The 129,091-nt window shown below is 39.6% G+C and overlaps 2 protein-coding genes across 5 annotated transcripts; one reads left to right on the top strand and one right to left on the bottom strand.

Annotated features, from left to right (window-relative positions):
- Positions 1-39,944: 39,944 nt before the first annotated feature.
- Positions 39,945-107,415, bottom strand: mettl15 (methyltransferase 15, mitochondrial 12S rRNA N4-cytidine). Of its 2 annotated transcripts, XM_088296856.1 has the most exons (7): positions 107,250-107,415; positions 106,087-106,130; positions 105,894-106,008; positions 66,743-66,879; positions 54,555-54,746; positions 49,609-49,787; positions 39,945-42,250 (listed from the first exon to the last, which is right to left on the bottom strand). In XM_088296856.1, exons 2-7 carry the CDS (start codon positions 106,116-106,118, stop codon positions 41,820-41,822), a joined length of 1,086 nt encoding a protein of 361 aa, XP_088152982.1. In that variant the 5' UTR covers positions 106,119-106,130; positions 107,250-107,415; the 3' UTR covers positions 39,945-41,819. The 2 variants fall into 2 exon arrangements, with proteins under 2 accessions (XP_088152982.1, XP_088152981.1); XM_088296855.1 differs by having other exon boundaries at positions 105,894-106,130.
- On the top strand, positions 107,384-128,695 carry kif18a (kinesin family member 18A). 3 transcript variants are annotated; one of them, XM_088296852.1, is made up of 18 exons: positions 107,385-107,587; positions 108,744-109,089; positions 109,552-109,709; positions 113,620-113,724; positions 113,873-113,983; positions 114,147-114,344; positions 116,431-116,607; positions 116,722-116,796; positions 116,871-116,959; positions 117,963-118,125; positions 118,534-118,698; positions 119,365-119,486; positions 119,574-119,845; positions 121,656-121,688; positions 126,163-126,511; positions 127,352-127,444; positions 128,209-128,297; positions 128,458-128,695. In XM_088296852.1, the coding sequence occupies exons 2-18, from the start codon at positions 108,774-108,776 to the stop codon at positions 128,574-128,576; spliced, it is 2,634 nt and encodes an 877-aa protein (XP_088152978.1). In that variant the 5' UTR covers positions 107,385-107,587; positions 108,744-108,773; the 3' UTR covers positions 128,577-128,695. The 3 variants fall into 3 exon arrangements, with proteins under 3 accessions (XP_088152980.1, XP_088152978.1, XP_088152979.1); XM_088296853.1 differs by having other exon boundaries at positions 128,372-128,516; XM_088296854.1 differs by lacking the exon at positions 108,744-109,089 and having other exon boundaries at positions 107,384-107,587.
- Positions 128,696-129,091: the final 396 nt, after the last annotated feature.

Below are 129,091 nucleotides of genomic sequence, written 5' to 3'. Positions count from 1 at the left end.
GAACCTACAAGTGTCGTGAAAAAGCAGTTAATAATTTCTAAGCCCATGTCCTCATTGAGAGACATCAGAGGGTTGAATCGCATCGCTGGATGTCTCCAGTGCACATATTTCTGCCAGTATATTAAGCGAGGCTTTCCTAAAGACCTTGAGGCGAGTGTGTGTTTAATGAGATGCTCTTAATAAAGGAATCATGAGGCAAAGAAACTCAGAGCAAATGAAGGGAGGAAGTAACGCCTATGATGAGACACTGGAAGGAACACTGAAGGAGCAGTAAGATTCTCTGGAAACGTACTATACCTTCTTCTTACTCAATCTCTTGCACTTACATGATTTCTATTGTATAAGCGCATAATGGAGGGTTCATTGCTTGTCAATTCGCTCAAGGTGTGTTTGTATCTCACAATTGACCTGCATCCCACTCCACAGACGCAACCACCCACGACAGAGAAACACGGGAGGGCCTACTGTCACAAGGTCGTGACGCAAGTTGTCTTTGTTGTATACGTGTTGACGGTATGTGTGCTTTGTGTTTCTGTTCAAAACGGTAGGACCTGTCAGACCAGACTAAATCCAAAATTGCTTTTCTGTTTCAAGATGATTAGGCTTAACACAACTTCACCTTGATTTTAACACACAGAATCTATTTAAAAACTGTTCAGCTGTGTAAAAAAATAGCTTTTCAGACGCATGAGTTGGCAAGGTTACAAAGAATGGTGTGGATTTTATTTTAATATGGCATTTATTTTTTTGAATGAAATTTTAATCGAGCGTCACATTGGGCATGATGAAATGACTTAGACATGAACGAAAAAATGACACTAAGAAAAAACCCAAAACACATGGAAGCAAGCCAATACATATTTATGAATTAGGTTCACCAACTAGGGGATTTTTTTATTTTTATTTTTTAATGACAATGGAAAAATACATCTTGCGCAATCTTTTATTGGTCAAACTTAAGAAGTTAACACTTAAAGAAATGAAAAGATTAAAAAAAAAAAACGCTGATGTGCTAGAAAAAAAATATTCAAATTGACGACAAACGTACATTTAGATACTAGCCATCTCTGATTAAAATTTTCTGTTGACCAGTGTAATTAATTATTGGTGGAACTTGATTTTACAATGTAAAATTGCTGTATTTTACTATAAGCCGCTACGTTTTTCCAAGATTTTGAACCATGCAGCTAATACAAAGGTGCAGTTTTTCTGTGGATTTTTCATTCACCGGTAGGGGCGCTCTATAGTTCCGAAAATATGCAAAATAAATCTCAATTGTTTTTTTTTTTCTGTTCTGTTTTAATTAGCAAAGTATTGCCGTGTTAAAAGGCACTGTTTTAACAATCTGTTTATGTACCTTCATGTGCATTCACAGTGCAAAATTGTTTCGTACAGGCGGTAAATAACTATTTTTTTTCAACATAGAAGACTGCGGCTTATAGCTTTCAGGACAAACGCTTTTTTCACCCTGGGTTTTATAAATTAATTGTAATGTTTAATTGTTTTTCTGGAGACCAATTATCATGTGTTTAAGTAAACTGATGTTTTCGGTGACAAATGAGAGTCAACGTGTTTTTTTATTTATTTTTTTTTATTATTTTTTTTTTTAATGAGAAGCAGAGTTCACCGTTACAGGTGTGTGTGACGTGGACATTGGCGTGCAGGGGGAACTCAGAAGACAAGGCAAGTAGTGGCAGTTAGGAAAAGTGTGCGGAGGAGATGAGCTCAATTACAAGCGTGAGTGTCATAGAAAAGTGTTTGCTGCTGAAATGAGATAAAATGAAGCCCTGGCTGAATACGCAAGCAATACAACATCCCGCTTATCCGTTTGTGTTTCACCGCTGTCAGTCACGAGACCAAGAGATGCGTTACATTCAACCCGTTGAACAAGCCAATTACAACTCCAGTCAGTTTGACCCTGACTCCAGTTCAGAGTTGAGGACAGTGACGACACACAAACATGATTCAATATCTAATAATTGTGCCGGTCTGAGATTTCACAGCTCATATGGTTCATTAATTGCCAGATTTGGGAGAACAGAAGAAAACAACTGTGAGGATGAAAACTAAAAACTGAAGTGATTTTTTTTTTCTTTGTTAATGTTCTCGTGAGACTACCGTTTCATTATTTACACTATTACATTGAGACGATAGTAAGAAATATGTTTTTTTTTATAGCTGAAGAAGACGTATTATGTATTTAGAACATTGTCATATTTAAGTAAGACTTCAAAAAAGAGCAACTATTATGTTTATTTTGTTTTATTTTATACCCATATTGAGGAGGCATAATTTACATTGGGGCTGCACAATACATTGAAAAAATATTGTCGTAGTGATAAAGGCACATTAAGTGCAGAATTCTAAAGACGTACACTAAATTCACATGTAATTGTATGCTTTAATCCATAAAGTAACTTTGACTAATCAGATACAAACTTAAATGTGCATTGGCATCCAATAGGAGAACAGTATTTAGGGGCATTACTAACACTAAATAACTCAATTAAATAAAAATACATTCATATTTATCCCCATGTAAAATTTTATTTTTTAATTATTTTTTTAAATTAGATTATAGTGATGTAATTAAATCTTGTAATAATATTGATATTGCAACATGCATATTCCATATTACATGTTTTTCCAATATCGTGCAGTCCTACTTTAAAATGATAATATATGGCATCTTTGAGAATCATTTCAGAATATCGAGGCCAAGTTGAGTGTCCGCTTTCTTGAAAATGAAAATATGGTCACCCTAGTGTTACGTATAGCAATAAATTAAACTCATATTATAACATTTGTCTGAAGTGTAATTAAGTCACCTCGTCACCCCTTGTTAACTTTCAACTTACCTCAATCCGCTTCTTCAAGTTTGCCAGCAGGTTTTTGAAAGCCATGAGCTGGTGACACTCCAGTTCGGTTTCTCAGCACATTCAAAATGAGTTATTTGAGAAAAACTCCTCGAAGTATGACCAGGGATGTGCGGTGGTTGTCTGTTTTTTCTGGCTACGAACCGCTCCGCTCATCTTGCTGCTGCTACTTGGACCCAGACAGTTATACATCTGCACTAGTTGGAGTGTGAGAACTCGTCATTGATTTTCATCACGTGCATGAGTAATAAAGTACGCACAAATCAATAGCGTGTTGGAAATTGACATGTTTATATTTCTCATCTAACCAAAATCCAAATCACTCCTTCTATCATGGCACGATTTAGCTGGACTAGTGTATGGAACAACGACAAACTGGAATGAACACAATACAAAAGTAGAAAGTAACATGCGCTTTTTGAGGTGTGTGTGTAAGGAGTAGAACCTACAGATATTTGCATAAATATGTAAGGAATAGAACACATTTTTTGTTTCTGATTATTCGATAAATCAATGGATTAATAAATAGAATAATCGCTTCTTGATCGTGACAGCATAACCACCTTTTAAATTTGACAAAGTTGACACAATAAGCGGTGTATTTCAATTCAAACAGATTTTGGTTAATGAACTAAAAAATCAAACATTTTATGTCCAACTGTGTTGAGGCTGTGGGGGTGTCTCATGTAAATCATTCCCTGCCCACCGTGGAGCAAGTACGATTTTAATAGGCTGGAATTTCACTGAGTGTTGCATCTGAACGTTAAATTCAAAGAAAAATAAAATCCTCATAAACACCCCCCCCAAAAAACCATTGACTCTGTTTACTCGCAGAGGAGAAACTTAATCAGCAAACCACCGAATTACATTGTAAGTATGTTTTTTCATTGAAGCGGCGTAATCAACAAACAGTATACTGGAACTGCCAAATCACGGGCGAAGACAGCTATGCAGGCGCAGCATTATTTAAATTAGCATAATTGAATGGCTTGTTTATAAACACATTTTTTTAGAAATTAAGTAGCTCCAAAAAAAATAAAATAAATAAATACTTGGATGGGTTATTTCACAGTCGCCAGCCTGATTAAAATATTTATATAGTGACTTATGTTTAAGCAAAATGTTGGAATTGCCTCTCTTCATATTGCCATGCGCACGTTAATGTTGTGAGAATCAGATACTGTATTATGTGCAATATTGAATAAAATGTATGGTCTGACTTCTATAATACTTTGCTTCTTTGATCTGAAAAGGGAATATCTTAAACTGACTCGAATACGGTCTCAATAATCAAAGAATCATATGATTATTATATTATATATCATTATATATCTATATTATATTATCATATAATATAATATTCATCAATTAATTAACTTTTTGGGTCAAACTGATGTTTTTTTCTTTCTCCAAAAATTGAGAAAAAAAAGGGCTACTTCAAAGATGTCTCCGCTGATGTGCACTGCTTACATTATAATGGCCGTGAACAGAGAGGCACTAGTTTACAAAAGTGTTGAGCAACTAATAATCAAATAGTCCACTGTAAAGTACATTTTAAAGGCTGTTACACAGTACAAGTAAAAGAACATTGGGAACCGTCAATGTCACACCTTTTCCTAATGGTCAGATTTGTTTGGCTGCTTCACACGTGCACGTGCACAACCTTTCCTCTCACCCTAATATCCTTGTACTTCTGTCCATCATTCGACATGTAGCTCATGCATGTGTCATCCTCTTTTTCTTCAATTGTCATCTCGCAAGCGGTCCGTGTCATGGTGACATTTCATCACCAGATCTTGAAATAGTTAATTACATTTCACTTTTCCCAACTATATTCACACTTTTATAAGATTGTATGGGAAAGTGTTTTTCAAATGATGCATTCATAGTGTTATACGAAGTAACATTTTGGCTATGCTGAAATGACAGATGAATAAGCTTTATGTCAAAAGTTGGGCTGAGCAACGATTAAAGTTTTTAATCACGATCAATCGGATGATGCTTTGTGACGAATTACGATTAATCGCATCGTTATTGACAAAGTCCCCCAAATTCTAAAGTAGTGTATTGCACACTTTTGTTCTAAATGCATTAACAAATAAATGAAAGTGCCATAACATTTGTTGGGCTAACACTTCTGAGACTTTTGGTACGTGCCGGAATTTGTATCCCCAGTAACTTTACCAAGGAAAATAGAACCCCGCTCAAGTTAGCTACAGTTACTCAAAATGATCCCAGCATTAAGCAGAGAAAGTCATTTGTCATGGTGTTGGGGTTTGGATCCTTCTGTGACTGGGGGTATACAAACCTGCCTCTAATTTGTATCCTTTAGTACAGGCGTGGGTAAACTACGGCCCGGGGGCCATATGCGGCCCGTCAAACGTTTTAATCCGGCCCGCCGTACTTGAAAAAAAAATGCAATGAATAATCCTTGTTAATGTTTTATTTTCTAAATACTGTGGTTTTTCAAAGACATATATATATATATTGTTGTACTGCTTTTGTTCACTTTAATTTATAATTAAATGTATTTTTTTTCTCTGAAGAGGTGAGGTTACCTTGTGGCCCGCCAATGAAGTTCACCCACCCCTGCTCTAGTAACTTTACCTAGGAAAAAAGGATGTTGTTTTTATATTTGCTTCTGTTCCTAAAAATGATCCCAGAAATACATTGAGCAAGTCACTTGACGGTTAGGTTACAACTGTTTGGTTCATCGATGAGGTACTGCCTGCCGGAGCTTGTATTCTCTTCACTTGCCTGGAAAAGGGGATACCTGCCGAAATTCTCTACACTTCACATTTACAACTGTTATGAATAAAAATTTTCTGCAAAACTTTTTTTTATTTATCTAGTGCATATGTGCATAACTAACGTTTTAAATTGTTGTGAATAATTCGCTGACTGAAATACAGTACTGATAAGTGAAAGTATCTATTTATTTTGCCTAACTTTGTTCATAAAAATGCAATTCGAACTCAAACGTACGTATTCTTTGTATGAAACAGTCACTATTAATGTTAGAAAGCCCACATTGGTTAGCAACGTGTGGTTTATGGCTGTTTGATGCATTGAATGCGCATGAGTTGTCAAGATGTCCAACTGTGTGGCTGTTGTAAAACTTTGTTGATATAACAAATGCAAATGCCAAAATGCGCATAGCTTTCCACCGGTTTCACTTTCATTCAAATGAGTGCGAGTGCGCTCCCTGCGACCAAGGTATACAGATTTTTTCGGGGTAAGACCTTTGGCAAAACGCCGCAGCCAGAAGCAATAGACTTTCAAATTCAAGGTTTGGTTTGATACTTGAGTGTCACGATTGGGTATTTTTTCAACACAAAAAGAGAACATTTTATGCTGTTTTGTCTCCTCCTTGTTCAACACTTTGTCCCGGCGCACGATTGTCTCTTCCCCCTCATCTAACAGGGAAATATACGGTCACATTCCAAAAGCTGGAAGCACAGTGCGAACAATTGATTGACAAATTGTGCGTCCATGTCCATTTTTCGGCAGTAGAAGAAAACCTCTGAGGTTCAGAAAAGCAAACAAACAAGGAAAAAAAAAACATAAAAAGGCTGTTAAAGCGTTAAAAAATGATCTTAGATAACTCAGGAAAGTTTTATTTACATAGTGCAGCAGTTGACCTCTACAGCCAAATTTAGAGGAGAGTCTTTGGTGCAAAGACAGACAAAGTTCCTCGACGGCTCATTGGAGAAATCAAAAATCTTTGCTCACCCAGCAAATCCGAATTCAAACATCATATTAGTTGATCATCTTTGGCGTATCATTTAACATCCTGTTCCTTGACTCATCTTGTTGATCCTGTTGCTATGCAGTTGCTTCGGGCCTTTTATGCTTGCTTCCTTTATTTTGACTACATCTAAGTTTGAGTTCATCTGTGACACATTGTCAGTACGTCAAGCTTCCTTTCAGCTTTCTTACATATCTTGTGAATCCCACCCTGCTCTCTATCGTTACTTTGTATTTTTTGTAGCAAAAGACTTTTACTTTTTAGTACGTACTGACCGGTCATTACCCAGCAGACTTAGACAATCCATCGAGTTGCAGACGTCACCACCTACTTCTAACCTCCGGCCGTGCAAGCCCTGCAGCCGCCCTCCAACTCTGCTCTGGCCTCGCAAGCCTTGCGGCCGCAATCTGACCCTACTCCGGCAGCGCTAGTCCTGCAACCTACCCCAATTCTGCTCTGGCGGCATAAGCTGCCCTCCGAGCTTGCTCCAACAGTGCAAGCCCTGCAACCACCCTCCGACTCTCCCGTGGTGGCGCAAGCCCAACGGCCGCCCTCCGACTCTGCTACAGTAGTGCAAGCCCTGCAGCCGCTCTATGATTTAACTCCTGGAGGCACTCTGCTATGGCGGTACAAGCACTGCGTCCGGCCTCTGACTCTGTCCTAGTGGCGCAAGCCCTGCGGCCACCCTCCAACCTTGCTCCGGTGGTGCAAACGCTGCGGGTGCATTTTTGTATCCACTATAATGAACATTTGAGTAATTCTCTTAAACAACTATGAGGGAATTGGAGACGAAAGAAGTGACCAGTCTTTGTGTTGGAAATTCCAATGTAAACGAGATACTGCACAGGAGAACAAAAGGCTTGACCAGTATTTAGGTGTGGAGCACTCGAGATGATAGTAGCAGTCTGGATGGCACCAGAAGGCCATTTCAAAGAGCACCCACATCTGCTCTCACCGTAGGGGGCATTGGGAGCAAAGTCGAAGACTATTACAATGAGAATGAATATGCAACAAGGTAAAATTAGATATTCATGTCCTGTGTGGCCATTCCCTATAAGAAGGGAACGCCGGAGAGTGGGGGGACCCCTTTCCCTTTTTCTTTTTGGGGAGACTTCTTTTGACATCAGCATCTGACGAGAATAAAATCTCTTTCTAACCAAAATGGTTGTGTCAGAGAATTTTTTTCCATCACCAATTCTGCCATGCTCGGCGACTTTTCTGGAGGGAAGCTGAGCCAGACCCATACATCAACAACAAAATATACCACACTCTAGCAGTGCGAGCCCAGCAGTCGTCCTCCGACTCACTTCTGGCAGCTCAAGCCATGCAGCCGCTCTCCGACTCTGCTATGACGCTGCAAGCCCCGCGACCACCCTCTGACTCCGGCCTGGCGGCAGAAGCTCTGCGGGCGCCTTCTGACATTGTTCCGGCGGCGCAAGACCTCTTCCGAGTCTGCTACCGAAGAGCAAGCCTTGTGGCAACCCTCCAACTCTGCTCCAGCGGCCCAGTCCCTGCGGCCGCTCTCACCTCCTGTTGCTCCCTGGGACGGCCATTAGATTGGCCCCGCCAAGAACCTCTTGTCTGACTTCAGGGCAGTGTTGTTTTTGTCAACGCCCCTTTTTTTTCATGACGACAACGAGCCGATGATGAGATAAACGAGGTTATTTGATGATGAAAACATGACGTGACGTACATGAAATTTTTGTTGACGGGACGAAATTGCTAGCGTGTGGTTCGTCAGATGCTCAAAATTTACGACTTCCCTTTCCTTCTGCCTTTCAAAACATTGCTATGAAGTGCAACCTATCTTTTGTTTGGGCACGCCCACCAACGGGACAACAAGCATGGCGCATGCGCCGCGCACGCACCGTCACACTTACTGGTGTCGCAAAAAGACGTCTGTGGTCATTCGTCTCGGCTCGCACACACTGGCATGCGTTCCTTTGACGGACCATGGCAACTGTGACACTTTTTTGCGTTGCTGTCGACTAAAACCGACTAAAACCATTTTGAGTTTTCGTCGACTAAAACTAGACTAAAACTATCACGAATAGGAATGACTAAATCTGACGAAAACTAATAAGCATTTTCGTCCATATAACTAAGACTAAATCTAAAATGCCTGCCAAAAACAACACTGCTTCAGGGTCGCCCTCCAGACTAGTCACGCCAAGAGCCTCTCGCCTTCCCTGATCTGTCGATAATTTTTATGTTCATAAAGCATAAAGACTGGATCGCTTTTTAAGTACCGAACCTTAAGACAATGGTTCCCGATGCAATATGGCTCCATGAGGAATTTTAACTATCAACCAGAGATACAAAATTTAGAGTATGAAAACGAAAGTTGGCTTGAATGTTTACGGACGAAAATTGCTTTGTTGCACCGTGGCGCCTCATCATCAACTAATGTCATGAGGCACACTGCAGTCTACAGTCGGCTATTAAATGGGTTTATAATTAAGATGACCTTTTCTCTCCGATTTGAAAAGAAAGGCATGTGGGGAAAGACTAAACACAGACATGGAAAACACTCCCGCCAAGTTGGTATTTAGTCAAAATTGAAGGAATGTTAGAGCTGGTGTTACAAGTGAGGATAGGCTCATCACTCAGGTTGATAGGATGTATGTATGCACGTCATGGTTATATATGCCGTAGCAAATTTACATGCTGTAACATCATGCAGGCAAGATTAAAGTCTGGTCAGACCCAGGATTCCTGATTAAGGAAACACATCAGTGGTTCTGGATTTGTCTTTATAAGGAACAAACTGCTCATTTAAAAGGTCAGAGGCTTTCTTAATGTTAAACATTTCAAAGAGGACAATTAATGGTGTGTTTCTAGAGGTAGGAGCCCTTTTGCATTCCAAGCATTCTTTAACTTTATGACTTTTGGGGGTGGTGAGCCATTTCCCAAAGTACAGTGCTCAGAATGGAATTTCTCATCCTCTGCGCCGAATGTTTGGGACTTGGCTGCAGCCCTTCCATTCTCCAAGATAAGTATTCTCACCTTAGCTCACCAAACTGCAGCCCGGCTGACTCATCTCTGGCCTGACCATCAGGTTCCTGCCAACACTTGCAGATTAAATCATAAAGGAGCAGAAAAAAATGCCTGTGTGAACATATTGGCTTCAATGCACACGCAAGTGGTGATGGACTGAAAATGCAGTAAACAGGGCCCTGGCAAACAGCTGCTTCAAAATGGAATGTGAGAACATAAAGCAATAGAGGGTTTGAGCATGACAATGACTTTTAAACCTTTTTGGGACACTAGAGGGCAGAGAAGCTCCAAATTATTAGCACTTTATTTAGCTTAAAGTTGAGGGGTCCTGGTTGACAGTTCCTGTTCTCGTTCATCCCACAGGCATTTAATGGTGATGAGGTCATGCTCGGGTGATGTTCTTCACACCAAACTCATCCAACCATTCCTTGTAAATCAAATATCGCAAAATTTCTATTTGTCAAACTCTGGCGATGACTCTGTTCCATTTCACAGTTAAAGAATTTAGCAAGAGCATAAGCGTTAGTTCTATGCATGTTATCGGCCTTGTGATTGACTGCTGATCTGTTCAGTGTGCAGATCACCTTACATCCTAAAGTTGAGTGCTATGTGAATATTGATGATGGCTTCATGGTCTGCCCCTAATTAGATTTTTTTTTTTAGTCGCGAGCCATCGCTTAACCATTGATTGCCTTGTGTTGGAATAGCAAAGGATCGCTTCAACACTATGTTGCGTGGATCAACACAAAAATGAAAATATTTTCCAACCAGTCTTGAGTCCAGTTCCTGATGTCACTCACTAGGCCATGCCCCTTAAAGGCACAGATCAACAAAAGACTGAACTACAGTGTGTGTGACGTTCAGCTTTCCAAAGCAATTTACTTGAGTAAAAAATATACAACTAACCATATCAGACTTTTGTCCAAATGTTAACCGTTGTGCCAAAACACAACTGTAATATACTGCACATTGCATTTTTCCACATATTGATTTCAATCTCTAATCAAAACTCTTTATGCAATGCTGATTCAACTCCTTTTCATGCGAACAATTTAAACCCATGATGTCAAAATGTCACAGTGATGGATACGCTCAGGCAGCTTACAATCAATCTGGTGCCTTCGATATCGTTCACAGCTCCATTTCATTATAAGGTGTGTGCAGCACACACAGCAATCCTGTAGTCCAACAATGGAGAGTGAGTGCTGCTTGCTCTAATAAGGCAGGGAGATGAGTCATCAGCTGAAGTGAGGCTTGGATATAAGCAAGTGCAGTTATTGTGGCTGAGATGAAAACCTCTGGAAACGGCCGAAACTAAAGTGACTTGCAAAGGTCTGTTTCCTTTGTTTCATCATACTGAGCCTCAGCTCTTGTACCGTAAATCAATCGCCTTCATGCCTCGTGCCTTCGACAGAGTTGTATAAAGAACCCTGTCGCACTCACAGGTGTGACATTTCAATGTGATGTTTCAAAGAACAATTGGAAAAGGAAACACTGGTTTGAATGTACCATGGAGCTCATTAAGTGTACAATGAATGATGCTGAACTGTACCCGAAATAAATGTACTAGGAATGCACCAAGGATTTCGAAATAATCACATTTTACTGCTGGATTTTATTCCTCCAACCACCTTAATGATGTAAGTCGTTTTCCTGACTCACTGATCTGAATGGAGCGAAAAAAGAAAAAAAAAAAACACAGTTATCCGTCATACGGGGGACGTTGGCCAAGATTGCAACCGGGCTGGCAAATCTCACGTAACACTGATGTCGTCTTTTGGTGCATCATGCTCGAGAAATTTGAAGTATGCGCAGTATGTGGCCAGACAGAAATGTTCCGAGTCACATATACGTCATTTACCGCAAGAGATGATAAACAACATTCAGCCTTCCAAGGTGATGCTTTGCGTTTAAACTAATTTAATTTAAGATTTTAATCTAAAGGGGTTGGTGAATCATAGGTCAGCAGTGAGTAGAAGGTGAGAACATTGCAAAGCCTCAGGCATTTAGGGAGTTAATGAGGCCTTGTGCACCTCCGAAACGCCACACATTAAGACACATTACATCCTCTCATGCTCTACAGCTAAAAGGACCTTGTTTTATTCACAGTTTTAATGCTCCAGATCCGCATGTCCAACAATTATGGCGATGGCTATAGGGATTTGTTTTCTCATAACATATATCAAGTCATTTTTTTTCCCCAATTGAGAAGAATGGAAATGCTATTCATTGGCGGTAGTCTCTCCAAAAATACCAGCAAAATGTATGTGTTGTGTCTTTCAAGAAGTAAAACTATAATATTGTAAAACATATCGTAATAATGTCATTGAATAGAAGACAAAAGCTGAAAGTTATGAAGACACAAAGTAAGGAGAATTTCATAGGTAATGAAAGTCTCTCTGTAAAATAGTTTTGTTAAATTTTTATTTAATCTCTCTACATGTGTTGATGTATTATTTGTTTAAGAGATATAACGCGTCGACTAATGATTGTGTTCGTTAGCATTAGGTAGCTAGCAAAGTTGTGTGGTTGTTTTCAACACACAATTTGTAATTAAATTTCTTCACGTTAACTTTGACTTTAAACTTCAACTGGGAGCGGCATTAAAGAGTTTGTGGCAAAATGTTTTCTCAAGAATCATTTACCGTCTCCCAAACTGCTGCAAGTGAGTTGAGCTGAGTTCATTGTCGTCAATTTTGCTTGAAAGTCAATGAAAAATAATTGGGGAAAAAAATCCCCAAAAAGCATATAAGTTGTGCCACTCGTATTTCAAGGCGTGGCTATGACTACACCCTCTGAATTCACTGTTTTCGTTTGTGATTTAAACATTTGCAGGATTGTAGATGAAGTAATATTGATGTACCGTATTTTTACGGCCATAAGACGCGCTGCATCAAAGGGAGCAACACCAGTTGAGGGTGCTATTTCCGTATTTAATGCATATATTAGGCGCTCCGCACTACAAGGCGCGAGCTCGCCTCGAGTTGGCTCGCGCTAGCTAGCTCAGCTCGCGCTAGCTCAGCTCGCTCTAGCTAGCTCAGCTCGCTCACGCTAGCTCAGCTCGCGCTAGCTCAGCTCGCACTAGCTCAACTCGCTCGCGCTAGCTCAGCTCACGCTAGCTCAGCTCAACTCGCTCGCGCTAGCTAGCTCAGCTCGCGCTAGCTAGCTCAGCTCACACTAGCTCAATTTGCACTAGCCCAGCTTGCTAGCTGATGCCAGCACACCAGGACTCAATCCCTTTAAGGATCGTTGCCAGAGGCATCACCCCAAGTCAATGACAAATGTCCTGAAACCATTAGGAATCACTGCCAATAACACTGACTCTAATTAATAAGAAGTTTCATGGTAATTCGTCGACTAGACAACGTCAAGGGAGGGACTTCACTGGTCACCACACTCTTTAGAGTCACGGTTTCAAATCAAAACCAAAAAAACTCAGCATACAAGCAAACAATGAAACAAAGAAATAAGATTAACACAAAACATCTATCTCTCATGCCATCTATATACCCAAAAGAAATAAAAATAAAACAAAAAGATTTGAGAAATGGCTTCTTGGTAGCCACTCAGACTCAGCCAATCACATGGCTGTTTAGAGAGATGTGCTGTTGTTGTGCTTTGGGCTTTTTGCAGTCTGTTGTCTATACCTGGGACGTTTCTTGCTTGCAATAACATAAATGATAAGACAGACTACAACATTGTGGACAGCTGCCCTTTTGACCAGCTTTATCCTACACCATCACCCAAACACCATAGTCACATAATGTATAAGTCACAGTCAATTCGAAGGATAGATGACTCAGACTTTGACCAGCAGGGTGTGCCAACATCCACTCCGAACAGCCCAATGAGTAAAAGGGTTGATGGTTGAGAGTGATGCTCAGTCCATATAATGCGCGCGTCGCCTTACAAGGCACCTCGTTTGTTTTGGGGAAGATTTGGGACTTTAAAGTGCGCCCTATGGTCCGGAAAATACGGTAATTGTTTGGTAAAAAAAAAAAGAACGTTTCTCAAAACAGAATGTATTCTACTTTAACTTTTTCAAAGTTAGTATGTTTTGTCCCGTTAACAGCTTTGCATATCTTGGTATTTTCTCAGTCAGCTTTATGACCTGGAAGTTCGCTTGAATTTCTTGGCCTTCTAACGTGATTGAGAACATTTGAATTTGAGGGTGTTTTCAAACTTTTGACTGGTATATATTTCCAAATGAAATCAAATCTAATTAAGCACATATACAATGTCCGTTTAGGTACGCGTCATATTAAATTACGTGTGTAAGGTTTTTTTTTCTCCACCTAATCATAACGGTAGAGGTGTTTTTGAGCTTAGTAAACACTATACAACGTCTTATAAACAATTGCCTCATGTTGCTGCTGTCTGGGTTTTCCTAATTCTTACCAGTGATTACTTGTTGCGTCACATGCAGTAGTTCTTCCCCAAAAAGGTCAAATGTCTCGAACAGATTGAAGATTTACCGAAAGCACTCTGCTAGACTTCTTTATTTGGGTTTGCTAAATTCTCCCTTCAGCCAGCTGGTGTAAGATATTTATGTTAAACTCATTCACAAAATGTTTCTCAGATGTCAAATATGTAAACTAACATCCGCTAGCTGGACCCGCCGCTTAGTCCCTCAGCGGATTGGGACAAATTTCAATATTTACATTTTTCGATGTCATCAAAAAATGCACCAGACTTAACAAAGGGTGACTATGCAGCAGAGCTTTGTCTTTGTTGTGTAAACGGAAGCAGTGTTTCATTCTTAAAATATCTGGAGCATTGTCATTTGGAGTCCCTCCAGAGGTATATGCACGCTCTACCTTGTGACTATCACTGCTCACTGATAAAGGTGAGGGTTATTTCGCCCATTTTTTTTCTCATCTCTCCACAAATGAAGTCTAAAGAATTTAAAACAATACATAATGCTGGAGTTCAGTAGAGAAAATGAAGTGATTATTATATATAGAAAACAACAACTCATTTATTGTTGGCCTAAATATAGATCACTATAGTCATCTATACACCTTGACCAATTGATTAAAAAAATAATAATAATAGAATTGCAAGGATAAAAGGAGATGTATTATTGTCATTCCCGTGTGTTGGTTATTAGGATGATGCAAAATGACATCAGCAATTCTCGTCAGAATTTGTGGAGAATGTGTCATGTGGGCTGATCAAGAAACCACAACATCCCTTTTTGTAATTTCAGTCATGATGGAATTGTTTCCCCTGCTCCGAATAGGAAGTCGTAAATTCCAATCCATCTATTCCAAATAAATGATCAGAACTTATTTTTAATTTATGCTCTGTTTAAATTGAAATGTATACATAATAAGAGCTACCGCGCATGCTGTGTTTGATAAATGGCGCACATTTGTCTGATTTGTAAGTGTCCTTCAACAAACTAGAAGGCAGACGGAAAATACAAAACATGAAAGATTACAAGTAGCATAAGAATATAAAGCAATGATAGCCACTTATAGGGAATGACATTGCAGTTGAAAATGCTTCTCCTTGTCATATCTACTGTGGTGAATGACTTGTGAGACGTACTTTACAAACATTCATCTCGCACAGTTGCTTCTGAAATGTGGCAAGAGCACAAGCTTCAGGTCGCTCCTGTTTCACGAAACGAATGTTTGATCGTAAATATTGAACTTTTTTTTCACTCTTAGGATTGTCAGATATATTTAGGTCAATGGTTGAGTTCTGGCAACTGTGCTCTTAAGTCAACACACCAAGCATGAGGAGTAATAAAACTGCAGAGTGTTTGGCATTCCAGATCTTTTACATCCACTGATGGAAATCCAACTCTTTTTGAGTCCTGGTGCTCCTGGCCTTGCTTTATGGATGTGAGCCGTGCATTCAGTCCATTAGTGCCCCAATGCTGAGTTAGTAGGAAAGTATTCATTTCCCATAAAGTGCCCGTGGAACATCATAATACTGCGGACACCGCGCTTGGATTGGTTGGGTTGATCCCTGAATAAGACAAGGCTACGACTCATACTTCCAAAGTCATGTTATGTGGAGTTGAACCAAAAATGTTTCAGGAAAAATATACAGCGCCTCAGAAGTTCCTCAAAAAGTCCTGGAATTATGACCATGCAGCATGACATCAGCAAATATCTCAATTAATCTTCGACTGAATTTAGTAACTGCGCCAATGTGGTCGCTACAGATGTGTTTTTGTGTTTTTTGTATTGTGATGCCACCAGAGAGATTGCAAATTTACAAGGAAAAGAAATATTTGCGCAACCTCACTGAGCTGTTATGTGGCTATGTCGACAATGTGCTGAGGTTATTAATAATTAATAATGGAAAAAAATATATATATATATACCTATGTACTTCAACTAAGAGACGGACATCTTTGAAGGAGGCGCTCGGCTTAAGTTGCGCTGTTACTGAAAATTACAGAAAAGGTCCCATTCGACATTTTTTCAATTTGCAAGAAAATTTGGGTGACGTATGTCCAGGAATTTTAGGAGGTCAAAAACACCTAGCATCTTGAAAGGGTCGATTTCTCATTAATATTCCATATGTAAATACATTTTTTCTCTGATTAGATCACTGCTTCCTTCAAATTGATTCTTAGAACAGCTTTTATCTGAATTGCACATCAGCAAGCTCTGAAGAAGCACGAGAACAACCCTTATCATTTAAATCAGGTGTGTTGCAGCAGGGAGAGATGGAAAACAGGCAAAACGGTGGCCCTTGAGGACAGACTTTGGACACCCCTGACCTATTGCAATCGACCAACTGCGTAGATGTCAAAGTTAAATCATGTCGCGGACTCGTTTTGACCTATGGTATACATTAAACAGCGGAGGAAATGATTTTAATGGCATGGGATTGTTAAAGTCTTTTAATATCATAATTTATGACATATTTTAATTTATAAATAAATTTATTTTGGGGGAGGGCAATTTGCTTTTTCACTATTTGTGGCTCTTGGGCGTAATATGTTAACGCAAAAAGACTTACTTGAGAGGCACGGACAACAATGCCCTTGTGCTTGAGTGCCACCGCTTCATTCATTGGCCATGCGTCACATAGTGTCCCTCGTCAATGAAATGTGAGAAATGTTACTTTAAGGTTTAGATTTCTATAATCAGTTTTTAACTTCTTTTTATACTTGTATACTTCCATGAAAATATGAACTCTTAGATGCATAACGTGCCATACCTCCAATTTCTCATGAGTGAGGTCAAAAATGACCCCAATTCGACTGAACATGTTTTATGCAGTAAACTCTAGCAGTCATGATGCTCGTGATGAGAACATAAAGATTTTTTGATAGGCACACAAAATTGTGAATCAATATGCGTCACTACCTAGGCAAGTACATGCACAAACTCACAAGATACATGTGTGGACAAACACATTTAGATTACTGAGTAATCGATAATACAAGGCCTATAATAGGCCACCTAATGGTTTATATGATACAGGATACAGGAAGCAGTAAATATCCTAGTAAAAGTCTGTTTCTCTACAGAACAAAAGCAATTATGTTGGCTAGCGTAGCTAAGTATAAAGTAGTTGTTTGAAGATGATAACCACAGATATGGACCTTACCCTATTTTGCTGGTTTGTCCTCCATCCTTATTCATAAAAGATGTATTATCATCGTGGGTCCCCGTCCGTCCTCGTTCTTACAAAGTGCTTCCACCCTTGCGTTTCACCATTTCGTGGCCGCCGCCCGAAAAAACAAGCATCCGTTCATGACGAGAGGTAAACAGCAGAGGTTTCATAATTTATAAACATAAACATTATTTAAAGTTCATTAGCCGGCTAATTTTCTATTCACATCCACTTACCGTTATTTCCAGATTACAAAACAGCCCTGATTAAAAAACACAATTAGTAAATTTTGCCCCTAAATACTGACTTCGGACAAATAACCGAGGGTCTTCACATTATTATTGGGGTATTCTCTATATTATAAAAACTGGTTTATTCGTTTTTCCACGAACTCCTTCGTCTGTCCCTTTTTTTTTTTTTTTTTTAATTCTCATCCTCCACCCTCCATCCCCAAAATGGGCGTACGGACGGACTTTTCCATCCCTGGGAAGGAATGACCATTTCTGATGATACCCATAGATATGAACATACTTGAACCAGATAGGACACGCCCCTTCTATGGTGAATATGTATGCCAATGCAAGTTCTGCCTCTGTAAAAAAAAAACTTTCAAACCGCAAGGTTTAGATGTGTGGATAAATAATAAAAATAAAAGATGTTTAGGGTAAACCTTTAAAAGTGGCACATATAACGGTATACCTTAACAGTTACTAAAGATTTTATGATGGTGGCAGACTCGTCTGGAGCTCTAAGAAAGCACTTTCCACATGGTCTCATTAATTCAGAAATAAAATAAATATAAATTTGCAGGAAATTAAAGCACAAACTAAACCACATGAACACATACAATAGATACCAGAAGAACAGCGAAAATCTCATATTGAGAATGCACACTGGCTATAAATGGATGGATGGATACTTCGCATGTCAATGTCGACAAGATGTTGACTGTATATTGCATGTATTGTATGTTAACTATATTTTGGCAACTACATACAACACATTACCTAATCTTTACTTTCATTAGTCATTGCCTAATTCTTCTTCTTCCGTCATTCATCAAGTTGTCAGAGATATTTGTTTTCAGCAGAGTGGCAATAAAAAGTCAGTCTGTTAATGTGCCCTCCTACCACTCTAGACTATGACTCATATCTAAGCCTGACTGCAGAGAGTTTTATGTGCTGTGAATACTTATCAAGGCAAAAATCTGAAACGTGTTTCTTAACTATGGGTTTAGGGAGTAAATCGGTGTCAATGTTTTACATGTTTATGCTTTCATGTAGGTACAGTATGTGTCTCTGGAAGAAATTTAATTCTGGAAGTGGGTGGCTCTTTATCAAGCCATAGCAACAGAAATGATGCCGATGCATGTTGCAAAATAGGATTTACGTAAGCATAATGCATGTCTATTCAGAGTTTTCTCTTTAGGAGGAGAATGTATAGAAAGGCATCTAGTGACTGGCTACATCACTGGAATATAAAGTTAGAATTCCGTCACCTATTAATCCTGGTATGGCACATTTTGATGCTTCTGATTTTTTTCACGCTACAGTTATCGAGTGTGTCTGAGGCAGGGAGGGGCAAATGTTATCTGACCAACTGAAATAACGGTTGTTTGACGTCATGACTTTATTTTTAGAAGGTAAATATATGGGTGTGGAAGTGCCTTTTCATGTTGGAATCAAAACACAAACACATATGGCCACATCTAAGTGCGTGTGTGGGTGTGTGTGTGCGTGTAGGGGTGTGTTTGTGCATGTGTCGCATGCATTGTCACACGTGTTAATGAACTAAAGCAGATTTGCTTGCAAATGAAGTGGCTCATGAGTGAATCTTTCTTTGAAATGAAAGAACCCAAAAGGTCGAGAGCAATGATTTTTACATGCATTTATGAAATTGCACATTGGAAAGAGTGATGGTGTCGTGGTACATGAGCCGGACTTCAGTGCAGGCAGTGAGGGTTCACTTCCTGCTTCAGAACAGCATGAATGCATCTGTGTCCACTTAAGTCCAACTTATTTGTATAAGATCTTTATGTGTCCTCTGACCGACTTCTGACCAGTCCAGAGTGTAGTCTTTGTCCTTCTCTTTCCCTTTTGCCCAAAATCAGATGGGATAGAGATTATTAATCTATATAGATTGACAAACATAGGCATCATTTCACATGTCATAATAAATATTTAAATAATATTTCATGAATGTATAGAAAAAAAAATAACACTGAATATTAAAGGAACCTAATGCAATTGAACTCCACACCTTGTCTCATTTTATTGCGGGGCAATCACCCTGGCCAGAGTCTTGCTGGTGGGTGATGACAAGGTGAGCAGAATGGCAATTATGAGAAAATGTGAGTGCTCATATAATCAATAAAAGCATCAATTGTATTTTCACTCATGGAGGCGGCACTTCATCACCAATCCAACAAATCAGACTTGTCATTAGCATGTCCCTTCATGTGACACATGTTGTCAAACACAAATATCGCCACCCATCGTTATTTTATTCATATTTATATACCAATCCATCCATTATCTTCCGCTTATTCGTAGTTGGGTTGTGACGGCAGCAGCTTCAGCTGGGAAGCCCAAACTCCCTTCTCCCCAGCCACATCTTCTAACTCTTCCGGAAGGATCCCCAGGCGTTCCCAGAACAGCCAAGAGACAGAGACTCTCCAGCATTTTCTGGGTCATCCTGCCCTCCTGCCTTTGGGACATGTCCGGAACACCTCACCAGAGAGACGTCCATGCAGGAGGAATCCTAATCAGATGCCTGAGCCACCTCATCTGGCTCCTCTCAATGTGGAGGAACAGCGACTTGACTCATCCCAACCGCTTAAAATTTGCTCTGTACCACCTAGTCCGAAGCGCCTACCTCAACGGAATTCACCGACGTCGAGTCCATCTTGGAGTCTCCAGGCTATGCGTCCTTATGGGGAGGCCTTCCTGTGTGGCGTTTGCATGTTCTCCCCTTGCCTACGTGGGTTTCCTCCGGGTACTCCGGTTTCCTCCCAAATTACAAAAACGTGCATGGCAGGCCGATTGGACACTTTAAATTGCCCCTAGGTATGAGTGTGAACGCGGATGGTTGTTCGTCTCTGTGTGCCCTGCAATTGGCTGGCAACCAGTTCAGGGTGTCCCCCGCCTACTGCCCGAAGACAGCTGGGATAGGCTCCAGCAACCCCCGCGACCCTAGTGAAGACAAGCGGAACAGAAAATGGATGGATTGATGGATGAAATCATTTACATTTTTCACAGTATTCTAATATATTATGATGCCTTACATAACAAAATCATCCAAGATGGGAATCATCATGAAGGGGAGGACTTTTACAGTACTTTGCATTAGAAAAATAATGTGAATAAGTGACTTTCTCACCTTATTTTGCCGTCGTTCAATCGATTAGATCTAAGTCGACAATGGTCAGCTCAAAACGTTATACAAATAATTTTGTAGAATTGATAAAGCAAAAAATACATTTTGGTTCCAATCTTGACGGCATTGAGACGCTTTATTCTTGTTAAAACAAACCCCAATCACTGTGAGGTTGGGACATTGAGTAAGTCATGAATACAAAATTGAATGTAATGATTTGCCAATTATTTTCAACTTATATTCAGTCGGATACACTTTATAGTCACGATATTTAATGCTGATAAAGCTGTTTGTTTTATTGTGCTCACACAGTTTGTATTTGATATAAGGCAAGGCATTTTTTTGTAGTTGTTTATTTTATTTTATCAGCAACTAAAAATTAAAACTCTCTTCTCTGAGGAACAGGGAGCCAGTGCAAAGACCGCAGAACAGGAATGAAGTGGTGAGGCTTGTAACATGTTGCAAAAAAAGCTGTTGCATCACCTTTCCTTTTCACAACTCTCATTCTGTGCTTGGGAATGGAGGAAACTGATGAAGCTTTGTCAGTGGAATTTTTTTCCCTTCTTGCTTGATGTACAACTTCCGTTGCCCAACAGTCTGGGGTTTCCCTGGTCATAGATTTTGTTCTTCAATGTGCTCTACATATTTGCAATGGCAGACAGGTATGGACTGCTGGCAGGCCATTTAGTACTGACACTGTTTTACAATGCCCTGCAAAACCATGCTGCTGTAACATGCAGAATGTAACTTGGGATTGTCTTGCTGAAATAAACAGGGATGTCCCTGAAAAATATATTTCTCGGATGGCATTTTGTTGTTTCCAAACCTGTATGCCTTCACAGATGTGCAAGTTACTCTTGCCATGTTTACTGACATACCCTCATACCTTAACAGATCTTGGCTTTTCAACTTTGCTCTGATAACAGAGATGGTCCTTTTCCTGCCGGGGCGACACGACATCAATGATTTCCAAAAATAATTTGAATTCATCAGACCACAGCTTGCTTTGCCACTTTACTTCAGTACATCTCACATGAAATCGGGCTCAGAGAAAGCCAGTGGCATTTCTTGGTGTTGTTGATATATGGCTTTTGCTTAACATGAAAGAGTTTTAACTTGCATTTGTTGTTGTTGTTAAGATTATTATTATTATAATTATTATTGAAATGCCCATGTAGGACTTCTTCTAGAATTATTGGAATACTCGTATGCCATACACGGTGGCATTTTTGCCTCAGAGAAAGCAAAAACATGAAAACACCAGAGGAACAAATGTATTCAAGTTAGGCGGTCATTGCGAGTGGCAATTTAAGATGGTCTCCAGTGGCTTCACTTCTACTGATAGCAAGTAAGCGGCATTGTTTGTCCATTCTTATACAAGTCTGAGACTAGTTTTATAAGCTCCATCTATCTTTATGTATTTTTTGATCATTTATTTTTGTTTACCAATATTTTCCGTCAGCAATACAGGTCAAACTGCTTTAAAAATAAATACATACAATACAATGTATCCTTATTTATGTAGCGTTTTCACAACAGCTGCAGATGTAACAAAGCGCTTTCCAAAACATTAAAAACCATATTATTGCCTATTCGAGCCACTCATCCCTTCGGATGGACATTAACTGATGGCACACTTTTATGGTGCCGGTATTGACTCTTTAAATTGCATGAATAACCACAAATGTATTTCCTGTCAATTTTGTTTTGAAAAAGTAAGACAAATCCAAGTTCGACCAAAGTGACACAATTGATTGCATTCAACTGTGCAGGCGAACAGAACCTCAGGGCAAACAACAAAGCTCATATGGGATTCTTCCATTACATTAGCAGTCACTGATTTTACATTACATCCCTCTGCAATTATCATCAATAAATTGTCATAATAAGAAATAGTGATTTATTGTGAGCTAAGCCTTTAGGTAAATATATAAATGTCAGGAGTAGACACATCATGGAGACGTTCGCTTGGCTGAATTGTAAAAGTGGCAATCACACTGTTAGATCTGTGTTTATTGCTGTCAATGTGGATTTAGATTGGCCTAAGTGCTATAATGACAGTCATCGTCTCCAAGAAACTTGTAAACAGGACGATGAAAATTGGACAAAGCCCCTCTAAATTTTGACAATGGAAAGGTGTTGCCTAGTCCGATGGCACTCGCTTTGTGCTGCAAGCAAACAAACTTGGAAGCAGTGTCCCATCCTGCATTTGACCAAATAGAGAGAATAGAGACAGATATTTGAATGACACAGTTTGAAGCCACAGTATTGTGCATGTTTGTATTTGTGAGGCATTCAGCAGTGACACTGAAACAAAGCTTGCTTCCAGATCTCGACTGTAATAATAACATGCTTGTAAAAGTATTCCAAAACGCCATGGGAGTTACAAAGGGCAAAGGACACGAGCCTTGCGGGAAAGCTTAGGTCAGAAGCCGTCCAAAAGGGAACACAGAAGACATGCTTGGCAAGTTAATGAATTCAAATCTTACACATTGGATAGCGCAGATTTCGAGCATGTCTGTGAAAACAGTGATTCGGCAGAGTTTATGCCTTTTTTTCTGTTCTCTTATGATAGATTTTCATAGGTTCAAATTTCATATTTCTTTGACAAAACAAGAAACTAATTTACTGAAAGGAGATGACTATTTGGAAACAGATTCTTAGCAACTGTAAATTCATTGTGCTTCCGGCAGTAATAGTCTAATTAGGATCACAGGTGAGCTGAAGTCTTAACAAAGCAATGTTAGGGCACACCCTATACTGAGTGCCATCCAATTACAGGGCACACAAACGAGCTTAACACTCATTGTCACACAGAGAGAGAGAGAGGAACGTGGAACTTGGAAATACTGCAGCCGGGATTCAAACCATCCATCCATGCATTATCTGTACCGCTTCTCCTCACTAGGGTCGCGGGGGTGCTGGAGCCTATCCCAGCTATCTTCGGGCAGTAGGCGGGGGACACCCTGAACTGATTGCCAGCCAATCGCAGGACACACATAGATGAACAATCATCCGCGCTCACACTCATACTTTTACCTAGGGAGTATTTAGAGTGTTCAATCAACTTGCCATGCATGTTTTTGGAATGTGGGAGCAATATATATATATATATATATATATATATATATATATATATTTTTTTTTTTTTTCTATTTTTTTGATTAGATGTATTTATTTTCACGACCATACGGTACACCTAAAAGCCCCAAATTTTCTCCAGAATGGACGGGGCGCCTTATAATGCCTTTTGTGTGGACGGTGTTCCAAAAATCCGTACGTTCTGAGACTTTCATATTTGCTCCGCTCTACTGACTGGGAGCATTACACAATGTGTTATAGCGCCCTCTGTTGGTGAAGGTTTCATACAACAGCGCGCTGGACTACTGGGAGCATTACACAGCGTGTTAGCACACTCTGTTGGTGGCGGTTTGAGACTAGAGTCAGTTGGCGACAGACCAGTTACGCGTTTTCGTACGTGCAAGAGTAAGCTGGATAAAAGGGCCGCTGACCACGATGTCGTCGTCTGTTTGATCATTGATGTTACTGCAAGCAAAAACATTACAGGTTAGATTAAACTTCACAAAACAGAAGCTGCCCAGAGCACACTACTCACGACATTTCTCTGATTGGCTGAGCCTAAAGCACTCCCAGAATGCTTTGCAGCATTTGGGATATGAATGGAATGAGAGATTCATCTTTTGTGTTTAAAAACTATACACAAAGATTTTAGACTGAAGAGACCGTTTTCTTGTGACTGTTGATTAAATATGATTTAATGTCACCATGTGTAAATATGTAATTTAACGTGAGGGAACATTTTTAATTTTAATACCTAATTTTATCCCACAAGTATCATCTTATTAAAACACACAGTTTCTACATTATTAAGACGGAACTGAGAAGAGAACCAATTAGTTCATGAAGTGATTGCATTCATTACGTTCACTCAAATGATTTGAAGGCGTTCACGAGTAGGACAACAAACCTTGACTCCCGTCGATCTCTGTTTGTCAATTTTGGCAATTTTCAGTTTCCAGTGTACATGCGCACCTGTGCGCCTCCTATGTGCACCCCCTGTAGTTAATTGTGATGCCTGGATGATTGACGACACTGGTTGAATGCTACTTATGTCCTGCATAAATGCAAAGAAAAAAACAGGCACAATTTCTACATCTGCCTTTGTTACATCCATGAATGTATCCTAAATAACCTAGAGCCTATAAATAAAGAAATGAGTAAATGGTATCGTACACACAACCCAGACATGTTTCGCATCTGAATTGTCTGAGCTTTTGAAGTAACTTGGAGTGAATATGTGATTTGTCAATTGATTCTTTTTCTCCCAGGCTATGGATAAAATGCTTTAATTATTGATGTACTGACGTCAGATGTCCGCTTGAATGTTATATGTGATGCAGACTTCTTTCTCCGGGCAAGTTAGAGACTCACACCCACCCTCTCAACCTGGAGCCACCACCAATCCCCCATGTCAGACGCTCTCATGGTCACCCCCCAGTGTGGCTGAAGCCCGTACCTGGCATGAATGGGACTTGAACACACTAAAGGCGGCTTGAAGTGTCATAAATGAAATGTTAGAAGGGTTGAATGTTAGTGTAAAAAGAAATGATGTCTATGATATGTGCAAGGTCTACATGCACTGCCCGGCTCCCCACTAGGGGCTCCTCTATGCCACGCCGTCACAGCCGTGCTACTCTCTCTGCCTAATTGCATCGCAACCGGAATTGTTTTTTTTTTTTTTTTTGTGAGTGGATGGGATTATAGTGTGCATTTAAGTGTGAAATATTCCCAATGTTGTAAATACATGAGCAACCATCAGATATTTGACACTGTCAGAGAGATATTCATTTTTGGTGTAACTATACTGCATCATACTGGAGAAATGTTTCTATGGTAGACCTCTGCATTAAACTAAATATTACAAACACTTTCCAATACAATGCAGATTGTTTCTATAACAATGCAAAATTTATATATATGTATATCAATCACTGAACAATCACAAATGTGATTAATTCTGGGCATGATCCTTTTTGCAATAAACAGATTTGTGTTTTTTTGTACAACATTTAATTAGTAATAATGTAGTAAGTATTTCTTCCGAGTATTTTTCCTCTCTACTCATTAAGAATCACCTGCAGGCCAGCAGAAGTGCTGTTGCAGAGAGGCTATGGGGTTGTTTTTTGTTCGACTGGCTTACACGAGGATACCTTGTGACTGGGCAGATCCTTGAAAATATTAAAAGCCTGCTTCTGTCAGTGGAGGGTGAATCATTGAAGCTCAGATCTTTGAATCCTGAGCCATCTCTTCGAGGTTATGTAGCATTTATGAGTCCATTCTCTGCATAAACTGATACGGGTGAGTTACAAAAGCTAGTGCTCTTTCATCCTGAACATATTTAGGCCTGGAATACATTAGATAGTGTTTTGTTTTCCTTTTGTGCCAGGGTCACTTAAGTAAAGAACGTTACAATTATAGCACCAATTTCTGTTTCTCTATGCAACTACATTTTAACCTTTACCGAATTGATGGAAATCACAAAAAATATTTTGTTGTGTTTATCCTTTTTTTTTTTTAACAAGGATCCTTATTATTTGACAAAAATGAATGAAAAGCTGCCTCCTGATTAGCCATACAACATTTGAATCTCCTTGCATACCTCCCCCAAAGAAAGTGGAGAGAGAGAGAGAGAAAGACAGACAGACATGCTTTTCTAGGACTGGCGTATGCCATGGATGTGAAGAGATCCTCTTGAGGAGGCGGAGGGATGGAGCGAGGCAGAGGCACATTGAAGCAGATGCAGAGAAATGTGAGAGGGTGTCAGTGAGACTGGTGATGACGCGCTCGTGGCTGCGGAGAGCTGGCGAGGCCGCGGCCCTGGCTCTGACTCACCTCATCCCCACGGGGCCTCCTGCTTGACGTCACTCGGAGCTGCACTGTGGCATTTCTTTGCTTCAACTTCTTTGTGAGCAGCAGCCACACTTGAGCATGTCTCACATCTATCTATCTACCTATCCATCCATCCATCCATCCATTTCTGGTATTACTCAAATTAACTTAAATTAACAACAAAAATAGAACACGCATCAATACTCAATACTACTTAAAGTATTGGATTTTTCCTGAAAGAATTTTCTTTTCAGTCAAAAGCTTTTGCCCGTGTCAGAAGATGAAAATTGCTAACACTCCCAACGGAGTAATTCCATATTCTCTTATTGTTATAAAACACTCAAGGCTATTGGCAATTTGATACATAAAAATGAATATAAAGGTTAAATACATTAATTTTATAATATTGCTGTGGAGCAATAGGTGTATACTGTGGCAGCTTACATTTTTTTTTCTCTGCCCATAATAATTGGGTTGGTTGTTACTGAGACTCTTTCCTCTGAGTCACCTGAATGGATGAGAATTCATTACATGTGAAACACACTAAAGTAACATATATGTCAATCATGCCTTAGAGGGGGCTGTGCTATATGATGTTTATTGTCCTTTTTGCTTTCATTCTATGCAAATCAGATCAAGAGAATATACGCAAAGACTCATGCCCAAGGGTCGTACATGAGGGTGTGGCTTCCTGCAGCATTTTGTGTTCTGCTCTTCAATCTTGGATGTACATTAGCAGGTAAATTACTCCGGGTCATGAAATTTTTCAAAAGAAGTGCGATTGATATTGTAAATTGATCAGTTAATGTACATGCTGAGATGTACAAAATAGTTGAACAACCCTTTCGGGATGGATGCAAAGTCAGCCAAAGAACAAAACAGTGCCCTTAACCGGGCAAGGGAGTGGGGTACACACTGGATTGGTTGCCAGTCCATCACGGGACATGTGTAAACAAACAACCATTACAGGTTTTCTCAGCAACTTTGGTACATTTCTCAGATCAGAATTGAAATTTGCATTTCTCAAAACAATGCAAATAGCAAAGCATCATGCTTCGCCTGCAAAAGGTATTTTCTTTCTAAAAATCCTTAGAGCAGCTCTCAAAAGTAAATATTTGTGTCACTGAACATGTCAGTACCATCAGAACAAGGCTTTGTGTCGAGATAAGACACCTTGCTTAGTCATGTTGTCAATAAAAAGTAACAGTGTACTCTGGAGAGATTTTTTTCATGGAAATTGTCGCTTAGGTTTTGATTACAAATTCCGAAGTTTACATTGAAAGTTACACCTTTGCGAATGTGGATGAGTTGTTGCAAGAGAATGGGCAACTTAAGATGTCAGATCATTGTAATCAGTGGTGACTTCTCTGAGACAGCAAAGGGAAGCTCAGCTTTCCTTAAAATGATCCCAGCCACTCACTGAAGAAGTGTTTGTTCCATTGACTAAATCTGCACTAGAACACCTTCATCTTGATGATGAAGCGTTGAGAGGGTAGTTCACCTGCGCGAAACAGGACGGTCATTGGGTAAATGTCGGGATTTAGCCCGCATTTTTGATGCAGTGGCTGGCCCGGATGATTAGATGATCTGTCTGAGGCGGAATCCCTCTTTGATTGACAGTGAAAGCAAATCAGCTATCTTGTTGTATAAACCTCCTCCTTGAAACCTGACTGGAAAACCTCCATGACATTAGTTCATCCGAGAAATATTTTAGTACCCGGAAGAAATGCGGGCACGAGGAGAACATGCAAACTACACACCGGAAGGCCCAAGCCGGAATCGAAGCCACAACCTCTGCATTGTGAGGCCATTGTGCTAACCATTCGCCCACTGTGCCGCCCATTGGCTATTCCTTTAGTTTCAATTTATAAAATGCATGAATACGAATGCATAAATCTGAGTGTTGAGCTATTTGTCAATGTAAAAAAAATAGTTGAGCATCTCAGTTAAGCCCCTATCGTGTTGAGAGGCGAACAATTGCGAGTGCGTTAAAAAAAAAAATGTCTTCACATCAGCGTTCGCCAGGGTTCATTCAATGTCGCAAATATTCTGAAAACATTTGCAAGATGCTCAGCAACAGTTTGTGATTTTTCTTGCTCCAAGGAAATTTTGAATGCGTTAAAAATTCCCTTGCGACAAAAAAAGCACAGGCGAATGTCTGACGACAGTTTAGTGAACATTTGCGACCTTGAACTCTTCGCCAACAGTCGGAAATGTTCGCCCCAAAGCGGAAAGGCTTTTGGTTGGGGAGGGGGCCCCTATATTTGTTGGCTTGCCTCGGTGCCAATGAGTAGGTAACTAATACTTAAGTAATTTATATATAAAATATAATTTCTTTATCCAATTTCATAATATTTATCCAATTTTGTATTTATTTTCTATTTAATCTTTAATTAATCACATTTATATATTTAATTAAATTATTGTTGTATTGCGCTGGAGAGGGGAGCGTTCTAATCTTGTTGCACACTGAGTACAATGAGAATAAAGGGCTTTCGGATTTCGGATTTCTGCAATCGATGTGTTGTCGAACAGACAATTGTCAAACAAATGTTTTTGTTTGTTTTCAACATATTTGAACAATTTTATGTTTTTTATTTTTGTTTTGTTTTGTTTTTTTTTTTATATTCGCCGATTGCACTTTTCACCTTGATCAAATTTGACGGTTGTCAAAATGAACAAAAACCAAGACTTTCGCAGGGCTAATATTATGTTAGTAATGTCCATTCAAATTGATATCACGATAAAGAAGCCGAGTAGGATCTGAGACAAGGTCAAATTATTGTAGTGGGCATCTTCACCGAAGAGCAAGGTCGACAAATACAAGACATGGTGCTCGCCTTGCATTTCAATCTGAAATGCTCGCACACTTTCATCATTTTCTGTCTTTTTTGTCTCATTATTGTCCCCCTTCAGTCAGCCCCACGTGCCAAATAAACTTTTTAATTTCTTTATACGATGTGAATATGAGAAGGTGAGAGCAGTGTGCAATTGTGCACGTGTGCTGCTTAGAAAGAACATTGGTCCTGACTTATGTTCACATGAGGAAGCCAAGAGGGTGCGCACGAAGACGATTGAGCAACGATGTAGAAAGTTAGCGTTATTTGGTGTAGTTCAGTCGATACTGACCCATCATGTGTGCAATAATGCCGTTCCTTGTCATGCTGTCAACGTCTGGTCAGGCACTACAATAAACAAACCACACTGTGGTTGTGCGGGTTGGTCTCAGCAGCTGCTGTGACTGAACGGCATTCGGTTCATCCCTCAGCACCAGTTCTGCTTAAAGTTATATGAAAAGGAATCATTGTTGTGGTTATAATTACAGACCAAATGCAAAATAGTTTTGTTTGCTTGATACATTTCCAGGGCAGATGATCACTTTCTTACGTTTCTATTTAAAAAAACCTTTGATTTTGTTATTATTATGTTATTAATAATATGTTATTATGTTACTATGCATAACAACAAAATGGAGTCAAAATGATGCCAAGATCATTATGAACTGAGCACTTTCCCTTTAACTTCAAACAGCGTTTCATCCTGGGAAGGAGGACAAAAAGAGTGAAATAAATTCTTCTGGCCGCCACGTTTGTTAACTGTAAAAGATTTTTGCTTGTTTTTTCCTGTCCAACCGCTCAAGGTCTAAAACCTGCATAAAGCATGTCAGTTGGGTAAGTTACATTTTTTTACCTTACAATGTCATGTGGAATTTAAATGTAGTGCCTTTCATGTGGTCGAGTGGAATATAATATGAGCTAGCAAGAATTTGGACATTAATAGGCCATTTCATTTGGATGATTCGTTCATTCTTTGCTGATTTATGATATTGACCAGACGAGTGTTCCTTGTTTTATTTCGTGGTAGCTGATTTGTACATTAATAAGTTAAAAAAACTCCTGTTGGCAATTGCTTCTCGCTCGCTTGTCAGTCATCACCTGCTGTGTGCGATGGGCACGTAGCCTTTTTCTGCGTACCTCGATGCGGTTGAGCTATTTGTAAATGAGTCATTTCCAAAGTGAAGTGGGCATACATGGTCAGTGTATGTCAGAACCGAACCTGACATGATAAAGACAGCATGCGGTGCGTTAAAATTAGCCGCGTTTCATTTGGATTATGTTATTTTTAATGAACCACATGTGAGGCTCGACTCTACTTTCACTTAAAGCTCGTGATGTGCGATGCCAAGCAAAGTGACGATGCTTAATTATTCAGCATTCCTGCTATAGTAACCACAATCTTTTTAAACGGATGCAACCACAGCAACCCCATGTTTTGATTGTGGCTTGTAATAACTGTATGCGATTTACAATCAGAAAGAAATTTTCAATTAGTAGTTCGGGTTTGACCCGTACACATATGAACAGGAGATGGATGGAGGAAAATTCTAAGCATTCGTCGTGATCATCCATACTTTCTCCTGCTGCTTTCCTTGGCTTCAGGCTGTAAGACTAACCTAGACATAAATTTGTCTGGCAAATGTATTTGATTTCATTACTTCTGAAACCTTTTCAGTCTTTGAATTTCCATACATTCTAATTGATATGATAAATCAAATATTAAGTCCTTTTGGACTTGTTTTCCCCTTTCACTGTTACTTTTGTAATTTGTAATACCAGTAACAACCAATCACGCCTCAGCATGTGAACATTAAGTGAGCCGTGATTGCTTGTGACCAGAGTCCTCAACACAGGCAATGTCATTTTCAGTCGACAGCAAGTGGCAAAATGTGTTTTTAAATGCGTCCATTGGACATGAAAATGAATTATGTTATCAAATTAATTATAGACAAAATCTGAACTTTTTACTGCTGAAAATTGCAAAATTAGTAAAGTATCCCTTTAATCTTCATCCCATTTTCAAAAGCCTGATAACAATCTTGCTAAACACAGAAACCCACAACATATAAAATGCTGTTATATATTTTGGAGATGATTTTGTTGTCTATGCTTTTCGTGAAGCGCATCATGTATAAAATGTGCTGCATAAATAAAGCTGCCTTGGTTATTTCTTATCAGTTGGCTAATTAAATAATTCCAGTCACCTTTGCAAAACAATCTGTATAAGGTAACTTTAAGCATAAAAAAAAGAAATAAAATAAAAATCACAATTTGAGAGCGAAAGCATATTCGCTGACATACTGTAGGGATGTCATACCATTCCACCCATTTTTTACTGAAATAAAAATGTGTGTTTTACTGTAAATGCAGCCGATGAAACTGTTATGTAACTCGAGTAGCATTTTTTCAAATGGAAAATGCTACAAGATGTGCAGTATAATACGCAATAGTGCACGGAAATAAACTATAGCGATGCCAGATCTGCACTAAAAATGAGGTGGGTTTAATTAATGTTTTTGTTTTCGTTTAAACTGTAATACACATAACTTATGTTTCCTGACTAAATTAACAAATTCATGTAATTTAGACAACATGAATCTCAAGGTTGTAGTTTTAGGGTAATGTACCTTGAAATTTAACCATTGTTTATTAGCAATGAAATGCAAAACCATTTCTAGAGGTTCAGTCATTTTTTTGGCATTGCAGACTTTTGAAGCAAAACAAGTACAGATGAATATACTCCGCATACATGTTTGACGACATTATCGTCAGAGGATGATCTTTCAACGCAACCAGCAACCAAATCAGATGACGAGATGTCACATTAAATGGTAGCAGGAGAGGATGCAAAATGTTGACAGGAAACACAATAAAGATCTAAAATGTATACGGCCCCGTTCAAATATTACCAACAGTTGCTTGGCAACCAATTTTGTGCTTGTTTGCTCTAAACTCCGTCCTTGACAGTGGTGGGTTTTCAATACAGCAAAATATAAAAATTAACTGATAAATTATAAATTACAGTAAAATAGAGAGAGAGAGAGCAAGAGAGAGAGACAAGAGTGAAAACTCATTTATTACGTGTACGCCACCTTCAAATTGTAAAGTGGAGTCATATTAAAACAACAGCAACTTCTTTTGCTTTAGCTGCGAAATAGCAACAGAATGATGTGTGGGTGTGTGCGTGTATGTGCGTGTCGATCCAGTCATTTCAATTGATCTGTCATCCAAATTGTGTTGTGAATTAGTTATGCTGGAGTGACGGCGTGTAGCGCTATAGAGGTAGCCTACTTACAGGGGTCCTCAGTCTATAATTTTACTAGCGGGGTGACTGCAGTGTATGACCGCAGTTTCATGTCACTCTCGAGAATGATGCTTGTGCATGAGCTGAAAGGACGACTGCTGTGAATATTGCAGGTTGGCTCCAAAACAGGCAATTTTCTCAACAGTGGACTAATGGCTTTGAGTGGGGAGGGGATTGATAGTTGGGGTTTGTTGTATACACCACATGTACTTGAGAAGTGGTTATGTTATTGTTTTGCCACTATCCAATATATCGCCTCATTGGTGCTGATTACAGACAGTGCCTGGTCTCAAGGTCTAGCTATTTTCCCTCACACAACTTGATTTGAAGCGATTTGTTTTTTGTCATTTCAACATCATTTTGTCCCCCCTGTAATCTTTTTGCCACCCTTTACGGGAGAACACACAACACAGGTTTTTTGATAAAGCCCAACTCAACCCAAACACACACACACACGAACACACACGCACATAAATAAGGAGTTGCATGCTTGATCTGGTTGTTCATGTTCTTGTGCGGACAAAAATGTTTTAACACTGTCTCCTTATGGGGACCAGTTGCGGTATGGGGATAAAAAAGTAGGTCCCCATGGGGAAAACATGGCACACATTCTCGTCGTGTCGCATCGGCGTATCTACGCAGAACATTTTTACACACTGTAGGTTACATGCTGCACCTATATACATATATATGTATACTTACACAATATATATCTATGTTTGAATCCGAAAGTGTCTCCAAAATGATGAGGTCGAAAAAAAAAACACACATAAGTCACACTGGAGTAATGCGAGTAATTTATATTTTTACAGACACTTCATCTTGGAAGGCAAGTTATAACATTAATAAAAGAATAGAGAACAGGCTGATTAGGTGTAAGATGTGCTAACAAAATGAATGTTATTTAGCTAAATGAAAAATAAATACGAACAGAAAAAGTGTCCAGTGTTCATGTTAATATTTTAGGGGCACCACCCACTCACTGTTCATGCTCTTAAAGAGGCAGTTGCGTAGTTTGAAGCACCAAGAAGGTCCTCTTGCAAAGTCCATTTTTTTACTTTATATTCATACCTGAGTGTGGAGACCGACCATAACTGCACTGTTGACAAGACTCACTCACACACAGCATGTTGTTTAAGCAGCCACTGGCAAACTGATTCCGCTAGCTGTGGCCGTCTAATCTTTTATTTTGTTTTGTTTTGTTTTCTTCATCGCAGTAAAAGTAACCTTTTCGCTTTCCGACAATCCCTAACAAGTTTCTGATTCACTCTAAACTTTCGCTCTGCTGCTCGCTTAAGTTTTTTAGCAGCAAATTTCACTACTTTGCAGCTTTGTAGTTTACAGAATATGATTCTGTTCTCAGTTGTCTATATAAAGAGTCAGCAATATAAGTGCATAAGTCTAGAGTGCCCACTCATGGCTGTCTCTGAAAATATTTTTTATTTTCATGTATAAGTTGCTTCAGAGTATAAGTCGCAGGACCAGCCAACCTATGAAAAAGTGATATATATATATATATATATATATATATATATATATATATATATATATATATATATATATATGGATAGAGAGAGAGAGAGAGAGAGTATTCTTGTGTTTGCTGAAGTATATTTGAGTGAGGCATTAAATTTAATTTGAGGTGAGCATTGGTTATAACGAGTACGTATTGGTTTATGTGGTTTAAAGGTGAGTGTTTAAAATTTTGCTGGCTGATTTCTTCTTGCTAATCTTCTCTTGATGGTTGCTTCCTGATATAATGTGCTTTTGAGAAAGATGTGGGTGGAGGCCAACAGGCTCGTGCAGCTTCACATTGATGTGGTTCTCCAGAGACTCCACCCTCACAAACGTGCACAACTGAGTAATGAAATATACCCCAACGATTTCATGGTATCACATATGAAACCGTATTCCTCTTGTAATTTTTTTCTGGTTGGACTCATTAAGTGAGAGCAAATTTGAGCCTTCACTTTTAGCAACTAATAACACGGCTGTAGACATTTGTGGGAATTCCTCTTGGCTTGATAGTTGGCTTTGCCAGGATTTGTTATGTAAGCAGCTAGAAAAAAGCAGGTGCTTAAAGGCATACTAGCTATTTATACAAGGCATGCAAGCCAATGTTTTGTCTCCTCCAGCTTAAGAATCCCTTGGAAGAGAGCTAACATGAGGTCAGGTCGTGTACAACATCTGACACAGCAAGAGGCACTCTGACAGGTGAAGAGGCATCCATCAGCTTAATCTCCAGGATGCAATGAACACTGAGCACATTTTGGCAGATGATGTGCGGTCATTTTTAGCGTACGAATTAATAAAGTGAATGCCTTTTAAGGCTTCATCATGAGTGAATACATTTAAATCATCGCTTGAGGATGCACCATAAGGCAATTACCAAACACTGGTGGTGGTCTTCTTTCGTGGTTGGATCTTCTTCCCATCAGACCTCAATCACTGAAAATTAACAGACCGATAGATTTGACCTAAGTGATTTTTCCTTGAGCACGGTTGCAGCAGACAGAAGCAGAATCGGGGAAAGAAGTGAAGATGTTAATAGAAAGAGCCTTTCTGTGTCAGCCTGTTCTCTAACACTGTGAAATTCGTACATTCTTCAGGTTGTCAAGAAGAAGGCACAGAGTCTTATCTTCTCCTCACACATGAAGTTAATGGTCACAGTCCCTGACTCACTTCTCTTTGTCAGAAACGGCGAAATAACAAAAATCTGCAGTCGGGTGTAAATGAATATTCGGTTTCCTGAGAGGAAAGATTTATTGTTTCATGCTTTAGGTTACAGCATTATTCCTTTTGCATTTTCCTCCTGACTTGTTGAAGTATTTGTTCACCTTTTAGAATTTGCCTCAGTTCTCATTTTATTCTGCAGTCGTCTAGAAACCCATCCAGGGTGTGCCATGTTTATTGCTCAAAGTCAGATCCAAAAGACACCCATTCTCTTGAGACCATAATGAGGACAGGTTGCATATAAAATGGATGGAAGGACTTATTTTAGTGGATGCCCATGCAGAGACACTTCCAATCGGAATCTAATAGCATCTAAAATAGGCTCATTGGCAGTATTGAGAATAACAGCGTTTAAGTATAATGAGATTATTAACGGCAGTATTATTTGAGTAATGAGGTAACTTCAGTTATCCTTACGATGTCATTGCCATTACTGATTATGTAACATGCTGCGTTGGGTAGTAGCAGTGTAGTGCCAGTTTTTCATTCACACTTAGATATCAACTTGCTTTTCACGGTTAATGGTTAATAGTATAATTCGCCTTCACACTGTAACAAGGAAGCAACATGGCTGGGAGGTCATTGTTTTTTGTGCGGTCCTTAAAGTCACATTCATGGAAGAGGTGCCAAACATAAAATGTAGTGTTTAGAATTGTGGCCAATTAATAGATTTTGGTGTCATGGTGCTTTGTGGATATGAAATAGCCACAACAAGAATGCAAAGTGGTGTCGGTGACAGTCAAACATTTTCAAGCTGACTTCTATTCTTTTCTATTATTTCATATTCTATTATATTATACATCGAGACAGCTATCTTCGTGCAGAAGGCAAGGGTACACCCTGGACTGGTTGCCAGCCAATCGCAGGGCACACAAAGACGGACAACCATTCAGCCTCACAATCACATTTCGGGACAATTTAGAGCTGGTGTGGGAAAATTATGGCCCGGGGGCCACATGCGGCCCGTTAAACGTTTTAATCTGGCCCGCCGAACTTGAAAAAGATTAATAAACCTTGTTGTTTTAGTTTCTAAATGTTGTGTTTTTTCCAAGACATATATATTGTTGTAATGCTTTTGTTCACTTTAATTTATAATTACATTTATTTTTTTTCTCCAATGAGGTGGTTACCAAAACACTCCATCCATCTGCTCCTGGTCCAGCCCCTTTCTCAAATTTTAAAACCCATTATGGCCCGCCAATCAAAAAGTTTGCCCACCCCTGATTTAGAGTGTTGAATCGACCTTCCTTGCATGTTTTGGGGATGTGGGAGGAAACCGGAGGCAGGCACAGGGAGAATATTCAAACTCCGCACAGGAAGGTCGGAGCCCGGGATCAAATGCTGCATCTCTGAACTGTGAGGTCGACATGCAAACCAGTTGGCCACCATGCAACCCCGGTGACAATCAAGCAAATACAAAGCAGGCATTATAATGGCTAAGAAAAAATGATTACCTAGCAAATTTAGCTCAGCAATACCTTGCTTTTTCTTATTCTTGGACTTGGTCCTGCGTGTGTTGCATTTTGTGTGAAATTTGTTTTATGAAACCGTGAGTGAACATGGCGAAGATAAAAATGATTTTCTAGTTATGGAGAACAAAAGGAGCAAATGCATGTGTGACTTTAGTATAATAATAGAGCATCATATCTTTGCTTTCATTTATATTTCATAATTTCAATATTTCATTTTTATATATATATTTTAATTTCCATGCCTGTGACACGTTGCAATCTGTCGATTTTGAATATTTAGCAAATATTCTAAAATATATTGTTTTTCTATTCTTTATTCAGCTATTATACACAAAAGATTTCCTCTGGTATTGTGTTTATGTCAGTCTTGGTGTTTGTCAGGTTTGCGTTGGCGGCGCAGAGCGTCCAGTGTATATCTTGAAGACATAATGTCATAATAGTTGTGTTTGTGTCCAGCAGATAAAGCTCCAAACAGAACCCAGAGAACAGGACAAGTTGTTTTGATTTGTTACAAGTGGTTCCAGCGAAAGGAGGGACAACCTTCACCTTGCTCACATTACAAACAAATGTATGTTTTCTGTTACTATTCGTGACAATGGCTCAAAAGTAAAATCTATTTTGCAGCTGCAGGGAGAAGTCTCATTTAAGGAAGGCTTCAATGGTGCATTCCGTTCAGTGACTAGGATTAAATGAATGGAAATGTTATTAGGACAAGTCTTGCCAAGAACCAGGCATTGCAGGAGCCCAGACTCTTAGCTTTACAACAGAACAGTATATATTTTGCACAGAGTCGCCCAAAGTGATGCTCAGGGCTGTCAAGCCCTTACTGCCCCTTGAGTGCCATCCGCACAGTTTTGTTCAGCTGAGGAGAGGAAGTGCCTCGGGGAGGGGGTTGCAGCTCATCATGAGCCAGGGGAAGGCACCCACTCCTACATCTGAAGTGTCAACCTCAACAACAAGCCGTTGAGACAGTTTACAAAAATTGGGTACTCAATCAGCATGTACTGTACACCGGGTGATTTGTAGCTTTGCAAATGTATTGTTATGCTTCATTACTCACACAAGAAAGCACATCAAATCTTGTGTTTATTTTCTCTGCTGCTGTATGTCAGTGGAAGAAGCTTTGAACCCAGCGGGTCTTTTATTACAGTAGGAGAGCCAAATAGAGTGAACATGTTTGTACAAACATAACAATTGTACAAACTCGTCGACTGGCCCGACTTTCCTGGGAGACTTACAGGATGCATTTCACTGGCTTGCACTGTTGTTCTACCAGACTCACAATCCTAAAGCGGTGCGTCCTAACATAATGAGCTCAAGTTTAGTGCTGTCTCATCTGAGTTTGCATGATGTCTTTTTGCTAATTTTCCTATGTTAATAAAAAAAAATTTTTTAAATAAAAAGAAAAAACGGATATTTGAAGTGGCTACATTTTAAAATTGTTTAGTTTGGTCATCCTCAGCTACCGTTTTCAGGTGATGGTCAGCATGTCAGCTAGCAACTTCAGACAAAGGATTCGATAACAGCAACTATTACGTACATACCTGGTCATCAATTTATGGATCAATCCAAGGTTGCAATAATGTCGTTGGCATGCAGCATTTTTACTATTCTGTCAGGTTACAGTTTCCATGGTGAATAAGAATTTGCAGTCATTGATAACAAAAATGATCTTATGCTCACCTCCTGCATTGAGTAACACCTCCTTTCAAGTTTCAACCACTACTTCATTCTTACTTTCTTTAATAAATCCTCCTCTACTGAGGAGAATTTCTTTCAACTGTTTTGCTACAAACTGAATTGGGTGAACTTTGATCTGTGGATCCTCCTTGAAGTTGGCCTTTTGGACAACTGTTGGTATTATTAATGCTACTACATTTTATTTAAAAGTACATAAAGTCCCCCAAGGAAACTGTGCGACCCTGCCCCCCACGCCAAAAGAAAAAAAAAGAGAAGTCAAGATTTTTTTTTTTTTTAAGTATGACAGTACATTTACAGTGAGTAGGCAATCTTAAACCGATGTGTTTTAAGGAAAATGGGGAAGGATCCTGATTTGCGGAGGGGGCGTAGCAGACAGTTGAAGAGCTGGTGTCAAATATGAGAGATGGCAATAAGTCTCGGCATCTGGATCAAGACTTGCGCCAATTAGATTCCAAGGTAAAAAAAAAATATAACACAGGAATATCGTTGATGAAAATGTTCAATTAGTCCAAAGTACAAATCCAAAGGTATGAGAAAGCTCAAGAGCATCGCAGCTCAATCAGCACCACTTTTAACACTTGCGTCATTCAGTATTTTGTGGCTAAACTTATCCATGAGCTATGGTCGGGGTTATATAGATAGACAGAGAGAGAGAGAGAGCGAGAGAGAGAATGATTATTTTCCCTTAAATTTACATGTTATTCAATACAATGTGCGATGATGCGAGTAGCACCTCTCTGAACACTACTTGCCATTTTTGTGTCTACGCCGGTACTCACAGCATGGACGTCCGGCACCAAAGTTCAAGTCCTGACAGATTTGCCATTTTGGAAACAGAAATAGCAAATAATTCAGATGTCAACATAGTTATTCAATTGTATTTGTGAACAGGAAGAATGCTTTAGCAGCTCTAATTTAAAGAAAAACAAAAAAACAAACAATTGGCTCAAGTTTAGGTTTGCACTTTTTAGTTCTTATTCAAAAATTGCAAAATTAGACAGCTCATTTAGACTCCAGTAACGACGTTTGTCTTTGACAGGCTCATTGATAAAAATCAAGCACTCTGTTTTGATACATAATTACATGTAACTATCATTTCTAATGGAATTAATGAAATAATGGCCCACAACCTTTTTCGAACAGTCAAAATATGATCTATTTTCCCTCAGTAGGTGTGGATGTGAGTCGGAATGGTTTTCTTTCTGTATGTTCCCTGCAGTTGGATGGAGACCAATCTAGGATGTTGTTTGTCTTGGTGATTTATATTTTTCTGCTCGCTCAATGGACAATGCATGGTAATATATATCATCTGTAATAAAATCCCAAGAACAAATGCAAGCAGCTGGTTTTTGTTATTTTATTGAAAGCACATACACAAACTCACAAAGAAAGGCAGGTGGTAAAAGATTAAGAGTTAAAGAGTTTATTAACATTTTTGGTTTCTTTACCATACATGATATAAACTTCAAACCTTAACTATTAAACAACCAACATTATAAGATGCAAGATACTGTATGCCAAATGGAAATAAGAAAAAAAGAAATTTCAGTAATTCAGGCTTACTGTATTTGTGCTTCAAAACAAACAAAGACAAAATCCTTCATAAGAAAATCAATACTTCCAGTTTAATCTTCTATTCTAGAAAATTGAAGAGTAAAAAAAAAATCCTTGTAAAGGTGCATGGGCAGCACAAAGTCATACTGATGGACTGGCTTCCACACTTGCATCAGCAAATGACTGGCGACTTGTCCACGGTGTACGCAGCCTCTTGTTCAAAGTCAGCTAGAGAGGGAGCAGTCCTTCCATTCAAAGGTTTCTTTGGCGCGATGCTCTTATTTTATTGAAGAAAATTCAGATCAAACTGCCCCATGATGCAAATGTTTTTGTTTCATGACAGAGGTTCAATAACTGTTGATGTCTAGCGTCCAATTAGAATGAAAAATAACTATCAGCACTGGACAAAGTGTTTGTTTTTTCCTCATCGAGAAGACTACATTTCATTTTGCTGCTGCGTGTTATTGTCTCATTAAACCAACTGGTTGAATTGTAAAATGAAGAGGAAAAGAACTAGAAAATAAACATATCTAAAAAAAAAAAAGTTTTTTTAAAATTGCCAAATCAACTAAAAATAATACATTCTCTGCACTTTTGCAATGTTGTACAATTGCGCGTTATGAAAACGTCTTGGATTGATTTTTATTGTATTCTTTTTAAATCCAGTACAGTACATTTGTTCAGGTAAGTTCAGTTGTTCACTGTTTGTTTATAATTTAGGTAGACATTTTATTTAACTTTTTGTATTTTTATTTTTTTTTTTAACGGAACTCACTATAGTTAAGCACAGTGGAAACTGAGCCTAATATTAGAGTGTCTTAAAAATATTAAATATACTTTATAAGAATACACTGCACTATATTTTTTACTGTTGGTCATTAATGATGGTAGTTCTGTACATTAACTTCATTCCAGGTTAATCCCAAGGAACCGAAGTAAGGGTTTTATTAAACAACACAAATGTGACAATATAATAAATGAACGATTGGTTTTCTTTTTTATAAAATCTATTAATTTATTAAATTCACATTGTGCATCGAAGCAAATATTATTTTCCTGTCGAGAAAATTTCTGTAATTTACTGTGCAGAACTAAAAAAAAAAACAAAAAAACAGTCAAAACTCAGGACATTATTTGAAAACAAACAACATTAATGATAAATTTTAAATATTTCATTCTACATCAATATACTTCTAACAGGATGTTCTTTGTTTTAACGCGGTTCTAACCAGAGGTCTGTGAAATTGTAATCGATCACCCAAGCACTTAATGGCGGTGTTCAACGCACGAGTCACGTGATTCTTAGGTTAGTTCAGAATTAAGCACGGCTTGCCCATCTCTTCTCGTTATCCCGTTTTGCATATAACACTAATGTAGATTATTCGCCGCCATTAAGGCGATGATTACTGACTTAAGAGCGATTCCGCAATATGTTTAGGTGCACTAGTAACCAGCCAATGTTTTTGTTAGCGAGCTGCTTCTGCGTAAGTAGCACAGAGCCTCTCCTCAACCTCCGACGACCTGCGCTAGGTGAGATAAGCCGAGCAAAGCTTTTTGGGACTGCCTTGGTGGTTCTTCCTCGGCTACTTTGTAATGACGGCTGTATCTGCGTTTTAGTCTCGGTTTTGCTGTTCACTGTGTATTCATGAGACGCAAAATATAAATCTTTTTTGACACTGATTTTGAATCTTTAACAAGTATTTCAAAAAAATCAAATAATAATAAATATTAGCACCTAAGTGCGATCCTAAGTTTTGCAGAGCGCGCTCGAGCGTTCTCATTGACATCAGCAATTTTTGGAGTGATCACCTTTTTTTGCAAACGATGCCAACAAGCACTTGCTCCGTCCTTTTTTTCCTCCACTGTCTTTCCCTTCCTTTTGCCTTGCTTCCCCAGGCCAAAGTGATACTGCTCTATATTAGACAAATCATCACCCTGAAGGAAGCGCTTGACTAGTCGGTCTTCTAGAGAGTGAAATGTGATGACGCAGAGGCGTCCTCCAGATCGCAATGCTGTCTGGGCCGCCCGTAAACCGGCATGAAGTTGGTTCAACTCGTCATTCACTAAGATGCGCAGGGCTTGAAAGGTCTTGGTGGCCACATGCGCAGGTCGGTGGAGTCTGTCCTTTCGAGCATAGATAGCACCTGCAGGAAACGACCCTAGAGACAGACACAGAGAATATTGTAATGTTTGTGTTTAGAACCATTTAATTAACACGGGAGACAATAACAAAATGGCAAGCAGCTTCATATTTAATAAAATTAATTGTGTGTCTCAACTCTGGACTTGAACAGTGTCGTTTGCCAAATTTCTTCTCCCCCGGCTCCCAATTGCTCATTCTGCTTGCCTGGAATATTTTGAGTTGAGTTGGCTAACTCTTGGTCTTTCTATTTTTCTGGAAAGCAGCATAATCTTAGAACCATGAGAAGAAGCCAAAACACGTCAACCTGCTCCTCCCATCATGGATTGGTTGTGACAGTAAACGCCTCACCCTATATTGAGGCGTTTGGGTGTGTCCAGTCACTCTTTGACAAAAACTAATTTCTGATGCTTGTACCCGTGACCTTGTATAAGACCTAAAGGCAGAGGATGGTGAAGTGGCTGTTGAGTTTGGTGTGTTAGAGCAAAATTTTCAATGCAGATGTTGGGCCAATGGTCAGTTTTAGGCCGACTAATTCTCAACCCAGCAGCTTGTCCTTTCTCAACTGAAAACCATCCCAGTAAACAATAAAGGTCAATGAGCCCATTTAGACCACATCATTCTCACGTATCAAAATAAGAGGTGAAATCCCCAAATTGGACAGCCCTCCATGCTCTGAGTAGATGTATTATTTCCATCAAGACAATGAAAAGAACCAGCAACAAGAGCAACCGGGATGGCGTCCAATGTCCGTCAAGAATCAATGAAACTTTAGGCTATGTTCATACAACAGCTCAATTCCAATTTTTTTGGGGGGGGCATATGTCACAAATCCGGGCCTCTTCTTATGTAGATATAAATCGAAAATGTGTCTGATGCTTCTGCAGCATGAACGGTCATCTGTACAAATCCGACTTAGATGTCTCCATGAACCCCAAGGTACGGTGGTATTTCTTCCTCTTTGCTCCTCTGTCAATCTGATATGAGCCACCACACTCTGGACCAGATTTACTTCCGTAAATACTGTGCCATGTGATGTTTTGTTTGTGCATGTGTGACACATAATCAACAGTACAAGGCACGTGGTAGAATGGCTTTTTCAATGAGCACAAAGCACATGTGGACTAGTTGGACAAAGTGCACATTTTAGTACACTAGCTAGTACTGCCCTCCACCCCCCCTCGCCATCCCCTTCTGCCAATATAATATAATATAAATCAAGAGATCTAAAAGACAAAAGAAAAAGAAAAAAGAGTACGGGACAGCTGAAAGAGCAGTACATTGCATACACTGAAGACACTCTTTCAGAAAGCAACTCAGTTAAATAAATATTTGGCTTGGGCAAATGGCACTTGTGCAGTGCTAATATATTTCTGTCATTAATGCAGCATGAGTCAACAATTAACGGCAACAGAAATGAGATTATTGAATATGTACAGGCCAATGCACAAAGTATGCAGGAAGTGAGAGAAGAGCAGCAGGACTGAGCTGCGGGTCCATTCGGGCCACCAGAGCCTCAATGCAGAGCAGATGGACGGCGGACATGGTGTTGACTGGCGAATGTGTCATTAAAATACTTAAGTCAGCAGAGCCAAATGTTTCTCATTCATGAACGCCATGTTCAGATTTCAAATGTTTTTGTTGTCTGGCTGTTGGACTCCGCTGTCAATACTGGTAATCCGCCTTTTTACTACTTTGGGCCAGGGATATTATAGTTTTGGGATTTTTCATTTTAGTTTAGTTCTTATTTTTTTCGACTTTTAATTTCTAATTCAGTTAGTTTTAATTAGTTTTCAGTATAGATTTGTTAGTTTTTAATTTGTTTTAGTTTTTTTAATGCAGTTTGTCAGGTGCAATTTTTTAATATTAACAAGTATTGCTCATTAAAACTAAAATAAAAAAATTTAATTTTAAAATGTTATTAACTTACTAACGATAATGCTCAATAACCATCAACAAATAAAACACAAGTTGACTTGAACTTATGTGCAATAAGTCCCAGAAAAGTGCAATGCATTATTGCTGCTTCAAAAGTTAAAATGCAGATGAAACACACAACATACTGTAAATGTTCCATGCCCGCCTGCTGGCTGCCTGCTGCCAGCCGCTTTCTACCACCTGAGAGTTGACACGACTTTGGCGTAACTAAATGTCTGAACTACAACCAGTTGGGGTTCGCGTGCGCATTCATGCGCTTTCAGCGTGTATAAGTGGAGAAGAGATCGGCACAGTTTTTTTTTATTTTGTGGAGGTGTTCACATGAGCTCACGTTTGATGTCAATAAATCCAAACTATTGTGCAGAACGCTTTTATACTTTCACAGGTTGAAGTGGACAAGAATAGTCATGTGCATTTGCATTTTGGTGGCGATCGGCCGCTGTTTTTTTTTTTACAACAGAACTGACTATGCAAGCAATATTAGCTTGCTTGCCTCCCTGTTGTGACGTAGACAGCTGGGAACGGGAAAAATAACAAGCCAAGCTCCAAAAGGGGGCGTGTTAATTTGTCGTAAATCTCATCACAAAAAAAAAAAATATATTAAATTTAGTACTGATGCCATTTTTCCATGCAAACCTATTTATTATATAAGTGCCAAATGTTAAGCTCATCCAAGTGTCCCTTTAATTGATTAATATAAGGCAGGTCCGGGGATAAAGCAGGATCCAGTCCTTGACTCTTGTAGTGTAAAATTGTGGCACTAATTTGTTAAAGTTTTCTGCCTTTTTTTCTTTTTTTTTGTGTCACATAATCTTGCCATGTTCAATACTATGATTATACAAATTAGTATGTTCCTGTTAAATCACACATTTTGTGTTTCAATTTTTAATAGAACAAATATATTTTGGATTGTGAGGTAGAGGTTTCCACCATTTTAATACAAAGGCCCATATAAGACCTTTAAGAGAAACTGCAATAAATAGAGAAGTGAGTGATGTGGCATTTCTCCCCTCCTGCACTAAACAGCCTAAGGTGTGAGTCACACTGCAATCAATACAATGCCTGCACAGAGAGACCAAGCCCAAGTCTCGCCTCACCAAGCCATGTGCTCTCTTCCTCTCCGTAATTCATCTTTCAAAGGTCCAAGAGACAGATCCAGGGAGAAAAGGGGACCTTAACGTGTGTAAAAAGAACCACAATAATATGTATACATCGCACAACCCACCATCCCTCCAACACACTCACACGCACGCACAAAGGCACGTTGTGTATATTGTTTTTGTTTCTTATTTGCCTTTTCTATAAATGTTCTTGTGGTGACTTTCGATCCAATCACAACAACCTTTGAATATCAACAGCATGGTGCAGAAGACTTCAGTTTCAGTGACAGCATGACCCCAAAAAAATGAAAAAGTGGACAATAAAGCACACGAGTGTCTGGTTTTAAATACCACATTGTATTGCACCAGGCATTCTGCATATTTTTAAATATACTGAATATGTACAGTACTTTATGGGAACCAGACTCCAAAAAAGCAACAGTTTCCATCCATTTCATATTTTCTGCCTCCTTGTGCCACATTTTTGTGGCGGAGGTGTTTGTGTGTCCCACTGATCCGAAGAGCTAAGTTGTCTGGGGCTATATGTCCTTGGTCACCCATGGCAACAAGGTTTTAGTTGAGGGACCAGACAAAGCATGGCTCAAAGAGTGGCACAAATCTTGGTCATTGCCTGGTCACGGATCACGAGGGCCCTCCTTTAGAGGTAGGCTTGGACGCATGGGGCTTATCCAGACGTAGCCTGCAAAGGCAACGTGGATCCCCCTTGCACTGACATTCTTACTACATCGAGTAAGGCTGGCCTCCATGCATAGCTTGGCCTTTGGAACCAATGCTCTTGAGAGGGGCTGGACTCTCTGCCACTCTGGAGTTGACCACGATGAGAGGTTAGACTCCCTTCCACCTTTGGGTGGGGTTATGAGCCCAGGTGGTTTGTCCCTGAGTACAAAACAGCAGTTCAGAGTACCTTGGAGGTGGTGCTGGGGAGAGCTTCTGCTCGGGACTTCATCATTCTTCAATGGTCACATGAACAATGACAGAATTGATCGGGAGCAACAGTGTGTTGTTATTGGACTCCTGTGCTCATCACGCCTAGTCGAGAACAAACACCATTCTGAGCATGGCGTTCAGTAATAAAGGTGTCAACTCATGCATTTGGAAACATTAGGTCGCCGTTCAATGATGGACTTTGTGGTCATGTCATTGGACTTGCAGCCGCATGTCTTGGGCACAAAAGAAAGATCGTGGCAGAGTTGCCAAACGATCAGCACTTGGTTGTGTGTTAGCTACAATGGAGGGGAAAAATGGCATCCAACCTGGCAGACTCAAAGGTATTGTGAGCATCTGCTCGAAAAGTCCCGTCTGAAAGAGTTTCAACTCCAACCTTCAGCAGAACTTTGCCCAAATCTCAGGGGAGTAGGGCAACATTGAGTCACAGTGGACCATTTTGCAAACCTCCATTGTTTGAGGCAGCCGACCAAGGGTTATGGGCGGAAGGTTAATGGCGGTAATTCCCAATCCTGTTGGTGGAGACCAGCGGTGAACAATGGCTGAAGAAGGAGCCTTATTGGGCTTTAATTGTCTGTAGGATTCCAGAGGTAGCTTTTGGGTACCGGCCAACCAAGCAGAATGCTTCAGTGGTTACTGAGGCAAAAACTCGGGCCTGGGGGGAGTTTGGAGAATAACGACTGGGTGAATTCGAGAAAATTCTGGTCCACCATTCAGTGTCTCAGGGAAGACGTGCACCATCAACACACTGTATAGTGGGAATGGGGCACTGCTAGGATGGCCAAGTGGTCTAAGGCGCCGCGTTCAGGACCCAGTCTCCCCAGAAGGCCTGGGTTTGAATCTCGAATTTCTCCATTGTGGGACTAATAAAGGGAATATTATTATTATTATTATTATTATTAACCTCGGCCGACTGGTGTTCCTAAAGGGTTCTGGATGTAGTGGGACTGTCCTAGTTGACATGCCGCTGCAGCACGCTTTGGGAATATGTGGTCGCAAATCCCCTGATACGGGCTGTTCAGTCCCTGTACGACATGTTTCAGACTTGTGTACACATTGCCAGCAGTAAGTCACATTCATTTCCATTGAGTGTTGGACTCCACCAAGGCTGCCCTTTGTTACCGATATTGTTCATAACCTTTATAGGCAGCATTTCTCGGTGCAGACGAGGCGTTGAGTGTATCCATTTGGTGACCTCAGTATTACATCTTTGCTTTTTGCAAATGATGTGGTTCTCTTGGCTTTACTGAGCGCTGATTTTCAATTGTCAATGGAGTGGTTTGCAGCTGAATGTGAAGCATTTGGGATGAACAGCGGCATCTACAAATCTGAGACCATGGGTCCTCAGAAGGAAAAGGGTGGAGGGCCCTCTCCTGAAAAGGAGGAGTTTAAGTGTCTTGGGGTCATGGGTTTAAGTGTTTTGTCCTTGAGTAAGGGGAGGATGGAGCGGAAGATTGACAGGCTGATCAGTGCAGTGTGATGCTGATTCTGTCATGGTCGAGAAGGAGCTGAGCCGAAAGGAGAAGCTCTCAATTTACCGGTTAATCAACGTAACTACCCTCATCTATGGTCAGGAGTTTTTGGCTGCAATTATGTCCTCTACCCACTATTTTGCTCAGTATCAGACACGGTGAGTTTCAGAGTTGGCAAAATTGTTTCACATATATTCATTTTTGTTTTCATACTTCTTCAGCACTGTCCGTCTATTGACAAATAACATTAAAAAAAATCTCGCAATTGACAACCTCTCACAGTCACGTTCCCAAATATAAGCTCTTTAGAATCGATTAACGAAACATGCATGTTTTGGGAACGTGGGAGAAAAGTAGTGCAAACTCCATAAAGAAGTGGGCAAGCCCTTTTTCAAACCAGGAATCTTGACTGATAGTCAGAAATCTGAAGCACAGCATCATACTGCTTCAAATTTGTCAATGTGACATTTTATTTATCAGTGCAAGGTAGCACCACATTCACAACTCTTATTTCATGCCACATTTGTTTTAAAAGGCTGAAAATGTGACGTGTTGGTAAGTACTGATTTGAAAATGGAATTGGAAAAAACAACATTCATTAATGAATGATATAGCTATCACCCAAATCCATTTTCTTGCAGTCGAACCTATTAAAATTAAAACATTGTGCTGAACTACTTATTACTACAAATACTATTTCAAGCAAAAACAATTTATTGCCTGGAAATATTAAAAACATCATACATTTAAATTTCATTTAATTTCTTTTCAAAATGAGGAGGATACAATTTTATAGTTTTTTGTTATCTTCCTTTTTCCCCCCTCCGTTTCTAGTCTTGCTATGTAGTTGCTATGGACACTGCAGACAGTTGATTAAAAAAAAAAAAGACTAATCAAACTTCATTTTCAACCACATGACTGTAAACAACTGGAACTTGTGAAATCAAAACAGGCTAATTGAAAATGTGCTGCATTGGCATGTCGTCTTATATGGCTTTCATTATCAATCAATATTCATTGTATTCCTTTCAGATAAAGACAACTATTTGAAATTTCTTCTACAGCAAAAAGTTGCAAAATGCTAAATGTTAAAATGAAAGAACGGAAACTAACGGAAACAAGTCTGAATTTCTTGTTTATACATCTCACAGTTAGATTGGGTGCAGGTGTGCAAGCCAAATTTCATAAATGTGTTATTTCCCCTCAAATGAAATATTTTTCTTGTCTGCATTTATGCCACAATTGGTCACAGAGCCCCCGGTGCTTCAATAAAGACCTATTTGGATTGTTTCGAATAAGCAGAGGCAGTGATTTGCTGTTGCTCTTCAAAAAACATCAGACGGCTGCTCTTACCCACACCTGTTCTCCCAGGGTGACGCTGACGCACATGCTGCTCTGTGCAATAACTACTGACTACAACATTTCACTCATTCAGCACCTCAAATCTTGGAGGCATATAAACAAAAGGCGCAGAGAAAACAAAAATATGCGAAGAAATATAATGCAAACAAATGATGTGTGTCATGTGTAAGCTTGTATGTGTCAGTTGTTAGTTGTGGATGCATGTGAGTAGGGAGACGGGGTGAAATGAGAAAAAACAAAGAAACATCTCTATTTGCGGGAGTGAGCAAAGCATTTTTTTCAATAAAAACAGAATTTATATAGACCTATTCAAAATGTAGTGTAATTTGGGGGCATTCACCACAATTTCTCTCAGATCCATGTTTTTTGTCATTGGGGGACTAAAAGACAGAAATCCGACGGATGACAACTGAGTGACTAAGATCATCGCTCAGGGATTCGGAAATTTCCCATTGGGAAAGGGCTTTGAACTCGACTTGTGGTTTATTCCTTCACAGCCTTCAGAAAACTGGGAATTAATCAAGTTAATGTCTCGCTACCTGCTACCACACTTGCAAGCTGCTGTGTCCGGGTAATGGGGTTCACACGGCGTGCCTCCACAATGGCTGAAGCTATTTTCCTGGCGTGTCTCTCCTCACCATATGCAGTGAGAATAGAAGCAAGAGCCTGTTGATCTAAGGTATTCACCACGTCAGCAGCACAGGCCATGTCGGAGAACCTACGCACAAAGGGAAGACCAATTAAAGTTGGCAACGTCACGTCCTTGCTGACAGCAGTGAATCCTGCCAAGTGTGAGATACAGCTGAAAACCTTTATGGCTGATTGTCATCAGAACAAGGATTTGTGAGGGATGAACCGTAATAAGTTTGTTAGCAGGGTAAATGCTGGCTGATGCTCACATGTATTTACAGATACAAATATTATTTACAATGCATTTCCAAAAAGATGAACAAGGTGATAATTACCAGTAGAGACATCTATGATTCTGTTTAAAATGTTTCCACCATTTATTCAGAATTCATTGTTCGAGTCTAGGACAGCAGTTGCTAAGATTCCATATATTCAGTGATATTTTTTTATATTTACTGACTGTTTGGTTTTTTTTTGTTGTTTTTTTTTTTAGGTAGAGAAAAAGTCACAATATTTTTTTTTGCAATTAAAAATATATCTGTTTTAATCAGAGATGGGCATTTCGTCCCAGGGATCAGACGGCCGTCCATTTTCGGGACGGAGGACGAAAATATTTATATTAAAAAAAAATAAAATAAAAAAAAGGACGGACTAAGGAAGGACAGAAGTAGATTTTCGTCCATCCCTTTAATTTTCCCATACGGGGTCAAGTATCGCTAGTATAAAATTCAAATATTTGCATTTGGAGCAAAATGAAATCTTGTAATGCTGTTGCGTGCACTGGCCCTTAACTGAGAATTTAATTCAGAGCGAGCGAGCAAGAGAGAGACTCAGTGGGTGAAAACACAGCAGCGATGCACGCAGATGTGTGAAGAAGAAATTGAGAGCCAAAATAAGCGATTTAAGTCGCGTTTGAGCGAAGCGACGGATAAAGTGCAATAAATACAACGATATCCACAGTACGACCCCAGTACAACTACATCTGATTGGACGGATGAAATGCAAGGACGGAAGAGCTTTGGAAGAACGCACGATGTACAGGGATAGAGGACAATTAGTTTATGAATAAGAAGATGACGGAAGGATGCCTTGGTCGCGGACGGCGGACAGACCAGCAAAATAGGGTAAAGTGCCCATCTTTACACGTCTGTGCAATTTAAGTCCTTGTAATTTTGTGGAACATAAATCATTCGCTAATTTTATTACACATTGTATGAGTTGCATTTAAACTATGTTAGTAGCACATCAATTATTCCAAATTTGAATTAATTTAGTACTAAGTGATTAACAATGGGCGAGACGGTGGCCGACTGGTTAGCACGATGTTCTCACAGTGCAGATGTTGTTGGTTTGATTCCGGCTCTGGCCTTCCTGAGTGGCGTTTGAATGTTCTCCCCGTGCCGGTGTTTTCTTCGGGTACTCCGCTTTCCTCCCACATTCCAAAAACATGCATGGCAGGTTGATTGGACACTCTAAATTGCCCTTAGGTTTGAGTGTGAGCGCGGATGGTTGTTGTTGGGTGCTAGTTTTGCTTTTGATGTAAAACCGTGACCGTACATAATGTGGTGACTAGTGAACTCCCTACATCGGCGTTGTGTGAACAAATGACTGTGAAGTTAATGTGTCTGCTTGCACTGCTGTTCGAGTTTTCACAAAAGCCAGCATCATATCTGAGGGGCCACGCGGCAGGAGACTTGACTGACTGCTAATTACTAAACATCTGGGGCGCTAGCCCCAAATAAAACAGCCTGGTGATGCTACTGTAAGTCACACTACGGAATAGTGGGAGTGGGGAAAGATTTGTCTCAAAATTATTCACACCAATACATCCGCATTTCATTTCAGATCCACACATATATTTGCAATTTAGGTGTTTTTCAGATCCACAAATATAGACTTGATTTTCACGTTCTTCAGATTCACAAATATAGACTCGATTTTCACGTTCTTCAGATCCACAGATATTTGCGATTTTCACATGCATTTCAGAACCACAAATATATTCACGATTTTCCTGTGTTTATTAGACACACAAATATATTGCTGAGTTTTACGATTTTCAGATCCACAAATATATTTGTGATGTTCATGTGTTTTTCAATGTTGTGTTTGCAGTGTTGCTGTCTCCAATGAAAGTGAATGAGATATCTCCCGGTTTTTGTTCAAAGATAGGAAATGGACTACCGTATTTTAGGGACTATTAGTCGCACTTATTTTATAGGTTGGTTGGTCCTGCGACTTATACTCTGAAGCTTATACTTAAACTCATACATGGAAAAAATAGGTAATTTCAGAGACAGCCACGAGAGGGCCCTCTAGACGAATGTGCCAATATCTCCGATTCCTTACAAAGTCAACTGACAACAACAGAACTCAAATGCCCCTCAAGAGACTACAAAACTGCAAGTAGTGACATTTGTAGCTGCAAACCATAATTGAGCCGCAAAGAGAAAAATTGGGGGGGATGAGAAACTTGTTAGGTTTGAAAAGCGAAAAGGTTACTTTTCCTGCGATGAAGAAAACAAAACAAACTGAAAGCTTACAAAACATGCTGTGAGAGAGTCTTGTCAACAGTGCAGTTACGGTACATCTCCACACTCATGTAAGAAAATAAAGGACTTAACGGGAGGACCTTCTTTGTGCTTCCACTTCATAGAACGCAACTGTCTTAGTGAGAGAATGGACAGTGATGTCCCAAAAAAATTAACATGAACACTAGACATCTTTTCTGTTCATGTTTATTTTTCGTGTAGCTAAATAACATTGTGATAGCATATTTGACACCTAATCAGCCGATTCTCTAGTCTTTTATTAATATTATAACGTGCGCTCAGTGATGAAATACCTGTTTTTGAGAAAGTAAAATAAATTACCTCTAAAAATGCGACTTATATTCCAGTGTGACTTTTGTCAGTTTTTTTTTTTTTATACCTCATAATGTATTTTTAGGGTAGTTCGACTTTTACTCCGCAGCGACTTTTAGTCCGGAATATCAGTATATGCACGGCAGCTCATGATGTATTTCCAGTGGATACGAGCATATGACCTTTGGGGTTCTGTTTATTCTAAGCTACCAGGATGCCATCTGGAGGAAAATTAACCTCACTCTTTAAAACTGGGTTAACGTTAATTTTGGGAAAATTCAAAAGCTTGGAGCTGGTGCCTTTCAAGGTGGAAATGTCATCCAAAGTAGTGACTTTTTAAAGGCGAAAGAAAAATTCATCTAGTCTACTTTGTGGTGTGGCGGCACAATATTCGGCTTTTTATTTGAACACATTCTCCAGTGAGACAGTACTACAAAATAGTTTCTACATTCACAGGGAGACAATTAACTATTGCAACAACAAATCAACGAAGATAGTCTGTCCGTCTTTCTCTGTGTTTCTCCTTGTTCGGCTCTCCGGCGAGACTCAAAGCTGAGCACTCTCAATCTCTCGCTCCCCAGTGGCTATAGCGAGGTGATGAAATCGGCTGCGCCGTCACGAAGCGTCGTGAGAACATTTATCCCCATTCTGCAGTTAGTATAAATTCTTATCTGTACTATTATTTTACAATTTGTTGTCTTTTATGTTTTCATAAGCTTAATTTTGTTTCATGTGCACCACAGAAGTGGTAATAAAAACTTTCTATTCTATTCTGTGGTTATTTTCGTGGTCTATAAACAAAGATGATTTTAGCGTGTCAAAATCAGCATCTGTCAATAAAGATTGTCTTTACTTTTAATGCCCACAATTTTAAATCATTAACTTTTTAAAAATGAGACTAAGCGTGGCTGTTTCTGTGTGGAAGAGATTTAAACGGACAAAACAAAGGCAACATGAAAAAAAAATTCTGAACTCAAATTTGTATTTTTACCATTATTGATCAAATCAAATGAAAAAAAAACAAAGCATACAGTGCCTGGGTATGTGCCGTGGGCTCCACATTTCATACTTCAAAAGCATCCCAAAGCAATTCCCCTACATGAATACAAGTATTTTAATTTTTTCACACAAAGAAGCTTTGTTCCTGTTCATAATAGTGGATCGCACAAATAAAATTCTAAACAAACTAAACAAAAAAAAAAAGGTAATGACAATACCATCCACTGTCTTGACATGACCACACATATATAAGTGCCATACACAAAGCAGAGCCACATTATGACTTATTATGATTAAATGTACACACATTGGCCTATAATTTCCACATTGGATCTGATGTTAAGAGCTCCTGATAAGAACAGAAAGCATACACCAGACCACTCTGATCATTGACCTTCTTGTAATCACTCCTCTCAGAATGCAGAACAAACGAGGGGGTAGTAAATCGCAGGATATTTCACCCAATGCGATTTAGCTGGAATGATTTTTTTTTTTTTGTGCAGCGTGTAGTATATGTTCCATTGAGTCTCGTACAGCTGACAGGTAACAATGAATTGGAATTATTTTTTTCTATTCAACTTAAATCAATTAATTCATACTGTGTCATCTACAGTGTCTTATTTTTGGATCTACTATAGTGTCTGTTTGTTGGGCTATTGTTATGACAATTTCAAGTCCGACTATGACTACCAAATTCATCACTTCAATCAGAAAGTACAAATAATTCAATCTAAGTGGCCCGCAGACGACTTTGGGGAAACGTTGGTTGCAATCCTTTTTTACTCCGCAATCAACATTCAATATAACTGAGAGGAGATTGTTTTTTTTGTTTTTTTGTTTTGGGTAAATCTAAATTAGGATTACGGGTCCTTATCCTTACTCAATTCCAGGTACACTTTTTTTTTTCCTGATCAAAATGTAGAAATTGCTGTGTGAGTACATATTTTTTTTTATCAGTTTTGTACATTGTAATTACGATGAAAATATCTCACCTCTTTCCATCCATTCTCATGTCCAAGGGCCCATCCTTGCTGAGCGAGAAGCCTCTTTCTGCATGATCCATCTGTATGGAAGAACAGCCAGCATCCAACAGAACAGCATCAATACTGCCGGCTTTCACGTTGATGCTAGCGAGTAGGGCATCAAGCTCGCTGAATAGTCCCAGTAATGGTTTTACTCGACCACTAGAGAGAGAAGATCACCATCATTAAATTGTGCATTTGCATATTTTTCTTTTGTATGACAGGATAAATTTTATGATCTCATAAAGGTAAGTTCAAGAGCTGGTTTCTATTACTTATTTTATTTAAATTATACGAGGCGCAGTTTAAAGCAGGATACAGCAACAATAGTTTAGTACTAACTAGTGATGGGCGTATCAATTCCATGATATGGATATAGTTACACTCACGAGTATCAACTGTGAATCGACCACGCTCAGAGTAACGACACTAAGATTGCATTCAGAAATGTATTTTGAGAGCACTCTGCTACATACTGAGCGTTCACAAATTCAGAGCATTCTTATGCTTTGGTTATTTAGAGTGCCACATTTTGGGGTGCCCGGAGTGAAGGACGTCAAGAGGGTTAGGGAGAGCTGTACAAGCAAGATGTAAAGTGTCGACATTGGCGTTAAGCACTCAGAGCAAAAATAAAGTGTTCATTGTGATATAAAGCTTGCTCGTTGTTGTCAACAGGCAGCACAACACGACATTTAAAAATGTTTCAATTAGGGGACGACATTTCCCACCCAAAGCAGTACAGAGAGGTTGCCTCACTGGTCTTCAACTACAAGCGCACAGATTGAGTGTGATTTACATTATCAAAGATGCATATCACATTTTAAACATACAAGGGGACAAATCTATATTTCAAAAAACACTTTGGCATTTACTGTCTTCTTTGTATAAACGTCCTAGCCCAATGCCTAAAATGGATGTATGTTGTTATTTTGTTTATTTTTTTATTTTATTTTTTTTACAAACTAGACAAGCTTCTTAAGGAGTCCATGGACAAAAACATATTTGAATTGCGTATTCATCATGCCCATATGCATTTCAGACAGGCCATTGACAGGCACAGTGATAAAAGAAAATGACCGTCTTAATGACAACTGTATAACCTTTTACAAATTCACAAATTTTACAAAATAGTAACACCAGAGAAGGCCATAAATGCCCCACCAGCAAAGATAAAAACTTCCCAATAGGACAAGTTGTAAACCCATCCTTCAGTGTAGTAATGTTGCACATGTCAAGACGAGTGCATCTAAATACAGAGAGTACAGCATTAAACCACTACAACTCACAAACAGGTATTTAATGTTTTGCACATATTATAAAATGATACTGCAACATAGTGTTCTGGTCTTTCTGTGTGACAGACGTTTATTTAATATTTAGCCTCCACAAGGTAGTAGTTACTAGCTGATCTGAGATTTAATGGGGAAGAAAAACGTAGCAGCGCCCACTTTCCATTTCTGCTCTTGTACATTTAAAAAATGAACATGATATTCTTTGGAGGCCTTGTATCTGCCTCACCTATTTCATTAGGACTTTCCAATAACTGAGTAAAGCCGTGTACACTCAGTCACTTCCTCATGCAAGCACGGTGAGATCCTCCAGCCACACTCATGAAAAATTAATGTGACCTTTTAACATTGTATGATCAAAGATGATGGCACAAGAAAGCAACAGGAATAGCCGTCTTTATATTAAAAGTAAAAAAAAAAAATCATCTGCATCTTTTTCTACCAATTTACTGGTGGTTATTACAGTAATGTTCAATCTAAATGGTGGCTTCAACTCTTTCAGACTAAAAGTCACAGCATTCATTTCTCAGAAGCATGCCGTTGACGGTTAATATAATGAAGCAATGAAATTAAAAACGTATTAAAATTCGGCACGGCCTTGTTTGGGGAATAAAACAATTCTTACTGTTTTCAATCGAACAATAAATAAAAAATCAAATAATTTCAAATATTCATATTAAGTTTGGACTGCTGCACTAAATGTTTTTTTTAGGAGCATGCAACAACTGGACCTATGACTTCAGCCGGATCTGCTAGTTGTGTTGGGCTTTTATTCCAAACAAACAATTGTACTTAGATTCTGGACAAGTAATCTTACATTCAGAATGTGTGTGTGACAGATACTGTTGCTTATGGCTTATGATGGGAGCATGAGGTTGAATTTGGGATGTATTATTCATTTTCCATCCAAGACATCAGTGGAATAGAAGACGGTGTAAATGTGCTCAGATTAAGGCTAGTAAGACAAAATCTATCCCCTCCTAATTTAGAAGCAGTTGGTCAGCTGACCTGAGGCAAGGGAGGACCTCAGAAAGATAAAGCTGAGTGAGACCATTTAAAAAGAAATAAACAAATATTAAAATTCAAAAGTGACTTATTCTGATTGTCTGATGGAAACTGGGATGAAAAATGCAAACTTTTAAGTTTTTAGATAAATTGACATGTAGTGAGGAGTTTAAATGCAGCATACGTTTTGGGTGCTAACCACGAGTGACGTTTCACTCCATTTTACCAATGAAATGTCATCATACAGTCACATGACCACACACGTTTTCACAGATCTGTCAAAGTGACTCGGAAATGCAGGGTTGAGCGGCGTGACTCTTGTTTACATTGCAGATTCCGAACTCAGACTTTTTATGGTAATAATTTTGTTTTGAGACTAATCCACATTCCCTCTCCCTTCTCTCAGACAGGGTAGTGCAGGAAGGCACATCAGAAATGCTGGGGAGCAGGGTTTGTTCAGCCACACTTACAAGTCCTAAGCAATCAGGCGACTTCTTAAGATGGCTCAAAACTCTCCTCTGGTGCCAGTTGATTTCTGTCTTCAGGGCTGCTCCACATGTATATCTGGAAGCGGTCATATTCCTCATTAAAAGTAGGCGTTTGTCATGTCACGTATTTCCTAATTTTTCCAAAATGAATAGATAAAAAAAGAAAATGATGACTAATGTCAGTTTCCAGAAACAATATATGAACTGAGCTTGTTTGAATCTTGGGCCATCTTGAAACTTGTCCTCCTTTAACATGTACATACTGGCCAGTCATGCACCTAGCAGACTAACACACAATCCGTCGAGTTGCCAACAAGGGAGCACTACTTGGCAGACTGAAGCGCCTCTTGAGGGAGGCTACGGAATCTATTTAGAAACTTCCCCCACCATTAATGAGATGGCTGTCCAGCCGACATCCAGCACTTTGCTGCAGATGTCAACACTAGCTCCGGGCCAAACCTCCAACTCCAAATAGAGGGTGATCATCTCAGTGGCTGCTGCTTCATCTTTTCACCGGGAACCCCTCATGCCGCTGTACCTCAATGGATCACCCAACTAATGCAACTCGGCAGAACCCGACTTTCCCAGGAGGAATGCACCCAGCGGGTTGCGCATGGTCTTTGCACGATTTTTGTGGATTCTCCAGGCATTTCATCAATCGGTGTCCACACCGACCGACTTGTGCGTCCACACAAGCCAGTCTCTGGACTCGCCCTGACGAGTAAATGCCATTGATGGAAGCCCCCTAGAGACTGACACATCAGACTGTTTCTGTTGCTCTCTGGAACTTCCTCTGGACTGGCCCCACCAAGCAGCTCTCGTCTGGCATTCAGGATGCCCACCAGACTTGCACCGATTACTGTTGTAATCTGTTTTTGATATGGTTTTGAGTTTTTCAAGTTTTCCAGGTGTCCCAGTTATTAGGTCCGCCTGTCTTCATTAATCCGATCGCTTATGTGACCCAATCAGGTCCCGTCAACCTTTTGTCCTTTGTCCAGGTGATCCTCGTTGTCTCAGCAGCGCTTCTAGTGGCCTTCCATGTCAGAGGCAACCAGACTTTTTTCACCGCGTGGACAGTCTCTGCTCCTCTTCACATCGTTCAACGGCCTCTTCAACCCGGACCCATTCTGCCACATCCCTGGTAACATACTGCAGTACATTGTGTTACCTGGCTCCCACCGTCTGAAGGAAGTTTCTCGGTTCATTTTGTCCCTCCTCCTAATTTACTGTCCGCCTTGGAAACAGCTAGCCTATTGGTAACTCATGTATTCAGACTGCACGGAATTTCACAAGAGACAGTCTCCAACAGAGGCCGCCAGTTCACGTCACAAGTTTGGAAAGCATTTTGTATTTTTGGGCTAACCAGCTGAAGACCGCATAATGCTGCACAGTCGCCAACTCTCTTCTTCCTGGGCCATTCACCTCCAATGTATCGAATATGCACAGAACTTATTAGTCAGCTCTGCCACAGATATGTGACCATTTATGATTAAGTTTGGTTACAAAGCTCCTGTGCTCCCCACTTGAGAGTTGGATGTGGCAGTACCATCTGTCAAAGCCCAGTTTCACAGAGTCAGGAGAATATAGGGGGAAACGCGAGCTACTCTGGCGAGGGCAGTTGAGTGGAACCGATGGCTGGTGGACCGTCGTTGGAAAACAAGTATGGTTCTCAACACGGGATCCCGCCACTCCAAACGGATTCTTGAAAGATGTCCTCTAAATTTATCGGTGCTTACGCAGTAACTAAAATCATAAACCCCAGTGCCGTCAGCCTCAGCATTCTCTCCTGCCTCATAGTACATCCAGTGATTCACGTCTCCCTCCTCAAGCCCGAGCCCTCTCCAACCCACTGCTCCATGGACCGGATATTGGACGTCCGCAGGCGAGGCAGGGGCTACCACTATCTGGTCGACTGGGAGGACTACGGCTCAGAGAAGTATTTCTGGATATCTTGCTCTCTCATCCTCGACCCACAGCTACTGCGGGATTTCTATGTTAGCCACCCGGCCGGGTAAGCCTGGTAATAATTGCTTTGCTTCTGATTTTGTCTTGAGTGTCTATAAAAAACTGTTTCCTCACTTTTAATACAACATCACACAAATGCTTGAATACAAATTGTGTTTGCAGTTTGGTAACAGCTCGCAAGACTAGACTGCAGCCTCACTTCACCCACCAAATGGCTGACTTACAGCATCCTTGCATGGACGTGTGCACGACAAATGATTGACAACACCCCTAGGTATACCTCCTGTCTCTACAGCCTCTTCTTATCAAGGCGTGGTGTGTTTCAAAACAATAATTGGAAAACATTTTAATAAGATTCTACTCTGAGGCAGATAGTTAACACAGGTAACTGCACAAGACCGTAAGTGTATATCTTTTTTGTTGTTGATTTGTTTTTTAAACTGCAAACCACCCCTTCAATTGCGACGGACCAACACATTGAGCGTTTTCGACTTAAAGATTAGGCGGCGTTTCCTTTCTCTACGTTTCAAGTCACTAGAATGCCGTTTGAAGGAAAAATAATCTCTCTTGTGCCATAGGAATATTCAATAGCTTGGTGCTGGTGCTTTTCAAAGTGGAAATTTACGGTGTTTTGGCTGGTATGTTAAGCGATTCAACTCAGCTTTTTGTTTACTAGTGAGCTGGTACTACAAATAGGATCAAAAAGTTTATAAGTTTGGCAGAAAAAGGACCAGGACCTGCATGAACTGTGAAACTTCGAAGGATGCTTTGTGCTTCGCCAATACCTGGATAAGTGGAGCAATTAAAATGGTAATACGCCATTTACGGTAACTTCACGTCATCCCGCTAGATAGTGTCTATGCTTTGAAGAGTTTGGCGTCAAGCGTCACTAAACGAAATGAGCACGCCGAAGGACGCAGCAATGGTGCATCCATTACTTGTCTCCAACTAGAATGTAAAAGTCTTTCCACCCAGACACCTATAACACCTCAACTACCTTAATTTAAGAAAGGACCGTCAGCTACATCATGTTTTAAAATTGCTGATAAAGTTCTAAAAATATGCAAAACAGTTACATAACATGTTTAAATTATTCATTTCTTTATGTGTGTTAGACACCGAGTTGGATACATAAATGCCTTATGTAAGGTATTTTATTATTAAAAAGGACAAGTTCTAGTGGTGTATGTGCTAGGGTCCAAGTGTGGATTCGTCATTACTTAAGAGTCCTGAACTATTAATGGTTGTAGTACCTCACAATATTTTCATGGTGGCCCCTTACAGGATCAACTCAAGCAGAACACGTGTTTCAAATATAAAATACTAGAACATAAAAATCGGCTCCTGAAAATTACTGGACCATAAAATATCTCATTGATAAAAATATTTTAGATTCTATTTCAGAGGCTAATAAGTGAACACCATACAGCCTGAGGACAATGGTGTTCAAAATACTGCTGCTCCTCACAAATCATGCCAGAAATACTCCCTTGTGTTGACCTGCTCAGTTCCGTTACCTGCGTCACTGAAGCCTAAGACAAGATGCTGATTGATTGCTTTCAGCAGGGGACCAGTGATGAAAATATCTTCAATCCAGTGAAGGAAAAAAAGGTTATAAACATAGAACACGCAGATAGAGACTGGTGCTTGTTCATATTTTCAATTTGTGCAACCTCAGTTCAGCTAAAAAAGGTTCTAAAATTGATCTGTGGCCAGTCCATGCAGTAGACTATGAGTAACAATAAATGTAATCAAAACTCTCCCACACACACACGCTCACTGAAGACAATAGCAACAAATTAAATATAGTAAATGGACAAGACTATTAGAGGATTTAAATCTTTGAGTTTTAGCTTTGATTTATTATTTATTGTTTCTTCTGTTTAGATCACTTCTATCTATCTCAACCATTCATTCATCCAGCCATTATCTGAACTGCTTTATCCTCACCAGGGTCGCAAATGTGCTAGAGCCTATCACAGCTGTCTTCGGGCCATAGGCGGGGTACACCCTTGACTGGTTTCCAGCCAATTGCAGGCCCCACATAGCTGAAAAACCATTTACACTCACAATCACACCTAGGGACAATTTAGTGAGTTCCGTTAAACTAACTCTTTCAGTTGATCGCAAGAGCACAGATTTGGTTGCACTCTTTTTCGGGGCGGTAAAGCACGTCCATATTTGCTGATGTATAGTTGTCTCCAGCGGCATACCGTAGTTTTGTACAACGTAAAAAATGACAGCGACTCAGGATATACTTGCACAATTTTACTGTCACAACAGTAACAAGCTGCGGCTGACAAAACAGTGCCACGGCAAAAACTTAAAGGAGCTTCTATTGCAGACGTTATTGTAGAACCCTGACAATGGTCGCAGTGTCAAGCCCTATGAGACTTCTGACCCTGTTCACCAGTCAAATGTAATCACGAGGGACGACTTCGTGTCTGAGCTTATTCATGGCTTCTATGCATGCATTTATTTCCGCATATTGGGTATGGAGGCATACAAAGTTACGAAGTTGAGACTAACGCATCGTGATCAAACCCCACCTGTGGTATTTTTTAAAATTACTTTTTAATTGTATTCTATGTAAATGAATCTCTTATCACTATAATTTTAAAGGTAAACAAATGTGACGCTCACAAAGTGAACGCTGCACACACGAGTCCAATCCCACTTCCAGCTAATGTAGCAGGCAAGGAGGATGCCATGAAAAAAGAGGAAAGAAAGAAAGGAGCGACAAAGTACAGTCACAAACTACTTTGCGAAATCTGTTGCTTCAGATGTGAGGCAATGATCAATCTCAAAAGCTGTGAGGCGTATCAATACCTACACTTTAATAAAGTTGGTCACATTTTGTTAAAAAACAAAGTCTTATTTACTTTACGCAGAGGTAGGAGCAACCCAAACCGACTACTTCCTACTATTTGGTAACCAAATGACCAAAATGCTCAATGTAAACAAGCTTCACATCGCGGGATGTCTGAAAAAAAACAACCAAAAAAAAACTGAGAAAAAGTTTCAAACGCCGAAGTTATCTTTACTACTCTACTTATGTCAACTGCCTGCTGCCAATATTAGAACAACAGTCCCCAGTATTTTGAATTTTATGAGCTATCGTCTTCCTCACTGAAGGCACACACTACAGTTTACTGATAAGAAAGCTTACTGTCCCATTACAATCTCAAAATAATCCAAAATATTGCGGTGATTCTTCCAATAATGTCAGAGCTTACCTTATACTAAAGTGTCATGTCTCCAACACTCATAAAAACCATACCTGATGTTCGCTGGCACTTGGCACCCGGCAAATCTTCTCGCCGTGCTCTTTGTCCACAAAATGAAAAGCAGCACATGTACAATGTTAAGGTGGTGGTCTTTTCAAACGAATACTCTCAGACATTTTTTCCCTGTGATCCTCATCCCCGTAGAGGCGCTGGAAACTCGCATTTATCACAACAACATTCTCTCCTGCTCGTCCGGGGTGCCAGTTCAAAACATTGCTCATGTAGTCACATATTCAACTTCTGCTTGTTAGTACGACTGCAAGAGCGCAACAAATTCTGAGACATGCAAGACATTTTCCAATTAAATGGGAGCTTATGATTGTTTAGAAAAGGGGGAGAAAAAAAAAATCAAATAAGATGCTCCATGAAACGAAACCTGTTGTAAAAAATAGTAACATTTTCCTGGAAGTCTCTTACCGGAATGCAAAGCAAATGACTCGTCTATCCTAGAAAGATTAGGATTGGTGTTTTGAACAACGATAAACTGGAATGAACACGATTCAAAATGAAGTAGTAACGAGGCTTTTTGTATGTGTAAGTGAAGAGTTCAGATCTTTGCGTAAAAATGTCAGGAGTAGAAGTACAAAGTAGGCTGAAAAATACGTACTCCTTCTTAGGCAAGTTAACCAAAGTATTTTTTTCTTCATTACTTAAAATTTGTGCTCATTGATATGATTTCTGTCTACAGAAGATCCAACCCAACAAGCTGAAGAAATTAATTGACTTAACAGAAATCCACAGCAAGAAGAAATTATCCTTCTCTGATGAACCTCCAATGAAGAGCAAAAATTTGATAATCTTTTTCATATTTCCTATATTAAAAATATGCCATTAATTATAGTTTTAGTCTCAATGAAATTATTGGAATAGTTGCACTTGTTTTCGCTTTGTTGGAATACACATCAGAAGTTATTCACTAGTTAGTACTTTTCATTGAATAATAATTTACTGTTTCGTGTGTAATTAATTGGAGGACCACTATTTACTTTTACTTAAGACCTATTACTTGAAATAACAGTACTCTTACTTGGGTACAAATTTTGGCAACTTTACCCACTTCTGGAAGTGCTCATCAACGATTGTCCATAATAGACTGTGTGTATAAGTGTAAGGGATGTGCACTTGGCACCAGGACAATAAGGTGCAGTTTAATACTCAGACTTTGCGGTCATGTCATTGGACTGACAACCACGTCTTGGCCACTTGGGTGAAAAGAGTGACAGAGCTGTCAACATGGCGGAAGCTTGGCGGTTTTCTGCGGCTGCATGGATTCAGAACAGGAAGCCTTGAATCTGTGCAGTGGACAAATACATTTAAAAGCCGCAGAGTGTCAGAAAAATTGGACTTTGTCATAGGTCACAACAAGATACTGACCTAAAAAAAAAAAAGAGCTAAAAACTTATGATCGGCAAAATGAAGCCTGCTGAATCAATGGGTTATTGCTTCAGCTAAAGGTTCATCGCGCGATACTTCAATCACATTTGCTCTCTACTGACACATTTTGTACAGTGGAAAGTATAGCAGATGAAATATTGAAATGCTTTTTAAGTATTAGAAAAGAATAATATGGCAAAATGGAGCTCAGTGAATCGTTGAGGCTTTCCAGCCAATTGGTTTGCACATCGTTCAGATCTTCTCTGTGTTTCATTTGCTCTGTGGCGTCATTAAGCACTAAGCTTTACTTAGACACACAATGAAATAAGATTGTAGGCTAAACAGTGACAAAATGCCCATTAAGAAGCACTATTGCAGTTTTAGTAGTAAGTGTGTCATGCAAAAATGGAATAAGTATGAAAAATAACATTGCAAGTGCAATTTTTATGACTCACTCTAAATAAGTACGAGTTTGAAATTGTCAAAATTAGAAATGGGCTAAAATCTGAGACCACATGACTGACAGGACATTCGAACTGCGCCAAATAAGAATTTGTGTGTAACGGCATGCATAAGGCACACATAAAGATACAATGACTGAAAATATACAATTAAAACAGCTAAGTACTTCTGCACTCTAAGTTTTCTTTTCTAAAATACAGTATGACTCCCTAATTCACCAACTCACTAAAAGCTTACGACAAATGCAGTCAACACCCGGAAAGTGGCATGAGATCTCCAGAATTATAAGGGAGAAATAGGTTTGAACCAATGAACCAATGACCTCATCCGCACAAACTGAGGCCTTGCTTGTCGTCGGTCACATGATTTTTTGGTGAACCAACAAACGCTGTGAATCTGAGCTTCATTTGGCACACTCCTCGAGACACGGTCCGAAGCTACACTTCATTTGTCACATCACAAGCTGCACCCAACACTGACTCCCAACAATAATAGAAACTCTAATCTGTGGGAAGATCTGAAACATAGTAGAGTTGTGAGAAAGCGCCTTTCAGACCTTTTCTTGAGGAGTGGGTCAAAATACCTGACAACAGGTGCAAACGTCTCAGTTACAGTAACTGTGTCATTACTAACATTGCCTCAAAATATATTAAGCTTACAATAGTTTTCAGTTTCATTATTTATTTTTAATAATGATTCTAAAAGATCACAAAATTCATTTAATTTATTTAATGTTTATCCAATGGTGGTAGTTTTATGTTTTATAGTTTCATTACAACATTGTGGGTTTTTCAATCTTGGATGGAATCAACAATTTTGTTGGTGTGTATGTATATGTAGTGTGAATAAATTCCGACAGTATTCACAGTACATCATATATATCTGCATCAATCAAAATTATCAAGATTTTTCAACAACAACAAGTCAGGGTCATCATAAGCACATGATTTTAAAGATCTGCTGAGAAGCAGTATGTAACTCGAGTCATATCCTTGAACTGAGCAACAGTACAGCACAACACAGCACAAGTCTACGTCTTACAGGGGTGGGAAGTCATCAGAATTAAATTGAGGTTGACGTGTGTAACATGGGTTTTGAAACTTCTATGTTTTAATAGTTCACAAAATGCATGAAGGAAAATATATACCTGTTTTTCCCCAGAAAACCTTTTCAACATTTACTGTGGGAAAATCTAAAGCAGAGCAAGCACACAGGAGCCTGCCAATAAGATGTGTACAGGAGATGGAAAGAAAAATACAATGCTGAATATATGTAATTCGTGTAATAGGTTCATTTCACAAGCAAGCTGTGTTTGCAGTTTCCTTGAATATAGAATTTTCTTTAGCTTTAAAAGAGATTCAGTCACATTGGTGCTTTGCGATTTGTATTGAGGTTATACTTTCCTCAAGACATGAGAGCACATACAGTCGGAGAGAGAAAATCCTTCAGCCCTGGTGGACGATGCACTGCGTAGGCAGTGAGCGCCTTTTACTCAGACTTCCAATAATATTGGTTAATTGCAAGATTTCTCTAGCTTCTCTCAACTTGCATCACGAGTAGGCGTAGAAGAGTTTACAGCAGGGGTATATTGCTGCTGACAGAATAGTGTTTGGAAACTCTCTCCTAATTGTCATTCCCAGCTCACAGGCGCATTTTTCTTGCAGATTCCCTTGAGAGAGGTTTCCCCAGAATCTACGTAAAAGGATTCCTTCCCACGCCATGGTCTTAGGAACATCTCATTTTCATCCTCCCTCAGCTTGCTCATCATGAACATTCATACGCCCTGTCACCATGGCATTGCGTTTCCCTCTACTCTCACGCTCATCTTTTCACCCCCCCCCTTTTTTTTTTTACTTAAAAAACAACTCCCCATCGCCGATCTTATAGATCCACCAAGAGAGGTGAAATCTCCCTCACGCTGCGCAGAGTTGTGGGCGCATCCTCTGACAAATGACATGCTCGGCCCACCAGCACTGCGTGGGGAGGAAAAAGCGGTAAGTTAAGCAGGGAAATGGACTTGATTGGACAAAGTAACTCAGTAAGCATTGAGAAGCATTTGATTGGAGTCAGACAAGCAGTGAGAAACACTGTAAAAACTTCAATAATATATCACACCTACATACGTTTGCAGAACTGACCACAAACCAAACAAAAAGGTGAAGCTGTCAAGTCTGATGTTAAAAAGGGTAAAACATGAACCACCATCCTGTCTAAACATTTGTCTAGACAGTAACATCGGCTTTGACTTATGTTTAAGAGTAGTTGATGTTTTGTAATAAATCACTTACGGGTTTTCCTTTGCTAACTCTTGGGCCAGGGAATATGCCGTGGGATCCCGGTCTAAGGCCAGGACTGTAACATCAGAAACCGCTTTGAGTATTCCTTTGGAATGACCACCACCACCAAATGTCATGTCGAGGACCACCTGCATGAGAAAACATAAATAAATATATAATTATGCTTTACACAAAATGTAATATCTTTTTATCGCAAGATTTCTATTTCATGCAAACATTTGCCTTATGGTGTATTTCTGAGGTCATCTGGGATAAATCAGACATCTTGAGACCTGATAAGCTTTAAAGAATTAAAGGTGAATTCAATTTACAGAAGGTTGCAGAGTTTCCGACAACAGTTCACTACAGTTAAAAAGGTTTGTCTTGTGGCATCGAAGTTGACTTTCTTTTCTGCCCTCAAAGTAGGCGTGCTCCAAACTTGACTTTTTAGGTCTTGAGTTGGACTTGAGTGGACCAAATTTTGACGACATTGTTGATAGTGATGTGCAGTGAAAAATACCACATATTGATGTTGACATGTTGATGTATATTGATGTTTTAATCAATCACAGAGAGGTCCAATTTTTTCATTCACAACTGAGATTTCTTTTCAAATTCTACACTAGTGGAATTCCTAATGAAACCGTAGAAGTCGCCCATTGTATTCAAATAGAAATACTATCTTGTTGGGAGCAATCAGTTGTTTAATTCTTTATTAAATACAAAATGTATTATATGACATGTTTTTCAGATCAATATTTTAATAAAATTAAGATACACCAAATAATATATTTCTATAGATTGTGAAATCCAAAAAGTGAAAAAAATCTTTCAACTATTTGAAACATTTTTATTTATTTTATTTTTACACATTTGTGCAGCCTAAAACGGATTTGCAACATCCCCAGTCTTTGCTCATATACTATGTGGTTCTGAAAAAACATTTAGTGGCAATGGCATGAGCCACAAACATATTCCTCAACTTCACCAGATAAACCAAAGTTGTTCATATTTTTCTTCTTTTTTTTAATTGTGTGGTGATTCACAAATTCCAGTACATTCATCTTGAATGATGAAATATTGTCTGTGAAATATAAAGTTACAGTGTGCATAAGTGCAGCCTCATTTGAAGAAGGTTCTGGGTTGGACACAACCTGGGCATTTCATTGTGAGTGTGTGCATGTTCTCTCTGTATTTCAGGGGTCCAAAACGCATGAAAAATGTTTATGTTATAGGTTCATTTAACACCATGCGAATTGTGAATGTGAAAGGTTGTCGGTCTGATGTCAGGCACGTGTCTAAATGATGATCAGTCCAGGGTGTACATGACCCCGAACGCTAAGTAAGACGGAGCCATTTCCAGGGTCCCCGTGACCCTGAAAACAGAACTGATGGTTGCCTTTGATTCCTTGAAAAACACCTCAAAATTTGTCAGACTGCAAGAGCATCTCATGTGCAGTCTTTCGGTCACCCCACTGACCGTTTAATTTCATTTTTATTTTGTTTTAATTTGTTCATCAGACAATTACACACAGTTAGATTGATTTGGGATTGCTTTGATATTTTAACCAAACTGAATGTGTACACTGTATTTGTCTACACTTCAAGAAAAGTAACATTTTGTAATGTTTTCACATAAAAAGTGTCGTTTATGAGATATCCTTGATTTCTTTGAGACAGTGTTTAGCAGATGATGAAAGGTAGCTTCAGATCATAACCAAGTGTTCTCTGCTCACACAGAACAGAAAAGCAATCTTGGTACCACCTGATAATTACCCTGGGAACGCATTACTGCATTTCTACCACCAGAGCCCAGAGCACTGTTACGTATTTCTACCTTTACAGTCGGAAAGCAGACATGTCATTTTTTTAACCAATTCTCTGTCTCTTACCCAGTGAAATGCATTACAATACACACGACAGGGTTGTGAGCGTTCATAGAATATCCCAGAATTTTTTTCGAGCAGTCGACGACGCTGACCCCGTTACTGAAAACAACATTTACAGTGACCAGACCCAACAGACTCCAGCTAGGGCAAAGATGCCAAAGTGAAAGAGCTTTTCTTTCACTGATTTATTTCTTTCAAAGTTTTGATTGATAGAATAAGGGTAGACAACAAATTCTTACCGTCATCGCCTGCTGCGTTTGCATTGATGCTTTTTTTAATTGAAAATAGTGTTTTTTCTTGCTCTGACACTTTATTTTTACATTAGTGCTTGAAACGGTAAAGAAACAACAAACTGTTACAGTCATCATGCTGTTTTGTACAGACATTTTTATTATATAAATATTGATAATAGTGATTTTCTTGCACAGACCCCTCCCCTTTTCTCGGTATTACTCACACATTATTGTGTTTGTTTTACTGGCTTTCATTGTGTGAATGTTGATTTAAAAAATATATATATATTGAAGATTTGTAATAAATCAGGCCTGTGTGGAGGGGCACCGAAAAATGGGGAATAAGGAGAAGGATTCTTAGGGGCCCATGAGCGATGGGGCCCCTGATAAAATTTAATACTGACAAAATATTATGACACTCCATAAAATATTTACGATTAGCCATATATTTCATTTACGATGCATTGGTGGCAACAGTAAGTGTATTTGTTTAGGAAACTTTCTCAACGCCGCCCTTATGAATTTATGCCAAATGGTTCAGTCCACCTGCTCCACCCTGTAAAGACCAACATCTTTTCACATTTTCAGAGAGTGAGTGGAAGCGGAGAAGCCAAGATGCCCTTGAAGTCCACTAGCCAAAAACTCAAAGCGAATAAGCTGAGGCAGGAGAAAGAAGCCAAGACTTGACAATATGTCGCCCAGTTCTTACAGGCAAGGTGAGTTAGTGGTTCATGTGATGGAAAGTTCTGGAGCAACAGTTTGTTGATTATTCTTCTATAGATGATAATGTTCAAATTACAATAAATTATAAATGGCAATTGTCCATTTTGTTTTGGGTGATGTTTGCAGAGATTTTATTTTTTTCCCCACAGATTACAAATCCCTATGAAGGGCAGTACCTTGTTGTAGCTATGTGAAGAGTTCAGTTTTGTGTGGAGAGTAAAAGAGACCTGACTTGCCTTTGTCTTGACATTAGCAAAAAATACTTCAATAGCTCTACGCCCCAACGGTAAAATTGCCCAACATTTAGCAATACAACCCACGGCTGTGGTTTTAGCACATCACCTGTTCAAGTTGAGGAATGATGCTGGATGTTAAGAAAGAATTAAAAAAGTAAAAGGAAATGCCAGATCGGGTGCACATAAGCTGGTGGGTTCTGCCTGTCAAATACATTAGTTATCAGGGAACCGTATCAACGCCGACTTGCTGAGTTCCCTGACCTCACCAGGCCCACGTTCCTGGCAGCTGTGGCCAAGCCTGGCATGAAGCATCACATCATCAATGCAGGCCCCCCAGTCCATGCTCGTGTGCGGAGCCTTGAAACAGTCAAGCTCGCAATCGCCCAAGAGGAGTTCACCACCATGGAACACCTTGGCATCGACCAGCAAGGCTGATGGTGGTTGGCACCCCTGTAGCGATTTCGGCCGCCGGAACAACGCCAAAACTCACCAATATCTATCCCGTACCGCACATACAGGACTTCTCCGCCCAATTGTAGACCTGGTGCACGATTACCATCGGGTACTGGTACACTCGCAAGATGTACCCAAGACAGCAGTCATCACATGCTTTGGTCTTTTCAAATTTAAATAGATTGCTTTGGGTTTCAAGGAGGCAGTGCAGACGTTTTAGGGCCTTATGGACGCTGTGCTGCGTGATGTGCCATTCCTGTTTGTCTACATGGACAACAACCTGGTGGCCAGCGTATATGCAAAGGATCACCTGACACACCTCTCCAGCTTCTGAGCAAGCGATTCAGCGAGCATGGCATCATCGTCAACCCAGCCAAGTGCCAAACTGGTTTGAAAGCATATGCCTTCTGAGGCCAACATGTCACGCCACAGAAAGTCGTCCCCCTTAGCACCAGCGTGAACGCCAATGCCAGTTTTCCATGGCCATACATTGTGAAATCCTTGCAGGAATTCTTGGGCATGGTGAACTTTTATAACTGGTTTATTCCCGTTACAGCTCACATCATGCGGCCCTAGAGACTGGAGCTGTGGACAAGCTGCCATGATAGCCTGTCATGTTATGTCATGGCAGCCATGACAGGGTCGCTGCCATGACAGGCACCAACCACCTAATGGTGGTCGGTGCCTGTCATGGCAGTCATGCCTGAACCCCGTTGGTAGACTACACCAGTGACGGATGCAGTCAAGATGAAGTAAGCAACCTTTTTAGACTGTAGGACTGCAGAAGCAGCTGATGAGTATCAGCATGCAGAGTGAAAGGCAGTTTTAATGATCAAGGAGGCAAAACCCCGGGGATGGGAGAAGTTCGGTGTGGCCATGGAGAACGACTGCTGGACGGCTTCGAGGAAATTCTGGTTTACATAATACACATTTCATTGGGGAAGAGGATTCTGGGGACTCAGAGGTGGCTCCTCTATTATTGGCGTGAATGTCACTGGGGTGGTTAAAAAGCATTTGACAGAGTCCTGGAGAAGGAGGTCTTTGTCACAGATTCTGTTAAGAACTTGTACGGACATAATTTGTAAGGCCAGCAGAGGAATTGAGGTGGTCCATTTTGTTGACCTCAGTTTGTGTGCTTAATCAGGCTTCTATCTTCATCTTTCGCTCGAGCTTTCGCAGTTCAGTGTCAAGCAACTGGGATGCGAATTAGCACCTCAAAATCTGGAATCAAGGTCACAAAACAGTGACGTGCCTTCTCCTGGTCTGGGATGATATGCTACCGCACGGGGGCGGCACGGTGGCCGACTGGTTAGCACGATGGCCTCACAGTGAGAGACAGCATCGGGCGTGGGTTTGATCCCGGCTTCGGCCATCCTGTGTGGAGTTTGCATGTTCTCCCCGTGCTTGCGTGGGTTTCCTCCGGGTACTCCGGTTTCCTCCCACATTCCAAAAACATGCATGGCAGGCCGATTGAACACTCTAAATTGCCCCTAGGTATGAGTGTGAGTGCAGATGGTTGTTCGTCTCTGTGTGCCCTGCAATTGGCTGGCAACCAGTTCGGAGTGTCCCCCGCCTACTGCCCGAAGATAGCTGGGATAGGCTCCAGCACCCGCCGCGACCCTAGTGAGGAGAAGCGGTACAGAAGATGGATGGATGGATGGATGAAGTATTTTGGGTCGAATTGGTGCAGCCGTTGCAGTGATGCAGACTGCATCAGCCTGTCATGGTGAAGAAGGAGCTGAGTCAAAATGAAGTTCTAGCTGGTCAATTCACATTGCTACTCTCAACTCTTGTCATGGATTGTGAGTTGTGATCAAGAGAACAAGATCACACATGTAATATGTTTTCTTTGCATGTTGTCTGGGCTCTCCCTTAGAGATAGGGTGAGAAGCTTTGTCATATAAGGAGGGGTCAGAATCAAGCTGCTGCACCTCCGTATCAAGTGGAGCCAGATGGAGTGACTCGAGTATCTGGTTAGGATGCCTCGCTTGTAAGGAGGAGGCCCAATGAACAAAACAGGACATGCAGGAGAGACTATGTCTCTCGGCTGGACTGAGAACACTTCAGGACCCCCAGCCCCCCCAAGGAAAAGCTGAACAAAGGAGCTGGGAAAAGGGAAATAAAAAGTTCCCTGCATAGGATGCTGCCCACCCTACCCACATGAGGAGAAGAAAATTGATACAAGATCATTTAAAAAGGAGATTCGGTTAAATGAACTAACATTTGTCTACTGGATTTACTCCTCAGTTTCCATAAATGTTCTTGAAGCATGCCCAACATGGCAATATAAAAGTATATCATGACTGAACTTGAGAGACAAAAAAAAATGAAAGAAAGAAATTTAGCCATCCCAACTTTGATTGCCTCAACCAAAAATAAATGCAGTAAAACAAAAAAAGATAAGCAGTTGTCTGGTTAATTTACTGCTAATCTCACATTATAAATGACAAGGAAATGCCAGCCATTCCTCACAAAAACATTAAACATGTCGATCGATAGTGACGTGGAAGGTGGGCTGTGTGCGTGAATGTGTAGGAAAGAAATGATCAATGGCGGTTCCCTCTCCTTTTCAGCGCACAGCAGCAGACGAGGAGGGGGTGTGGGCTAGTGGGATGAGTCACACGCATAATGAACTTGCCTGTTGTGCTATTCAATACAAAAAAGGGAAAAGGAAAAGCAAAGAAGATTGGCTTTTATAAAACCAGATGACATACCGTAAAGTGCCCATGAGACAAACTATTTCATGACTGAAGTGTCAGTACTTGTCACAACAATATTTTTACACCTCTTGAGTAAGATAGGGCCAAAATAACAAATGTAACTTCTGTTTGTTTTACTGCTGCAAGTGAAAAAACAACAACAACAAAGCATGCAGTTTATATTCACATAGATGACAAAGTTGCACTAAATAGGTCAAGAGGTTTGATACCGTGTGACCTCATTTAACACATGCAGCAACACACATATTCAACATTTACAAGGCCATTTACTTTACTTGCTTCGTCCTGGTCAAGCCACCAGATGGGCAGAACATGTCTGGCATTTGTGTTGATGACTGACACCGAACTTTGGAGTGAGCCATTCACATTAGTATTTCATTGGTAAAGGTGCTGCTCTTGTCGCTTGCCCCAACAACCCTCCTCCCCTGAGAGAGTTAAATACTGGACCGACACTATCAGTGTTATGATTTTCATAATATTTAAGATTATACATAAAGGTTCTTAATTGACCTAATGCCTATAATGAGTATTACCTACTTGCTAAAGAGCGTGTGATAGCTGCCTTTCCCAGCAGAGGGAACAGGAGAGTTGGAGTAATGTGAGTGGTGCAGTGAGGCTGCCAAAGTGGTACAGTATGTTGCAGGATACTTCTGCAGACAGCTCACAGCATCATGAAAGAGATTCCATCCCAAATGCAGAAAACAAATGCATAATAGACTCTCACTATGAATTTGAGAAAAGTATGTTTTAGGAAACGCATATGGTCTGGGTGGAAAAAGAGACTTGATTGCAGCCCACCTTATGGTTGAATTCATTAAGGGGAGCAGGAACCTGAGAGAAGCCAGAGTACTCACCTAAATCCTACCTGTGACTCCCAAGCCCAGGTCAGTTACAGTGAGGGATCTAAAATGTCATTGAGAGGAGTTTTTACAGATCTTGTTACACTAACGGACAGACCATTAGGGAGACAGAGACACAGGTGCAGGATCGCTTTTCTTGTCGCGTCCGTTGCCATGGCAAGAGTGAAGCTAACCGGTTTGCATTTCTTCTTCTGGTATACAGAGTTCATGGTGAGACAACTTCTCCTGAACCAATTCATGGCACAAGAGAAATCATGGAAAAAATTTTGTAAAAAATGTTTTTATTACTATTATTTGGGTAGAGTTATAGCAGCAGTGAGAACTAATAAATGATGGAACTTATTCTGGAGAGAAATTTCACTGAAAACAATTGTTTTTCTCAAATTGTATGACCAGTTACATTCAACAGTATTCACAATCGGGCCACCACAAACCATAATTTTGGTAGTCAACTAATCACCAACAGTAGTCGCGATTAGTCGACTCGTGTAAATTGTGGCATGTCACACCAGCAAGCAGCTGCTCTGATCTAACCATTATTAGTTAATTCTATTTCATTTTAATGTGATGCCAATGAGGGTTGTGGCAAATATGTTCTGTTACTTTGAGTACTGGTATTTCCCAGTTCAAAAACCCAACACTCTGTTCGCGAGCGACATCGTGAGAGATCTTTCCCCTTCGATGCCAAACACAGGCAAACACACAATGTTTTGGTTGTTGATAAATGTGAGTTAGCTGACTAATGCCGCCTTAATCCTTAGTAGATGCTAAATTATATTAGCGTACCAAAAAGGACATTGTGTTAGTGTTACAAAGTTACATCCAACTCACACCGTAACCCGTGTGTGCTAACAGCTATCTTCCAAACACGACTGAACGTGTCAGAAATGAAAAAAGGCATCCACGACCTGCTGCCTTTCTAGAAGATCAAGAATCCCCATCGTGCTGCCATGAAAGTGACATTTGCATCGAAAGTATTTGTGTCGTAACTTTAGGACTCTGTGGCTAACACCAGGTAGCCATGAAAATCTTTACCCACAATGCATTCGTTTACATCGCGAATGACCCGTATTAACATAACGGCGCATGTGCGCACTAGACAGGAATACAGCCAGCAGGGAAAAGTGCGAGACCAGGTTGTTTCAAGAGAAAAGTAAACTATTTTCAGATTGCTTGTTTCCAAATAAATAAATATATAAATAAACGGCTCGTTGACTACTTATATGAATTGTTGACTAGTTGGTCGTTGGGATTAGTCGACTCATCTTGGCAGCCCTAATTAAAAATAATATATAGTTTTGAAACTTTTCATCATTTGTTTTCATATCACACACTAATTTGAACTATATCTAACAAAAGCACACAGTGCATATGTGAAGTTTGATCAGTTAGTGTGGGTTCCCCTGTACAGACAGTGATCTTCACTTTTTTCCAGGAACAATATTTATTTGTGAGAAAGCCTTTGTTTGCATTAATCTTACAGGTAGGAGGCAGCATTTGGGAAAGGGATTACCAAAACAGATGGCTCGTTGAGTAGGTAAACTGATAACAACATGACAGCTTCCTACAATTAGTCTGTCAGGCTTATGTGTACACTGATCAGTGAAGTCTCAGATGCCTACCTACAACTACGTGAAAACTAAACATTGTTCTTGTGTGTCAAAATGAGCTAAAGAGTCAACGATACAGGAACACAAACATATTGATAAAACTCTTATCCAGAAGGCAGGCCAAATGGCAACTTGTATGTTTAGATAATCTTTCTTTTGTCAGAGGAATGCAATAGAGTTGCAACAAATACTTACATTCCGCAGCTATTCACTACTGTTTGCAGTCTTTTGGCAAAGTTTAACAAGAATAGGTATTTGAGCTCGTTATGAGAAAACATGTCCCTGCATGCAAAAATACTTTTTCCTTTACTGCTTCCATAAACCCGAGACAGAACAAAGTAAATCTATAATTTTTTCCCAACTGTTTATCCGCCCTGATTTGCAGAAATTAAAGTCTTTCAAAGACATATCAACAATTATCAAATATCAAAGGTATTTTTCGATACTTTACTACAAATGAAACATTGCGATAAACTCAAACATTTTTGTCAATACAGAAAACGAATGGATGGATGGTGTTAAAATTTGAAAAAAAAAAAGAGAAAATATAACTATATATATATTTAATTTTTTTGTGACCACTTTTGAGAGAAAAATCTATTTGAGTCTTAAGGCCATGGCTAGTTCACCCATAAGGCGAGCTAGGCAGATTCAAAGGATGCCGTGGACTATAGGGGGCACCAAAAATTGGATGAAGTATAATTCTATTCCAAAAATTCATCTTCATCTTAAATTCAATTTAAAAGGAAAGAAGAGCAAATTGAAGTGTACTCAAACACTTAAATAAGCAAAGAGGGGAAAAGTGGCTATGTTCACATTACAGGGCACTTTTGTTAACGCTGATCTTTTTATGTACCTGTTCACTTTACAAAAAAACGATTTGACTTCTAATGTGCACACAATTCATCAGTGACGTGACACCCAGGTGTAGAAAGCATAATGTCGAGAGACTTGCACAAAAAAAAAAAATGTCACGAGGGACAGTGTTTACAGAAGTAAATATGGTCCCGCACATAGGACATAGACATCTCATCGTCTCATATTGAGAGAGTAGAATAGTGAGAGGAGGTTGAAATATTTTGAGGAGATGAGGCGATGCTCCTCAATCTCATTTCATGGAGACGTCTACTTCACGTCATTGCTGCATGTAACAAATCACCCATCGGCATTCCTGAATTACTGCGATCACCACATATGTCAACTTAATGCTTAATGTTTCAAGTGAGGTCAAATTGAAGTCAAATATGAAGACAACACTGTTACTCAAAACAGTTTTGCAGATACACAGAAGGTTGTCCGTAGTTTCCCTCCCAAGCACGCTTCTCTACCCACACGGAGCACATATTGGGCTTTTGATGACGTAGAGGTCGAATTTGTACAGATGCAGTGCTAAGACTGCAAAAGCATCGCATACATTTATGATTTATATCAACATACAAAAGAGGCTCAGCTTGAAAAAAAAAAATCTGAATTGTACTGCTGTCACTGCTTGGGAAAAAAAACAGAAACCTGTAGCACATGGACAAACAAATTGGAGTAGAGCTGCAGTGTGAACACAGCCTTAGTCCGAAATCCAGAGGCAGCCAGTATGACACTAATTGAAGATGCAGGCAAAACAGCGGCTCACACACTGCGCATTCCCCGCGTTAAATACATTTCTGAGTGCCTGGGTTCGTTGCTCTGTATTCCTAAATGTATGATATTGGTAGGTGCACTTTATACGTTAAATTAAAAGACAATGATTCCATTATTGAGTAAGAAAACTAAAAATAATCCGATTTTTAGTCAAATATTTTATATTAAAAGGCAATAAGAAGTAAATATATTAATTATTTAACATTAAAATAAATGTTAAAAACAGTGATCGTTTGTTGTTATAGAAAATAACAATACTGTACAACACAATAAAATCCAGATTAAATCTTCCCTGGATGAATGAATATCTTAAGTGATTTAAATATTAAAATAACTTGATAATTAAAAATAAAAATGGAACAGCTAACAGATTAAACTTTACAGTAATGCCCAATTAATATTACTTCAAAATGCTAACATATACTCCCCCTCTGGCTTTTTGATATACTGCTTGCTCTGTGAGGTGAGGGGCAAATGTAATGACGTGAGCCCAGAGAACTTTGTAAACATGTCGAAATGGTAAAAAAACTATCCAGAGCACAGAGAAGGAAAAAAAGAGGAGTGAAAATGGGAGGAAGAGAAGTCAAGTTGTCTGACTTTTAGTTCGTCCAATTAGGTGCCACACCAGAAAGTACTGTATTTTCCGGACTATAAGCCGCTACTTTTTTTTCCCTAGATTTTGAACCCTGTGGCTAATACAACGGTGCAGGTTTTCTGTGTTTTTTTTTTCATTGGTAGGGGCGCTCTGTAGTTAAAAAAATACGCTAAATAAGTCTCAATTTTTTTCTTTTGAGTCTGTTCTGTTTTAATTAGCAAAGTTGTTTCTGTGTTAAAAGACACTGTTTTAACAATCTGTTTATGTACCTTTATGTGTATTCACAATACAAAATCATTCTGTACATGCCTTTAAACAACTAATTTGCGACTTGTAAATCTTTTTTTTTTTTTTTTTTTTTAAAGAGTTGCTGTGGCCTATAAGCAAGTGTGCCTTATAGTCGGGGCAATACAATAACTCGTTTGTTTGACAATAATGATAGGGTCATGAAATGAAGAAAATGTTCCATTTCATATTTTAAATTGTGTGAGATGATATTCTGTAAATGAAAGGCAATGTTAAAAATTATGCAAGTCAACTTGTTTTGGAAATGTATGGAAATTACTGATGTAGGGGGGCACCATATAAAATCTTGCCTAGGGCGGCACATTGGCTAGGCATTGCTTAAGGCAGTCTATTAAGCAAAACCACCCCTTGCTTGTCACTGAAATTCTGAACTCGGTATTGGTATTCCACAGGTCTTGGTGTTGAGACCGTTGTGATGCAAAACAGTGAGATTATGAAGTGTGGTATGATTAGATGATATTAAGGTGAAATCAAGAATATGAGAAGACCAGAATTTATACTGAAAAGTCAACCATGTTGGTCTCAAAATAAAGCAACTATGTCTTTCAGGCACAGCTCTCTTTAAGAATCAGTTAAACAAAGGGACGGCCATTTTAATAAGGTATAACTAAATTTGCAATTCAACTGAAACCACAGTTGCCTGACCAATTGAACATATCTAAGCTATCACAATTTTCTAACTTCACACACAATTATATCAACAAGTGACTACTATCGATTCATGTTACAAGAGAGTAAATTACCCACTATTAGTTTGCGGTCGGTTTTACGTTCTTGTTGGAACATTATAGCTGTTGATTTAATGTTACATTATAAACAAACACCTCCAAACTTACCACAACGAGTTTGTGATGAACTACGACGTGTCTCTTTAGGTTTGTTGTTTATTTTTTAATCTCAGCTAATTTGTGCCCACAGTGTTCGACTAAAATCAATGAAGCAAAAATGCATCCCTATATCACGTCTTCCCTTTCACAAAAGCAAGCAAGGCTACCCAATGTTTTAGTCTGAACCAAGCATAATAGTGTTAAAATCAATCACATAAACACAGTACAATTAACAAATATATAACATACATTTTTTCCACAAAAAATATGCACCTTTTCACCAATGCATCATGTATGATTATTTTACTTTAGTTTTTTTAAAGTAGAACCGTACATTGATATTGTGCCTATTAAAACGCTGCATCTAATGGTCCATAAAATATGGTACTCATTTTAATTCGGCAATGGAAATTACATTTTATTTTACAGTGTATTTTTGCTGTTGTTTGGAATGAAATGTACATTTTGTTTTGAATTACAGTATGAGCACGCGGCCTGACTGACTTCAGTAAATGGACTTTTGACTCAAAACATTGTGGAACTTTAAGATTTGCATTTGAGTACCACTGCTTTAATGGTTCATCAGGGCATGCTGCAAATGTTGTCCGTGTGTGTGTGTGTGTGTGTGCGTGTGTATTGGACATAATGTGGTATTATATATAGATTGAAATAAACTGAAGGGTTTGACTGGACAGTAACCATAAGAGACTGAAAGAGTTAGTAAAGCAATTAAACAATTACAGGTGCTTCTTTCTTCAGGCAATAGTCTTTTTTTCTGGCAAAACTAAATTTATATTTTTCTTTAATTTAAACTCTTTGTTACCAAACCTTTTTCAATTAATGGAAAAAAATAGTTACCGCTTGTCCCTATTTTCCTTGACGTCCTTGTTAAAAGATTCTACATTGACCGACCGAGCCGGGTCATGAGAAAGAACCACTTTGCCAAAGGCAATCTACCTGTGGCGCTGAATCTCATTAAATGAACCCTCATTTGTTATAGCAAACATTGTGCAGCGCAATGTTATGAGATACATGTTGCCCACTCAGCATCCATGAAAATAGTCATCCTGGAAGGGGAATCCCACCACCCATAGTCCCTCCTCTTGATTTAGAAAAAAATTGTAATATTCAATTGCAAGGCTACTTAAACAATACTAATATGTTATTGTCAGAGCTGGGCAGTCTGTCCCAGGGGCGGAACAGTCTGGCCCGGCCGGACGCCCATTTTTGGGGCGGGGTGGCAAGTTTTAAAAAAGGGTTCAATTAACAAAGGAGGAGGTTGATTTTACTCCGGCCCACGAATCGGCGTTTGGGCATGTGTCGACACTTCTCGCGAAATGGGCAAATGACAAAAGTTGCCTCCGAACGCATCAAAAGTGTCACTACCAACTGTTTGTGTATGAAGAGACGTGAAGGTAGCATGCGTTCAAACGTGTCTGTATTTCCTTATTCTGACGACACGGAACCTGCGCCTCTTGGCTGCAACTAGGGCAAACCATTACAAGAGGAGGGGGGCAACACCACAGATTTTAGGTACTGATGTCATTTTTACGTGCAAACCAATTAAATAAGTGCCAATCTTAAGCGCATCGAAGTGTCTCTTTAACCCGTCCTCAAGACTTGTGTTAAGAACGTTTATTGCGTCACAAGCTTGCTACTGACGGCAAGAAAAGAACAATGCCCTGATATAACGCTCAATCGCTAATTAGGGGTGCTAAGAAAAAACAACTTAATTACACTGACTTTACAGCGCCCGTTGCCAGCGTTCATTGCTAGCCGATAGCAGCATTAGCCGCTGGCAGCGCTCTAGTAACACGAATGATTGTACACTTTGATGCTGACTGCTTGATAATTGCCATTCCTACTGATCAATTTTTAGTAAATCCCACAGAGACAGCCACATATTCTTAAGAATCATTCCAAAATGGTCATAAAAATGTCCCACTGTCCAAATGTTTTAGACACTATGAATGAAACATAAAACAAAGCCAAAAAAAAACACTTCAACTACACATTTGGCAAATTGGCAAATATCTGAACCTAATACAAATGTATAAGATACATTGTAGAACAAAATGGCCATAGAATGCAAAATAAAAGCCAAAAGGATAACTTTGTTTTACAGCAAAAAAGAAATAAGGTCAAATATGACACAGAGCATCTATTCAAACTGATTATGCGCTTCATTGGTGCGAGCTATGAAAGATTTCTTTTAAGTGTGACATGACTGTCAATACAGTGTGCCAGCGAAACAATGCAAACTATATAAAGCTCAAGAGAAGACAGAAGTGAAAAGAGGGGGCAGAATCATGTAACTATATTCACAAAATGTAAAGAAGCATCAGGAAAGATGGCTTTCTCTCCTGAAGGTGAATTTCATGGCACTAAAGGAAGACAAAAGAAGAACAGGGCCAAGTCCATTAGGGAGAGCAAAGAGGAGTCAAGCTAAATGAAGGTTTCATGGTGGAAGACATGGCAATAGGGAAAACACATCTAGAGGCATTTAGGAAAATGCGTCCAGTAGTTTGAAGACTGGATTGACAATGCATTCTGAAATGAAAAGAACTAGGGGATGAGATGGGGGAAGTGAAGGTGGCTTCAGGGAGGGGGGCTGGACAGGGGTGCTTCTTCGTGCTCCCATATGGTCAGATTTTTACTCAAGTTGCCTTAGGCCTGACTAGCATGATTTCTTTTTTATGTTTACAGTAGGAAATCAAGAGATTGTTCTCTAAAGTGTAGAGCTGCATCAATGGACGAATCAACAAATCAGTATATTGATGATGGTCACAAATATGAGCGGTTAAAACAGTATTGCCATTTATTAAATTTTCTTTTCCTATATTAGGATATTAATACAGATTCTAAATATAACTATAGTATAGTCATGCTGTTTTAATATAAAAATTGGACTTTTCACTTGAGTAACTTTTAGTAATTCCGATCTTTATTTATATCTAGGGTAGCAATATACTGTAGCAGTAAAATACAGTGGACTTGGGTGTATAGGGATCCACGAATAGTGAAAATCCGCGTACAATTGACGGTCATTGAAATGCATTGTTATTCTTTAAAACATAAGAATTGCATATATATTATCCAAGAAAAACTGGAAATGGGGAGGACGACACCCAAAGGACCCCCAAGAAACATGAAAAAAATTTAAAAAGTAAAAAAAAAAAAAAATAAAACAGATCTGAAGATGTAAATCTGCCACTAATATATGAGTACTGTATATATTCAGAGGCGCACAAAATGTTTTGACACAGTTCTCAAATAAGCATTTGAGTTTGTTGTTTGGTGCTCATTGTAAAGTTTGATAAATATCTTGTATTCCCATCTTTGTGTATAAGCAGTTTTCCTTTAATTAGGCTCATCTGAGACTATTTATCACGGGTGTCTGAGAATAATGTCAACGATCCACAGAACCTTGAGACACAATGCCACCCATGGGTTTAGTGGAAAAACGAAAAAAAAAGTTTTTTCACTCTTGAATATATTTTATTGGAAGCTATGGCGCACCGACACTGAGCCAACAGTTTCACCAGCGGCTATGCCGCGACGCATTCGATCACCAGCGAATGATGCCATTAGCGTCATGTGAGTGGGGAACCAAGCTAGTCAAACTACAGCGGTTTGTAAATGGCTACTTTGAAACTCCAAAAGGGTCAACTTCAAAATAAAAGCAAAAAAAAATTAAAACTGCACATGTATAGCAATACCTTACATAGCTTTTATTTTGAAGATGCTTCTCTGCATCATTTGTTGTGGGAGTTGAATTGACGTGAAGTCCAATGACAGACTAGAACAGGAGCAAAATATTCCATTTTCAGGCACACCAGTCACTACCCTTCTTACAGTCATGGTTTTGAATGAAAATCAAAACTATCACCCAACATCAACTTAACAGAGATCTAGCAAACGATGAATCAACCATAGAACCAAGGAACAAAGAAATACAATTGACACAAAACATGTATCTCTCATGCCATTCATATACCAAAAAAAAAATAATAATAAAATGAACACAAAACTTGTATCAGGTGATGCAAAGCACTCTGGGAGTCGTTCAGTCTTAGCCTGTCAGAAGGCTAGTTCGAGAGATGTCGTGAGTGGTGTGCTTTGGGCAGCGCGTGTTTTGTTTTTTTGTTTGTTTGTTTTCCCGCAGTGTCTGTAGAGTACCTGTGATTATTCTTGCTAACAATAACTAACTGTCTCAAACTGTCACCAACAGAAGTCTTCACTCATTGTATGTCTCTTAGTGAATTCTGCAGCGCTGTGTTGTCTTAGACCTTACCGACAGGGGGTGTTAACGTGCACTGTGAAATGTCCTAAGTTAGTCTGGCTCATTGCTCAAGAGAATAACATGTACAGATTTAAGATCTTGGTCTGTACAGAAGGCGCTGCCCATTATAGGCTTCCTTGTCCATTTTGGGGAAGATTTGGGACTTCAAAGTACGCCTTATTATCGTATAAATATGGTATGTTTGCCTCCCAACAAATAGATTCATTATGGATTTAGCAGTTTTGATGATGTAGTCTTTCAAAAAAATGTCTCGAGGCAAAATTGACCGCAAGTAAGTTAAGCATATGACCGAGGTAAGTTGAGCCATCTCCCTTTTTTCTCCTCCCCATGTCCCCAAGCCTTCCTTTCCTTGATCTTTCATCATCATCCATCCATTTTTTTCCTTTTTCACTCCGACATACTCTTTCCCTTCATCTAGCCCTCCCTTCTTTCCATGAATTTTTGCAACTCCCCACTTTTCTCTCCATCAAGGGTCGCAAACTCACAGACGGGCGGCCATTTGCAGCCCGCAGAAACCTATCTTGCAGCCATCTAACCTTAAAAGTTTAATGTTTTGTTGTGTCTGTGTGTGTGAGTTGTGCGTGTGCGTGCTAAAGTGTATATTGTATATTTGCATGCTTTTTATGAATGTCTGCTGCTAATGTTATACATTAACGGCTACATTACGCCGCCGACTCTGTGTGATCTATATCTTTGCTGCTGTAACACCTCAAATTTCCCCATTGTGGGACTATTAAAGGACATCTTTATCTTTATCTTTATCTTTAGCTTCCATCTGCTCCTGTGATTATTTTTATCCTGTACCGTCCCGGTCCCGTGATTAAAGGTAACTTTGACTCCCATCCCATCACAATTCCACGGAATTTCCAAGACCCATGATGTCAGCCTCTAGTGCACCTTTTTTTTTTTTTTAATCGCTTGTGGACTACCACATCTCTGGTTCTTTCTGTTCAAACTAATTTGGAAGTGAAACCAAAACCTGCTGTGATGAGAAAGGTTGACGGCGGGAACAGAACAAATGCAAGAAAAACAAGACGGAAGTTTTATTATTTTTTTTTTTTTTAAGCACAAGGAACCACTGAGATGACTTGAATGAAAAGATAAAACTACACTGCTCAATGAATCGAGATGCAAAGGAGCAAAGAGATGAGGGAGAAGACCAGGTCACCAATCTTCTTCACATTCTTTGGAATCTTAATTGTTTTGAACTGTTATTAAAATAGATTTTTAGGGTCGGAATAGTTGTACTTTTTTTGGAATACTTAAAGTTACTAGAGTTACTGAGTCTTGTAACGCGTGACAGATTCGAGACCACAACACACATTTAATAACAATTCAAGAAGTTTATTATCTCACTTACAAGGTAAGCTATTTAGTAAATCAATTACTTTATCAAAATGGATTGCATTTTTTTTTTGCTCTTCCAAGTGTTTCATTTGTTTTATATGATGGTCAGCATGTTTTATGGCTGAGAGGTTCTTTTTTGTGACACTAATCACTGTCATGGCTTCATAAAATAAACTGCAAAACATTCACAAAATAGAAGCAGGAAGCAACCTAAGTAAATAGTATCGAATACATAGCAAAGATATAAGAGTCGGTGTGCTTTTTAAATGTTATTTTAATAAATTCTGTGCCATCAATCGCAGTTTGGAAAACAGATTCTGATTGGCTGTTAGAAATCAAAATGCAAATCCATCTGCCTCAAAGCCAAAGACATCTGTTGGCAGATGACATCACGTTACAGCAACTCCAATCAGACAAACTACAAGAGCCACCATGAAATAGTGTTTGTTGCGCTTGTTTATTTTTTTTCCTTTTTTGTTGTTGTTGTTGTTGTTTTTTTGTTCAATTCAATCCAAACATTTATCTCCATGTAGTTAAGACAATTACAACTAACTAAACTTTGAAATATTGATACTTTTGTTTTAAATGAAAAAGAAAAAAAAACAGTCAGGTCATTTTTGACACAATATTTATACGTATTTTTGGCTTTATTACACATGGCCTGTCTGTCTGACTGTTTTGTTAGACTAATTACACATCAATCCCCTTTTTTTGTGTAAATGAATTTGATATGTGGAGAATTTCATTTATGGTGAACAGTCTGCGATTATTTATTTACTGGACAAAATAGTTTATATTTGGGTATGTGTTTAATAAAATGATTAATAAAACCCTTGCATCAAGGCCCATTCAAAAAAGACAAGTAGAGGACTCTGCTAATATTGAAGTGAATGCATAGATAATGTGAACGCTTGGCAAGCAGACTGGGCAATACCACAAACGTAAAAACAGAAACCTTTGAGTAGAGACGGTGCAGAATGAATTTAAAAGCATGGCAGGAGACACGATAGAAACAATGACAAGGAAACAAGGAAACTTCCATTACTGGTTGAGGTGAACAGTGTCATGTAATGTCAAGCAGACATGCTCTTTCCTACCAAATTAGTCAGGAAACAGAGTAAGCAATGAGTGGGAGCACTCTAGCTGAGAATAACAGCACTTTCAGGGGGAAGCTGGTAACACAGATTGTGTTGGTCACACAGATAAGGTCAATGCCTCACATTTCTTTAAAGCTTTGTCTAATGCTGCTTCAGGATTGATCCTTTGTGGAATAAGGTCCATGATGTTTAAGAAATTAGTATGAATATTTGAGTGTAGATCAGCACTTGACTGAACATGTCGTTCTTTATTTGAGACTGGGCAATTTCTTTAATGATAATCAACTCTGAAATCAGCGATGAACTAGCTAGGAAAAGGGGCTTTGAGGGCCTAAAGCCCGTTTTTTCATGGCGAGTTCTCAAAACGATCAACAAATTTTAAAGCCGTGCTACACTAAAATAAATCTAAGTAAATAAGGTTTATAATTTAGCATAAACAATCGATTTAATATACCTTCTTTCAATTGGGGCTCATTTTGGGTGAGTTCCTTAGAAGGAACTAGACAAAGTATGAGTGCTTTTTGACCCAAAATGGCAGCGTTGAACCAAAATGGCTGAATCCGGTTCATTTTCGGGACTGGATCCGTGAGAATTTCCCAGTGCGCCCTGTTAATATACTAATCATCCGCCTGATTGCCTTTCTGTGAAACTTTATTTCTGACTTTGCGCAGGCCAATTCTAACTAAAGGGTCAGTGATGGGATGGGAGCTTGGAGGTAAAATACATACACTTTCAAAAGACTACAGACCCTTGCAAAAAGTATTCAGTTTACAGTCGTATACTGAGGCCTCGAGTAATTCGTCAGACTAACAAGCGGCCCTCCACACCTTTTACTGGTCAGGCCCAAATCATAAATATATCACATTACCAGAACAAAGGCTAAAGTCATTCCTTTATTTTCTCATAGAAAACACTAAAAACTGAACCGAATATTGATTATATTCCATTCATTAAAAATATTAATTTTGCATGATCTGCTCAACTGAGGATGAAGGCAATTTTACCAGAGGTGGCTCAATTCTTGAGATAAGGCAACAAAATGTGCATCAAAAAATGATATAGTCACGGATTTATAAAAGCATTTTAAAGGAGCCAAGAATTCTCAAGCAACAATCACACAAAGGCGCAATGTTGGCACAATGTCATGTCATTTTTTACATTATTCTCATGCATTAAAATGCTCAACAAACTGCTTTTGGAAAAATAAATACACCTCTTCTCAGTGGTACTGTAGAGGGGAACCCAAAAATGAGCATCTGAAAAGAAACCATCATATTTTCCATAGCAAATCCCAATGAAGGAGTGGAGGGGGAAGAAACTCTTTACATTCGCCCTCTGTTAGATTGGCAACCTGTCCCGTGCGTCAGTCTTTCGTATGAAGTGAGCAGGAAAAGGCTCCAGCCCACACTTTGACCTTGAAAAGGACAAAGAATAAAAAGAAAGCAAGCCTTCACTTTGCAATGCCCAGGTGCATTTACCCTACGTCATCGATCTGCGCATTACAGTGATGTCAGTCTTGAAGTTGCACAGTCTGCACCCTGTCAGCTCAATTACAGTAAGGCCAAATTGGCAGATTTCCTTTTTATCCACATATGAACTTTAAATCTGATCTTTATCTACATGTATTGCCGAGATGCAAATTAGAACAGGGCAGCATGGGAGCAAAAAAAAAAAAAAGGATTCTTATTGGTTCCCTTGTAGCATTTAGTGAAAATGCAGTCCAAGTCTGAAAATATGTTAAAGGGTGGCGCATGATAGGAGTCTTGTAATCCAAGCAAACTATTCACCGTTATGCCAAATTTACTAGAAAGTTCAAGATAATGCAAGGCGACCTCGCACAAACACCAAATGAGCATGTGTTGCAGGAATGAGTCATCCCAATCCAGCTATCCGCAGGGTATGTATCTGATTAGCATACCCACGCTCAAACCAGGAAAACTGCAAATATTGCAAATAGACCAACAGTAATATAAATTTAAGATTAATAATGATTACCATACTTTCGTTACGTAGATACATATAGTTCAAAATCCAAGTTTGAGTGATTGCTGTTGAAGCAATATGCTGAAATGACTCGGCAGGAGTCTCCTCTCTTTCAGTTGCTATGCATTTGAATTTTTGTCCCTGTCAATACAAAATACAGTTTTAAACACACTCACTTAATGTTATTCAGTAAAAAAAATATTTGTACTTCTGTGATATTTTATTCCTTCAAGCTTTACCTCAACAGAGAATGTCTTTGTCATTTGAACAAAGATCTAATAAAAGCTAGACAACACTTTTCTGAAATCAGTATAAGAAAGAACCTAAACCTTCCAACTCTATTTGCTGAGGTGTTGTAAACGGTCTTCTTACTGGACTCCCTCTAGAGAGCATCAAACAGCTGCAGCTCATTCAGAACGTTTCGGCACGAATTCTGACCAGAACAAAGAGATCAGAACATATTACTCCTTACTGGCTCCCAATATTCTATAGAATAGATTTCAAATTATGCCACTGGTCTGTAAATCAATGAATGGTTTGGGCACTTAATACATTAAAGAATTGCTGATTGAATATAAAGCCAGTAGGGCTCGGAGGTCTGCAGATTTAGATCAGTTAGTGGAACCCTGATTTCAAAGTGAACATGGTGAAGCTGCACTTAGCTGTTATGCCATGGTAATGTGATAATATTATTAAATAGCAAAATAGTTGTTTGTTGTATTGTTTCTGTTGAAGTTAATTTTGTATAACAATAGCACATGAAAAAAAACAAGATTTACAGTATGTGTTGTAAATTCTTTTATTTGTTTTATGAAGTAAATTATCATGTAAATCATATCCAAGGTCAGAGGGCAACAGCAGAAAGGTGGAGTACCGTGTAAAAATGTGCAGAAAAATAGATTTATCATTGTTGGTAAAAGTGATCAACCAGGAATCTGTTAGAAACATTAACATTGATAGAGTTGGTCACTTTGAGTGGTCAACTCAACAGAAGATTTCCATTAGTGTAATAAGCCGCTAATAAAGAGGCTAATAAGTGCACATGGACTTTGCTATAAATGACATGGCCAGAGCTACACAGCATTGTGGACTGAGAGGGCTGGACCGACATCAAATGACATTTTTTTATTTGAAAAAATAGTAATGAAATTGCTTCATTGAAAGGTGCCTTACGAGTCTTGAAGGAGCAATTTTGTTTTAGGTTACTACGAACACAAGTTTCAATCTGGCCAGCAACGTTACGTGACACTGGAGTATGTAACCTTCGTGGTGGCCGGCTGGAGTGAAAGCGGAGTAGGCCTTTAGATTAATATTGTGGATGTGGACATATTGTGTTCAATATTGGACCATTTAAGAGGAATTTTTTATTGACGTAAACTCAGGCTCGCCACTATAGCCCCACGTGCTAGAGAGGCGCTAGACCCGCAAGCAGGCTTGACGGACGGCTGGGTAAATAACAAGCTGGAGCGCTTAAAGCCCACCGTCAAAATGTCAAGAACATCAAGAAGAAGAAGTAGGGTCGGTGTAACAAAATGCAAACGGAGTGATACAAAAATGTGGTGCAAATCATGTTGTTCGCCTAGGCATGCAGGGGATTGTTTTTTGTGTACCACACAAAGTTGCACCGCATTTAATTGGCCATTCACACATTTGAAAACAGAGGCACACACAAAACACAAACACACAAAAGAAAAATTAAAACTAAAACATTTTTACTTTACAGTACATTTGTCATGACCCGTGTCGGGCAGGTCAGTGTTTTGTTATTGTTTTCGTCACCTTCCTGCCATGTGCCCTATGTTTATGTTTTGTCAGCTGAGTAGGGGCGTTTCCCCTCAGCACTCCGTCCCCACCAGCCACGCACCTGTTCCCCGTTAGACTCGCACACCTGACTCCCATCTGCGCCCCTAATCACTGGACTATTTGAACACCTCATCCCGACAGCTCAGCGTCGGACCATTGCTCCATTTGGACTGTCACGACTGCTCCCCGATCTCGTTCACGCTCATGTTCTCGCTCCCACTCTTGCTCCCGCTCTTGCTCTTGTCCCTAGTTTTTGTCACTGTCTTCGTTCCTCGGTTTTTGTTCTGTTTAGTCACGTTTAGTTCGACTTTGTTATTTTGCACCCTGCCACGTTTGTTTGTCCTAGTACCTTGTTTGCCTTTTGGTTTTTGTTTTGTAAATAAATTCCCTTTAAGTTACCCTTATCCCTGCTTCCTCGCATTTTGGGTCCACCCCCCTCCTCGCCGACCGGCGATCCTTGACAGAATGGTCCGACCAAACCCGGACCCAGCGAGGGGCTCATGGCGGCGTCATGGATGCCGCCACTCGGACAACCGCCCTCATCAGCCTGCCGACCAGCCCCGTGCCCTTCCGGAAGGTTCCGCCTCTTGTACCACGTCTGTTTCTCCCCTTGCGTTCCAGGATCTTAGCATTGATAGTCAACCCGTCATTCCGCCCCACTTGATTACAGACAAAGAGTTTGACCACGAATCCTTCTACAAAAATATTTTCACTCTTCTAGGCATGCCTTATCCTCCGTCGGTTTCCGCACCTGATCACGTCCCCTTGGCATCCCATAGCTCACGTTCACCAGCACCTTTAGTCTCGGTCCCTCGTGTCTCCCGTTCCCCTGATTCCCTATGGCGGCAGGCTGATAGGGATCAGGTTCCCCGTCTCGGCTGCGCCCGGCCCGCCGTCGCCTCCACGCCAGCTGCGGCAACCCACGTCGCCTCCACGCCAGCTGCAGCAACCCATGCCGCCTCCACGCCAGCTGCGTAGACCATGCCGCTTCCACGTCAGCTGCAGCAACCCACGCCGCTTCCACGTCAGCTGCAGCAACCCACGCCGCTTCCACGTCAGCTGCAGCAATCCACGCCGCTTCCACGTCAGCTGCAGCAATCCACGCCGCTTCCACGTCAGCTGCAGCAATCCACGCCGCTTCCACGTCAGCTGCAGCAATCCACGCCGCTTCCACGTCAGCTGCAGCAACCCACGCCGCTTCCACGTCAGCTGCAGCATCCAGTGCCGGTCCCTCACCAGCTGCAACCTCCAGAGTCCCACTCCGGCTCACCGTCAGCTGCTGAGCCCCGTCCCGGCACCTCCCTAGCTGCGAAGCCCCGTCCCGGCTCCTCGCCAGCTGCTGAGCCCCGTCCCGGCTCCTCGCCAGCTGCTGAGCCCCGTCCCGGCTCCTCGCCAGCTGCTGAGCCCCGGCCCGGCTCCCCACCAGCTGCTGAGTCCCGTCCCGGCTCCCCGCCAGCTGCTGAGCCCCGTTCCGGCGCCTTGCCTCCGTCCCAAGTTCACGTTCCGGCGGAGCACGTCGTGCGTCCGTCCCAAGCTCACGTCCCGGCGGCGCACGTCCTGCGTCCGCCTCAAGCTCATGTCCCGGCGGAGCACGTCCTGCGTCCGCCTCAAGCTCATGTCCCGGCGGAGCATGTCCTGCGTCCGCCTCAAGCTCATGTCCCGGCGGAGCATGTCCTGCGTCCGCCTCAAGCTCATGTCCCGGCGGAGCACGTCCTGCGTCCGCCTCAAGCTCATGTCCCGGCGGAGCATGTCCTGCGTCCGCCTCAAGCTCATGTCCCGGCGGAACATGTCCTGCGTCCGCCTCAAGCTCATGTCCCGGCGGAGCATGTCCTGCGTCCGCCTCAAGCTCATGTCCCGGCGGAGTCTGTCCTGCGCCCGCCTCAAGTCCATGTTCAGGCGGAGCGCTCCCTGCATCCGTCCCAAGTTCACGTCTCGGCGGAGCACGTCGTGCGTCCGCCTCAAGTCCACGTTCCAGCGGAGCACGCCGTACGTCCGTCTCAAGTCCACATTCCGACGGAGCACGTCGTGCGTCCGCCCCAAGTCCACGTTTCGACGGCGCACGCTCTGCGCCCGTCCCAAGTTCCTGCCTCGGCGGCGTCCGACGAAACGCCGCTGCTTCCCGTCGCTGCCTCGGCGGTGCTCGACGATCCGCCGCTCCACGTTCCTGTCTCGGCGGGGCTCGACGACCAGCCGCCGCTCCACGTTCCTGTCTCGGCGGGGCTCGACGACCAGCCGCCGCTCCACGTTCCTGTCTCTGCGGGCCTCGACGACCAGCCGCCGCTCCACGTCCCTGTCTCGGCGGGGCTCGACGACCAGCCGCCGCTCCACGTCCCTGACTCGCCGGGGCTCGACGACCAACCGCCGCGCCACGTCCCTGACTCGGCGACGCTCGACGACCAGCCGCCGCTCCACGTTCCTGTCTCGGTGGGACTCGACGACCAGCCGCCGCTCCACGTTCCTGTCTCGGCGGGGTTCGACGACCAGCCGCCGCTCCACGTTCCTGTCTCGGCGGGGTTCGACAACCAGCCCCCGCTCCACGTTCCTGTCCCGGGTGCGCCTGGACGTCCGCCTAAACGGCCACGGGTGGACTCATGGATCTGGCCTCCCGGACGTCCGCCCGAATGGCCTCGACGGGACTCGCTGGTCTGGCCTCCAGGACATCCGCCAGACCGGTCTCGAACTCGGGTGGTGGTCCCACCTCCCGACCCCTTCCGCCCACCCTCGTTCTTGGACTGTGGATTTGTGTTTTTTGGGACGTCTGGAATCCGTCCTTTGAGGGGGGGGGTACTGTCATGACCCGTGTCGGGCAGGTCAGTGTTTTGTTATTGTTTTCGTCACCTTCCTGCCATGTGCCCTATGTTTATGTTTTGTCAGCTGAGTAGGGGCGTTTCCCCTCAGCACTCCGTCCCCACCAGCCACGCACCTGTTCCCCGTTAGACTCGCACACCTGACTCCCATCTGCGCCCCTAATCACTGGACTATTTGAACACCTCATCCCGACAGCTCAGCGTCGGACCATTGCTCCATTTGGACTGTCACGACTGCTCCCCGATCTCGTTCACGCTCATGTTCTCGCTCCCACTCTTGCTCCCACTCTTGCTCTTGTCCCTAGTTTTTGTCACTGTCTTCGTTCCTCGGTTTTTGTTCTGTTTAGTCACGTTTAGTTCGACTTTGTTATTTTGCACCCTGCCACGTTTGTTTGTCCTAGTACCTTGTTTGCCTTTTGGTTTTTGTTTTGTAAATAAATTCCCTTTAAGTTACCCTTATCCCTGCTTCCTCGCATTTTGGGTCCACCCCCCTCCTCGCCGACCGGCGATCCTTGACAACATTATTTATTGCAAATTTGCTTTCAAAAGCAAATTCTAAAGTTAAAAAAATATTGATGTCAAAGTCACTGTTTTGCTTGATGCATCTTTTTTTACAAAAACTCTCTTCTCTGTTTTTCCTTCAGAAAAAGGGATTTGGGTAGTATGTGTTTATATTTAACTGCTCATTTACTAAAGAACTGAAAAATCTACAAAGTAACTTTTTTTCCATATAAAAGAAAAATATTTTATTTGGTGGTTGTTTACATGGTGATAGTACTCAACATTCTGTCACGGAAAAGCAGTGAAATTGATAAAAAATCCACGGGAATATGGGGTTCCTTGCTCTGCTCATGGCTGGCAGTGATGAGTACTTTTTCACACAGGGTCAGTGACAGTTAGCTTTAAAACATTTTTTCAACTTAATGAATGGAATCACCACTTAAAAATTAAACTGCATTTTATGTTTATTTCCACTTATCTTTGTCTTGTTTGTTGGGGCGGTAGATGTATAGAGAGCTAGCGAGAGCGAGACTATTCATCTATGAGGGAAATTCACTGTATCAAATCATATTGATGATATGAAAAATAATACAACGTTATATATTGAAAAAAGAGAAGCTAAGAAAAAAAACTATATAAAAAATTTTTTCCCCTTATATTTCCTACGGGCAATTCTAACAAATGCAATAGTTATATAGAGAAGGGGTGGGGGTGTGTGGCCATAATGCTCATTAACAGGAGACATTCTTAAACTCCTTAGTTTTGTATTGGTTTCTCCAAAACAAATTGATATAATAAAAAATACAAGCTAAAAAAGATACATAAATTCAGTTTGTTACTGAAAAATGGACCTACCTGGCTGTGGACGGTCCCTTGAATACAATATGAGCATGTATGAAATGGTGGAGATGTCATTTGATGGCAAAAAAAATAAAAATTAAAAATAAAATAATATATAACGAATAAGTTACATTTTTAAAAAAACACACAGTTCCAAGGATTGGTAACATTGGATACACTTTACTATTGTTTCTTGCAATGCACGGAGATCTTGCAGAAAATATTAAATGCTGGCATAGTGGCTATCTTCACTCATCTGTCTAGGGCAGGGGTGGGCAAACTTTTTAATTGGCGGACCACAATGGGTTCTAAAATTTGACAGCGGGGCCGGACCAGGAGCAGATGGATGGAGTGTTTTGGTAACATCACCTCATCGGAGAAAAAAAATACATTTAATTTTAAATGAAAGTGAACAAAAGCATTACAACAAAATATATCTTTGACGCACCACAGTATTTAGAAAATAAAACATTAACAAGGTTTATTCTTTTGTTTTTTTCCCAAGTTCGGCGGGCTGGATTAAAACGTTTAATGGGCCGCTTGTGGCCCCCGGGCCGTAGTTTGCCCACGCTTGGTCTAGGGTGTATAATAACAAAATGTGATGAATGTAATTTCTTTAAAAGCATGGCATTTATTTTTGATTAAAACAAATGTGCTTCCTTATGTGCTCAATAGATTGTTTTAGTGGGTAGATAAAGGGTTAAAGTTGTGAAAAATAATTATCATCCATCCCAGTCTTCTTTTCAATCCAAGTCATAATTCCAGTGCAGTATGAAGGTCCACAATAGGATGCATGGTGATTACTGTGCAACACGTGGGCAGTACAGAGTTAACGGAACGTGATATTGGTGTTTCCGTATCAGAATGGAATTAAAAAGCCGCATAGCATGGGGGAGAAAGGATTTCCTCAGCCTGTGAGTGAAGCAAGGTCGTGACAGCAGCCCGTCACTGAAGCTGCTTCTCTGACTGGAGATGTGGAGATGGTGCTATGCAGTGGACGCTGTGGATTGTCTATAATGGACATAAGCTTCTTCATTGTCGTTCTTTTCTGCCACAGATGTCAGGCTGTCTCCAACTGTGCCCACAACACAGGCCACCTTTCCCCTTAGTTTATCCAAGCATGAGCCACACAAAGATTACATACGTGGACGCTTCCGTTAATTACACTAAAGATAAACAAGGTAAAAAAGGTTAGCGAGGTCGATGCGTCTTGTTTTAAATGAATGGACGGAGAAATTTAGTTTCGTTCTGGCTGCAGCCAATTCAAAACTAGTGTGCATCATATGCTCCGAAACCGTCGCAACATTGCGAAGCGCCACTACGAAACAAAGCACAGTTATCCGCTGACGTTTGAGGTGAGCGCACGCAAAAACATCGAACTTCCAGTGCAGTGTAACAGATTTTTACATTTTCGTTTACATCCCAGCGGCATGCAAACGAATATTCAGTAAAAGTATCATGGATTTTGGGGAAACATAAAAAAACGTTCAAGTGATGGGGAAGTTGTGAAGGAGTGCTTAAATGTGGTTGCACAAACATTATTTAAAGGAAAACACAAAGGCCAGATGTGTGAAATAATCTACCAAATCCCAATGGCCTTGACTCCATTCCAACCCAGATTTAAGTCACTGGCAGGGCAGTCACAAACTCATTTTTCTCATTAAGAGAAGTTAAAAAAATATTCAAACGAAAAAGTGGTGTCAAAGCTCATTTTGAATTAGTTTTTCATGAGGACAGCCATTTCTATTGATTGTGTACTGAACATGTTGACCTGGTTTACTTGGATAATTAGGCTTTCTGTTTTTTTTAGGCTGATAACTCTTTGATTTGAGAAAAAAAAAGGTAAAAGATGTTAACTCAATGCTAAGCACTTGATATATTTCTGCAGGAGATATTTGACTGTTTTTTTTCTGGAAGTGGTTCCTGGAGCCACATTTTCTTGAATGTGAAATACACGCCTTATATTTGTTTGACTGGCAAAGGTGTTAAATGTGAACATTGCTAAATATTTAGTATATAAGTGCGCTCTGTTGAAAATGACTAAATATTGAAACTATATAAAAATGTGAACATAGGCTAGACATTTCGGGAAGTTGGACTTTGGTTCGGACCTTTTAATTGGAAGAAATTTTCGTCGTGGACCTCTGTGACTTTTAATTGAATACCTCTGATCTAAACTATTCCTTTCCAGTGTCATCTTTTAAGACGCCATAATCTTAAGGAAGCAACAGAAGCCAAAGCAAACAAAGACCAGCATCTAGCTTGGTTCACTACAACTATTTACTAAGAGTGCTGCCACCACTACAGTATAAAAGCCCGTTTATTCACAAAACCAGAAAAGTGAGAAAATGCATGAGTGGAATAGACATTTATATGGCCAAAAAAATGTAAAAGGGGTCTTATGTAATTGAAAGTTGTGAAATGAACATTAAGCGAAAGAATTTGTAAATGAAATGAAAAGACTATAACAAAAGTACAGGACAAAGCGGCCGCAAAGGACTTGTCTGCTCAAGAAGGGAGAACAACCTGGCGCTATGTAGACTCGGAAAACCTTTTAGATAATGAAGTACAAGACTGTATTCACAGCACACCACCACCAACTATCTCACAATGACATGTTCTACTCATGACACTAATGAGGCAAGGAAGGAGAAGGACTTCTCTGACCACTGATAACCTCAGACTAAACTTGTAACTTTATGAGACCAAGACCTAATATCTGCCTGTCAGTCAGCCCGGTATCCCTGGCTGGAGTGTTTCATTTCAAGGATCAATTATTTAGTAGCCTCTTCTTTCAATACTTAGGGCATGCAAAAAGGAGTGTGAAAAAGAAAATAGGTAAAACATTTGCAAGGGGGTGTGGTTTTCAAATTCATTATAATATAAGACAGGTAGTAGCTTGCTTGTTGTTTCTGCGCTTTTTTGTGCCGTACATAATGTGCTACAATTGCTTATACAGTACTTTTTTCGATGCAAAAAGCTGCACCAATTTAGTGATGAATAAATAAAAACAACTACAATTTTGAAATATTCATGTGTCCTCTTTTTGGCCAATTAAACTAGCGATTGGACATAGTCTTAGGGTGGCATTGTGTTGATGTGAATATTCTATGGTTTTATAATATAAGGAACGATACAATGGCGTTTTTTTCTTCTTTACTGAAAAGTCATCAATCTCAAGGCACAAGTATTCTGTACACCATTGACACAACATACACAGGGATTAAAATTAAAATTGAAGAAAAGAATGATCAATTTTTAAAAAGCACAAACATTGAGATTTGCTTTTTCGTGGGCATCACTGTGTTGTGGCCCTCGGTCGTATTCCAACAAGTATCATGAAACTGAAAGAATTACAACACAGTGCAGTGTGGCATTTGTACGATGGATAAAGTTGTCATTAGCTCACAAATGTCTGTGAGTCAACGGACACTCCACTTTGTGCAGCTGCCTTTGTTTATTGCCGCTGATATGACTTTATAGAACCGTACCGCTGATTTCATTTTACCCACAATGCTCAGTTTCCAGCACCATATTCGTGGGCATGCAAGCAAAAAGAAGAGAAGCCATCGTCGTCATCTGTCAAATTATGTCTTGTTTCGTGATTACACAAATGTGGTCGAGGGTGCAGAGGCAGAACTTCCGCCTCCCAGCGCAAAGTCTTTCCACTCCATGACATGAGACAAAGCTAAAAGTAAATTAGCATTTGCTGATGTGTCGTAGCCTCACTTGGCATACCGTAAGTTTGTATGATGTAAAGACAAACAGTGACTCAAGCTATATTTGCAAAATATTTACGTGTAACAAGAATTTTTGTTAGCAACAAGCAAAAGCTGACAAAACAGGTTGAAATAACAAAACAAAAGGAAACAATACCATGGCAAAATAAAGAAATTAAAAAGCAGTGAAACTACAGCTGACACCTAAACAACTTCAAATTTGTTCATTTGTACTAGCTCCACAAAATACTGTAAGGATGCTAATAATTATAATGCGTTTGAAAACATGATATTTTGAACATGTTTTTGAACACTTTAGAACGATTGAACATGAGATGAAAAAAAAAATGACACACTAATGGCATTTTTATTTATATGCCTGTTTTATTCTTAGTGCACCAACATTTTGGTTGTTTGGTATTTAAGCCTTTGGGGAGTATAAAATATCATTGAATATTTAATGTTTCACATCCCAACCACTAGAATGAAGGATGGAAGCTGAGTGATTTGTTTCGGCATAGTAACATACAGTAATTGACTCAATGGCCCGATGATTGTAGTTAAGTAAAATAGCAAAGAAAAAGAAATGTCACCCTCAAAATTATTCTTGATATATTTAAACTTTTATAAAGTGCGCATATTTACACACGTTTCTGCATTTTAAGCTAGCAATCGCTCTAGTTAAATTAGATGGCTGTTACGTGGCAAGGTACACGCCCAGACTTGGATATTATCTATTTAATTTATACAGGAAGGATTTAACCTGACGCATGTCACAGACGGGCTTATCCGCCCTGTGTGCACAGTCTGACAGATGGACACAGAGTTGCTGCGCCTCTGCTGTATCCTGCCCCCGCACTTTCCCCACCCCCAAAGAGTAACGGCTAGAGCATTAAAACATGCATTCTCATTAGCGCGACCGGATGGAATTTTTACCAGCACACACTGAAAAAAAATTTGGAGCATTTGTGAACCTAATGGTCGCAGTGTCGAGCCCCGCATTACAGTCGATCACCAATTTTACATAATATGCAAATTATCGACCGACCTAGCAGACCCAAACATGTTGTGAGGGTCAGCTGGGAACGTCTGAAAGAGTCCCCCTTTCAAAGTGTTTCGACTTTCACGTGCTGGAGAACATCACATCAGGGTTATTATAGTTTTGGGATTTTGATCATAATTAGATTTTAGTTCATTTTGAGTTTTGTTTTTTCATTTAGTTAGTTTTAATTTGCTTTCAGGGCGTGTTAGTTTTCATCAGTCTCAGTTTTTCCAAAAACACTTAGTTTTAGTTGGTTTTAGTGTTGTTTTTTTTATTTTATTTTTTTAGTTTTTATGTTTTATGTGCGTGCAAGAGACAAGAGATCATGGTAAGTATCAGGTCCTAAAAATTTAACAAAAATATTATTTTAAAACATTTTCATAGCAGTTTACTGTTTTGACAGTCCAAAGACTTTGAATTACAATAAGTGCGGTGCATACAGCTTCTCAAGTTAGTTGCAGGCCTGCATGCATGCGCCCTAATTACAATAAAGCCCGGATGCCTTGTTTTCCAAATTTCCAACTTCTAAAGTGGATTTGTGGCTTGAATTAATGATGAGAGGCATTAAACCCGGTCGTACAGTGTAATTGTTTTAGATACTGTAATTATTTTTTTATTTTATATATATATATATATATATATATATATATATATAAAACCCAAAAAGGAAAATCACTTTTTACCTAGCGTTGAGTTTCGGTCTGAGTTAAATGTCAAGGGCAGGTGAGCCATACAAGCCAAAGCCACACACAAACTCGTCCCAGAGTGGTGACGTCATTTGGTGGCTCTTTTTTGCTGGCTGATGCTTGATGTCACTTCTGTGCAACAAACATTAAGAGGACTACAACTCCCAGGTAACTGTTTGACCTCCTTTCCGGGAAATGACTGTGCCGTTAATTTCAAGATAAATGCATTTAAAATCAATCCCAAAGGCTGTTGTATGAAATTAATTGCCGAAGACAATTATAGCTAGTTTTAGTTAGTTTTTTAAAATGGATTTTCAGATAGTTTTTTTTTTCATTTTTATTTTATTTTGTTAACAATTTCTTTTTGAATTTGTTTTAGTTATTGCGTTAGTTTGTGTTAACTAAAATAACTTTGCATTACATATTACCCCGGGGACGCGGGGACATTGAGTCCAAGTGGACGACTCCATTGTTGAGGTAGCCAACCGGAGCTGTGGCCGTAAGGTGGTCGGTGTCTGTCATGTTGACAACCCACGAACCTGTTGATGGACACCGTTGTTGAGGGATGATGTCAAGCCGAAAAAGTGTAGATGTGTTTTGTGGATTGTGTGGGATTCTTGTAGCGTATAGGGTGTTGAACTCCTTGAGACGGGATGTTCGGTCCCTGTACGACTGATGTCAGCGTTTGGTCCGCATTGTGGCCAATGAGTCGTATTTGTTTCCGGTGAGAATTGGACTCCAGCAAGGTTGCCGTTTGTGACTGACTGTTCATGACCCTCATGGGGAGAATTTTTAGGTGCAGCCAAGGCACGGAGGGGTTCCAGTTTAGAGGCATCAGTATTGAATCTCTACTTTTTGCAGATGATGTTGTATGATCTCAAATTCGCAGCCAAGTGTGAAGCAATTGGGATGAATATCATCACCTCAAAAACTGGAACCATGGCCCTCAGTCGGAAAAGGTTAGAGTGCCATCGCCCGGTCGGGGATGAGATCCTGCCCCAAATGAAGAGTTCAAGCATCTTGGGGTCTTGTACACAAGTGAGGGAAGAATGCAATGGGAGCTTGACAGGCTGATCCGTCCAGCATCGACAGTGCTATGAACTTTGTATCAGTCTGTTGTGAAGAATGAGCTGAGCCAAAAGGCAAATCTCTCAATTTATTGGTCGATCTATCACCCTATCCTCACCGATGGTCACAAGCTGTGGGTCATGACCGGCACAACAAGACAACCAATACAAGCATCTGAAAGGAATTTCCTACACAGGGTGTCCAGGCTATTTTTGCTATTACACATAACTTATCTGTCTGTCTGTCTGTCTGTCTATGTGTTTTGTTAGACCAGTTATCAATTATATGTCTCTATCACTATTATTTTTGCGTAAATTAATTTGAGTTTATTGAGAATTCCATTTATGGTTTACATTCTATTTGTTTACTGGACAAAATATCGGTTCCAATATTAATATTCAAAAAAATCAATCTTATTGATACAAATGTTGACCAAAGGTAGTGATTTCCCACCATAGAGTCGAAGTATTTAATATTATAGCCCAAACTATAACGTTAAATATACTCATTACAACTTTACCAGCTACAGTATTACTCATAACTCTAGTAAACCAGTGATATTGTAAAGAAACGCATTACTTTCACATGCAGGTAACTAGTAATATGTAATGTATCACATTTTGGAAGTAACTTGCCCAACACTGATGATTTCTATTAGTCCCACTTTATCTCACAAACCTGCCACTGTATATCCAGAAAAACGACAGCACCCTGAAAAGCTAACAGATGAAATTTCAAGTGTCTACAATTTCACAGCACATCAACAATAACAATAATGTCATAAAAGGTTTTTCTACACAATATTAAAGTCACATTCTTACATACTATATTTCCCGTGACAATTTGTAAAAGAAGACAAAAACGTATATTGGGCCTCTATGACGAATTCTGTCTTCTTATAATCTTATCATTATTTACTAGAAATGTATAAAGGTGATAAATGACGAAGGCATATTCTGGATCTCCATATGAGAGCCCTTTGTTCATCTTAAATCTACTTGCATTTTGGTAAAGAAGAAATGGCAGGCAGCAATCCAATCAATTCTATGGTGTACAGACTAAAGGGTGCATGTGAAACTGTACATACAAAAAAGCTCCCTATAAAATTAACTCCTGAATGTGTTGACAGTCGCAATCATGGTAGCAGAGAGAGCTCGTAACTGTACAATCTATTGTTTGATTAAACAGTAGTTTACCATACTTATAGTTATATTGTACTCCTAATGAGAGCAATTACGTATAGGTGACTATTTTTTCCTCAGCCACTTGGGCTATAATTCTCTGACAAATACTGGCATCCGTCTGATAGCGATGAACGGCTTTATGAGAGGATTAACTTATTATTGAGACTGCAATATAATCACAGCTGTTTGAAACAGTTCAGTCCAAATTTAGATTTCTCATTTAATTCGCTCTCCAATTGACACTAACAGAGCTTTACGGAGTTACACTTTGGCCATGTTAATGTAACATGACAGCCCCATTATAGTTTAAAGAACAGCAATATTACGTTTGATAGGAGTCATTGTTGGAATGAATGAATGAATGGATGAACAGACATCAGTGGTGAAGCAGCAATTTTGATTGTATCAAATGAGTGAGGTGTACAGCATGTACTGTGCAGCAAAACAAAATCTATCAGACTGTTTTAATAACATCTGATTGGCAAACTGTCTTGGGACAGTTGGCAAATGGGCGGGCAGCGGAGGAGTTAAGAGGTGCTAAAGTTCAGGCAGGAGCGACGCAGCACCCTGTGTCGTGCCAAGAGCATTTCAGTGGCGCAATTCCTGACTAACTCTGAAAACTGACCCGTGGCACCCACCTGTCTTGGTCATGCATTATATAGATATGCAAAAATTCATAGATTTATATATTATATACTATATATATATAGAAATACAGCAGCACTTCTCCTGTGCTCTGCCACAACAGAAGTCTTTTGACTCATGCCCATCTGTGCTAATCATCCATACTTTTAATGAAAGCAAAGATATAATCACGCTGTCTCTCAAAGGGGAAAAAAAATAATTGAGACAGAACACACATTCCATTACAGTACAGAGATGCAGTTATCAGCCACGGGATAAGGTAGAAACTTTTGTTTGTGTCAACAGTTCTGCAAATATATAAATGGTCATTTTTAATATGGTGGTTGTAGTTTGATGTGACGCACTGCATCATATTGAGAATTAGTCTCAGCGCAAGGGAACCTGGCAGGTCACACTGTGATCATCATAAAATATTTATTAACTGTAGAAGTGAGATTTTACAGTAAGTTAGAGTTTGGTCATCCTAACTGTTGTGCTTATGTTAATCAGTGTAATAGCAAAACAGTAAAACTCTCAATACACTCCAACACATAAAAAGAAGTTACTGCACTGACAAATTACAGTTTGAATAAACCACTGTTATAACGACAGTTGGCAGTAAGCTAGGTGGCACTTCGCACCAGCAGCTGGTGTGAGCGATCAAGTATACGGGTTAGACTTCACTCTATTGCTTCAGCCTAATAATAAACGTCCATCCAGTTTCAAGACCACTTGCTTTAACTAGGGTTGAGGGTGAGCTGGATTCTATCCCATCTTACTTTGGTGAGAGGCAGGGGTTCACCCAGGACTGGTTATCAGCAAGGTTATTCATTATATTGTTTTTTACTAAATTTTGCCAGTCCGTCATTAATCATCCGTCAACAGTATAGTATTAATATAGTATACTACATAGAGTGTCAATGTAGTTCTGTGTAAGGAATCACTGCGAACAAACGCACAAGACAGGTGAGACGTGTTTTGTCAACAAAACAAGCAGACAGACTGAGAGGTCCATTGGTTCTGCCAGTGATGGACTGACGGACCAGTCCACCTCTGCACGATACAAACCAAACCAGTAGATTAATCAGAAATATGAGTGTATTTGTGCATTTTTTAACCTGTCAATTTGAAATAATAAAACCCAAAACAAAGAGATGAAAATTTGTATCGAATGTTTCCTCTTTTTTTTTATTTGCTAAATCAAATAATGAAAATTTATGATTTGGAACAACATGTTAAAGTTTTTTTTATTTTATTTTTTTTTTTTTTTATTTCAGAAAGCAATTCAATTTGTTTTAAAACTTTACCAAAAAGTGTAGGGAGCTCCAAGTTAAATGAAAACATCAACAACTAAATATGTTCATAAAGTAATTTCAAGAAACACCAAATGAAATCAAAGTAATTGAACAGAATACATCAAATAAAGTATGAAAAAATAATTTCTATTTCATATATTTGACAAAGTATATATAGGAAGTATGTGTATTTTTTTCCAAAGTAAGATCCAGGCAAACGACAAACCTGGGAGTGTGACGTCATTACAAGAAAAACAATGCGGTTGTTGGCATGATGGAAGTTGGTAAAAAAAACTGAAGCATGCTTAATATAGTTTTAGCCGTTGGTATTACTGAAAACATGGTTGGCCAACTTTACTTCACACTATGTCTTTATAGTTTACTACAGTAACAGTTTTCCAAAAATGTAATAACCCGTAACAGAAATGTTCATCTTTCGTGTGTCATGGATCTTTGTTTTGAAGTTCAAAAACAAAAAAGTACATCCTCAACGCAGCCAACATCATCTCATCTAACACCACTGTCCTCTCTCCATTGCTTTATGTGGGGGTTCCTTTATTCTTCTTCATCTATTGCCAGCTGCCATCTTTGTCATAGTGGCTTTATATAGCAGAAAGTAGGGAAACAGGCACAGCCATTGATGACTTTCACTAGCAGTGCTTTGCAATCAACTTCTGCACCAAAATTAATGTGACTTAACAGACACAGACGCATGCAGGCATGCGAGCACATGCAATTACTTGCTTCTCATTTCCCTATCAATATTATGAGCAATCTTATTTCAAGTGATTAAACATCTCTCTGGAGCCACGTGGTTGGCCTAGCAAATTAGCAGCTAGTTGGTAGTTGGCCCGTGAGCTAACTGCTCCCCATTGACTCCGAGTGGAGGAAGGTAGCTTTATCAAAATAGCACATACAAGGTAACTTGGGATTTTACGCGACTGAAAATTGCTGTAAATTCAAGTGATTAACACTACGTAGCGTGACAACGAGCAATCAGAGGCACGGCTTCAGTTGCGTTTATATAACGGTAATGGGCTCATAGTAATGTTCCAAGTAGTTGTGAGTTTAAGAAAAATATATTACAATTTCAATAAAGTCTGTAGCCTTCACTTACCTTCACTCACAGGACCGTTGGAAATATTCATCACTTCTCTCAGTGTCTTGAGTCTTGAGAGGCAGAGCAAACTCTTTGTGCTGATTGGCCGTTATCCACCGCGCGAGCAACCAATCATATGTTGCTGTGGGCGGGCCAATATTGAAGAAACACAGCAGATGGAGCCGCGCTGCCCAGTTTTTAATTGATCACATATTGGCCAGCGATGCTGATAATCGCCAAAATGGTAAATGGCCTTTAACTTGTATAACGCTTTTCCACCTATTAGGGCACTTAAAGCACTTTACACTGAGTTCACATTCACCAACTGATGGTGCAGCATCAGGAGGAATTTGGTGTTCAATATCTTGCTGAAGGACACTTCAACATGGTCACAAGGGATGGGGATCTAACCCACAACCTTTGGGTTGGTAAACGACCACTCAACCACAAAGCCATACCCAAATGCCAAATATCAGCCTTGATAATCAGCCCGGCCAATAACCGCTCGATCACTAATTAAAATAATCATTAATGAGCAGCTTTAAAATTGAAAGATAAGTAGCTAATTCATGTGATCGGTAACAGAATTTGTATTGGCCTGATCTCACTCATGGATGATCGTTAGCACAACCAGCAGCAAAAAACCCTGATTGGAACACCTCTACCAGTTGCTGCTTTTGCACAAACCTGGCAATGCAGGACTTCATTACACAATATGCTGTCCTTACTTGACACTTACCTTCTGACATTTCAAAATGAAAAAAAAATTCAGTGTGCGTTTTAAACCTCACCTTTTTAATATTGATGTGAAATGCATATCAGAATAAAAAAAATTGACATACAGTAATCCCTCGGCACTTTGCGCTTCACTTTTCACGGCTTCAGTGTTTGGTGGATATTTCCCAAATATTCATAAAAAAGAAAAACATACAGCGATATTGCGGAAATACACGTTTTAAATAGATAAATTGACTCAAAGGCTCTGTACATACTCACGTGCACTCATACAAGGCGTGTGATTGGAACCTGGCCACAAGTTTGACCAATGACAGCGTGAATGGATTTATCCCGTGAGTTGATTGGCTTGGACTTAAGACAACTTTAGGATAAAAATTAAAACTTTAACATAGTTATTAGCCAAAGTTCGGTTTTAATCGTCTGTGTCCGGGTTAGTAGATCAAGTTCCTCTCACGGCCTGCAGCTTGGTGTTGATTCTTTGGATTTTCAAAGTTCAATTTGTTGTGTAACAAGTATTTAGAAGCTTTGGGGTGATTGCAACAGGGTAATACAGGCGTAAATCCTCCAAAATAATAATTAAAAGTAATAATAATAATAATAAAAAAATTCAAAATAATTCTAACTCCACCTGGCGGTTTTTCACTTTTTAGCGGGGGCATCACGGTCCCAATTAACCTCGAATGATGAGGGATTACTGTATTAACGTGTATGACTTGCCCTGAAATACTGTACTGTCACAACAAAACCATTAAACGAAAGAACACATTTTCTAGTCACCCATTTTTTAATTCAAATATCCCACATACTGTATGACCAGACCTTCACACTTGCCCAGGTCAAACAACCTACAACCGGTTCCATCATTATTTGACTGGAAACTAATTCCGAATATAATGATTGTACCATAAGAAGTAGTAAAAGCATAGAAAAGTAAACTTACTTGACCTGGGTGAATGTCCAAGTGATGAAGCACCTCTTTGAGCATCACAGGCACGTGAGGAGGCTTTTCAATTGAAACACCATGCAGTTCTTCTGGTTTACATGAAGAACCAGCACTAGAAAAGGCACAAAGCCCAGCTGCCTGAGAGTGAAAATTTAAATTCCATAATTTCTGTACCATCTGCCCAGCCAACCTTGAAGGAGTGGGAATACGGAAAATCACCATCCTTAATTTGACCTGTGGAGAAGACAGGAGTAAGGATGAGTAATGGATTATGCAATATATAATTTACAGCAAGACATTACCCGAGTTTTAGTTTTTTTAAAAAAATGCTTACCATTAGTTCCATCACGACAAGTAAATGTTGAGTATAGCATGCAGTACTTATATGTTGGACTGCAGTCTTACATGAGAGGCCGACAAGATTAAACCATTTTGCTTTAATGTTTTTGTCCGGCATGAAATTTATATCGAATAGGGAACCACCTTTTTAACCAAAGATTGACCCCTGCCAGGGCAACATACAGACAACTGCATATTAATGGGAAGTCAACGCCAGAATAGGCAGATGCTGGACATGCAAGCTTGGGTGATAGATTATTGACACAATCTCATACTTTTAATCCATCAGACAACAAATGTTTATTCCCCACGATGTAACGGCACAATACATAATTGCATTATTATCTCTTTTTTTTTTTTTATCTATGCCAGTTAATCAGTCAAGTTGGCAAGCTACATGACACAACACTGTCTACAAAAGTACCTAAAAGTGAGTCATTTTTTAATAAAAAAAAAATGAAAAAGAAAAGGACTTCAGGTGTATCCTGGCAACAAGTTAAATAAAAAAATCTGACTGTTTCTGATTTGAGGTTCCAATTAGCCCGATACATGAAGAGGAGCTGCAGGAGGTGATGAACAGAATATTGGTCATTGAATCCAAATGAATCAAATGGCAGTGAGTGATCTTCTGTCAGATTCCCCAACTAAACTGTTACAAATCAGTAGTGTATAAGTAAAAGGAGGTAAGACATTTAAGGCTAAAGGTTTACTGGATATGATCATGCTCAGGTACGTTAGCTTACCGCATTCCATAGAAATTACTAACACAAGGATGCAAAACACTCGTGTGTGTTTTGTGCATGGTAAAATTCAGGATCAATAACAACACACAAAGGAGAAAAATCGGAAGCTTTCGCTCACTTCAACTGTTTTGTCAACACGTGCATTTACACAAGATCCAAATCAAGCTGAACATAATGCTGCGATGGGCCTATGATGCTTGCTATGTGATTATAGTGCATGTTAACACGCGTCTTCAACCAATACAACAGCGGCAACAATAAACAGACTTACTTAAACTTAATCAGTGAAGTGTCCACATAGCGTTTTAAATCGTTAACATTTCAGGAGGCGAACAGGAGGTTAACCGGAAGAAGCCGACGTGTAGCTCCACCCACCAACAGGCCGCATGTAAGTGACGTCATTCGGGTCGGCCCATTGACCAGCGGCTCCCACCCAATCTGCATCCACCGAGGAAGAGCTGTTGCTTTTGAAAATATTGGCGCTTGCCTCCTCAATGATAACTCTGCTTCAAGCTCACTTTACTTGGTTATGGTATTGCGAGCGCCGTGGGGCTCTTCAGGAAATATAGCAGTCGTGTCGAAATGAAACTATTCCCTTTCAAACAATAGGTAAGTCTATGTCCCGACCAATTCCTGCAGACACAAAGTCAACCGTTGCTAATTTGACGTTAGCGTTATCGACGGAACTCGCAAAGAGCGTTAGCGTGCCGTTTCCGTGCCATTGGGCGTCATTTGTTTTGTAAATTACATAGTGCTTTCTATATTTAGTTTGACAACTATAATAACGTGAAATCACAGCCTCAGATCGCCAATAACCCCCATATAAGCACTATTTAAATGTGGTCATTTAGACCGTGTGATTCTAACGTGCCATAAACAGTCCTGTTTTGATTATGTAACGCAAGTAATCCTTACTCATTATTTGTGCGTTGTAATAAATGTAGTTCATACACAAGTATAAGGATGGTTAACTTCACGTGTCAGATTAATTACTGAATATCTTTGGTAACGCCACTGCAGATGTCTCGAATGGTAAGTTACTAATGTATTCGAACTGCATGCATGGAACGAATCACTGCTCATCTTAATTACGTTTTGGGCTGTAAATGCAGATTGGACCATTTTGAGAGTTTAGTTGTTTTTCTTAATACATGGTTATCTTTTACTCTTCCACGGTGGATATATTTATGGGGATCTGTCTTCCTTGAAGCTTTACGGTGGCGGACTGGTTAGCACGATGGCCTCACTGTGCAGAGGTCGTGGGATCAATTCCGGCTCTGGCCTTCATGTGTGGAGTTTGAATGTTCTCCCTGTGCATGTGTGGGTTTTCTCTGGGTACTCTGATTTCCTCCCACGTTCCAAAAACATGCATGGCAGGTTGATTGAACACTCTAAATTGTCCCTATCTGTGCAGCAGATAGTTGTTCGTCTTTGTGTGCCCTGCGATTGGCCGGCAACCAGTTCAGGGTGTACCCCGCCAACCTCCCGAAGACAGCTAGGATAGGCTTCAGCAACCCTGCGACCGTTGTGAGAAGTAATGGATGGATGTCTTCCTTTTGAAGACAAAATAAGACATTTGAACATTGGATCAAATCTGCTCACACTCAAAACATTTCACGCATCTCCAGTCTAACCACCCTTCATTTAGCAAAATGCTAAAGCTCTGTCCGCTGCTTCCCTCAGTATGTTTGTGATGGCTTACTTTAAAAATCAAAACTTATTTAATCACTTCACTATTGTTGTTGTTTCTTTTTTGTCTTTTCAGTAAAGCCTTAGTCACCAGTGAGGAAAAACAATGGAAAGTAATGTATGTAGCCATGTGAAGGTGGTTGTTCGGGTGAGGCCAACCAACGAGAACGAGAAGAGTGAAAATTTCCGCACTGTGGTTCAGGTTGTTGATAAACACATGTTGGTATTTGATCCAAAAGAAGAGGACATACCCTGTTTTGGTTCCCAAAGAGTTCGGAATAGAAAGATCAACAAGCGGCCCAACAAAGACCTTAAATTTGTTTTTGACCATGTCTTTGGAGAGGATTCCACTCAAGATGATGTGTTTGAGAACACGACGAAAGGAGTGTTGGATGGTGTCATGAATGGCTTTAACTGCACAGGTAATGGGACGCAATCTACAGCTGTAACTTTTTTTTCAAAATTTGGTATAATCATCAAATTAGAAGTTGTCATCTTTGTTTACCTTCGCACTTAAATTTGAATAACTATAATTGTGACAGGGCGCCACGGTGGCAGAGTTTGCATGTTCTGCCCGTGCCTACTCTGGTTTTCTCCGGGTACTCCCTTTTCCTCACACTTTCCGAAAATTTATAAATGCAGGATACTAACAATTACCCTTTTGCAGTTTGCTTGTAGAAGATGCTACTTGTTTTGTGACTTTTCCATGACAAAGGATGTACATTCCTTGTTTTGGGAAAAGTTTTTTAAGTGCAGTTTTGATTAAAAAAAAATTAGCTTCCTATTTTTTAATTTAAAACATGGAACTCCGAAACAGGACATCAATATATGATTGTCAAAAATTGGTTTGTGGTTATGCTGTATCCCGTCTTCTCATGTTTTAGTTTTTGCCTATGGCGCAACTGGAGCAGGCAAAACACATACCATGTTAGGAACACCAGATGAGCCAGGAGTCATGTACCGCACCATGGAAGATCTTTTTAAACGCATGGACGATGCCAAGGAGGAGAAAGAGTTTTCTGTTGCTGTCTCCTACCTTGAGGTAATTATTTCTTTTTTTTGTTCTCATTCTGCATTCTTTAATGTTGGCTAGAAAAACCTGGTCTTATGGATTAGTTGGTGGTGGTGAATGCACCGTAATTGATCACCTGTCCCTTAAGTTTATGTTATATATTTCCTCATGAATAAACAAATGATGAGAGAGAAATTACATTTAGAACACTAGAAATTCAGCAAGACTGATGTGTAACTGCATGACAGTAGGTTGTACGTCAGGAAGGGCATCCGGCGTAAAGTCTGTGCCAAACGTATCGTGCGAGTAGCTGGGAAGACCCCTGACTAAAGTGACTAAGCCAAAAGCCAAACAGCAATCATGTTTTAAACCAGGGGTGGGCAAAATTTTGGATTGGCAGGCCACAATGGGTTCTTAAATTTGACAGAGGGGTCAGAGCAAGAGCAGATGATGGAGTGTTTTGGAAACCTCACCTCATCGGAGAAAAAAAAGAAATGTATTTAATTTTAAATTAAAGTGAACAAAAGCATTCAGTCAATATATGTCTTTGAAAACCACAGTATTTAGAAAATAAAACGTTAACAAGGTTTATTCCTTTAATTTTTTTCAGGCTCGGCGGGCCTGATTAAAACGTTTAATTGGCCGCATGTGGCCCCCGGGCTGTAGTTTGCCCACGCCTGTTTTAAACAATGGAACCCCATATACTTCATTATATTCATTAAATAGTTATCTAATGCTAATATGTCTAATTATCCCATCATATTCCATACCATTGATAAACAAGTGTCACCATGTTCAAATAATACAATTTACTACGTTTACTCTGAAGAACAGAATGACAAATTTGCGCAAAACTCTGAGTTGGAGTGAGCCAATGTGCACTCAGAGTACATTTCCAAATGTGATCTAAGCTCATATGGCTTGAGCGAGGATAGTACACAGGCATTTAAACTTTAAATATAAGGGGGAAAAAATTAACATTACTGATATTCAGACCCAACATAGAAGTTTTACTTTCTATAGTAGACATCTGTTTTTTAATGAGACACTTGAGTTGACACACGGCTGGTGCTCACCTCGGCTAAAGTGTACAATCAGTTGGAAAACACTGTTATAAATCCATGTCAATAGTATTATACTTGACACTTATCTATATTTTTGGGAGTCCTGACCACAGTTTTTATTGTAAAAGAAAATGAACAAAATAAGGAAAACTAAAATTGAAAATATTTTTGTAATAGAAATAAAATAAAATCGAGAATGCTTTTTGTAAAACAATAACTAACTGAAATGGCATTGCCTGTTTACATCACAATATCATAGTCATATTCATAGCTAAAATATCCTTAATTTTCATCCTTGTAAGTATTTTTTTTCCCTGATAGCGAGACAAAACCCTAGTCAGGCAAAGAGACTACTTTGACCGTAATGGACATATTCCATCACATCAAGTTACTGGGCAATAAACACTTTCAATATGAAAGGACTTCAAAGTTGACTGTTAATTGGGTTTTGTGATTAAAAAAAATTAGACCAAGATAAATCATTTTAAAAAATTGTCCACTATTATTGACCACAACACAATTTCCCTAAAACGTGGGAAAGTGTGTAATGGTCCAATGAAATCAAGGTTGAAAGATTTGGCAATATTTGGTAAGTTGGGCACTGCTAAGACTGGAACATTAGGCAACGTGGAAGGAATTCTGAACATTTACAAATAACAGTTAGCTTTAGGACTAAGTCTTCAGGCTTCTGTCTGACATGAAAAGCCTGCTAGAACAATTTAACCTTTTGGTATAAACAGAGAAATGTTGAATGGTGGCAGTTCACAAGTTTGAATGTGTAGATTATAAGTCAAATTCATAGTGGAGTAAGTTTCTAAATGATTTATCTTGGTCTCATTTTTTTCACGTCACAAAAAGCTTGCATTTATACAGGAGTGCATATACAATATAACCACTTTAAGTTTAGCAGGATTTTGAGTACGGTATGTTGAGTTTGTTGATGTATGAGTTTTTCAACAGCATTTTCACTTCATGCATTGCACTTTTCTCTGACTTATTTCTCTAAAACCTAAGTCGACTGTAGTGTTTTTTTGCTGATGGTATATTATGGATACCGTAATTGAGATAGGCCCATGTTACCGTTAGCAACAGAGTCTGAAAATCTGGGATTTTTCTCAATAAATAAACTAAACACGATGGAAACTTCCGTTTCATGGCAGCACAGCAGTGATGAACGAGCAACTAAAAAGGAAGAACATTGCAGCTAATGCCTTATTTCATTTCTGACGTAGGGACAGTTGTTTCTGGAAGCTCGCTAAAGTTAGCATATACGGGCTACCGTGTGCATCTGATGGGACGCTACACGCCTGTCCTGTTGTGGTATCGGAACATATTGTAGCGTTTACTGTGGATTATGGCGGTGTTAGTCTGCGAACTCATGTTTATTAACAACCAAAACACAGTTTTTGTATAGCCGAGGTAGACGTCAAACAGCAAGAGCACACGTGCTACTTCCTGGTCACTCATGAGTGGCGACCACGCACCGAGTGTTGCGTTTATGAACTCGGAAATCTCAGTACTCCAAATAACACAACATGACCTGCCACAAATCCATAATGGGAACACATAACCAAAGTCACAACCTACCTAGGCCATTAGAATATACACATTTACAGTGCTAAAAAATATATTTTCCTGCTAATCTTTAAATTATTTATAATTTATTTTTATTTTTTTTACCTCATTCCAGGTGCATACCACATTTTGACTGTGTAGATGAGGTTACGCATACAAGAGAAGCAAAACAAAACGTTTTGGATGTATGTTATATAAAAACTAAATTAAAAACCAAAACAAGTGTTTATTTTAGTTTATTTAGCACAGTGCATTTCCCTAGTTTTTTTCATGATTCACTCCCTTCTACAAAACAAAAAAAGCATTGGTGCCCAAGACGACTAAATTATGTAAATATTTATTTTCAGATAGTTTCATATTATTAGTGACACTCTGCATAGTGTATAGTTTTGTTTTCATTTTAAAACGCATGAAACATTAACAGCGAAAAATGTCAAGGCCACAGAACCACCTTCAATTTCAGTTGTTGCCATTGTTTACAAACATGTCAGGGATACTGGTACAAGCTTTAAAGTTTAACTGGAGCTCCTAAGTCTGATCACATAACTCCAATCTTTGCCTCTCTTCACTGGCTCCCAGTGCACTTTAGAGTTCGCTTTAAGATACTTCTGTTCATCTTCAATTCTTTAAATGGCTTCGCCCCAGCGTACATCTCCAAGCTCCTCCACCCCTACGCCCCCACCTGCTGCCTCAGGTCTGCGGACCAAATGCTTCGAGAGGTGCCGAGGACTAAGCACAGCCTCAGGGGGGTTCGTGCCTTTTCTGTTGCCGGTCCTTCCCTATGGAATGGCCTCCCATTAAATATTTGGCAAGCCCCCTCACTGTCCACTTTTCAAACTCGTTCAAGGACACATTTTTATTCCTTAAGCTTTCGACTCATCATGAGACTGTCGCAGTTTGATTGTTCTTCTGGTGTCTATTGTATATGTGTTTATGTGTTTTAGTTTGTGTTCTAATTTCCTTTTAAGTTATATTTATTTTATTTATTGATTAATTTATTACATCATATGGAAAGTGCTTTGTTACAGCTCGAGCTGGTGTGAAATGCACTTTATAAATAAAGTTTTATTGTATTTTATCATCTTAATTGTCTTTAATACAAACGAATAATAAAGAATTCTTGCCCTAAGCTACAGATGGTCATATAAGAACAGCTGCTTGCAATTATGGGGCAATTTACATATGATCCAATTAGTCAACTAATCACGACTGTTGGTGATTGGTCAACTAGCAAAATAATCATTTTTGTAATATGTTGTAATCAGTTTTATCCAAAAGTAATGTTGATGTTTTCACTACAGGTTTACAATGAACAGATCAGGGATTTGCTTGCTAATGCTGGTCCTCTTGCAGTAAGAGAGGACAGTGATAAAGGAGTTGTGGTTCAGGGCCTGACGCTGCACCAGGTGAGTAGTCACACAGTCTCAGCGTTTTGCAGAATGGTGTCAGTGGAGGCTATATGGAAATTATTAACAATTCGGTCCTAGAAATTGGAAATATATTTTGCATATACAGTTCTGGGCACACTTCATGAATAATGTCTTCTTTGCATAGCCAAGATCCGCTGAGAGCATACTCCAGGCTTTGGATTCTGGCAATCGAAACAGGACGCAACACCCGACTGAAATGAATGCCACTTCCTCCAGGTCCCATGCTGTGTTCCAGGTATTTAAATTGTCCAGAAAGGCAGATTTTGCTGTCAAATATAATTTATCGAATTTATGGAAAATAATAGTCACATTCTGAATAATCATACACAATGTAATTATAAGTGCCATTAATGTCACTAAGATCTTCACATATTGATGAGTGTTCTCTTTTTTTCCAGATATATTTACGGCAGCAGGACAAAGCTGCTAGCCTTAATCCCAATGTGTGTGTCGCCAAAATGAGCCTAATTGACCTAGCAGGCTCAGAAAGAGCCAGTGCTACCAATGCAAAAGGGCAACGCTTACGTGAAGGAGCAAACATCAACCGCTCACTCCTCGCCCTGGGAAATGTTATAAACGCTCTTGCTAATCCTAAAGTGAGTTAAATTATCTATTTTGAATGAACGTACCACTTGTTGCCCATTTGAGCCAACAAGAACTACAGTCGTGTTTCATTTTTCATACATCCTACACTTTCATACACTTTGAAACTGCAGTAAAAGTCACTTTTTGTGGTTTTCAATGCCATCAAGTGATTTGGACAAATCCTGTAGATTCTTTCATTGCCATGATGAAAGTGCGCGAAGCAAAGACATGACAAAAGATGCAGCTACCCAGTGTTGGCTAGCTAACGACTTTGTAGCTATGTAATTTGCAACTTTGATTGGGATCGGGTCCGGCAAGCCTGCGACACCTTTGTGGATAACGGCTTCAAATAATGGATGGATGCATTGTTGAATTTTACTCTTTGTAGGCAGGTGCTCCAGAGACCCAACTATAGTGTTTTTGTACAAACAAAATGTTATATTTCCCATATGCCTTTTTTTTTTAAAGCTGTGTCTTTCGAAGTCGCTTGGTGTGGCCTTTGCACTATTAGACTTCGAACATGCAGGAAAAAGTCCAATAAAATATTAAATTATCCACGATTTCGGCATGTTGCGAAGCATTGTATAGGCCTCTGTTGTCAAGTGGATGTTTGTCAGCGCCCAAAATAATTGTTTGAGGTCTTTTGGGGTAGATCTTTTCGCTAAGCATCTATTTTCCTTACATTCTATTTATGGAAGCAATGAGGGGGGTGGGTGAAGTTCACATTTTCATCCTTTTTCATTTTCATCATGTTTTCACCCGCGCATGTTGCTTTGTGGTCTGTCCGTCTGTCAGAAGGATTATACAAAAAGTACTTGACCCTGAAAAAATTGAATTTTGTGGAAAGCTGCTTTGACCCGACTATGAACCCATTACATGTCGGTGTACATTTGGGGCAAAGGGCAGGTTCACAGCTTTTTAGCAAAGCAAAGTGTTCTTCTCGTACAGTGGGCACTCGCTATTTGCGGGGGTGAAAGGGACTGGGCCGTCTCATGAATAGTGAAAATCCGCATACATATGTACATACATACATGCACACACACACACACACACACACTGCCTGCTATACATGGCGGTATCGTTCCTACGGCTGTAATCACAGTTTCCATAATAAGTTAACACTTCTTACAAGTTTCATTATTACACAGGGATTACGAGGAGTGCCGGTAGTGAACAGAGGTAAAGATGTAGAAGCCATGCTAATAATAAAATGAAGATAACCTGAACCTTTTATGAAAGAACGGAATTAATACAATACAATGCAATTTTATTTTTTTAGCGCATTTCACAACCGATAGAGCTGTAACTAAGCGCTTTCCAGATGGTGTAATGTAAATTAGCAGTACAATTGTCACTACAGTCTTGCTGGAATGGCATTAAAGCAGAATGTATCTTATCTTAGAACATCAGTTCCATAACTGTCTGGAGAGAACGTTCTACAAAATAATGCAACTAAACAGGAAATATAACAAGGTGATGATGGTCTCAAGCTCTGTTAAAAGCCAAGGTCTTTGAGGCGGGTTTTTCATTTTTTAGGTTTAGAGTAATATTTCTGACGCTCAGTCAGTGGCATATTTTGCCCCAGAATGCTTTAATAAGCATGAGATGTATTTTTTTTTTTTTTTTCATTTCTTCATTTATTTATTTTTTGCATTTGTAAACAGAGAGCTGTGTGACTTGCCTTCAATCGCCAGTCTTTTAACCTCAATGTGTGTTACCAACTTCGAGGACCTGACGTGAGCTTTGAACTATGGTCTTTCGATCTAGATGTAGATCATTGGGTATTTCCAAGTGCAGTGCCTGTCCAACTGAAATCCGCCGCAGAAATATTTTTGCGCTCCTTTGTTACTTTGAATTTTCCTTTTATGTGACATTGTGCAAACTTAATGCTTGTGAGATCATGAGTCACCTAAGCAGCTGTTTTTTTTGTTTCACCTGTGTTATCTTTCTTTTACTACTGTATGTCCGCCATTTAAGTAGAGTCTATGAAATACTTTAGAGTGGTACTATTGTCATTTTATCACTTTCCTATTAATCCAAGCATCCTTGGTCATAAAGACTTTTGGACTCACGTATTTTTTCCCCATTTTGTTTTAGAGCAAGAAGGCTCACATACCATACAGGGACAGCAAACTTACCCGGATACTCAAGGACTCTTTGGGAGGCAACTGCAGGACTCTCATGATAGCCAACATCAGCCCCTCATCCAAGTCATATGATGACACACAAAACACTTTGAAATATGCTAACAGGGCCAAGGAAATCAAATCTTCGGTATGTATTCAACTATTATGTCATGAAATGGCACATACAGTATGTTTTCTGGTACATCGGTTATAACTTTTGTACTGCAAATCATATTAATGTTTCTTTTATTTGCCTAATCAGCTGAAAAGTAATGTTATAAGCCTGGACAGTCACATTGGCCAGTATGCAGTTATTTGTGAGAAGCAACGGCAACAGGTAAACAAACACACTAACATTGCCTATTTTCATTAACCAATATCAGTTCTCATGACTCTAAATGAATGTTCAAGATTGTGCAGTTGAAGCAAAAATTGAAAGAGTACGAGGACAAAAATTTGGTGGACACAATATCTCCCGAGAAGCAAGCAGGCATCAAAAGGTAAACTCTGTTTTAACTGTTCTGCATTGTTTTTGTTGTCAACGTGATAGGCTGTATAAGTTAGGGTATATATTCAATTGGAAAGTTTTAGAGTGGCCAACTCTCCGAAGTTTGCTGCCAATGGCATATTGGCTGGTTGTTTTTTTTTGTTTGTTTGTTTGTTTTTTGCACTTAAAATATACTGCCCAAAGAGAGCTGAGAAAGGCTCCAGCAAGCCCGCGACCCTAATGAGGAGAAGCGCTTCAGATGATGGAAAGGTGGATGGATAATTAAAGTGTGTGTTCCAATATTATTGCTCCCCTAAAAAAGTTGTACTTCAACCCAAATAATGGATTATCTTCTTAGTTGTATGCGCCAGATGTAAATATTTGCAAATGATCTCTTATCTCACCTTAGTGTGCCAGTAATTTTCGAGGGGACTGTATTTCTTATCATATTCACACATGGGGCTAATTGATGTGGTTGGAAACCACTGATTGAGGAGCGTTTCTTTTGCATCACTGTATTTACTTTACAGTAAATTTCATCTTTAGGACCTACAGTTGGCATCTGTCAGGGTATTTGGGCTGGGGGGAGGACACAGAAAAGCTGAATGAGTCTCACTCCCACACATTTCATTCACTGGCATCAGAATTCACAACTCGCACAGAGAGGCTCTGAATAGAGCATGCACGCTTCTCACACTATTAAAAATTCAGCAGTCTAGCAAGGCCACAACGTCTCCTACGTCACTAGAGTTTCATTGAAGAGTGCAGTCCCATTTCAGCGACAGCGCTCCAGTTTTATTTACTTGCGGATATATCGCTCTCTTCCTCAAATTGATTGCTATAATTTAATAGGAATATACGCTTCATGTCAATGCATAAGATCACCTTTCTCTGAGGAGTTTAAGTTGAATATAATCTTTATACAGATTTAAAAGCTTAAGTCTTATCTCTCCCCTTTTTCCTGTAAAAGGTGGCTCTTTGAAGGTTTAAAGTCCGTGACTATTATCTCTCTTTAGGGTGTCAGAATCTCTGCAGCAAGTCTTCTCCAACCGTGCCCAAATCAGGACAGAACAGCTGGATCTAGAGAGACAACTGAAGGAGAATGAGCTGCGCCAGCGCTACAGTGAGGAAGACAACCTGCAGGTCCAATACATCTCTGCCAACGAAAAGACTGACAAGGTAGCGGATGCTTACACTGCTTTCCACATTCCATCATCGCTGCAGGAAAGCATCTGCTGAATCATCATTTTTCAGTGCTGCTCTCCATAGTAGTCTGGGCCTGCAATTTACACCACAACAGGACTGAGTGAGTCCTGATCACCAGTTGCTTGCTTTCTTTGCCAACTGAGTCCTAATCTTAGTCCCATCTCTACAATGCTGTGCCCACAGAATCCATTTAATTCTGCAAACTGAAATTAAATCTGAACATTTTTGCTCGAAATATGTCTCTGAAAATACAGGAATTGATGTTGCAATCATTCTTCCACATGCACCCAATGCTAATATGAAACGCAACCAATGAATGGATGAAAGCAAGACATTCTGATTGTTTGCATTCCTGTCTCTCTCGTTGTCCTTTTCCAATAGGCTACTTGTAAACATGAGCGGAGGATTGCGACGTTATGCTCTGAGCAGGAGCGCATTCGTAAACATCTGAAAGAAACAGAATTGCGCTTTCAGGAAAATGATGGCTGGCTTCACCGTATTGAGAACGAGGTGAAATCGTTGAAGTCGAATAATCAGGCATTCGAGGTTAGTATAACATCGGCCTTCAAGGTATGCCTAGTTGTCTCAAAGAGAATAACCTTATTGAAGTGCTAATAGTACATGAATAAGTCTGTACGCTAATAGATTTCTAATCAGAGCAGTCAAATGAGCATTATCGAAAAGAGGGGATGTAATCAATATGGGATGAATCCTTGGTGTTTTTAGTTTGTTTATTGTAGAAGGTAGGCCCTGTCTCCTCTGGTGTCGTGACTGTCTTTGTTTTCTTCCCATCTGTTCTCCCAGTAATTAGAACCGTGCTCATTTTATTTCTCCAGCTCACTCGTGGATCACTAAAGAGAATAAATCAATACACTTTACTCGTCCCTCACACAGCAGCCAGTTACCTAAAACCATGTCCATGTTTTTTTTTCTTCATTATCCTTTCTTCCAAGAACTGACCTAGAACTATGACGCACTTAGCTGTCAAATGTTCTCGCTGCTGTTGTTTCGTAGTTTTCTTGCGTCAGAGTCCCCAAACCCCCCACTGCCTCCTATCCACAGCATACGGCCTTTCAAATAAAACCCAGACAAATGCATGACTATAGCATCTCAAAGCGGCTTTTGGCAATTCATCATGTCTTCACTTTGATTTAAGTTTTTATATTGTCTGCAGTTTAGTTAATGTTCACTTAGTTTCACTCTCTTCTCAAGGTATTAGACAAGGACTTGCATTGTCACAGGCTGGAGCTGCAGGTGAATGATCTTGAACAACACATCAAGCAGATGGTCAAAATCACTGCACTTCAGGATCAAGAGAACAAACGCATGCAGAAGTACGTTGCTACTATTTGTGCGTAGCACATGGCTATGTATTTGCTCTGTCACAACGATAATTGTAACTTTCTGTATTGAATTTTTAGAATGGTGAATGTGTTGTTGCCAGCGTATGGTCGATACTACGGTGCCATGTGTGACACCGGGCTTGTTACAACCCAAGATAATTTGAAAAACCATGAGCTGAAGCAACTTGTGCTAAGAGAAAGAAACGTGGCTTGGGCAGACCAGGCAGGACTCAACCAAGACGTACAAGGTTCATCTACAAGAAAAATACCTGAGACCAAGGATTTCGGTGGTGAATTGGCACCCGTCCTGTCTTTCTCAAAACTGCTTTACTTCCAGAGTAGCCCTTGTAGTAAGTCTCCATGCTCTTTATTTTATTTTTATCATTCAGGTTTTTACTTTGTTCCGAGTCCACATCCTGGGTGTCTATTTTTAGTTCTCCAAAACGTCATTTAAATGTAAGAGGTTAAGTGTGGCTAATCCTGTATTAAAAGGCCACAAAGTTGATATTCTGCATTGCAAATATCATCCTGTGCCCCATATAGATAATTATGCAACAGTCAGACATGCATCTAAGAATTGCATTTGACCATGTTATTCCCAAGAAATGCATTTTGAGGGCCACAAATGTTGACGGAGTGGGTTTCCTCGCAATTATTGGAATGCTCTGCATTAAGATGGTTCACATTAATTAGAGCGGTTTAGTGGATTTTCTTCCTTGCTTCTGATTTGATTCATTTATATGCGAGATGCACGCTAAAGGTGTTGCAGGGTTTCCCCTTGAAAACTTGCTAAGCCTGATGGTTGCGAAGTGCAAAGGCAGCCCTTGTGTTTAAAAAAAAATAAACGCCAGGAAATTTTAAGTTGACAAATGTGTTATGAGCCATTTATTAACAATACTAACGCATAGTCAAAAAGCACAATCTTGAAATAGAAACACAAAAAATACAATCAAATTCAATAGTTTATATAGTTTATGTCAATAGTTTTCTGTTAAGTAAAATCCCAGTGAATCTTAAAATAACCCATTGCTGGTCACCTTTAAAATATTTTTTATTTATTTATTTATTTTTATTTTATTTATTTAAAAAGAAATTATGCTTTCTACATGACGTCAGTGAGAATATGGCCCAAAATTCATAGCATAGTGTCAATTGCATCACTTCAAGGCAACTTATATATTTCACAATATAAAATTAAGTGTACAAGTATTTTAAATATTAATTTAATAGATAAATAATATTTAAATAGGTGAATTATATACTCAATTAACTCTATTGGAGAATGTATTTTGATCAAATAAATAGCGATGAACCACGTATGAATTAGGTTGTTTATTGTGCTAATCTCAAATCAGAATTAAATTGGCACTTCGTAGTGCAAAACAGTACAAACCAAAAATATAATACAGCTGATATTTTCAATGAAAACACTGAACAACTGGTTTTCAGTTTAGTTTTCTACAATTATTGTGCCCATGAATTAGCCTTTACCGTCTATTTTCAATTGTACATTAGTAACGTCAAAATTAACAAACAGCACTCAAAATAACAAATGTTGTTGATAAATTTAATTTGATGCACTGACAAGATTTCAGGTTTCAAATTTTTTTGCACATTTTTCTACTTCCTGTGTCCACTATTTCTGTTGAAAGAATGCAAAGATTCTTATATTTTGAATTCTTATTATATCACTAATATACTCTCAACTACCCTTGTAAAATAGTGTGCAACATGCATCCCACAATACAAACATTTGGGCATTTCTGTCAAAGTGAGCAGTACGCATGAAAGAAGATACAAGAACGGAATCAACATGATTTACCGCCATTGGAGACTAGCGTCCAAATCTCTACCATTGGCCAATTTTATACATTATATTGAATCTACTGGCTATACCGCACATTCGTTGTAAACAAGTTATGCCTAGCTTGGCGGGGGTGTGGGTCCGAAAAATCTTGGCCCCGCCAGGCCTATAAGCACTATGGGGAACCCTGGTGCTGGCTGGAACGACATTACTGTCACAGCCAAAAGGCTACAATGTGTTGGTGCTGTATTTGGCAATCAGCTACAAACGTAAAGCGGCAGTCTTTCAAAAACATGCAGCCCATTTTAAAATATGTTGGGAAAAGTATTGACAAACGTATTTCTTTTTCAACACAGGTGCAGAGGGGCGGTCAAAATCGTTATCAACAAGTAAGTTTGTTTTATTTTTATTTCTAATTCGAGGTAATGGCCGTGCTCTGTCACTTTGTATATATCTAAATGACTTTTTACCTCTTTTATCGCAAGTGTTTTCGATTTAGGAGTATCTTGTTATGGGTAGTTCATATCTGTTCCGCAGAGGTTGAAAATTTTCTGGAAATTAAAATGAGTCGCAAAGTGGATTAACTCGGAGTTTGCAAGTGAATCTGCAAGTAGCGTTATTTGTTAGTGGCTGACATAAGATTCGGCTTCTACCAACCAATAGTGATAACGTTGTCGTTGCATCTTACCCGTGTACAAAACTAACTTTGAACTAACGCTGGCTGGTGATGCGGCTCCTCTAAAAGTCTTTAATCATCTCTTCTGACGTCACAAATAAGTGACATTTCTAACACAAAAGGAGAATAAGTAGTAATTAACTGGCATGCTAAGGTTAAGCCATGCTAAAAACGCTCTATCATTAAATTTACGATAGTCAAAAAAGACTGGACTAAATTAATTGATTGTTACAGTGCCATTTTCACTAGAGTCTTGTAGAAAGAAAATAAAATACAGAACCTCACACAATCCCTTTTGAAAACCGGAAATGAATTAATATGGCAGTGCATACATGGGCCAAGAGGAGGGGCCTCTAAGATTAGAAGTATATTATTAAATCTCGACATTATCAACAATGGTGAAGTTTGTTTTACCGTTTGACTTTTGAGATCTGCAAAAATAAAATGGAATTTTGAGAACATTTATCGTATTTAACATTTCTTTTAAATAAATCCAACTGTTACCATACCACCTGATAAATTTTGTAATGTATCATTCTAAAAATGAAACTGTCACAACATTATGGAATATTTGGAAATATAGTGCCAAGACATCATATGGAATGGGATAAGTCAGAACTGAAATAAAAGCAAATAAGTTGTCAAAGAAAAAAAAAACCTGAACTGGTTGCTAGCCAATCGCAGGGCACACAAAGACAAGCAACCATTGGCGCTCACACTCATACCTTAGTGTTTAATCAACCTCCCATGCATGTCTTCGGAATGTGGGAGAGAACTGGAGCACCCGGAGAAAACCCACATAGGCATGGGGAGAACATGCAAACTCCACACAGGAAGCCCGAAGCCGGATTTTTTTATTTTTTTTTAAACTGTTAAACCCATGGAGAAAAAGGTTGAATTTGGGTAATTTTATTTTACGATATTATCGCTGTCTTCTGAAAAACACGGATGTCCTTTTTTATGTTAATGCGGTTTTAGTGTTATAGACATGCCATTAACATAATTTTATTTAAATATATGGCAAAATTGGACATAAATATATTTTTCACAGGACAGCAACAATATACTACTTAATATTAAGTCTTGAAGAAGTCAACGCACCGATGAAGTCAAATAAACTGGTCAATATAAAAATGAAATAAACTTTTTAAACATGATGTACTGAACGATATGGCTGAAAAATGTTTCACAATATAAGTATTTCATATCAGTCAACGTTGATCATCTATTTTTTTTTTTTTTTTACCTTTTAACAGTTTTGTGTACATTGTATTGTAGTGTAATGCGCAATGTCCACTGTAGCATTAATGCTTATTAGCAATAAATGCTACCCCAAAACGATATTGTTAATACACCTACATTAGCCTTCATTCAATGTTCATACAATGTGTAGTCAACTAATACTTTCTTGCGGTGCATGCATTAGCATTGACCTACCATCCTAGGCCTACTTTATCCTTTTAGCAGACTCATTATTGCCATATAGTCCATTCATATTTTACTGCCTTATTTTGACTTATAAGTGGGATGCAACGCGTCGGACATGGCTAACACTGACGCTAGCCCATTGAGACAGAGAACTACTTTACTTGTCGTCCACGTCGCCATCCGGAAGTGTTTAATCGGGTTAATCCGAGACTCAGAAATCCCTTTATTGGGCATTAATGGGCATAATATTGTATTATATCGACTTGTCATTTATTTGAACAAAGTTACGCCACGCTCTCGTTCTGCGCATGACGCACGCCCGCACTGTTGGTTTAGCTGCTGCTTCTTCGTTGGTTTAAATGATTCTTCATGTTTGGAGGCCGCTTTGCCTTGCTTACAACACACTCAATTTCGCTCAATGTTATGCGTTTCCAAGAAAAGTGAAATATGGTAAGTATTTCTTTTAGTATTTTTAAGTAGTTGAATAATAATTAGTGTAATGTATAATTTTTGGTTCCCTTTAAAATGCACAAAATATTTACACACTGTTGACAAACATCCATGTGTATTGCGTTTGTGAATGGTTGCAGCACCACACTAGCGCACAGAGACAGACACTTATGGCAGCAATTTAAAAAAATAAATAAATAATCGAATCGGGGCTTTGGTAATCGCTGCATCCCTATTATACAATGTAAACGTTGGATGGACTGGTTATATTATTTGATGTGTTTTGCACCAAAAAGTCGCAGAAACTCACTTTTGATTCTTTTACTCTCTTTACACATAACTCTTTTTTATACATTAGGCATTTCAATCACAGTCAATTAGTCAATTTACACTCCACATTTAAGACTTTACTGATATCTACTGATATATTTACAATTCTGTTCTGTGTGCTCAAATCAGAATTCATTTTACAAGCATGCTTGCACTGTAAGCATGCTTGTACTTCAAAAGAGCCAACCCGTAAATTTCCATGTAATAGAATCAGTGTAATATATAAAGCCTTTACATAACTGTTAATCACTCCAGTTTCCATTATTGGGAACATTCAGCCACTGTTTCATCGCACTAATGAAATCATAACTCTTTGCATCCCTCTCAATTATTCATTGACTGACTCACTCTTGAATCTCTCAAACCTGTCCTATGTATCCTAATCCCACTGTCACGTTCTTTTTGTGTTCACATTAGGAGTATAAAAATGGCAATTCTTCCTCAGCTACACTAAACATCCATTTTTAACTGCTGGCTTCAGTCTGTTGAAGGCTATTCAGCATCCGACAAACTGCTCTGAGGTCACCCGATGCTGCTTTGTCAGTCTCTGACTCCTCCAGCCCTTATGATAGACACTACAGCATAACATTAGAAATAGCTCCTCCCTGCAATTTGCTAAGCCAATCAAATGTGGTCAGATATAGAGAGGGACGGGGAAGGGGGAATTGACGCGTTGCCTGGCTGGTTATTAATAGAAACGTACTCAAAAGTCGTCACTTTGAAGGTGGTTCACAGAGGATTAAACCGTGTCTACATTTCATGTCCTTCTCTTGTTTTGTACAGATTCTCTGCAGTCTTTATTTATTCCCTTTGTTTTCACATTTGTATCTGTGAGCTTTCCTTTGTTTCCTTTTTATTTTTTTCCCCTCCCTAAATGTTTACCTTTCCACATTACTTGACATCTCATTCTCTGATTCTGGCTTTCCCTTGCACCCGCAAATGTTTTTTTGCCAGTGTCTTGCACTGAACGCTCTCCAATCCCTCTTGAGCTTCATTCATGAAAATGCAGATCCACAGCAGGGCAGGGAAAAACGTCAGCACACGTAAATTCCTCAGCTCCACCAACCAGAAAAGGCGCTCTATAAAAAACATGCAGCGGCAACCAGGCGACCCTAATTCAGTGCTGCCTCCACCAGAAATAGCAACTCATGCATGTATTAATCCCCTACAAGCCAAAAATATGTGATTGAAGGAATTCTGCTGCCATTTATTGCGAGGAATAACTTCACCGTCACACAAATGTGCTATTTATTGCTTATGCAATCACCTCACTGCAAGAACTTTCTGCTGCTCATATTTGATGAACATAACATTAAAATAGAGAAAGTGACGTAGAGCTCATGCATTTTGCGCGTCCACTCTCTTTTAGTGTCCTGCTGATGTTTTCTCCCCTTAAGCCTCAACATCCCATTGCAGGAAAATGATCGCTTTGGTCTTCATCGTATGATGCAGACACTCGGCTTTGACCCCATTTTCCTCCGCAACTGGCTATCAATTTGATGCTCTTCATTTTATAGAGGTGCCACTAAGTGATAGTATCATTAATTGAGCAAAGATATTTTGCATTCAATGAAACTTAAAACAACTCCTTGAATGCCAGCCGTTTGTAGCGCAGCCATTTGGAGATTTGTAAAGAAATGTCTCCTTTTAGTTTAAGAATGCCGGCTAATTCCGGCTTTTCAGACGTCAACTTCATTTTTTGACCCGATTGTTTGACTGGTAAGCACGTTGGCATCACAGTGCAAAGCTGCAGGATGTGGCCTTCTTATGTGGAGTTTGCATGTTCTCCCTGTGCCCAGCATTTGTTTTTAATATACTTCATCTCGGCAGTGACACTCATTTTTGTTGTCCTCAGAAACTGTTCTTGGGTTTATCCGTGGTCTCCCTATTTTGATCCCCTCTCCATCACGGATTACTTTTCAGACCAATATTGTGTTCATTCATTCCTTCTCAATGTTATGGTTTGCTTGGGCTTTTAGGCACCAGAAGTCATCCAATCCTGCGGCAAGACGTACTTCCCCGAAGGCCCGTTCGAAGAAATCTGTCGACATTGCTGCCACAACAAAGCCCGAAGGCTTTCTCCCACGACTTTGAGGAGGGTACCTTTCCTCTCCAGTGCACGCCAGAGCCTGCTCAAAAAGACGTCCAGTTTACTTTGTCCACCGGCATGGATCCCAACATGACCTTTGAAGTTGAACACAAAGATGCAACGATCATAATAAGCAACGAGGGCCCCTCTCAGGCGATGAAGTCAGTGGGTTATTCAACTCCAACCCAACTATTCAATCCTGTCAAAGCCAGTGACGCCAAACAGATTCCTAACAAACAGTGAGAAAGTTTGATTCTTTTCCTTAATTGTTTGTACTGACATTCACTTAAAGTCACACCAACTGACTACCAATGAAACTGTTCAGAAATGAGTTTAGCCTCCCCGGCCATGTTCAAACCAAAAATTGAAATGTTAGTTGAACAAAATAAGTTCATGTTGGTTTACAGTTTACAAGAACATATGAATATTATTTTAACAACAACTTTATAGTTCATAGCCCATTTCTAGACTGGCACTTAAGATCAGAAGGTTAGGTTAACTAAAGAAAATTCCATAAATGGAAAGGAAAGATAAATCTTAACAATTCAGTAACATTTGATGAGCCGATATTACTGCATGTCTTGCTTCGTAAGCGTACTTGGTTGCTGCCCAAGACTACTCATATTTTTGATCATTCTGTACTTTTTTTTTTGTTTCCTTTTCTAGCTACTGAGCTTTTTTTCTGTGAAAAGATTTGGTGTGATGTGAGAAAAACGCAATATTTGGGGCAGATCCATTTTTAACATGGCCCTAAAAATAAGTGTTTTGTAACACTGATAGAGATTACGAGTAACCCATCACTCCGTAGGATTATGCATGTGAATGTTTTATCCCGAGTGGAACTTCTTACAGAGAACACAAAAAGGATGCCTTGGAACTGTCTAAATAACTTTTGACTCCTCCTGAATCCTGAGATACACCTCACGGAGTAAACGGAGGTGAAGCGTTCCACATGAGCTTTTCTGATGTTTAATCAAAGGGTTGACGATGGTGATCTCCTGCTTGAACGATGAATGCATTGAGTTTCATGGGCATGGCACTGTAACCTTAACATCCTAACGTCAACTAACTGTATGCAGGCATCAGGTCTCTTCCTTGCAAGAAATCAGACGTTCCAATCCAACGTACATGGCCATGACATCTGCTGCGCAAGGAAAGCGTAAACACAACAGGTAATCCTCGTTCAATCCCTTGATTTTGTTTGCTTCCATATCACAATGTCTGTCCCGACAAATGTTGCACTTTAGCAGCCAGCTTGGAAAGAACCCGAGGCAAACAAACTGAACGGATAGATGAATTAATGCAGCGATGAAGTGCAATCATTGACTATTCACCCCACCCCTCCGTAATTCAAACATATTTAAAGATGATAAGTTTTAATATACTGCATACATTTTCTTCTTTGAGTGTACGGTTTGACAACACTTGAATTTACATCGTGCGGGCATGACAAAATCAGTTATTCCCACAAAATGATTGAAACTTTGTGTTATGAATAACAAATGCTGTAAAATGATTCAAATTAATTGATAAACAGCTCAAATCAGAACTATGATCCCTTTTCCCATCAGGGGCCATACACGCTTGCAGTTCAGAGTTTAAATCAATGCGACCTCCACCATCTTGCAATATAAAGCTGTCATATTCCATCAAATCACTGGTGGTTTGTTAATTATGCGATACTCTAGGTATTGGTATTGAAGCATTAACTTGATAACCACTTGGAAAAAAGTGGCACTCTGCTTAGGATCAGAATATTATCAAATATATCACATTGCAGACAGAGTATCACAGTTTATACTTAGAGAGCCTTATTAGAATCGTAGTTCATCTTTATGGATTATCCTAGTCAGGTTCCTTTCATGGGAAAAATTACCAGGCGTGATAAGTTGTTGTCTTTTTGTGAAACAATTTTTCCACTTTCGTTCTCTCTTAGGGAGAAAGATGAAAACCTTTCCGCACCGAAGCGTGTTAGAAAAGCCCTCGGTGTTCCCACCAGACCAATGAGGGTACCAATGTTTTCTGGTAAGTATCAATTTGGAACGGCACAAGACTGGTTTTTTTTGGGGTTTTTTTTAATTTTGGGGTTTTTTGTTTAGGTCAACGTACAGTGACCAAAGAGCAGCCAAAGTGACAACATACTCTGAAATACAATTTTTCTTTTTCTTTTTTGCATCATCACCAGGTTCCATCGAGGACAAACCTCAGAGGGTTGTGAGAAGCATTTCTGAAGGAAATCTGAACCTCCTTAAGCCTTCCAAATCAAAGTCAAAACTGTTCAATCGGGTGACCAAATGGATGTAAAACTCTTCTGTGTATGTCTTGATTTCCATGTCAAACATTTTAAGTAGCATTTTTAGGCTCTATGAGCCTTTTTTATTTTTTACATGACTTTAAATAAATGTTGAACATGCTCCTACTCATTATAATCTGATTTTTAATCCATGTTCATTGCATGGGAGGTAACAGTGGTACAAGGTAATCAATTTTCTCCTGACTTACATGACACTGATAAAACCTAAATCTTCATCACAAGAGTTTTTACATGTTGGGGTGAAATGCATCCAAGCTAATTAATAAAGCTTTCCCCGACTAACAACCTGCCAAACACTCCTGCTGTACTGTTATGATGAACTGATATTGGGCTTAAAGCTTTTAAACCCTCTTGAGATAATATAGTCAGAAGCCTTTTGGAGACCTTGATAGTGTTCTTTCCAAAATGTTTACAACTAAACGGCTCCATTTCTGACCAAACCTATAATGCAGTACAGTATATCTTGTTTGACATATGTTGAAGGAACATCATGCACCATGCATCA

This window comes from Idiotropiscis lumnitzeri, chromosome 5 (assembly GCF_059441095.1).
Source record: "Idiotropiscis lumnitzeri isolate Australia: NSW breed Sydney's pygmy pipehorse chromosome 5, RoL_Ilum_1.0, whole genome shotgun sequence".
In the NCBI taxonomy this organism is placed as follows: domain Eukaryota; kingdom Metazoa; phylum Chordata; class Actinopteri; order Syngnathiformes; family Syngnathidae; genus Idiotropiscis; species Idiotropiscis lumnitzeri.
This window is presented reverse-complemented; position numbering and strand designations above follow the sequence as displayed.

Excerpts from the sequence above, each read along its gene's own strand:
- mettl15 (XM_088296855.1), bottom strand. The coding sequence starts at position 106,118 with ATGGTGATTTTCCGTATTCCCACTCCTTCAAGGTTGGCTGGGCAGATG. Across the intron at positions 66,880-105,893 it reads TGGACATTCACCCAGGTCAA|GTGGTCCTCGACATGACATT; the intron begins GTAAGTTTACTT and ends TTTCTCATGCAG. Across the intron at positions 42,251-49,608 it reads GCTTGCAAGTGTGGTAGCAG|GGTCGTTTCCTGCAGGTGCT; the intron begins GTAGCGAGACAT and ends GTCTGTCTCTAG.
- kif18a (XM_088296852.1), top strand. The coding sequence starts at position 108,774 with ATGGAAAGTAATGTATGTAGCCATGTGAAGGTGGTTGTTCGGGTGAGG. Across the intron at positions 119,487-119,573 it reads GAGAACAAACGCATGCAGAA|AATGGTGAATGTGTTGTTGC; the intron begins GTACGTTGCTAC and ends TTGAATTTTTAG. Across the intron at positions 128,298-128,457 it reads GAGGGTACCAATGTTTTCTG|GTTCCATCGAGGACAAACCT; the intron begins GTAAGTATCAAT and ends CATCATCACCAG.